Genomic DNA, 144179 nt, shown 5'->3' on the forward strand with positions numbered 1-144179 from the left:
AATACAAATATGAGATTTTTAGAAATTTCATGTAATGTCTGAAACATTTAGCATTCGCTTTTGATGTGGACCCACTGTCCTTGCCTCCTGGACCCGTGACTGGTCGAGGTCTCCTGCTGTAGGGAGGGGCCAGGGCTGGACACATGGCTTGACTGGTACAGGAGCTGGCAGAGCATCCGTCCCACTTTGGATACTGTACTTCTAGTGATGAGTAGTGACAAGGGGACAACACTTTGAGTCACATCATACTACGCCATTATGTTGAAATGGATGAAAGTTACCCCAAAATGCCTCAATCAAGAATCCCACAATCCCACAACTCCAGATCTTAAATTTACACCTAAAAATGTATACAACTGTTCTGAGTCCACCTTTTTAATCTACTGAAATCATAGAAACCCCTTCCACTCCTTCCTTCTGTGTTCTACTCACAGGAAGGGAGCTCCCAACTGTGAAGCTAGATGCATTTTTTTCTTTTTAAACAGCTAAGTCTAGGGAAAGAGCTAATTAAAAAAGCTAAAAATCTCATTTGCCCAATTAATCATTTTTTCCACCACTTTTCTGCCTAAGCTGCGGCCCTTTCTTAGTGGAGGAAGGTGGGGAAAGAGGTGAGCACCACGCTTCCTGGGAGAAAACAGAACAGGGTACAAGTTGCTGGGGGAATGAAAGGAAGAAAAGTTTCATAACTGCGTATGAGTACTGATGAGATGAGAAACTCTCTTTGTGCTTGGTGATGACCTCTTGAATAGCTAAGACCACGTTTTTGCCTTGCTGCTCCACAGGATGCCACGCTTTCCAAAGACACTTTTGTATAAACCGGCAAGTCCTGGTCAGAGGCAGTCTCGTCCCAGCCTTCCGAGATGCTCAGGCCCCATCTTTCCGGGGCTGTGTAAGCAGGCGCGTCTGGTGCCTGCGGAGGTGAAACACCCCACATTTCGGAGGGGGGCTGTGCCGTGCACCCAGGAGCAACGCCGACTGCCACCTCCACCACGCGGGGGGCTCGGCCCTCATGGAAACCTTTCTTCTGGGCAGATCTCAGCCTCCGTTGAGCCCCGACGTATTTGCACCCCAGCGCCCTCGAGGCAGAGACCGTGCAGTTTGGCTCTTGGTACCGCGCCTGCCGGGAAAGCTGAGCCGCCCGGGCGTTGGTGGGAGTGACTGAGGTCCACCCAACGCCTCTACCCCCTGGAGTCCCTACGGCCGTGAGGCATCACCTTCCCCCCTCGAGAAATAGGGATACAGGAAGTCCCCTACATACGAACCTTCAAGTTGCAAGCTTTCAAAGATGCGAACGTGCGTTCCATCAATGTCAGGCGTGAGTGAAGTTGCAGCTTGCCCTCCGTCTCCTATTGGTAACGATCCTTCAGCTCTACCGTCTCCCACCTCCTCTCCCCCCACTCCAGTCAGTACCTCTTCTTGCCTATTCACTCGATGCCAGTCCCTGGATGCCAGGTGTTGTCCTGGACTACTGCACTTTTCCAGGGACTGCACTGTAAGATTAAAAATGTTTTCTTTATTTTTTGTGTTTATTTTTTAGGTATGTATTATTCGTGTGAAAAGTATTATAAACCTATGACAGTACAGCACTATATAGCCGGCTGTGTTAGTTGGGTACCTAGGCTAACTCTGTTGGACTTATGAATACATTGGACTTACGAACGCGCTCTCAGCGTGGAACTCGTTCGTATGTAAGGGACTTACTGTACTGATGGTCCTGGCTCACAGGCAGTCCTGAGGATTAAATGAAACCACCCAGCCAAGCCAACAACCAGGTCTGGGCCAGGAATGGACACTCCATACTCACTTTTGATTATAGTTCGGCTTTGATAGAGACCTGTCCGAGGGATGCGTAAGAGAATGAATGAAAGATTAAAGAGAGAGATCCAAAAGGGGGGTGCTCTACCCAGGTGGTCTCCTGGCGGGGAGAAGCGGCGTCTCAGATGTGCTGCGCTATCCCCTTTCATCCTGGGCCACAGTATGCCCCTGCCTGAAGGACACCTGGGCTCTCACACCTGAACGGGAGCCGAGCACCCCCCCCATCGCCTCCTGCCCCCTTGCAGGTCTCCACAGACGCCAGGGGCCCTCTCCTCTTCAGCCTTCATCTCCAGATATGGACACAAAAGGTCATGCTTCCAAGTAGCTTAGGAAAAAAAGCCCTTCATCTGTTTGCACAGTAGCTGATGCAGAAGAGAAGGCCCAGCCAAGCATCATACGGGCACCTCTCCTTTAAGGAGACCCAGTCATGGCTGTGCACTGGCGCAGGAATGTACTTCACCCCTGGGCAGAGCCTGCACCCGCACGGGAAGCTGCCAGGGCGTCTCCAACAGAGGTCATGGCTGGGAGGGTCTGGACGGTGGAGAAAAGGGGCGTGGACCAGGCACGGGGTGGGCGGTGCGGGGACACAGGCCCAGCCCACGTGACACCGCCTCACTTCCTGCTCACATGTTGGAGCAACGGCTCCAAGTGCCAGCGTGGTACCGGTACCTTCTTTCATCTCTTAATGGAAGAGAATGACACACTCAGAGAGGAGGTTTAGAAATACTATCAAAGATGAGACACACAGGGAGGCCACATGGAGTAAAAGCTTAAACAATGGAGTGCAAAGTGGGAGGTCTCAGCACTCTTCCTAATCACGACAGAAGGTGTTACATCTTCTTTATCCATTCATCTGTCGATGGACATTTAGGTGTCATGTTCTGGCTATTGTAAACAGTGCGACCTAGAGTCTGTCATACAGAGTGAAGTAAGTCAGAAACAGAAAAACAAATACTCTATGCTAACATATATATATGGAATCTAGAAAAAAAGGTTCTGAAGAACCTAGGGGCAGGACAGGAATAAAGATGCAGACGTAGAGAATGGACTTGAGGACAAGGGGAGGGGGAAGGGTAAGCTGGGACGAAGTGAGAGAGTGGCATGGACATATATACACTACCAAATGTAAAATAGATAGCTAGTGGGAAGCAGCCGCATAGCACAGGGAGATCAGCTCTGTGCTTTGTGACCACCTAGAGGGGTGGGATAGGGAGGGTGGGAGGGAGGCTCAAGAGGGAGGGGATATGGGGATATACGTATGCATATAGCTGATTCACTTTGTTATACAGCAGAAACTAACACAACATTGTAAAGCAATTATACTCCAATAAAGATCTATCAAAAAAAAAAAAATAGAAGGTGTTTGGCTATGACAGTGGAGGCTACAGAAACACAGGGGCTATTCAACATCGCTCTTTTCCAGAAGGGGCTGTGGAGTCCCTGGGGCAGGGCTGGGGTCACTTCCTGGGAACCGTGCTGTGATCTTTTGGGGGCTCCCTTTCCTTTGGTACCCTTGGCTTTCTATACCCAAGACTGTTGACGAGCCTCTACCCACCATGGGGACAACACGACACAAGCTGGCCAGTGGGCGGCACCTGAGGAGGAGGGATCAAGACCATTCTGGAGACGCACCCCCTACCCCAGCCCACGACCCACAGGACGGCAGGCACCTGGGCACCTGGGGAGAGGTTCCAGGCTGGCCCTCCCCCCGCCTCCCCTCATGCTGCCTGGTGAGGAGAGGCCGGCTGGCCCAGCCCAGGGCCGGCTGCAGCCTAGGGCCTTTCTCTGGCCGAATGCCCCCCAGACCACAGCTCACCACCAGGTCAAGTTGGGCTGCATCAAGCCTTCAGCCAAAAACACCCACCTGGTCCAGGGCAAGAAGGGAACACAAGTGAGTGAGAACGATGCAGGGAGGGTGTGTACCTTGACTGTCTGCAGTATTTGAGATCAGAAGAGAGGTTTGATCTCTCCTTTCTGTAAAGCCCCAGACAGGAGAGGACGCCCTATAAAGGCATTACGTAAATCAGGGCTAAAGCTGCCGACCCTCATGGTGGATCTGGGCAGCCAGTGTGTGCAGTGGCTAGAACGTGGCCTCGGTGCCAGGTCCTCTGGCTCACCTGGGAAAGCTGTCCAACACCCCCCTGCAAGCTGGGGATGGTGACGGGAGGAGGGAGCAGGGAGCCCGGAAGGAGAAGAGCTGGGGCACAGGGAGCTCTCTGTGCTGCACGGACGTGGCCCTGGCTGTCTGCCCGTGGTCGCCCGTGGTCGCCTCGTGGTGGACGGCATGCCCTTTCCCTCTCCCATCAGCCTGTCGCTGAGTTGCTCTCCTGGACCTCCAGGACCTGCTATGTGGGGGGATGCTTTTTCCCTTAACCACAGGCTGGAGGGGGCATCACTCAGCGGTGATGGCGAGCCTGCCTCACCCCCCCTCGCTGCGGATGCCGGGGCGGGGTTCCGGAGGGTGACAGCGGTGCCCGGCCACACACTGTGACCCAGGACCTCCCTGCCCCGGCTGGGCTCTGCGACCTTCTCACGTCGGCCACAGCTGCAGAGTTACTTCGATTTCGGTGGCCAGGCCTTGTCTAATTTAGTCAATAAACTGGATACCTTTGCCCAGAATGATCCAGACACCAAGATTTTCCTGTCACTCACCTGAGTTCTGAAATATTCATGTAATGTTCCCATGACCAAAGTGAGATATTGCTCAAATCTGAGACTTTTGGGGAAGCAGAGTGCGGGGGGAAAAAGACAATGCATCTGAAATATAGACCCTGAGAAAGAAGGCACCAGATACAATCAGCAATTCATTCAAGTTATACTCTCCTAAGAATTACCTTACCTACTTCCAGAGACAGCTGAGGTCATGTGACTACATCACAAACGGTGGAACCAAACAGGTCAACCTGCGTTCGGTCTAACAGATGTTCTCTGGAGAAGCTTAGAAACTCCAGTGGTGCTTTGTTTTGAACCGGGTTGGGAGCTCATTGTCTGTCCTTTCTTCCTAGACCCCGTAGCAAAGACCTCCCACCGGGAATGGTATGCCACAGTGGCAGGACCTGCACAGACAGGGGAGGCCACCTGCCTCTCAGCCTCTGCCAGGGCTGTGCTGGCCGCCCCTCCCCTGAGAACCTCGCACTGGGCCCCTTCCTGCTCACCAGTAATGGCCAGCTTCTCAATGAGCCTGTCCAGTGGGGACCCGCCGGCCCTCAGACCCAGGGAGGTATGGAGTCTGGTGAATGCTAGCGAGTCACGCCACATCCCATCCGAGGGTGAGGTCCGGGTCCCTGCAGGTTCTCCTAATCAGCGCTGCCTGTCACTCTGCCCTCCTCCCGGAAAGGGAAGAGAAACCGCTCTCAACCTGAGAGCTGGTGCGGTCGCCGCAGCCTCCGCTAGAACCCAGCTGAACTGCTGTCCCCTCAGTCATTTCTCAGAAACCAGGTGGCCACCGTCTTGAGTTCAGAGCACTAAGATGGTGTCCTTACTCTGTAATCACTTGGTGATGTGAAGTCACCCACTACTGGTCACGGCAGCGCCTCTTGTGTTGAATCAGAACGACGCACAGCCTGGGAGAGGACGGACCGCCAGGCTGGGAGACAGGCGCGACGTGTCTGACGGCAGAGGCGCTTGCAATACAACTAAACGCTCACGGGGGGGGGGGGGGGGACTAGGCATCTATATACGTGTCTCCAGTCAACACTTTTAGCTGAATTCCTCTTCTAAACTGCTCACTGGTTCATGGTGCTACAACAGTCAAGATCGTGTACGTGGGATTATACAGGAAATCAAGACTTAAAAAAAGGAGCCCGGATTTTTGTCCCTGACGTTTTAAACAAACTCACGTATTAACAAAGAGTCAACATCTAAATAGACTTTTATTTTTTTTCTTTTACTTATTTGGACAGAAAAGAAAATCATCAGCTTTCATTAGAGTCTCCCTAAGTGTTGGAAACGCATTAAACTCAGAAATAGTGGACCTTGTAGAAAAGCATCACAAATTAAAAATAGATTTCTCCATGTGGTAAAAGTGCTTCCAATCCAATTAAAGGACACGGCAAAGGTGTGTTGAGACGCGATTTAAAATTTGGCCTACGATCCGTGGCATCGGATTAAAACCACAGGTGAGGTGACCGTCATGAACCCGGGGACAGAAATGATGTGAGTTGGGAGCATGCCGCCAGCAACACTTTTAATTAACTGAGTGACAACAGGGAAGAACGTCCCAAAGCCTGAGTAGAGTAGGTTTGCATCTGTAAAAATAAGGGGGCGACATAAACTGGGTCGAAGGGGGATCACGTAACTCTAGAAATTACTTGTTTCTTATCTGCGGGGACAGCCAGACCAGCCGACCACCCTGGCCGAGGTCTCCCAGGGAGACCGGTGGACCTTGGTTCAGAAAAGGCCCAAGTGTTCTGGGCAGTAAGCAAAGCCCTTGCTGCCAGCTGCTTGTCACGAAGGCCTTTCGGGCTGGCGGTGAGCAGGCCCCCGGCCTGCGGGAATCACGCCCAGCCAAGCTGGTACAGGTGGGTTTGCCAATGCCCACCACACCGTTCGGAGGGGTGCTGTGAGGCCGGCAGACACTGCCCGGTGACCACGCGAGGGAGAGAGTTCGCGAGTGGTCATCCGTAGAGACATTCTGTTGTCTCAGCCATGCTATGTATTTTCCAAAACAAGTGGTTCTGCTAATGATGACCGAGCTCAAGGCCCGCAGGCCCCCGTGGTCTGATGGACGCGAGGTGCCCTCTCTGGCCCAGGTCCAGGCCTGTGATCATGCAAAGAGCCACGACAGGGTGGGGTGAGAGGGGGAGGGCAGAAAAGAAGAGGGACATTTCCTTTTACAGAAGATCTGAAGCAACAGTAAGAAAATAACCTGAAGATATATTTAAAAATAAAAACCGGCCTCACACTTCACTGCCATTCTCCCTTTCTCCCCGTCCACCGGCCACGCAGGGATGGGCAGGAAGGCCGCGTGGACGTATCAGAGGGCCCCGCTCCCCGCGCCGTCGCTGCCTTTTCGTGGCGCCGGGTTGTCTTTCTTCTTCTACGAGCCCCGTTCTAAGCTGCCTGCACAGGGCAAACGCTGGGAAACCCTCCGGGCTCCCGCAGACACCTGAGCAGTCCCAGCCGCGCAGAGCCCACCCGGCTCGCCTCCCGCCACCCGCAGGCACGGCGAGGCGCGAACCACGTCACGACGTCTCTCCATCTTCACCAAGCAGGACGCGCTCCGGCTCGCCTCATCCCATCCCTGGCGCCCCCGGTGGCTGCAGCCCTCCCAGGTCCCCTGTGCCGAGCGGGCTCTCCCGCGGCCTCCGGGGCGTCGTGAGGGTGCCCTCCATGCCCCGCGCTGGCTGCACGGAGGGTCTGGCTCGGGGCCACACCTGCAGGAAGCCCCGCTCTCCGGAGGGAGGCCGTGCTCTTCTTTGCGTGGAAAGCGGGGGGGCGCCATCCTCTGACCAGGTCCGTCCTGGTCCCTCCAGAGGCCCCGAGCACCCCTCCCGGGCCGCAGCCCCACGCAGGGCGTCTCCGGGTCTCCGGCCGGCGGGTCGGACGTCAGGCTCCCCCGCCCCTCCCTGGACCCGGTCCTTACCTAACCTGGGCCGCGCCCGCGGCATCAGAGGCTCGGAGAGGTGTCCTCCAGGCCCAGCAGCTCTCGCACGAGTCTCTCCCCGAACTGGGCCCGGCTGTACCTCTTCACGTGGTAGGCCTCCGACATCTTGTACAGGATGTAGGCGTTGTTGATGGCGACGCTGACGGCAAACCAGAACACCTGCTGCCAGGTCTTGTTTGGTTTATGAGAAATGAAATACCTAGGAGGACAGAACGGCAAGGGAGGCTGCCTCGGACGGTGCCCGGGGACCCGGTGCAGGACAGACATCCCCGAAAGGCCTCATCGGGGTCAGCGAGATGCCGCAGGGGGCGCGGCGGCGGGAACCCGACTGTGGGGAGGGGCGGGAGGGCGGGGCAGCCTCTCTCTGAGGCTCGGCCCCGTGAACCGTACTTGAACGTGCCAACAACCCCTATCAAAGGTCAGGTGGGAGGAGGCGGGTCACCACAGGGGACACCGAGACCAGGGGCCAGGCCTCTGCGGTGCAGCCCGGAGCTCTGGAGGGAACCGGGCCGAGGGGCTCCCCGGGTCGCCGAGGGCCCTGCTCAAGCGCGACACAACCCGAGCCATCTCGCGCCCCGTCTGCCCGCAGCTCCGTGCGTGTCTCTTCACCACCCCCGCCGCCCCTCAGAGGGAGGCCTCCTCTGCCCCGAGACGGAGGACGGCGCTCCCCCCAGACGGCCAACTCAGGACCCATCCCTGCGCCGCGTCCTCCGTCTGCACGTGTGTCTCTGCACCCCGGGGGCCAGTAGCCTCGGCACCACCGAGACGCCCAGGCAGGGCGGCCGCGGATGTCCATTCGCGCAATCGTGCCGACTCCCCTGGAGCCGCCGCGCAGGCCCGCGAGGCGCCAGGCACGCCGCAGGCTCCGCGGAGACCGTCCGGTGACTCCCTGCGCAGCGGGGCTCCCTCTCACGCCCGGGCTTTCCCAGGAGACCCAGGACCACGTGCTGCCCTCCCCGCCCGCAAGCAGCCTGGGGGGACGTCCGTGCCCCTCAAGGAGGGCTGCGAAAATGCCCACCGCCTTTGGCGTTAGTCCAACCCTGTTCCAGGCTGTGAGGCTCAGGCCCAGTAATTTCATGGGCAGACCGAGGTTCAAGGGCAATCATTTCTTCCCTCCTGTTGTGGACACAGGAGCTCGCCCCGAGACAGCAGGGGGGCGCGTACACGCACACCGCGTGTGCACTTGACGACGACCCCACACCTGCGCCCACGCCCGCACGCGAAAGAGCTCCGTAACCGGTGCCGGAAAACACGCGGCCCGGCCCGACGGCGCCCGGGGCCCAGAGGGTGTGGGGTGCAGGCCAGCGGCTGAGATGGAGGGGAGCGGACAGAGAGGGCAGCGGTGCAGGAGGTGGGGGGCTGGGCGGGCCGGGCCGCGGGCTCGGGATTTTATCCCTCGGGCTCTCCCGTTGTCAACTCTGAACCTGGGGACACTGACCGCCCAGCGGCCCCTCTGTTCTCGGCGGCGAGGCCTCCCGTGCCGGGGCGCTGGCTCACTTACTTGCTGTACTTGTCATCGTACTTGCAGATGTAGCTGAGGTGGGCGGCGAAGGCCTCCACGGCCAGCGGGCAGGGGATCTCCCCACTCCTCCTCTTGATGATCACGCCTGCGGGGAACAGACGGGACGTCCCCTCTGAGCCGCCCCCGCAGACCCCCGTTCAAAATGTGCCCCCCTCCCCCCTGCCTGCTTGTCAAACAGACGGCAGGGGAGGAGATGGAAGGAAACCACCACCAACACCACCACTGCAGCTTCAGGGGAGCGCAGGACACACGGCCACGGCTGGGCCCGCGGGAGGTGAGGCACAAAGGCGGCCGTAAGTGGAGTGGGGCTGCTGCACCGGATGGGGCCTTGAGAGCAGAGGGGGAGCTCAGGATCCACCTTCCCCCTCCTTCCCTCCCTCCCCCAGGCTTCAACCCCTCCCGCCAGGGTCTGAGCGGGGGTGGGAGGGAGGTGGCCACCGAGGTCAGGGAGCGGGGGTCCCTTCCACCTGCTCTGCCGCCTCCATCAAGGCAGAGGGTGAGACTAGAGGCCAGAAGGCGCAGCCGCTGCCCGGACCCCAGGCTCTTCCACGCCTCGCCCCGCGGACAGAACCCTGTACACCCAGCTGCTCCTGGGACGCCCTCTCTCACACGCCTTCAAACGCCTTTGCCTCCCAAATACACATGGAACCGCGTCCCGGGGCCACTCGCCGAGGTCACGGCAAGATTCAAACGTCCCACTGACCGGGCATGAGAAGCAAAAAGAGGTCATCAGTCCTCTTCAACCTGCTGTCCAACAACCTGCTTTCCAAGACCTGCCCCGCCCGCCCGGGTGGACGTCCACTGCGCCCACGGAGGGGACGCGGGGGCGGGAAGGACACTCGTGCGAGCGAGGTCGGGATTACAGAGCGCTTCCTCCGCGCAGCCCGCCCCCATCCCCGCCGCCCGCAGAACGATGTGATTAGGAGAACAGTGCCATTCAAAGGGCTGTGGGTTTTCAGCACTACTTAAATGGGCGTAACTGAAGTAAAAATGGTCACACAGGTCCATCTGCTGAGACTGAGCCCTGAGCCGGGATCTTTTTTGTCTCCCACCCCGCTCCCCCAATACTGAATTTTTGCACTGAAGAAGCACCTGGACATCTTGTGAGAGACTGAGAAGCCAGGCCCCGCCCCTAGAGTTGTGGTCTGGGGAAGCCCAGGGCAGGACCCGGGCAACACACTTCCTAAAGCCTCCAAAGCTCAGAGGACCTCCGTGCCCAGCCAGAGGGTCCTGGGCCCTGGTTGCTTAGGGATCCTTTCCCCACTCAGAGAGACGTTCTATGGTCGGGTGATGCAGACACACGTGCATCCTTCACAGCTGGGCTCCTGCCTCCAAGGAGGGCTGTGTCTCTGCAGCACCCTTCCTGAGGGGACCTGTGCTGGTGTCTTTGCTCACCACCCCGCCCGACCTCAAGTCCAAGTGGGCAAACACCCCAGTTCCACACCCCGGCCCAGGCACATGGCCTTGGGAGGTTTCCCACCTCCAGCTCCATTTTAATTTGCCCGACTTTCGCCTACAGCCTCCTCTGGGACTAAGGAGGCCCCTTTAGGGCTCCCCGGAGTCCACGTGGGTATGAGCAGATCAGACCATCCCATAAAGAAATGAAATCCCCTCCGTTCTTTTCCCAGAAGTGGAGGACAACTCACTCCGAGTCACCAGGGCTCCCAGCGGGTCAGGCCCGCTGTCCGAGGGCCTCGGCCAGCACCGTGCCCCTGGGCCTCCCCGCCTGCAGCTCCGGCTGCTGCCTTCCGCACAGCCAGGGCACTAGCTCCAGGGCCGCCGCTGTCCCAGCACACCCAGCCGTGCCAGGCCTGCTTTCCCTCTCCGTTTCCTTCCCATCCCTTCTAACGTTTTAACTCAACATGAGGATTGCAGCTGGAAATCTCAGGAGAGTGGTTTCAAAATCCAGGTGTGCGTCAGTCTCTAGCATTTCCCCAAGTTCATAAACAAGTCCACGCTCCTCTCTCATGAAATTTTGGAATTTAGATACTATTCGAGCTGGAAAGGGTAAGTCTGCTGTCCTATAATATCCTTTTCTGAGGACTGAAAAGCTTTAGACATTGACATTGACAATGAGGTGATGTGCTATTTATTGTGTCCGCTGCCCTCATAACCAGGAATGCCGTGCTCTCCTGGGTGCACCCTGTACATTTACAGCCGTGTGCGGGACCCTCTGCGCACAGCTTTATTCCACGTGTCTACCTCTGTGACACCGTAGGTCCACGTGGGCCTATGAGAGGACCACGTGTCTTCATTTTCCAGGGAGTTCTGTCTTCTGCCTTCCCCGGGCTTTTTCTGGCTGGGCTGACCTTCTTTCCGTCCTTCTGTAAGTCTGAATGAATGAGTCAAGACCTGACTCACAGACCCATGCAGACATTCCACACTCACATTAGCCTCATGGAATCTGAACCCTAAGTGGGCAAAGAGGGAGATGGCAACGAGACGGTAGACCTAAAATGGATTCTAGAAGAAACGCAAAAGGATGCGGTTCTCGATGGGGATATGTCCCTGGATGAATGACAGCATGTAACTTAAAAAGCCCGCATACGCTCACAGTCTCTGAAAGAGGGCTCATTTCCCCTTAGAATCTGGAGTAAGGAATAATCAATCAATCCCTAAAATGTCCATAACTAGTTACATGTTTTCTAAAATTTGAAATTCTGCTCATCTTTTACAAGAACAAATATGGTCACAGTAGATGACAGTATAAAGCTGAGAAGCAGTCTTTAGAATATAGGAGACTTTGTCAGCTGGGTGACATTTAAAATAAGTTGGGAAAAAAAGAATTATTTGACAAAAGGTTCAGGTACAGAGGTGGGGCTGCTTGGTCAACCAACCTTTGCCGCTTAACGAAAAAAAAATAGTAGCAGCCCATCTGGTGCCACGACCAAAATAAATTCCAAGCGGATGACTGCAAAGTGCACAAAATCCCCCTATAAAACAACCAAGTGAACTGTACTCACCTGGCCTTGGGACAGAGCAGGGGCTTTAATGCATGAGAGCAAATAACATGATCGACAGCTGTGTCGATGCGGAAATGAAAAACCCTTTTTATGTTAAAATTACTGGCCATAAATAAAAGCAAAAGGAAAACAAACGAAGAAAAATATCTGCTGTAGGCATAAAATCTGCTTTCAATTTCGTAAGACAAATACTTCAAATGAAAAATTGACAAGAACATGAAGAAATCATTGAACATCAGCTAAAAACACAGGAAAAGATGTTCAACCCCACCAACAGTCACGGCGATTCATATATAAAATTTTGTAGCATTTTTCAGCCATCATATTGACAAATTTAGAAAAGAAAAAAAAAATAGTGTTGATAAAGCAGGAGGAATCTCGGTCCCCTTGTAACCTACGGCAACGGCAATAAGTACAGCCTTTTGGCAACACAGCATCAAGAGCCTTAAAAACGTTCAGACCCTTTGGCCCAGCCGTTCAACTTTTAGATTTATCTTGGAAGTGATCAAAGGATCAAAATGATCAAAGGAAGTGATCAAAGATGTACCTGAAGATTTATATATGAAGATCTTCACTACATCATTATTCATATTATGAAAAAAGGATCGTTCATAGGGGCCAAGATAAAGAAATTATGATACATCTAAGGATGGAATACGAGGTGGTTTTTAAAAATCATGTCTTTGAAGTACACCGAAAGGAAAACTACCTCCCTTCATTAAGAAACGAGGCCCTAGGATGTGGACCAGGAGAAGGATTCCCAGTGGGGAGCGTGCCGGCCACACGGCCTCCGCTCTGCGAGCCCCCTTGGCCGCACCCAGGGTCTCCTCTCACCCGCCGGGCTCCCAGTGTCCACAGGCCCTGGGGGGGCCCAGGCGCCTGGTGGTGGGGGTCAGTCTGTGGCCAGGCTGTGGACATACTCCATGGGATTTTCAAGGGCGACTAGGGTCGGGGGCTGCGTGATGTATAATAGAGTACGTACTTTAGAAAACTATCACGGAATTGAACACAAATACTAGTTTCGGCGTATTTAAAAATCACCCCTCCCAATTTTCTCATCTTCCCTCAACAGCCCCCTGCCTCCTCCCCTTGGTGCCTGATTTAAGGGTCCCAGTCCTTGATATTGGGGTTTTCAGATGTGTCATCTTCAATCCTATTGCAGGCTTCTCCCTAACCTCCCCAGATGCGGTCTGTTCTCTGCTACCTCATTTCACCCAGCTCAGACAAGTGAGAAGTCCTTGCTTTGGGACATCGTTTCAGAGGCTATCACTTAACGTAACTTGGTGGGAAGCAGCTCCCATGCCCTACACCCACACCTGTTCCTAGAGACACTCTGGCCCCGAGGCCCCAACCGCAAGAGAGCAGAAGTCCAATTCAAACGGGCCTTCAGCTGACAAGGTCAATTCCAAACCTCTCCTCTAAGTGCCCTTGACATAGCACTCGAGGGGGGGGGCGGCTTTCTCCACCCCCTACACATAAGTGGGGTAACGACACCTACGTGCTTGAGTTCCTCGATTGCAATCTCCACTGAAATGTAACACAACTTAGGTGTGTGCGTGGGGTGAAGGATGGGAATAACTGAACAAGAGGCACTAAATACACACCCACATACCACGTACAAACACACATACCACGCACACGCAGACACACACACACACATCGCACACCCCTGAGCTCCTTAGCAGTGTTCCTTTAATAGAGAAAAGGAAAGATGTCTTAATGTAAAGGAACACAAGGGACTTTTCAAATACACTACACAACGATAAATATTTTTGTAAAGGGTCCCTTTGTCACTGCAATTTCCTTTTCTGTTGTTTAATCGTGTTTGAGCTGTAGCTTCCCTTAAATATAAGGCTCCTTGCTAAATGAATCCCCTTGTTAGCAATGGATTTTAAATCCCAAGGAAAATCAATGACGATACAAACTGAACCCCCCAAAAACCCAACGCTAGCAATTAACTTCTAAGGAAGACATTTTAAAGATAAGAATGGTGGACTTTCTTTCCCCCTCTCCCATCAGAACAGATTTTTCACAGAATCCTAGATGACGATCATGTAAATACCGTTCAAACGGAGCCTATTAATCACACCGCGTACGACCTGGGGGACCTGCAAATGCCAGCCTCACGGCTTCTGTTGACGGCTGGCAAGTCCCAGGCAGCGGACAGCCTGCGGGCCCAGGAAGCGCTTGCCGCCCCGCGAAGGGCAGCAGCCGTCACCCTGCGGCCCAGAGCCGAAGAGGGGCAGGGGCCACCCGATGCCAGAGCTCACCCACACCCCTGCCCCGGGGCCCACCGTGTGCCCACCTTGCTGCACGGGCGAGTAGGCGTTGGTCAGGAAGCGGAAGTGCCCCTTGTTGTACCAGCAGATCAGGGACATGCTCCCCTTCACTCGGATGCTGTGCTGGCCCCGGGCGGGCGGCAAGGCCGGGCTGCTCAGCATGGAGGGCGGCAGGCCGGTGCAGTCACTCTTCCTGGAGCTGAGCAGCCCGCAGCAGTAGATCCCTGCGGGGACATGGACCGCAGGGCCTCAGGGCAGCTCCCCCCGACACCCCCGGGCTCGGCCCTCAGGGGGCCCCTCTAGAAGAGATGGTGAAGTGGGGGCTTTCATCCCAGATGTGCTGCCGCCCCCAACTTCCATACGTACTAAGATCACAGGGAAGAGCTAACGCAAGCAGGGCGTCGGCAGTAACAACGGCCGCTCTTGTGGCCAGAGGGCTGGCTACCTGCCAGCATAGGGCTGAGCCCGAGGACCCATCCTCCCACCTGCTTCTAGAAACTTCTGAGCACATGCGATGCACCGGCACTGCAGGCTCCCGGCTGGGCGGGCAGAGACGGGCATCGTTAGCACAGGTCTGTCTGCCGTCTAAGCCTGACCCAGCCAGTCACCACCCACCCTCACCAAGACTCGCCGGGCACCCGGGCAGCCCCGGCCGCGTGCAGCCAAGTGAAAGGCAGAGGAGGCAGGGAGTCATCACAGGACACGCGCTACACGGGGTCCTGCCTGTGCTGTACGCGTGGGGCCCCTGGGGGCGGAGCTTCCTGAGGGGCCTCGACGCCCAGCACGTTCCGCGGGGCAGGAGGCCCCGCAGGCAGAGACCAGCAGGAACAAGGAGCCTTCTCTAAATTCCGCCGGGACTCGAGGTCTTTCCCAGCCCTCCCTGCTCGTGGTCCCCAGCTTCCCCCACCCGCCCAGGAAGCCGTGGGGAAGCCCACCCCACCCCACACCCGGGGGGGGACGTGATGGGGCACTTTGACTGAAGACCCGGGAGCAGTCCGCCCCTCCGGGCTCACTGACACTATGGGCACATGTTCCAGGACCATGCTCTCCTCACCACTGCTTCCCCCCCCAACGCTGGAAGGACGGCTGATGACTTCCTGTCCTCCGTGCCGCCCCAGAAGCAGCAGTGGGTGAGGAATAACACCCGCGGGGGGCGGGGGGCAGGCCCAGTGTTGCTGCCAGAAAGAAGAGGGCTCCCTGCGGCTCCCATCTCTACAGATCCAACCACCCAGACTCCGCTGGCCTTGAGATTTAAGAACCTGTCTTCAAAACAGGGCAGAGGATTAGACAAATGAGGATAGTGTTTTAAATCGCCCACCGGCTCGGTGAACCCAACCACCCAAAGAGCAGCTGCCTTCTCCTAACAGGGGAAGAAGAGAATCCGGCAGCACGCAAGTTTATTTATGAAAACGGCCATTCTTGCGTGAATATCGTTCCTGGCTATTATTTTACAGAGTAGTCTCTGTGCGCCCAGGAGGGACAGCCAGACTCAGCGGGGACTCCTGTCTTCAACCCGGCCGCCCTGCCCGTTAGACGCCCCTGGGGGCACCAGGCCAGACGAGGCGGTCCGAGTCCCTGCGGGTGGGGGCAGCCATCCGTGAGCGACGTGGATACAACCTCCCCACGTGTCGGTCATCACAGGGGAAGTCCAGGAGGTCATGTGGGAGGGCTCACAGCCTCAGATGTTTCTAACAAACAAGCGAAGAAATCTTTGTCTGCTCTCGGAAAACTTCAAATTCCACGTCTACTTATTTTCTTCTCACTGGAAGATTCTCCTCCATCCTCCGCTAATTCCCCGTGCGGGGAGGGCCCAGACCAGCAGCCCAGCTCTCAGGGAAGCCTCTGGCGTCCTCACTCAGCACCCCACCAGCCCACAAGCTACAAGCGGGTCCTGACTATGTCGTGCGACTCTTGGTCCAGGAGACAGGGACACCCACGGTGTGGGGCAGGGAGTGGGCCTGCAGGGCACACAGACGCTGTGGGGGGCAGTTCTAGGAACCCCGGGGGCCATGCATGTGACACTCACCCTGGGACCCGCAAGAGCGGGCCAGCGGGCACGGCAGCCCTGGCTCTCACCCCACGCTCTGACACGGGCACCCATTGTGCTGGGTTAACGTGCGTCAGGGCCAGTTTTCTCCAACTTGACTCCACGGCCCCTCTTCACATAGTCTGATCTCTCCACACGGAATTCTCTCAACAATTAAACCCTGACCCCTGCTGGGACCAGCCTTACAGATGAGTAAGACGCAGCCCAGGCCGGCAAGAGCACAGGGTCCAGGCTGAGGCCACAGGTTGGAAGCTGTGGGCTTCCCGTTACTTGAGAGGGTTTGCTGTTTTTTTTTTTTTTTTTGGCTGCATCGGGTCTTAGTTGTGGCACGCAGGCTTCTCTCTAGTTGCAGCACACGGGCTCTCCACTTGAGGCGTCTGGGCTCAGTAGTTGTGCACCGGCTTAGTTGCCCTGCAGCACGTGGGATCTTAGTTCCCCGACCAGGGACTGAACCCACATCCCCTGCAGTGGAAGGTGGATTCTTTACCACTGGACCAGCAGGGAAGTCCAGAAGAGGTTTTGTTTTAAAGCCAGACATCAGATCTGTTGCTAAGCAACAGGTCTGCAATTCCAGTGTCTGGAGTAGCTGAGTGGGGGCTTTCTGTGTTTCTCCCGAGTGGACTGGATATAAATCCCAGATGTAGGATGAAGTGAAGGCAAATACAACCTGCCATGGGGCTTCCTGACTCGGCCCAGGTCTGTCTCTATAGCCCCATTTCTGCCAGAGCCCTGGAAGGCTTGCCTAATCTTTGCAACAAACGAACCAGGCATCTTAGCACTGAGGGGAACTAACACCTTTCTGAGGCCCATGGTACTGCTGCCTGTATTAATGCACACAATTCTCTGCCCAGCTGGAAGGGGCTACATTACAGACCTGGGTGGGGAGTTCAGACTTCCTAAGAGTCTTAGTAGGAGCTGTGCCTTGGTGCTGCGGATTTAATATTTGTGTCCCCCGCACCCCAAATTCCTATGTTGAAAACCTAATGCCTGAAGTGATGGTATTTGGAGGTGGGCCTTTGGGAGGTGCTTAGGTCATGAGGGTGGAGCCCTCATGAATGGGATTAGTGCCCTTATAAAAGAGGCCCTACAGAGCTCCCTAGTCCCTTCCACCATGTGAAGACACAGGGAGAAGTCTGCAACCTGGAAGAGGGCCCTCACCTGACCACACTGGCACCCCGACCTTGGACATCCAGCCTCCAGAGCTGTGAGCAATGAATTCCTATTTATAGGAACTATAAAAAGGATTTATAGGGTGGTCTATAAACCACCCACTCTGTGGTACTTTGTTATAGCAGCCCGAATGGACTAAAACACTAGGAAGACTCCTCGGATGGCCATGGCCTTACCACAAAGGACACAAAGAGATGTGCCCAGAAGACCTGAACTGATCTGTCCCCCAGACCACGAGTCTGGTCTCCCTCCAGACCTCCAGTGCCCAGCAGGGTGCAGGCAGCCGGCAGGCTGGCATGACCTGTCACCCTGGGGGAGGGCCTCCCCACCTGGCATCCTGTGCTCTGTGCTGCCCGCCACACGCCTGCATCCCCAGCCTTGCCCACCACTTCTCGGGGGCGGGGGACCATGCCCAGACTCGCTCCCCACTTGCCAAACCTTGCTTTTCAAACTCCTCAAACAGGGTCAGGCTGGTGATGCTGGGCCCGGTGAAGATGATGTAGTTCTTGCCGGCCGCGGTCCGGCACAGGCTCCTGGCCACCATGCTGTGCAGCTGCGGCTTGTTCTTCAGCGCGTCCAGCCCGTCAGGGCCCCCGCCTTCCTTCAGGTGGACGTAAATCTGCATCAGAAACACACAAGGGTCAGTGAGCTCACAGCAGGGTCAGGCAGGGGTCCAACCATTCTGGAAGCACAGGCTTCCGTCTCCGGGCCGGGTGTGTGGGAAAGCCACCCCTCCTCGGGCTTCCGGTTCCACAGTCCCCACCGATCCCAGCATCTCCATGGCCCACAGAGGCCACCAGTCACTCCCAAGGCTGCCCATCAGCCTGATGCCTCAGCCCCAGACTCTGCAATTTAGAAATGTCAAGGTAAAGAAGGAAAAGGTCAAACTGTTACAAGTAATGAATCTGGCAGCTGAGATTAAAAGCAAACACATCCTCCCATTCTGAAGCACAGGAGTCATGTTCACAGTAAACAGAAGTAAAGGCTACTTCACCTGTAAGGGATAAACATATCCGTGCACTTTCTGTTTGAATACAGCTTTTTAATTCACAAAGCACACCCACCATTACCCCCTTATTCTTTACAGTAATCACCATGTGGGCAGAAGGGGTAATACTGACTTCATACTGCAGAGGAGGGGACAGGATCGGGGATTTAAAACTCACCTGACGCCCCAGGACCAGCAAGGGTGTGCTGGAATTAGTACACAATAATTTTAAATTCTGTCCGTGAACATCCTCCAGGATCATCATATCATCTAAGAGGTGGGTGCAGGAAGTGGGAACGGAGTCAAGGAGTGTGTGGTCCTCCCTATGGCTGACAGCCATGCAGAATTATCATACGGGTATTAACCACTGTCCTCCTTTAGGGAGAACAGTTCTTCTCATGGAATGTTCCGGGTGCCTTTGCTGGCAGCGGTTCACAGACAGTGCTCAGTGTGCCCATCACACTGCTCAGGGACCACGCCCGGCAGCTGATGGGCGACAGGGCTCACCCTGACTGTCCTCCGAGGCACAGAACTGCTGAGGGCAGGCCTGTCCGTGCAGACTGAGCACAACCGAGGGCGGGTAAAGGGAGGACCGGCAGGTCCACGGTACCGCCCTCGGGCAAACGGCTGTGGACCATCACTCGCAAAACACAGTGTCTGAGGTTCCTGAGGCAGACGGACAGCAGGCGGTGTAGGTCTTTCTCTAAAAGCAGCTCAACCTCGAGGGCTAATTCTGTCCCAAATACTCACCTGAGACGTCCCCGGGGAGGACCGACTTGCCCGCAGCCTGGCAGGCAACAGTGGGATCACGCAGCAGGACCCCAACACTTCATTTTGGGGTCTTTATGCCTTCACCACCTCATTCCCAGGAGGAACCTCTCTGATAGAGAGTAAAGCACTGACATAGAGAAGCCAATCGTCTTGGCCACGTGTCACGTGAGGTTGCGACCGAGCAAGGATGTCTCCTCAGAACCCGCCTGCTCTCCTTCAGCAAAGCCTGGTCCTGCGGCGCCCACCGTGGGTACTGCACCAAGGCCAGCTCTGACTCACAGCCCCTCCCAGCTATCCTGCCTGAACTGCTGGCACAGCCACGCTGGGCACTGTGTCCCCAAACCTACCTGGGGACAGTTAGTTTTGTCCCATGTGTCCCTCAAAAGGCAATCGTCCGGCTACACGCACCCAGGATTCTCACCAGGGAATGGAAGGTTTGCTAGTGGAAACTCTCAGGCCAACTCTGATGACACCCCAGGTGGCTTCCAAAGTTCCCTGAGAGACGGGCAGACCGTGGCATACCCTGCCCGAGGCAGGCAACATTTCATAGGATTAAATGCAAAATCCTGCAACCAAGTTCAAAAACTTAACTGCATCTAGTACAGGATGCAAGAAACGTGACTTAACAAGAATACTTCTGGAAAACAAACAAACACTAAACCCTTGGAGATGGCCAACTGCAGGCCTCAGATACCATGACCGGCCTAAGTGATCTTGACCCGCATTAAAAACCAGGGTGGTGAGTATCTCATCCTTCCCTGGTCACATCATGACACTGCATCTCCGGGACACCACACTTGCCAAGGCGTAAAGAGAAGGGTGGTGGTCGGCATATTAGTTTGCTAGGGCTGCCGTGACAAAGAACCACAGAGGAGCACAGAGGACTCCAAGAACTTTTCTTTGGCTAGAGAGCTGTGTCATGGAATGATGATTAAGATCTTTCTAAGGCAGAACCAAGATGAACGTATACAGACAGAAAGCAGATCTGCAAGCATCAGAGCCCTTACTAACACTCAGAGCCGTCCAAACACTGAATGGGTGTCCTCAGAGACGCTCCAGGACAAGCTGGTGGCCCCTCGGGGGGTCTGAGCTTCAACTGCAGGGGGTGTATGCCAGTGTCAGAGGACGGTTCAGAACCACACAGATGCCAAGTTCAGATGCCCCAACAAAGCGGCACATAAGACCCCGCCCCGCCCCCCATGAGCGTGTAGCCCTTGACTCATGAGAGGATGAGCTGGAGCCAGCAAGACTAAGCGTGGCCATCGCAGGGCGACCGACACCAGAAGCATAGCCTTTCCCTGCTCCAGTCCTAACAGCGAAGGGTGTCGGAGTCTAAATTCAGAGAGCACCGCTTCTCTCCTGGATCTAATAATAACCTGGAGAGAATCACGTCTTTCTCACCAACCGCTTTCCCAGCTGAGGCATCGCGTGAGCCAGAGTCTTATAAACTCCTTTCCAGCAATAAAGTCAGTGGTTTGGAAGGTGGGTTCTCCAGGCTTCTGGATATGAGATGCCTTCAAAACATCACCCCCCTGATTTCCAGACCAGACTCAGCTGCACAGACTGGTGTCCTCCCCATCCCGCCCCCGCCCTCTTTGGAAGCATGGATGTCCTTGGGGTTGGCGGGTGGGGAAGGGGTGGCATGCAGGGGCGGTGAGGACCTGCCACAGTCCCTGTTGGGACAATGCTGGGAAGGGAACCGGAGCGCCCGGCCAGGGGACAGTGGATCCCTCACACGGCCCCAAGGGACTGGTCACTTCTGCTCATCACAAGACATGTACCAAGGTATGTCAGCCAGGAGCTGAAGGCAAGGGAGGGCCGTCCTGTCTCAGACTCACCCGTCAGGGCAGAAGAGGGCCGAGGCGCCAGCTCCCAGTTAGCAGTGATGTGCAGCCCTTCCCAGGCCCCAGAGCTGCAGAGACACCCCCTGAGGTCGTGCCTCGAAGTACCTCCCCTACCTGCCAGGCCGCGGGCAAGGGGACGCGTGCCCCCTGCAGGGCAAACGTCGTCACTCCGCAAAACGGCGTGGCGTCAGGACTGCATTGTGACTTTCGTGGGCCCTTTTGCTCCCACGGGCCTCTTCCTCCGTGAAAAAGTATTTGAAATTATATTTTCCAACTGCATCGGCATAAAGAGAAGTATTACACGTCGAAGCACTTCCTGCAACTTACAAGTTCGTTATTTTGTCCCTTCTGATTTTAAGAGAAACAGAAACAGCGTCGCAGGCCCCTAAAGTGCTGTGGCCCTCGGCACCGATCCCGATGCTGTGGAGCTGTGGGCCCTGGGCGGGTGGGCGAGGGAGGAGCACACGGAGGCCGCGAAGCCATGGCCCCGGCGGGAGGTGGTGCAGGCGGGACGCGTGGGCCCCGGCGGGAGGTGGTGCAGGCGGGACGCGTGGGCCCCGGCGGGAGGTGGTGCAGGCGGGACGCGTGGGCCCCGGCAGGAGGTGGTGCAGGCGGGACGCGTGGGCCCCGGCGGGAGGTGGTGCAGGCGGGACGCGTGGGCCCAGGTGGGAGGTGGTGCACGCGGGACGCGTGGGCCCAGGTGTGATTGCGCTGCGTCTCAGGCGCTGAGGGCCGTCGGGCAGCAGTCACGCACAGAAGAAGGTGGAAAGAGGAGACGGTCAGGCTGGCGGACACAGGAGAAGAGTCGGCGCGTGTGGGTGACAGAGGCTGAGCCAGGCCCCTGGGTCGCCAGCATTCGGGGGCGGGCCGCGGAGGAGGGGCTCCCAGGGAGGCGTGGAGGGGAAGGGGGGGAGGGCACCTGGAAGAGGAGGGAGGGCTCAGGAAGGCCCACCAGCCCGGCTGGAAAGCAGTGACCGGGGGGACACCCGAGGACGCTGGTGACTCCTCCAAGGCCACAGCGGGGCTCGAGGCAGAACTGAAACAGAAATTCTGTTTCTAACTACACGTTATTTAAAATCCAGTCTAAAGGACGATTTCTACCTTCACACACACAACTGTCCTCTCCTCATGCAACTTATTCAGTATTTCTGGACAGATATCCATACTCAAATGTCGACACATCGTGCACTTGCTGCTTCTGTTTTGCTGGGTCACAGGTCACCACAAGCCTAGTGGCTTATGCAACACCCGCTGGCCCCCCGGCTCTGCAGGGCACGGGCAAGGTTCTGCTCAGGGTACCTCGGGGCTGCAATCAATCAGCATCGCTGGCTGTGGGTGCCCCGTCCCCTGCTGGCATGAGCCGGGGGGGCTCTCAGGTCCTAGAGGCCCCTGCCCTCTCCCCCCAGGGGCCCCTCCATCCTCAGAGCCGGCAGTGGAGACTCTCCGTTGGGTTGAAACCCTCCTGTGCTTCCAGCCCCTTTGCCAAGGAGAGCCCTGTTCCTTTTAAAGGCTCACCTCGTTAGGTCAGGTCCACCTGGCATCATTTCCTTTTTAAAATCAGCGGGTTTACGACCATAATTATACCCGCAAAATCAAACTCCCTCCACAGCAACACCTAGATCAGCGTTTGAGTGAAGAGCTGGGGTCATTACACGGGGGCAGGAATCTGTGGGCGTCTTCGATTCCGCCTGCCACCCACGGGGGCACAGCGTTTCAACAGCCGCATGCCTATGCACCTGACGGACCCAAACACCACGGCTGATGAAGGGAACGCTCCCTCATCTCAGTAACAAACCCAGCAGGGTGGTGATGATGTCATAAAGTTGTTGACGTAAAAGTCAAGTTGATGATGTCAACTTTATTCCCTGAAAATAGACTGATTCCATGTACAACGTGCGGAGACCAGCAGTGAAACCCACCTACCCAAACACCCCACACTGGTGAGGGTTTGGGAGTGTTCATCACTGCTGGGGACGCTGCCTTGGTACAATCTTTGTGTGCGCGCGTGCGTGCGTGTGTGTGTGTGTGTGTAGATATGTTGACTATATCCTTAAATGGCTATTTTTATGTGTTGCAATTATAGATATTTGGAGATTTTTGTTTTGGCTGCTAAACACACAATCCAATTTAATAAAAAAGACAAACTAAATATAATTATAGAAGAACCCCCACCCTCCATCAGGGTTACCCAAGCATAGGCCCACGCGGAACTCGTATCTATTTCCGAGACAGCCCCACCTCAGTTAGCGCTTGTTAATATGCACTGCATTAAGCCCACACCTGGAGGTGATGACAGCCTCTTCCCTGAGATAACACATTTCTCCAAAAGCCATGACGTGCGGTGGTGTTACAGGACCACCTCAGATGACTTAGCTTCGTATGGCCACACAGGCAAGTCTGAACACTGGCGTTTCCGCAGATTCCAGCCAGTTCCTTCCCAAGGAGTAGACACTTAGCTGCTCCATCAGGAGAAGGGGAGAGGTATGGGGTCAGACGTCTCCCTGTTCCTATCAGGAAATCTGGAAGAAGCCTGAGGCCAAAACGTGGCATCAATAGGAGTCCAAGGAGGGTCTTGAATTATGGCACTCAGTACTAGAAGGTAAGGTGAGTTTATCTTTAAAGCGAATATAAAATAGGATCTAAATAGGGACTTCCCTGGCGGTCCAGTGGTTAAGACTTTGCCTTCCAATGCAGGGGGTGCGGGTTCGATCCCTGGTCGGGAAGCTAAGATCCCACATGCCTCAGGGCCAAAAATACCACAACATAAAACAGAAGCAGTATTGTAACAAATTCAATAAAGACTTTAAAAATGGTCCACGTCAAAAAGTCTTTAAAAAAAAAACACATATGATCTACAAAAATAGTAACCTCAAAAGTCCCAGCTGAGGGGCACGGTTTCCAACGAACTGTTAAACTGGGCAGTCAAAAGGCCACACAAGGACTCAACCTGCCTGACCAGTGCCGCTGGGTCAGCCTGGTCCAGCTCCCACTGGTCTGAGTTTGCTTCCACTGAATAACTTTAGCTGGTCTAAGATGTGAACCTGTACCCCTGAGTTGGATGAATGAATCTATGACTCTATGAAAAAAGTCATAAGCTCCCATGGAATCGTACCCCAACTACACGCCATTGCTCCAACTGCTGAAGACAGGCAGCCGATCGTGCGTGGATTTGAAAGCCCGCCTCAGACAATCCCATCAGCACCCCGACAGAGGCAGCCCCACTGAGCGCCCCCACACACCCATGCACTGCGCCGGCGGCCAAGGAAACGCCACTCACTTAAATGTGTAATTGCTGCCTCGCTGGCTTTTCAAACGTTCTCCCTCTCCGTCCACGCACGCAGATAGCACCATCACTCTACAATAGCTCCTCCTCCAGCAGGTAGGGGCACGGGGGAGCTTCCATCACTGCGTAAAATGGAATTTGCGGTTGAGACCGTTCCCCTCTGAGCTACAAGCTCGTTTGACAAGTGTCGTTAGGGCAGAAAAATGCATCTTTCAGTTGCCAAGCTTTTCACTTTTCCTACAAAAAAGTTCTTCTTCCTCCTAGGATTTATTAACTTTTTCATACACAGATTTAGAAAGAGAAGGAAGAAAATTGATTGATATATGATATCATATGGTATTACATTTTGCCCCAGGATGTTATTAATAATGTTATGTATTTTTTATTGACATCGTAACAGAAAGAATCTTAGGAAACATGGAGTACAGTGGTAATGCCTTGGGAGATGCCTGCACCACATGACTGTCTATCTTAGCCCTACTTCTGAAATGCCCCAAGACCTCGAGAGGTAGGACCTAGTTCATCACTGCCTCCCCCAAAAGAACACTGGTGACAGCTGCCATCACGGATGGACTCAAGGGTCATGAAGATGCACCAGCTGACGCTTCCACTAAGCTGTCCCTGGGCTTTGCTGGTCTTGACCACTGGCCCTACTTCTCTTGCACAACAGAAGAGAATCGGGCTTTTCCACAGCTGGTGGAGGGCATACCTGGGGACGGGGAAGTCACTCATCAGGGACTACAGCGCACAGAGCAGGTGTAGGCTGTAATCCCAGCAGTGGGGCAACAGCACAAGAGTGCAGGGGCCGCACTCATGGAAACCACGCGGAACAGGCACATGGAGATGGGTGGGGCTGTCACCCGTGCGGGGGGACGGCCATGCGTGAGAGCCATCAAGTTTAAAGGATGTTCACTCACCTCGAGAGGAACGGAGTCTGCCACCAGGAGACGATGAGGGCAGAAGCTCTGGATTCCATGGGCAAGGGCTCTGCTGTTTACCGGCTTGTGTGATTTGGGGCAAGTTACTTAATTGCTCTGAGCCTTGATTTCCTCATTTGTAAGGATAGTACAACTCTCTGTACCTCTCAAGGCCACTGTCTTTACGTGCAAGTCATGTAAACAGAAGTGATTTTTTTTTTTATGGCAAAGCTCCATATCTGTGCTGTAGCCTCTAGATACATGGGGCTGTTTTAATTTAAATTAGCTGAAATTAAGTACAATGAAAAATTCAATTCCTCAGTCACACTGGTCAGGTACTCAGCAGTCACATGTGGCTAGTGGCTGCCGTGGTGGAGCCCAGGGATACAGGACGGTCCATCCTCACGGAAAGTTCCACTGGACGTGCTGCCTTACGCCATCCTTGGCTCAGCAGCCTGGTTTTCCAGCAAAGTCTCCATGCCATCACCTTGTGGATGGTTTTCACTACCAGTGTTTTCTCAGGTCACCTCTCACCACGACCACTGCCAGGAAGGGCTTGTGCACTGAGACTGTTCTCTATCCCGTCTTCTCCAGCACCTTCGGTACTACAGGCCCTTACAAGAACCTTGCTTTGTTTTATCCCAAAGCTCAAATAATCGGTGAGTCTGTCTTTCAAAATGACGGATTGTAGAAGAAATTCTAATTCGAAAAGATACATGCACCCCAATGTTCAGAGCAGCTCTATTTACAACAGCCAAGACATGGAAACAACCTAAATGTCCATCGACAGATGAATGGATAAAGAAGATGTTGTACATATATACAGTGGAATACTACTCAGGGACTTCCCTGGTGGCGCAGTGGTTAAGAATCCGCCTGCCAATGCAGGGGACACGGGTTCGAGCCCTGGTCCGGGAAGATCCCACATGTCGCAGAACAACTAAGCCCATGCACCACAACTACTGAGCCTGCGCTCTAGAGCCCACGAGCCACAACTACTGAGTCTGCGAGCTACAACTACTGAAGCCCACGTGCCTAGAGCCCGTGTTCCACAACAAGAGAAGCCACAGCAATGAGAAGCCCGTGCACTGCAACGAAGAGCAGCCCCCATTCGCTGCAACTAGAGAAAGCCCGTGCGCAGCAACGAAGACCCAACGCAGCCAAAAATAAATAAATAAATAAATTAATTTAAAAAAATAGAATGCTTTCTTAAAGAAGAAAAAAAAGAAATACTACTCACCCATAAAGAAGAATGAAATAATGCCATTTGCAGCAACATGGATGGACCCAGAGATTATCATACTAAGTGAAGTAAGTCAGACAAAGACAAACATCATATGATGTTGCTCATATATGGAATCTAAAAAAATGATACAAATGAACTTATTTACAAAATAGAAACAGACTCACAGACACAGAAAACAAACTTATGGTTACCAAAGGGGAAAGAGAGGGAGGGATAAATTAGGAGTTTAGGATTAACATATACACACTACTCTATATAAAATAGATAAACAACAGGGACCAACTGTATAGCACAGGGAACTATATTCAATACCTTGTAATAAACCATAATAGAAAAGAATATGAAAAAGAATAGATATATAACGGAATCACTCTGCTGTGCTAACACAACGTTGTAAATCAACTGTACGTCAATAAAACAACAACAACAACAATGGATTGGAGGAGAAGGTGGGCTCTGCACTCCTCACATGAGTGTAGTTCCTTGGGGAGAGGGCCAGGGTTTAATCTGATCCAGTTAGCGCCTGATGCACCTACATGGCACTTATATTCTTTATTGTCTCTCCTTCCCTATACGGTAAGGAGGGCTGGGCAAACTAAACCATTCCACAGAATGAGGAAGGGATTAGTGCTCAGCCGCTTGTTCAAGGACACTCAGGTCTGTGACAGATGTCCTGTGCCCCAGCCAATTCCATCCTGGGACATAGCCACATTCAACCTGGATAGGACTGAAGCTAGCATCCCGGCCACTGCACAAGTAAACAGATGGGTATATGCGCTGCCCAGTTTTTGATTCCACAAGCAAAACTCACTCTTGTTAATTAATTCCATTCTGAGCCCCATTTTTCAAGCTAATCCAGTTAGTTTTAGGTCAGGAGCAATTCACTAGTACACACAAAAAATTAAAAGTCAAATAAGAAAGAAAAAAAAAAACTTCAGTGCAAATTCCTCAAGTTCTTTCAACATAAAAAGCATGTCTCAAAATAAGGGAGATGAGTGACAATTTGAGGCTAGAACATCAATCACACAACAATCAAGTTGGGTAAGAAACAGAGACTTGGTTTTTGTCTAAAGGGAGAAAAGTTATCTCCCTGGGGAGAGATCATACCCTAGGGGTCCAGAGGGTGGGCTCTGGGGTCGGGAAGGCTGGGTTTAGTCCCAGGTGTGTCCCTTTAGGCTGAGACTTTGGACGAGGCAGCGAATCTCTCTGGGCTTTGGCTTCCTCACCGTGAAAAAGGGGCAGGAGCACCCCTAGCTCCGAAGATGGTCGTGAACAGAAAATGAGCGATGCACGCAGAGTGCTTAGTTGTGGAGCCTGGCCCGCGGCAAGCGCTCCATGGATGCAGGTTGTCCTTTTCTGAGCCGCAGAAGCAGCTCATAATCCACGGATTAGACTGAAGGGAGGAAAAGGCTCCCAGAGCAGCTGGGCCAGCCACACCAAGTGTGCGGCCCCTCACAGATGCTCCCAGGGTCCCCTGGACACACCCGGTGATGTGCACGGGGTCAGGCGGCAGGGTCCCCTGGCCTGGGGGCTCCATTTGACTTCCGGCTTCTGAAGCCCAGTGTCTCTGGTGTAGATGCACGCACTGAGCGAGAGGACCATGCTCGCCATTGAGAACCGCTCTGCCCCTGCTCGGCACCCAGCACTCAACCCTCTAGAGACTGTCCAGTTGTCCTCTACAGGCGGAGCACCGGCCCTCCATTAAAGCCCCGCACGGGTCTCCCAGGCCTCTGCTCTGTGCCCCCCTCTGCCCGGTGCCCTCCCAGCCGCCACCTCCCGCTCGGGGACCCTGGGTCTCACACTGCAGAGGCAGGCGGCCTAGTTCAACACATTCAAATGGGAGAATTCAGCGCTTTTGACCATACCAGCTTTTTTTTTTTTTTTTATTAGTAGACTCTTCTTTCTTCCCCAAAGAGTCTCAGGGCTCCACATAATCACCGTAGGTCAACACAGCATTTTAACTAAACTGTGAGCCAGTTTCCCCCACTTTATTCTCAATCTTTCTGACATTGTAGAGATAGAACAACAGTCTCTACAGAGACAGTTTCCTTCTGTGCCCATGGAAGGGTCACAAGGCTTCCAAGATGAGTGACCTCAGTGTCGCAGACTAAGAACCCCCAGCCGCCCGGTGACACGGCTTCCCCTGAAACTGGACATGCCCTCTTCTGTACAAACCCCTCCTTGCACCCCTCAGCTCACTGGGAGCCATGGACGAGGGCACAGGCGGGGACCTCAGCTCGCAGGCGGTACGGGCCGGAGGACCTGCTGGGGTCGGGGCAGCTCTCGGCAGGCCTGTGACACACCAGAACATTCTCTCCAGTGCACCACACGCCTCTGATCTGGAAACGGCAGTGGTTTTGCAAAAAGAAGGCATCAGCCGTGGTCTCAGAGCACAGAGCTTTGTACCCAAGGAGCAAGTGCATCTCGGGATGGTCAGAGCCTCATGTCACCAGTGATTCCCCGACCTGCTTGTTCCATGGCTGTCTAAACCCGGGGTCACAAAGCCTAAAGATCCTCCAGGGGACCCGTGACAAGTACTCCAGGCTGTGGGCGCCTACGTCAGCCCTGAGGATTCTCCACTGTGGACGGAAACGCCGCGGATCACCTGATTCTCCTGAAACGGACACTTCAAAGGCGAGTCACAGGAACACTCTGATGGGTGTCAAAGACGCCCGCCCGTGTTTGGAAGAAGATACTGCATGGGCATGCACTGGCCCCGAGCCGGGTCCCTGGGCGTCTCCTCCTCCCTCCCTGAAGGGGTCCTGGGAGCCGAGACCGCGGAGTAGGGGGCCGGCCAGCCCTGCGGCTCACATTCCTGCCTCCACCTATCATGGCCTTGAGATCTGGGGTAAGCGACTCAATCTCTTCGGTTTTCCCGGGTGTAAAGTAAGGACAGCAGGACACTCGGCAAGGTTGCCTCCTGCTCGGTGGCCACGCTCAGGGCTGGCCTGTGGCGAGTGACACTGCCTCCCGCCTGTCAACTTCAATCTCTGCACTCAGGGTCCACCTTCCCCGCTGGGGCACCCGGGAGCCTTTCTTAGCCCCAAAGGCGCCATCCTACAGCCTCACAACATTCCACACACAGGTCACGCTGTACTTAGGAATATTCTTTAACTTATTTTTTTATTGAAGTGTAGTTGATTTACAATGTTGTGTTAATTTCTGCTGGACAGCACAGTGACTCAGTTATACACATATAGACATTCTTTTTCATATTCTTTTCCATTATGGTTTATCACAGGATACTGAATACAGTTCCCTGTGCTCTACACTAGGACCTTGTTGTTTACCCATTCTATATGTAACAGTTTGCACCTGCTAACCTCAAACTCCCACTCCATCCCTCCCCCATCCTCCTCCCCCTTGGCAGCCACAAGTCTGTTCCCTATGTCTGTGAGTCTGTTTCTGTTTCGTAGATAAGGTCAGTTGCCTCATACTTTAGATCCCACATAGAAGTGATGTCATAGGGTATTTGTCTTTCTCTGTCTGACTTGCTTTGCTTAGTATGATCATCTCTAGGTCCATCCATGTTGCTGCAAAGGGCATTATTTCACTCTTCTTTATGGCTGAGTAGCATTCCATTGTATCTACTACTCATGACTATTTTTCATACTTCCATCTCTCCTATGAGAGAGGCCATGAGGGTTCCATTCACTTCTGGGTCTTCAGTGCTGCGCACAACGCTAATCCCATAAAGTGTGGTTAGAAAACAACCTGCACTTAGGTTTTCCTTTGTAGACGTCTTGTTTTCCCATCTATTTTGTAAACTCCTCGATAATAGGGATGTCTCTGACTTCAGAAGGAAAAAAAAAAAAAAGCTGGCAAGTCCCTTAGGCTCTAGAGAGGGAAGGCTGAAGAAGCCCTGGTCCCTGCCCTCGAGGAACCCAGGGAGCCTCAGACACAAACAGGCTGTGTGAGTTAGGTGGTAGCGGAAATCCCTCTGCAGTGGAACCAACGGGATGGAGACAGAGATACAGAGAGGGTTCTATCCATCTATCCATCTAGCAAGAGATAGAGATATTTATTTCAAGAAACTGATTGCGTGATTATGGAGGTTCGTTAAGTCCAAAATCTGCAGGACAGCCTGGCAGGCTGGAGACCCAGGGTAGAGCTGCAGTTCATATCCAAAGGCCGTCTGCTGGCAGAACTGCCTCTCCTTTCAGTGAGGTCAGGCTTTTTCTATTTAGGCCTTCAACTGATTGGATGAGGCCCACCCACACGAGGGAGGGCAATCTGCTTTACTCCGAGTCCACTGATCTAAATGTTAATGTCATCTAAAAATAACTCCACTGGGACATCCAGAATAGTGTTTGACCAAATATCTGGGTACTGTGGCCCAGCCAAATTGGCATGAAATTACCCATCACACCCTCCGAGCTCTGCTAACGTCAGAGGGTAAAGCCAGAAAGGCCGGTCAGAAAGGAGGTGAAGCAGAGTGGGCACTCACGGGCACCCTGCAACCGCCCCCTTGCCCCCAACCCCGCCCCCACCAGAGCCATCTGACAACAGACTGCCCGAGAACACTACACGTGACTGCAAGCACCTCTCCTGCACGGAACGCAGATGGCCCGCGCTGGGACCAAGAGCCTAGCACATACTCTGTCCCGGCCACTCACCTGCCCGTAACTAGGAGTCCCAAAGGCACAGCAGGTAGAGCAGCCTGACCAGGGGGAGTGTGACCAGAGCTGAACATTCAACCAGACCAGGGTGCCAGGGGACCCCGCCTCCGAGCTCCAGAAGCATCCATGGTGTATCCGGAGGATGCGTTTGCTTGGGGGGAATTCACTCTTTCTGTGTGATCGTGTATCACCCCGCAGCTAAGAGAGATGCTCTCAGCTGGTTGGGATGATGAAAAAGTTCTGGAAATGGATAGTGATGATGGTTGCACAACACTGTGATGTACTTAATGCCATTTAAAGGTAAATTTCACGTTACGTACATTTCACCACAATAAAAAAAAAAAAAAAGATACGCTCCTTCAGGACAGGCCCACAAGACACCATACAAATTTCATCCCTCACTGCTCCTCGTGTGACAGTTTGCCAGATTACCTCGTGGCCCCAGTCCTACAGGCAGCAGTCTCCATCCCAGGGCAGCGTGCGTGGCCTCATTTGGTTGCTCCCCGGCCCTGAGCACTGCAGGCTGGCATCGTCACATGCTGACTCGGTGTTCAGCGTTCGGCGCAGGGGGAGACCCCAAGGTAGGCACCTTGGATCCGAGGGCTTTTGTGGTGAGTAGGCCTGCAGGGCAGCTCTACAAACGCCAAGTGGGGGACCGGCCCCACCACGATCCAGGCCTCTCATACGAGATTCTGGAAGGAGGGCTGGAGGAGAGAGTCGAGGACAGACGAGGCAGTGCCACGTCATCACGCGGGACAGCGTCTCCACGCAGGTGTGACTCTCTCTGCAGTGACCGCACCTCCTCTGATGGCTTCTTCCTCCTGGAAACATTTTACTCCCTCCCTCTTGCACTCCCAGAAGTGAAATACATCAACTCCTTAATTTTCAGGGTGATACAGTTCACCTCTTCTCCCACACACCTCCCTACCATCCCCTCACGGGTTAGATCACCCAGGACTCTTAACCACTTTCATCTGATTCTGAGATTCCCCTTCAGATGCATTCAAGAGTAGTGAACCTATAAAAGTACTGAAAATACCGGGGTTCCTCTGGACTCCCTCCCCGTTAGCAGCATTGTCTGTCAAATTGTGGGCTTTCCCTCCTCGCTCAGGTGCCCTGAGAGGAAGCACTCACCGCTTCTGAGGCTTGGAGCTCCTGGTCAGCTCTCACAATGACCTTTACTGGGACCACTTGAGAAACCACTACCCGATCTGGAATGTTTTTTTCCTCACTTAAGCCTTGATCTAGAATCTTCTGAGCGGAGCTAATCCCTTATGCGGCCCTACCTCAGAAGTATGCAGTCCAGTCAGCAAACCTTACAGTCTTGGCCGAATGACACTATAAAGCCGAAGCCAGGCCTTGGGTCTCTCCTGGAATCCCCTGTCCCTTCCGGGTATCAGCCGTGTCCATGACAGGGTAATGGGAAGAAGGTTACCTGGTCAGCTTTGCAGACCCTCACTGGCAGGCCCCGGGGCAATTCTGTTACCATGTCACACACGACAGCAAAGCCTCTGTGGCCCGCGATCACTTTTATGAGTTCATGGTTTCAGGACTCAGCGATCCAGCCGGGACATCTGCCCATGGTCAGGGCAGAGAGGCCAGAGGGGAACCGTGCACACGCCCTTTCCGACCCCTTCACGCGCCACGTCTGCCGGCCTCCCATCGGCCAGCCTCAGACCTGCTACCAGCGGGAGGACAGCGGGGGGCGAAGGGCCACTTGGGCAGCAGGATGGCCACAGCCTCTTTAGGCTCAGCAACCGGGATTCTCCAGTGGAAAGTTATTTAGAAGAAGAATTTATTCGACAAACTAAAATGAAGAAAATGGGCTTGTGTACACCATCCCACAGGTGATGTTAAAAAAGAGAAGAATTACAGAACGTTGCAGTAGAAGGGGCCTCACTGATTAAGGCCTCCCATCCTTTCACTCTATAGGTAAGGACACTAAGATCCAGGACAGTTTGGGAGCCGGCTTAGTTCACACAGGAAGTAGCAGAGCTGGGCTTGTAGCTGGTCCTCAGGACTGAGGAGGGGGTCCCGGAACATCAGCAGCACTGACCCACCTCATCTGGGAAGCGGGTGTGTGTACCACTGCCCCTTGTACCTCGCGGCTGGTGTGAGAGCAGAGGAGATGCAGGTGTGAAACCTCGGGGTGGGGAGGCGCCCGCTGCCCCTCGCCCCACGGCTGCATCTGCCTGGGCCGCTGCCTAACCAGGATTAGGGTCTGGGGGGCCAAGACAAGGGCCAGGATGCTGAAGAGACAACCGTCCCCAGGCCGCGTGGGTCCTTCTCAGACGGAGGTGTCCCTCCCTGCTTTGCTGCCACCACAAACACCTCCATCTCGACCAACGAACTGGGGAGGCCACGGAAGTCCTCGCTCCACCTGCCACGGGACAGCCTGCAGCCAAGGGTAGGTACCCCTTCAGCACCTGCGTGCACGGGGCTTCCAGTCGCCCCGGCCTCGGCGGAGGCCAGACTGCTTGGGACCGGGGGCTGCCAGCTTCAATCCTGACTTCTCAATTCAAACCCTCAAGCTGCACAAAGCTTCCTAGGATCAGAGAGTTTTAGAAATAAAAGGAAACTTCAAGGTACCAATCCGAACCTTTTATCTGACAGATGGGGATTTTATAGGTTTCACAGAAACTAGGAGGAACCTGCACAGAGAGACAGAGAGAGAGAGAGAGAGAGAAAGAGAGAGGGGCTTTGCAGGTAATGGTCGTGACTCCTCGCTACTCGTCAAGTTTACAGTAAAATGGAAGAGGTGCCAGAGGCACACAGAACCCACACGCGAACATTCCTTCAAAAGCCGCACAGGCAGACCCCTGGGAAGGCAGAGCCATGACTGCACACCCCGGTGCCTGGCCCGATGCTGCAGGCCACAGCACGCAGCAGTAAGTATTTATTCAAAGAATGACTGAATGTCATCTATATACAGTGAAACGGACTCCCCTGTCCCCAGGGCAGTGTCACTGCAAAAGATACTATAGCGATGGCAGGGGTTGTGTGGGGAGGGAGGGCCCAGGCGGTACGTCCGGAGTGTTTCCCGCTCTGGGGTGGGTCTGTCTAGCAACAGCCTGAAGCCTGTGCGTGAGCCCAGCTGGAGAGCCCGGGCCCAGCCCAACCTGAAGCCCCCCGGCCCGCGGGGCAGGGCGGGCTGCTGCTTGGGGCACACGCACCTTCCTTGCCGGGGCTCGAGCACATGCGGCGCAGAGATGCTCAGCTGAACCTTCCTACGAATCCTTCCCTGGCTCGGGGGCGGGAGGAGGTGTGCAAAGCCCCTGCGCCTTGGGCCTGAGGCTGCAGCCGGGCAGGGCAGTGGGGGCCGCCGAGTGGCCTGAGCGGGAGGAACCAGCCCAGCCGGGGTCCGCTTCGCCAGCCCCCCCTCTTCCTTCCGCGCACTCCGCACCCTGCTGCTCCGGCAGCTCCGCGTCTGACACTGTTCCCGCAGCAGAGCCCGGCCACCTCTTCAGGGCACAGCCAGGGAGCGGGCGGCAAGCCTGGCTCAGAGGGCCGAGCTCCTGATGCCGTTGCAGACCTCTGAAGAAGGTGTCCTTAGGACAGAGACCCGGCGGGGTCTGGGGGGTCTTTCTGGGGTGTCACGGCACGCTCTCGAGAGCCATGGCAGCGACCTCTATGCCCACCATTCTGGTGAACCCTCTGGCTGACACTGTAAGGGCCTGAGCCCTGATCGTTGTTTACGGCTGTTGTTTAACCCCGGGGGCCGGAGCGGGCAGGAAGAACGTGCAGCAGACAGCGCCAGCTAGCCCCGTGCCCCAGCGAGGAAGAGAGCAGCGCACCCCAGCCTAAGCTGCAGCATCTAGTGAGGCGCAGGGAAAAGGGTAAGTGGGCAAGTTCACCGGTTACCAAATCCTCCCTCAGCCTCCAGGGCCTGCCCAGGGCTCACCTGGATGATGAAGCCGGTGGAAGAGCACTGCCGGACCCAGAGGCTGAATTTCCGCTTTTTCCTCTTCCGCAGTTCCCGCTCCGTGCACGTGGCAATGAACACAGGGTCCTCATCGATCAGGGGTTCATGTAGCACCTGCCGGGAAAGAAAAAGCAGAGATTCTCATGGAAGGCAGCATGAGCTCAGGGGGGGTCTTCAGGTCTGGGCTCAAATCTAGTCTCTGCCTTTGACCAGCTGTGTGACCTTGGCTAAGTTACTTTACCTCTCTGATCCTGAGTCCCCTTCAGTCTCCCTGAGTCTCCTCATTTGTCTATACCAGTGTTTGGGGGAGGATTAAATGAGAAACTGGCACTTAGCAGGTATTTAGTAAATGGAAATCATCATGATAGTTATTATTATTGGCCTAAGGCCCTCAGTCCAAACTCTCACTTGGGAGAGGGACCTCCAGCAGGGGTCCTGACTTCCAGCTGGACAGGCCCGGTGGGGACACCCACTTCCTTTCAAGGAAGACCTTTCCACTGATGGACGCTCCAACCGTTCACTGACGCAAAGGTGACCTACATCTAACCTAAACCTACTGACCCAACTTCACACGATTCTTTAGGTTCTTTAGGTTTTCCGGACAGCTCTCATGCTGGCCCATGACCTTCTTTTTCCCAGGCTAAAAATTCTCTTTTTGAAAACTCTTCCTGAAATGACCCAGTTCCCTCATTGCCACGACCCAGCCTCTGGCTCTCCTCTGGGTCATCACCTCCTTTCTGACGTGGGACTCCCCAGGCAATTTTTAAACTTACTTCACCTATTTCCACTTCTCGATGGCACGGTGACAGGACTTTTCCAATGACAAGACAATAAAGTAAAAAGAAATGGCATGAAAACAGGTTCCAGGGGTGCCCCAAGTTTTGATCCTTCAAGCTAAAGCTTTTGGGGGGACTCCTGGGTAAATTTTAGGAACCTGCTACACTTCCCTTCCAATCCAATTTCAAGCTTCCTTACGGATTGGTACGTACGTGTGTGGTTCACTGAAATGAAGAATGCTGGAAATACTATGATTCTAAGAACTCTTCACAAAACTCCAGATCAGGGGCTGGCCCCCCGCCCGCTGTAAATCAAGTTTTCCCAGAACCCGCTGTGCCCCTCACTGATGTGCTGTCAGTGGCTGCTTTTGGGCTACAAGGTCCCAACACAGACCACACGGCCCCCAAAGTCTAATACCTGGCCACTGACAGAAAAAGCGTGCCAATGCCCGCTCTCCATCAGGGCCTTTCAACTTGAATGAACAAACTAGTCACCTGGGAATCTTATGAAATGTGGGTTCTGTTTCGGAAAGCTTGGGGCAGGGCCTGAGTTTCTGCATTCCCAGCGAGCTCCCAGGTGATGTCAGAATGTGGCCTGACAAGGGCAGAACAGGGGATAACACTGACCAAGTGTGAGATGGACAGTGGCCTTCCGCTCTCCTATTAATGTTACCTCGAATTCCACTTAAGAAATAACTGCCCTGCAGTGTTGGGTCTTAGGTGTGCATACCAGCCCCTTCAGTGTTCTGTTGTTGGAAGTGGGGGGCATCAAGCCCGGCCTCCCCTGCCTTGAGCTCACGAAGGGGAGGCTGGAGAAGCTGACCTCGTGCCCGGCTCCGTGCGGCTCTTCAAACCTTCAAAGCCCACCTGGAACCACTGCAGCAGGATGGCCACGTCCCACACATGGAGGGGCGGGCGGGTGGAGTGGGGAGTGAGGGAGATGCGGCCCTCTCTCTGCTCTCCAGAAGGCCAACGTCCTCTACTCCACCTGCACCTATCACAGAATCCCGTTCAAGTCTCTATTTAATCACATGCTTCACCAGCGCAAAAGAGCCAGCAGGAACGCCTGGCCTTCCATGGCTTCTCCTCTTTTCCACCCTCATTACAGGCACGTGGAACGGGTCACAGCTGAGCGCAGCATGGGGTAGGGCGCTCTCCAGAGCTCCGAAAACTGCCCCCTCCTCTGCCAGGCTGTCGTCAGCCAGCACTGCTGTCTCCCAGCTGCGTGTTCTGAGTCCCTCCCGGGTGTGACGAGCTCAGGCTGGGGGGGCAGTGGTTATGTAGGGGAGGCCCGGCGGCCATGTATTGACTTCCGCAATCCCTCCCCCAATCCTCCTTTAACTAATCTGCCCCCGGGCTTGAGGAGATGCAGCGTCTCCCCATTTAGTAGCTGTGTATAGACACTCGTGCGTGGGCGCACCCCGCTGCTGGGGTTACTGGTGGAGTCTGGAGACTCTGCAAGCTCATCCCAAAGGGTCACATTTGCTGGAATAAAAAGGCTCCAGAGACTGCAGGGCAGAGGGTGCCGTGTGCCGAGGTGCGGCGTGTGCTTGGCGGCGATGCAGAGCCGTTCCCCGGGGCCTGGAGCCGAGTCTGCTGGGGGATGGAACGGGGACTGTTCCCACTGGTCTCAACAAGCGGAGTGAAGACCGGTCAATGGAGCCCTGAGGCCTCGGGGTGGAGGACTGCACCTTGAAAACGCACCTTCTCCTTGAATGGAATGTTCCAGAGCCAACAGGGATTTCAGAGAAGGAGAAGCTGGAAAGCCGGGAAACCTTGAGGGTTTCCTTTATTTTACTTAACAAAGACGTATATGACCCTGATGTTTCTATGTGTAAGAACGAGGCGGCCTCTGCGGCAGCGAGGCAGAGAGGCTGAGGGCGTGCGCGTGTGTGCCCAGGGCCGCCCCTCGACGGCCCGTGTTGGCGGGACCGCCAGCCCACAGGGAGGCCCGAGCCTGCTCCAATCCACGCTGCACTTTCTGGTCTCACCTCCTTTGGCTGACCCTTCCTCACGCAGAGCTGGCTCAGTGGGGCCCAGAGTCGGGAGGAAGCGGAAATTCCAGGTGATCACCAGCCCACTGGAAAGCCAATCCCAGGGACTCTTCCCCTCTGCCTTGTGTTCCTGTCTGGTGGGTGGGCTCTACCGGGTACTGTTTGCCCCCCAGACCCCCTTTCCACCTTCCTACCCTGCGCTGTGTCCTGGTGGCCAACCTCTTACAAACCGCACGCCCCAGGGCCCTGCCCCCAGCGCCTGGCCATGAGGGAGGGATGAACAAGAGATGGGAGCCCTGCCTGCCTGCCCGCCCGCGCCATCGGGCTGCAGCCGTCGCTGCCCCCGCTCCGCTCCTCGGCACAGGCTCACGGCGGCTTCCCGCTGTTGCCAGCCCAGGTGTTCGCCACCCTGGTGATGCCCCTAAACCCTGACTGTCCACAGTCCCTGCTTCCAATTCTCTGCAACTGCCCTTCTGGAACACAGCATTTGTTTCCTGCTGGGATCCTGACCAACATATAGAGCACGGGATGGAAAACGGTAGCGACAAGAGCACATAAGTTTGCAAATACAAAGGTAAAAATAAAAATTAAATACAGGGGCTTCCCTGGTGGCGCAGTGGTTGGGAGTCTGCCTGCCAATGCAGGGGACACGGGTTCGTGCCCTGGTCTGGGAAGATCCCACATGCCGCGGAGCGGCTGGGCCCGTGAGCCGCAGTTACTGAGCCTGCGCGTCTGGAGCCTGTGCTCCACAAGTGAGGCCACGATGGTGAGAGGCCCGCGCACCACGATGAAGAGTGGCCCCCGCTTGCCACAACTAGAGAAAGCCCTCGCACAGAAACGAAGATCCAACACAGCCATAAATAAATTAAAAAAAAAAAAAATTAAATACAAAGTAAAATTTAAAAAAGAAAAAGCAAAGTGGGGGGGGGAACCCCAACGTGAGCAGAGAGCCGAGAGCCCTTCCCCAGACTAAATCTCACGTCAGCCCCTCTTTTCTCAGTCTCATTAACTGGACGCAAAGAAAAGATGTGGGCGGCAAGAATAGAGTGACCGTCTCTCCAGGGTCTCCCCTCGTACCCATCTGAGCCGTACGACGCAGGAGGGCAGAGCTGCCACCCCAGACACCTGCCCCCCTCACGGCACCCATGTCTGGGGCTGGGAAGGGGTGAGCCCACACAGCTCAGAATTCGCTAGTGGGTGCTGCAGTGTGCCCACCGGCTAAACGGACCCTGGGGACACACACACACAGGCATGGCGATCGCCCGGGACGCAGGTCTCAGGTGTCTGATGCTGCCGTTCCAGAAGGATCAGGCCGCCCGGGGCCGGCACACGGCAGGCACACAACAAACATGGGTGTCATCATGGGTACAGCTCGTCTAGGGGCTGGAAGGACCCTGGGCAGCCTTATCTTCAGGCTGTTAAATATCAATCATCCATGGAGCTGCTTGGTTGGCTCTGGGAAGATGCTTGGTCTTAGTGAGCTCACAGCCCTCTCCAGCAGCTCTTCAAATGTTTGATGCCAAGGATGGCCAGAATATTGTTTTTTCCCCTTGTATCCCAGACAATGTGTCTCTGGTCTGGCTCATTTTCAACCAAGCAAATATTCAGTGACACACACACAAAAACCAAGCCCAGCCATGTACTTGGTCCTGCAGGGCCTGTTATAAGGCAGGGCGTGTGTCCCCAAAGACCCCACTTCCTGGTAAGAAGGAAGGTGAGTGACAAGACAAAACGGCATTCGTTGCCCTGTAAATAGTCGGGGGATTCGGGAAGCCTGGAGTCACACGGGGTCCTGGAGATGGGAAACCTGCAAAGGCAGAGAGGAGGGAACACCTCCCAGGAGTCAGAAGGCATATCACAGACACCTGGAGACCCTCATGGACCGGCACATTCACAGGACAGCAGAGCAGAGACAGGAGAACCGTGCAGGGACCGCGGACCTGACACGGGACATTATATTCCCCACGGAAACCCTGTGCTTTCCAGCTGTGCGGAGCAGGTGAGACAGGGAATTAGGAGAGGATCTCAAAGAGAACAGCGAAAAGAACTTGAGGCCCGTGACGAAGGCCTTTAAGGAAAAGCACAAGGAAAAGTAGGTGGGTGGGTGGGTCTTTAAATGTACAAATAAAAGAGAAGTAAGATTTTGTCTCCGTATGGAACAGATCAAAGGGAACTGGGCTCATGTGGGCCGTGAACCTCCTGATGTTTTCCTTAGAGAAATTTCTAGAAGGAGCCACCTCCTCAGTTTCCAGACCAGCAGGGCAACTTTGAGGATGATTCTGAAACTGTCTCACCACAGCCAAATGCGATTGCCCCAGCCAACCAGAAGGCCGGGGCTTGGGAGCTGAGAGCAAACACAGCCTCCATTTAGGAAGCGAGGAAGGTGAGGGGCTGTAACAGTCAGGGCCGGGGCTCTGTCACCTCCAGTCCAAAGGCGGCCGGCTCTCCATGCGGGCCCGGGGACCCCAGCACCTGAGCCACTCCGATGGCCTGAGGACGGCTGCAACCCCAGGCCCGTTCCCTTCACCCCCCGAAGGCCTCTCGCCTCCTTTCACCACCAGCAGATGAGCACATGCTCGGAGGACACGAGAAAATTAACATTACCCTGAGCAAACCATAGTTCAGAAAAAAAGTGTAATCAAAGGAGAGGGAGGGGCTTCTCTGGTGGCGCAGTGGTTGAGAGTCTGCCTGCCAATGCAGGGGACACGGGTTCGAGCCCTGGTCTGGGAAGATCCCACATGCCGCGGAGCAACTGGGCCCGTGAGCCACAACTATTGAGCCTGCGCGTCTGGAGCCTGTGCTCCGCAACAAGAGAGGCCGCGATGGTGAGAGGCCCGCGCACCGCGATGAAGAGTGGCCCCCGCTCGCCACAACTAGAGAAAGCCCTCGCACAGAAACGAAGACCCAACACAGCCAAAAATAAATAAATAAATAAATAAATTTATAAAAAAAAAAAACAGGAGAGGGAGGATGAGGGAAAAAGAGGAGGGAAACTGCATCTCGAAGCAAAACGCTGAATGGGGTTTGGAGCTGTTCCTCCATCACCTCCCTCTGGTCGGATGGGGATGCATGGGCTGGTGGCCTGGGGGATAAGCAGGGACACCCCGGAAGTGACCTCGGGGTCAAGGCAGGTTGGGAGGATGCCAAGGTCACCACCCACCGTTTCCCCGACCCACTGCCACCCCTGAAGGCCTGGCCCTGGCCGGCGGCCTCACCTGGGTTTGGGAAGGCCTGAAGGCGGAGTCGAAGCCATTCTGCAGGGAGTCGAGGAAGGGCTGGACCTTGTAGAGGCCGTGCGTGGTCTGGCTGGAGCGGAAGGCCACGACGTGGAAGTACTTGAGGATCTTCTCAAAGCGGGCCTGGCTCATGACCAGGGCGAGGCTGCGGTTGCTGTAGAAGCCGCCGCTCCAGATGCTGAGCACCGACTCGCAGTGGGAGGTGCTGGTGGAGATCACGTAGCCCAGGAACGCCTTCATCTCCGGCAGCGTCACGTCCACCCAGGCCCCGTCGCTCCCGAACCGCTCCTGGAACTTCTTGGCGTACAGGTTGGTCTGCACCACCATGTTCTTGAGGACGTTGTCAGGGACGAAGAGCTGGAAGAAGTCCACGGCGCTGGCGCTGGGCGGCATCTTCCGGGTGGGACCTGGGCAGGCAGGCCAAGCGCCACTGCTACAGCCGCTGGGTCCCCTCGAGGCCTCCGCCCGAGCGCCACCTCCCCTCCCGACTCCCTCCCGGGAGGAGCCCGAACGCGCCCCCCTGAAGCCGTCCTCCCCCGACAGGACACGCCGCCCCGCGTTCCCCGTGCCCTGCTTCCCCACTGCGCCCTGCACACGGCCCCGCCTCACAGATCTGGCAGACCAGAAACACCATCGGAAGAGAAAGGCACACGGGGGAGGAGGGTGGAGGGCACCCGCCAGAGACACACCGAGTTCTGAACAGAGGAGCTTGGCATGGGGCTCTGGCTCTCGTCTCCTTGTAAGTTAAGGTGACTTTGGGAATAAGAATGCTTTCACCACTCGGGGTCCGAAAGATTCCGTTCAAGTGAGACGGCAATCTATTAGGTACTGTCTAGGTGGTGACTCTACATTTATTAGTAAATAAATCTGAAGGGGCTTGTTTAGATAATTTCACCAATGCAATGAAAACCTCACGGTTTTTTTTACAAATGCAAGGACAGCCTTTTGAAACACACACACACACACACACACACACATCCTTAAAGAGACATGGCTTTCAACTCCATGTAAGCCAGGCTAACAGTACGTAGAGACCTGAAGGAGACAAGCTTTGCTTCTACTGCATCCTTGTAGTGACTTCTAATAAAAGCAGTGCACATTCTTTGGAACCTTAAACTCACCCCCAGCCCACCCCCAACTTTCCTCTACGACTGATGTAGGCAGTCTCTGAAAAACAACTTTTCTACAGCAAAATGAAGACTGACAGTGTACATGCGGCATCCCAGGTCTTAAATGCAGATGGACAGATCTGGGGGGGCGCAACCCTAAGTTTACTGCTTGCTAACTGCACGGCCTTGGATAGATTTCTTCATCTCTCCCGTTCATAAAACGGGCACAGTAACAGCTGCTTTGCCAGGCTGTCGCGTGCGGCAGGATGAACGGGGGACACAGGGGATGCAGCAAGCACAGTGCCTGGCCCTACGGAGGTCCCTACAACTGGGTAACCTTTACTGAGACATCATCCAGAGAAATCCATTGACGGCGGGCTGAGGGCTTTAGAATGCTCTAACTGCCCTCATTTTACAGAAGAAGAAACCAAGGCCCAGAGGGCAAAGTGGCCACCATATTCTCTTCCACCCATCGTTTCTTGGAAGGGCTCCAGGCGGTCCCAGTGCCATGGGCACCGGCCCTGGCAGGCCAGACAACGAGGCCGGCAGGACGGCTCCACGGCCGCCCTGACTGAAATCATTTTACTTCCGCAAACCTTGCAGCCTCTGGTGGGTGAAGCCATACATTATTCAGGGGTAGCTTTCAAGAAGGAGGAAAACCAGCATTTTAATGGCTACGTCATGCTGAGTAAGCAGAATGAAATTTTCTCTTCCAAAAGTTACGTTTAAAGTCATTTTGCCTCTCAGACCATTTCAAAATGAATTCACACAGCAAACTCGGGCCTGGCCAACCGCTTAATGAAGAAACCGGGGAAGTAGCTGATACCCTCTTATCTGTTTAATAACCAGGCCCCGGAGGTGGGCAGATCCCCAGCCGAGATAAGACTCCCTCCCTTCTGATTCGTGTATCAAGAGCTTTTCAGGGTATTAACCCGTGTGATCCTCAGGACCTGTGAAGCAACGTCCCAGCCTGCAGGTGAGGAAACAGGAGCTCAGAAGCGTGAGGACACAGCCCAAGGTCGCCCACCTCTAAGTGCCTTAGAGCAGGTGACCTGCGTCCCACCGGGCCTAGGTCCAGTCACCCTGCTGCAGCTGTGAACGGTGCCCCTGCCGCCCTCCCGAGTGTCCCATCCGACCACAAGGGCCGTGGCTGTCTGCAACGGCGAGCACACAACTCAAGCCAGGTGTGTGGTCCTCACGACCACACAGCAACCCTCCGCCTCTGAGGTGGGCAAAGGAGGGTCACAGAGCACAGCCAGGAGCAACTCTGGAGGGAGAGGAGACCCCACGCTGCCAAAAACGTAAAGGCAGCATGGACCTGGGGCTGGGGGCGGCCCTGGGGGAGGAGCGGGGACGCCTGCCCAGGCTTATCCTGGCGTCCAGCTAATAAACTCACACAACTGTCTCCCTCCCCTCCCTCCTCACGCCCACCCACCCCATCGTGTCACCACGCCGCTCCTTCAAGGCCCCATCACCACCACCCACCTGGTTCCCTCGGCCTCCAGGGGATCAAACCCAGGATGTGGCAGCAGGCCTGCAGCCCGGGGGGCCCTGACAGTCGCTCAGTGAAACTCCATCCCCCGGAGACTCCCCAGCCCACCGCATGCGAGGAACCCCTAATCCCTCTTCTCAGCAGCGGCTACAAAAGCAGATGTTCTGTTTGGAAAGGGGACGGTCACTCGAGGGTGGCAGCGAACCACCATTCAGTGAAAAACGTCGTGGTGACCCTGGGAACAGAAAGGAGTACGACCGGTATTCCCTCCCCAGAGGTTCTCGATGGGGTGAGGGGCGCAGGCCACGGAGAGTGACCCGGGGACGTCAGGCTGCGGAAGGCTGTGCCCACGAGGGGACCCTGAGTCCAGGTCCTGGGGACAGGGTCCGGGAGGCTCCCTGAAGGGGCCACGTGAGCTGGGCTTTATGGGTGGAAAGTCATCAGCCCCGTGGGGCGGGGGTGCAGACGTTGCAGAGTATTTCGGGCAGAGAGGACATCTCGTGCAAAGGCCCCGGGAGGAGGGTGAGTGGCTCGAGGCGTCGAGGGGCACGGGACCCGGGCTGGCACTGGGCCCAGGCCAGTGAAGCACCGTGAGCACGACGGACCACACTTCAGGGGGTCCTCGCTGCCCGCAGAGTGGGGGAGGTCTGGGCTGCTCCTGACATCACTGAGACCTGGCGGGGACCCGACAGAGCGGGAGGGGTGGCCACGGCCCGTCCCTGTGCTTCTCTGGCTCCTCCCCTGGTCCCCCTGCAGGTGTGCTGGGCACGGACTACAGGTGAGGGGGCAGCGGGGACGGCCTGAGCCCGGGAGCCTCCATCCAAAAGCGGCCACATCCACTGATCACTTCCACTGGTACCAGGACTGGCACACAGGCTGACATCTTAAGCTAACGGTGTCTGGACCGAAACCCCAGGTTCCCCACTGCGCCCCCCGCCCTCCGCTCCTCCCCACCAGCCCCCCGGTTACCTGGGCCAGACACCTGGACCACCGTGGGTCCCGCGCCTCCTGCAGCCCACGCCCACCCCTGCGGCACGTCCTGCCACCCTCACCGCCACACCGTGCCCACCAACCAGCGCGTGCAGCCCTCCCTCCCACACGGCCGCTGCCTCTGGCCTGGATGTTTAAAGCAGCCTCCTGCAAAGGCATCCCCCCTCCCCAAATAACTGACAGCAACAGGGAGATTATTTTAAAGACACAAGCCGGATCACAGTACCTCCCTGCGTAAGGAAAACGCCCCCATGAGTGCCCACTGCACTTAAAGCAGAGCTATGTTCCTCACCAAGCGCTCAGGGTTCAGGGCCCTGCATGCCCCACCCCCAGGCTCGTCCTGGGCCATGCTCCATGCCGGGCCGGTGCTCGGCTCATACATGGAGCTGGTGTCAGGCCTGGGCCCTGGCATCTCTTCCCACCACAGGGCCTGCGTGACGCAGGCGTGTCTGCGGGGACGAAGCCCTCCCGGCCTCTAGATTCACTGAGCATCCACACCTGCAGGCTTTCCTGCCCACCCAACTGCAAGCTGACCAGTGCCGGGCTTCTCAGTCTCGGCCCCCACTGGGTCTCCCTCCTTGTGTTCATCAGCCTACGGTGGTTTTCTTAGGGACTTACACTTGCTGCGGCCTGCCTCTGCTGCCCCACCCTCAGAGGTTGAGGCCGTCGCATCACCCTGCATCCTCGGAGCCCAGTACACGGTGTGTTCAAAACATTCCCGCTGAGGGTGGATGGACGGTGAGTGGCAAGGAGGAAGAAGCCACGCCCACCGAGGAGGAGGAGCATCGGTGCTGAGCCCCCCAGGCGGGGTCTGGTGTCTGGACAGCAGCCCCCCCGTGCTAACGCCCGGTGCAGAGGTCAGGTCAGCCAGCAGCTTGTGTGTGTAACAGGAGGCCTGAGTGGGCGGGCAGGGCGGGGCAGAGCTTCCACACCCCTGGCTGCACCTCCCTGAGGACACCAAGCTGGGGTGGCCAGGTGAGCCCCGGGTGGGAGACACTTGGTCACGGACCGGATGTGGGAGGGGGTGCGTCACAGACACCGTCCAGGTGCCCAGCTTGGCTGAGCTGGCTCGGGATCTTGTTGGGTTTAATTTCCTCCCTCCCTCCCTTCCTGAATTGAGGGAAACCACTGCAGAACTCCCCCTGGCCCTTCTGCGTCTTCTGATGCCTTTTCCCCCTTCCCTGTCCACAGCTACTGGCTGTGTGACCTTAGGCAGGCCACATAACCTCTCTGTGCCTCAGTTTCCTTATCAGTCAAATTGGAGTAATAACCACCCTAGAGTGAGTGGAAGTCAGACAATGGCCGGTCCTGGCCAGTCTGCCCGGAGGCCCACTGGGGCGTGGGTCCCGGTCCCGAAGGAGCTGCTCCGGCTTCCCCCTTCCCTCCACCCACTGCACCACCCAGACCCAAGGCAGCCGGGCACCCCGCATGTGGCACTGACCCCCACCTTTGCCCTGTCTGGAAGAAATGGCTGGCTTTGTGTGCTTTCGAAAGCGTAAACTTTTAGAGACTGAAGCTTTCATTTTGAGATGAGATTGGCATTTTGCATACACTGGCACCTTGGGGTACAAATAGTCAGCAGTTTTGCGACATATATGAGGAACACAATATTTTGAATTAACAGTTTAAAAATAACAAAATAACTTATCTCCAGGCCAAATCAAACGGTATAAAAATATAACGGGAGGACTTCCCTGGGGGCGCAGGGGTTAAGAATCCGCCTGCCAATGCAGGGGACACGGGTTCGAGCCCTGGTCCGGGAAGATCCCACGTGCCGCGGAGCAACTAAGCCCACGTGCCACAACTACTGAAGCCCGCGCGCCTAGAGCCCATGCTCCGCAACAAAGAGAAGCCGTCGCAATGAGAAGCCCACGCACTGCAACGAAGAGTAGCCCCAGCTCGCTGCAACTGGAGAAAGCTCGTGTGCAGCAACAAAGACCCAATGCAGCCAAAAAAATAATTAATTAATTAATTAATTAATTAATTAAAATATATATAATGGGAACATCTTGCATCATCACAAAAATATTCCTCTCACTGGAGACACTGAAATCTTAAGGCACAACAGTCCATAAATGGGTAACGCAGAAGACAGGCAGACCCGTTGTTCTCATTGCCAGCTGCAGCTGGTCTTCACCTTCGGTGGACGTAATCGTCCTGTCTCTCGCATCCTTCTGTCCTTCCCCCAGTGGCTGACAGGCAGGACAAGCCAGCTATCTGACAAACACTTGAGGTCTAAGTCTCCACTGCAGAAGGCAGCCAGGTGGCCACGCGAGAGCTCTAAAGCCTCTTCCCTTGTGTAACTTTTGCTCACAGCTAAGTGACAGGTAACAAATGCAAGTTGATGCTGTTCATAGTGAACAGACCATAGAACAGCAGCGTGTGGTCCCTACAGAAAGAGGCTAATCTGTGGGCTAATGGAGACACTAAATCCAGAACCTTGACTAGACGTCATGTGACAAAGCGCTGGTACACAGAGAAGGAGTGACATGCACCCGAGCCCGACATGTCACCTTCAGAAGCACTCACTGTATGAGGCACATACACACACGTAAGAAAGCCTATTTCACACAAAGCATAAGATTTCTGTGTGACAGCCAACTCGAGCTCCTCCATCTGCAGTCAACCTGCTCCGAAGGGTCTCCTGGGAGCGCTCTGCTGGGCAGAGGTGGCCGTGACCATCTCCACGTGCAGTGAGCTAAGAGAGCCCTGGGGGAGAAAGGATGGCAGTGCCCGCTCCCCTGGGCCCACGGAACCTCCCACCCTGACCGTGTCCTCTCTGTCTGGAGCAGCGGTGTTTCTACAGTCGAGCTCACGTGCACAAACTATTCTTTGGACTCCGTTTGTGAAAAGAGATCAGGTCAGACGTGTTTGTACAGACAGAACAAGGAACTCCTACTCCTCCGACCAGATCTGGTTCTCAGCGTAAGTAGCAAGGTGATGATGACACAGTGTGCCCGGCACAGGGACGCCACAGAGCAGACTCAGATGTCACTGTGATTCCTTTACTGGCAGTAGCCCAAAGGCCAGGAGGCAACAAGGCTATTCTGTGACAATCTGTGAGTCTGTGAGTCCTGCCATGCCCAGTGTGCTGTGGTCTTCACCAGCCCACGCTACTGAGAAAGCCTGGACCAGGCTCCCCTCCCCGCCCTGGACCAGGCTCTCCCTGCACCCACCCTCCTCCCAGGCTCATTCCCGACGCTCTCCCCCATCCCCCCCCCCCCCCGCCCTGGACCAGGCTCTCCCTGCACCCACCCTCCTCCCAGGCTCATTCCCGACGCTCTCCCCCATCCCCCTGCCCTGGACCAGGCTCTCCCTGCACCCACCCTCCCCCCAGGCTCATTCCCGATGCTCTCCCCCATCCCCCTGCCCTGGACCAGGCTCATCCCACTAAGACACTTGGGCACCAAGACACGGCTTTCCCTCTTCCTTAGTGCTGAGGAGGCAGGTGTGTGTAAGGACGCGGAGGAGCTGGGGCTGGGTCGGGAGCTGCCCTGCTCCAGGGTCTCGTCTGCCTGAACCTCCGGGAAGCTGCTCTATCTCTGGGTCTCAGCTTCTCACTGGTCACTTGTATCATCTCCCATCCAAGACTAACAAAACAAGACGATGATGTAAGTTATTTTGAGGAATGTCAATAATCGTATAAAAGTCTCATATCGTCATTCTGAAATGGCTGCTGTCCAGCCAAGTTGAGGCCCTGGACTGGGTCCAGCTCCCCATGACTCGCCAGGCGTGGGACCTCGGGCACATTCCTTAACCTCTTTGTCTTGGTCTGTTTGGGCTGCTACAACAGAATACCACAGGCAGGGGGCTCAAACAACAGAAATGTACTTCTCACAGTTCTGGAGGCCAGAAGTGCAGGGTCAGATCAAGTGCAGGCAGATTCAGTGTCCGGCGAGGTGACGGCCGCCTTCTGGTTCATAGGGGGCTGTTTCCTCGCTGTGTTCCCACACGGGGAGGGGACCAAGGAGCTCTCTGGGTCTCTTTCATAAGGCACACATCCCATCACGAGGGCTCCACCCTCATGCCCTGAGCACCTCCCAACGCCATCACACTGGGCGTTAGGTTTCCGCATATGAATTTGGGGGGCATCACACTGGGTGTTAGGTTTCAGCATATGAATTTGGGGGTCACAAACGTTCAGTCTACAGCACGGTGATCTGCAGTCTCCATGCCGGTAAACGGAAGATAACAACAGTCTGAAATTCAGGGTTTGGGTGAGGATGAAGTGGGACGACGTAGGTCAGGAGCCTAAGGTGCGTCGCACACGCCCGACACCCAGTAATACTGCCTCACCACCTGCGGACGGCATCCGTGAACCCCGCATCCCAGGCTCCTGTCCCTCTTCCAGGAGCTCGCTTACCAGATGGCTGTGACAGAACAGCAGCCTTGGCGACCACACTTTGTGTTTCATTTAGACACCGTGTCTATTTTTCACATGAGGCTGTATTTTGAAAGCTCTGCTTGGGTACAGAAAGGACAGAAGTGTTTTTCCCACTTTGGTAGCACCTGATGGGGGAGGGACGTGCTGGTGAGGAACCGTCCAAGGCCTGCCCACCTCCAGCCCCAGTTTGTGCAGAGTGGCCAGGGAGGATGGGCCACCCGGATGCTGAGTTAATGTCCCCCATCCCTTCCCAGATCTTCCCTGATGCCACCACACCCACTGCAGCTCTTCAGCCCCAATCACATCAGGTCCGTGCCCGATTTCCATCCACCCGGGACACTGTTTCTTCCTCAGGCTCCTTCCCCAGACCAACCTCCTCCCGATCATGAGGCCTCAGCTGAGACCACTGAGGTCCCCAACTTGCTGCCAGCCCTGGCCAGTTCCAGGTAGCATGGCAATCTCACCCGCACCCCCCGGACCACCCTGGTCCCTCCTCCATGAGAGGTGACAGAAGCAGACCATGCCGTCAGGCGCTGGGGGAGGAGCACTGAAAAGGATGCCATCATCCTAGGCTTCAAGAAGTGTGCCCTTGACAGGACAGAAAAGCCTGACACGCTGGCAGAGGGTCTTCTTGGCATCGAGCCCCACAGCGAGCGTGTGACTGGCAGGGTCTTCCTCTTGCAACAGTCCACCGAGGAGGCACTGGGACGCCCGCTTCGCAGCTGTGGAGGCTCAGGCTCACGGGGACAACTCGTGCGAGGTCACCGGGCCCGGGGAAAGACGCGCCGGAGAGCCTCGCCCCGGCGGCCCTGCGCACGGGGGCACAGACGCCCCACACGGTGGGTCCCTCTCGCTTTGCGGTTGCTTGCGACCCTCCACGTACGCCATGAAGCTCTGACCACGAGGATGGCTGTGAGGCAGCGGCTGATCAGGAAAAAGGGAGGAAAGCTGGAAGCCGACCACTGATGCACACGTGGCCTTGCGAGGTCTTCTCGTGGCTGAAGTAGATTCTTAGAAAGCTAACTGTGTGCTGCTGAAGTGAGACAGGCCCTCCTTGAAAGCTGGCGGGGCCGGGGGGAGCGCGGCCAGGATCTGGCTGCTGATGTACCAGCAGGAAGTCGTGGATATTGTTAGGGTGCTGTCGGGGATGTCAGGGTGATATTGTCACTTACGGTGACTCCCGGGAGAGAGGGTAACAGAAGCGGTGCGCGTAGCGTCCACGGGCGGGTGTCTTTGTCTGTTCTGTTCCCTGTTGCATCTTCACCGCCTAGAACACTGTCTGGCCCACGGGAGGTGCTCAGCAGATATCTTGTTGGGTGAGTGATGAATGAATGAGGGAACGAGGGAATGAAAAGGGAAATGACTCTTTAGGATGTGAGGGCAGTAAACAGAGAAGGTCAAAAGCATCGAGGGTTAGGGTTATGGAACCCGATGAGGGAGGGAGAAGACAAAGGGGCAGGCCCTGGAGCCGGGGACCCTTTCCAGGCACCTGTGTGTGCGTGCATGCGTGTGTGTGTATGTATCCGAAGAGGTGAGGGACCCGGGCCTCACATTCCTCAGGACCCTAGATGTGGACCTTTGTGCTTACCTACACAAGATTAAACACATGGCTAAAGAGACACACACGCTGGGCCGCGCACAGAAAATGCGCCGTTTTGGGAATCCTGTCTTGGCCCTGAAAAAATACTGGGAGCCTGAAGAAGCAAACAAACCAGAAGCAAGTGGCACAGGCTGGTCCCGAGCCCTGGAACACCTCAGCCACAGGCCAGAGAGGATGAGTCTGGAGAATCCAGGGGCCCTGCGAGGCCCCCAGGGAAACGGTCTGGCCCTTGCCAACCCGAATGAGAAAGTAAAGGTCACGCGGCAACCTGCCCCCAGACAGTGGGCCTCGGAAGGTCAAACCTGGACTTCCTCTCTGGGGCCCAGCCCTGCCTGAGCAGCAACTGGTCAAGGATGTGTGTGGACACGACCGTCGTTAGATCACTGATGGGCGGCGGTGGGTGGGTACAGCTGGTCCGTGCTCTGCTGGCCCCTACCATCCAGGCACCGCTGGCTGCCAGGATCCCCTCCCCAGAGGGCAGCGGGCTCCGCCTGGTCCGTGCACGCAGGGATGGGGAGGTGGGTGGCACTGGACTCCCCCCCCAGGAGGACCTGCAGGACATGGGTGACAGCCCCCCACCCTGGTTCTCTTAGGCAACGCCCTGACACACACACACTCTCTCTCTCTCTCTCTCTCTCTCTCCCTCTCTCTCCTGGCTTAGAATCACTGGTGCGATCCATCACCCCCTTTTACAGACTCGCCAGTCACTTGAGGCCACACAGCCCACGTCTGCAGACCCGCACACCGTCCTCCCTCTTTTCCACCATCAGCCCCTCTGGATTTACTCTGAGCGTGTGTGAGTGCTGGGGACGAGGGGTTGCTGCAGAGTGGCTGGGGTCCGGAAGGAGCAGCAAGAGGACAGGGGTGTAGTTCCCACTATCCCAGGGCCCCGCGGCGTCCCACAGACAGACAGACAGCCGGTGCCGGCCCTGCCTCAGGACAAAGGAAGCCACAGGAGCCGCTTGGCCCCCGGATGCTGATGAGATCCCTCTAATTCCCTGCACATCCGCCCACACCCTGGCGGGAGACAGAACGCACGACGAGAGACGGAAGAGACAAGGCAAGGGGTGCTGGGATGGAGAACCAGACCCCAGGGGGTGGGGCGGGGAGGGAGAAAAAGCCTGGGCAAGTGAGAGACAAGCAGCACGGGCCTGGGCTCCCCCATCTCGGCGTGGAGGCCGGGCGGGGATGGGCGGGACGCTGCAGGTGCGGACGCGGGAGGGCGACCCTGGAGTCACTGCGGGCAGAGGCTGAGCCCGTCCCGCTGGTCGCCCCGTGGCCTCCAGGACAGACGGCACATCCGCCTCACTTTCCCGCGAGGAAACAAGGACCAGAGAAGGTCTCAGTCACAGTGAGTGAGCTGGGGTGACTCTGGCCTCTGGCCTGCTGGTAGCCTTTCCCCTCTCAGGCCACACTCCGGAGCCCAACTCCACAAAGGCTGCCCAGGGAGATATTTATTTATTTATCAGTAAGTAGGAATAAATCACGTTTATTTTACTTCACAAAGACCTATATGACCCTGATGTTTCTACGTGTAAGAACGAGGCAGCCTCTGTGGCAGCGAGGCAGAGAGGCTAAGGGCGTGCGCGTGTGTGCCCAGACCCGCCCCTCGACGGCCCGTGTTGGCGGGACCGCCAGCTGTGGCCCAGGGGGCGGCCCTCGGTGAAGGCTGTGTCACCAGGACCTCCTTTCCCCTTCTGGATCTGGGTGGGGCTGGGCGCCCGCAGACCCCGACCTGGGCCCGAGCCCTCTCCCTTCACCGGGAGCTCCACCATCACCTGAGCAAACCCACCTCCGGGCACCAGTGCCCCGCTGTCCACAGCAGCACGAGCTCGGCCAAGTGTCTGCTGTTTTAAACTGCAGTTTGTTTTCCAACACAAATGCTATTCTTGTCGCCCATCTCGTGGCAATGTTATTTTTTCCTCAGCTTTAAATCATGCAGCTTCAGGATGAAGTCTGTATGAAAATTATCGGTAGCACAAATTACCCGGATGAGACCTGCTCTAGAAACACCATTGCCTGTGCGATCGTGGGCCACTCTGCCTGGAAGGTCCACCTGCTGCCATGGGCTCAGCCCCTGGCCACTGGAAAGACACCCAGCTGATGCCTGAATTCTAAAGGACTCAGGGATGTTTAAGAAATACTTAGCCTTTGAGGAACAGAAGGCACAAAGGTGACCGCCCCCGAGGCCCGGCTTCAGAGAACTTGAGAACAGAAACGCAGAGCCAGTTGTCTCGTGCCCAACAGGTCTGTTCAAGCTGGACAACAGTCAGATTATTCCTTCAGGAGGGGAGCCTCTGAGGTACATCCTTTAATTCCACAACATACCGAAGTTTGAGGTGCCCAGTATGGGGAGGGGACACTGACCTTCATTTAGGGCTGGTGACGCGCCCAGAGCTGCGCTCGAGACCCATGTACGTTAGCACCACATTTCTAAGGAAGTTGTACGGATGCGGAAGAAGAGACACAGAGCTCGGGCCAGCTGCTGAAGGGCGGAGCCCAAGCGTGAGCCCTAGTTGCCCCCTGACCCCATGCCACTGCCCCGTCACGGAAGCATGCCTCCCACCACAGCGCCCCAAGCGCCAGTCTAGCCTGTGCACCAGCTCCCTGGGCACCGAGCACGAAGACGTGCACTGGGGGGGGGCTGGAAGGCAGTAAAAGGTCCCATCGTGGGGCAGCCCTCCCCGGCCGAGGTGAGTGACCTCTATCACCTAAGCGTCTCGGAACAGAGGAGCGGGTCTTCCGGGCAGGAGAAGGGCCCACGGCGCACAGGCAGCTGCACTTGTCACGCTGCGAGCCCAGGAAGAGCAGGGAGCTCTCAGCTCAGCGGACCCTCCGACACAGCACACCGCCCCGGGTGAGACGGCACCCCGGCCACGTTTACCCAGCCGTTTTGGAGCTACTAAGTTGTTTAGATTTCCTTCCTGTTAAGGGTGACTCCACACTAGAAAGGCCAGTTGCAAAGCACATACGCAACTATTCCTCATTTTCATGCGTAAAGATAAAAAACTAGAGTGAATAATCAAAAGTGAAAGCAGTTAGGAGACCCGAACACTATAAACCACACCTAGCAAGTGCCGTGCGTGTCTTCCCCACCACCGTCCCACTGTTGTCCTCTTATTTGGTAAGCTCGCCCCACGTACATGCTAAGAGCACAGAATGCACCTTTCCAATGGCAGCCCCTCCAATTGGAGCAGATGCAGAAAGGCTGTCCTCCTCCTACAGAAACTCTGATTACATCATATCTTCCTCAGACAGATGCTCTCTGCAACAGACTCCGCTGGCTAAATGTGGACGGAGATGAAGTTAGTCCTCCACTCACCCCTGCTGATAGCCAGAAGCCGATCAGCATACCTGACACACAGGTCCCTTCTAGAGATCCTCATTGGGGTCAACCGAGTGAGTGCTGGGCAAGGATGCTTCAGGGCCCTGCAGCAGGTGGCCTGGGGCCTCCTGTCGCCTCCTGCCGGCCCAGCCTTTCTCCATGGTGCGTCTCCCGCCCCTGTCTGTCCCTCATGACTCCAGCTCTGCAGCACTGCCAGAATCTTGATAGAGAACTGAAGTTCCAGTGGAGAACACCTTCAGGTATGACCCTTCCCAAGGGGGTTTTCATTCTAATAAAGGCTTCAGGGACTATCAAAGGCTTCAACTTCCTAAATCACTCCAGTGGCAGAGAGGCTAGTAGGTATGGAGAATGACACAAAGTGGGGCTAAGATTTTGTAGCCTTTGGGTAGATTTGGGTCCTGCTCAGCTACCTACAGAAATATCGCCCAGGGTGTGTCCAAAACCCATCTGTGCAGGTGCCACCCAACACCCAGCACATACACAGGCACTCACCCCCCCAGGAGTGAACAGAAGAGGCCCCCTCCCTCCACTTTAGCGTAGGTGTCAATCCCTGTCCAGAGGTGGCCAACAGGCTTTGGCGCTCGTGTCACTTCTAGTTGGCAACTGCCTGTACACGTGTTAAGGAGGATTCTGAAGCCCCGTCTGGGGCCGGGGGACGGTGGTGCTGGCTCACAAGCAATGCTTGCTGTGGGTGCAGGTGGCCAGGGGCAGGGCCACCATTATAAGCGACTTCCATTTTTCATACTTTTCTGAATATGATTTCTGGGACTAATGGATATAATTAAACATATGGCCTTTAAAATGAGAAAAAGAACAGCAAATGATATTTTAGAGAATGGGCACTTGAGGTCCTGACGTCCTTCTACCCTTCCTTGCAAGGCAAAGGGTGGGTTTCACTTGTAAAGCTAGAGTGGGATGAGGGGGTTTCTAGAATCCTTTCTACAATGATATTCTGTGCCTCACGGCCTATCTGCCTCAAGCACCAACTTCTACTCCTTAGACGGGAGGCCACTTGAGCAGCACTGAAGTCGAGTCCCAGGTCCCCCTTCTAGAGCCCGCGGCCCCCAGGCTCCAGCTCACTGCCTACAGCACTCCCACTGGGCGGTGAGGGGCAGAGGGCCCTGGGGCGAGAGCTCTCAGAGGCTTCCAAAGACTTCCAGCCCCTTTTTCCTCTTTGGGATTCCACCTCCCCCGACCTAAGGTTCTAAGAAGGAATAAGCGAGCAGACAAGCCAAAACACCCAACTTATGGAGACTGAATGCAGTCCGGACCTCAGGGGGTAAATTTTTTATGAGGCTGGAAAAAATGTAAGAATCCCCCAAAGGTTAACATGGTAACAAACACTTGCTTGTGCTTGCCATTGGTTACAGATACTCCTCTTTGTAACCAAGGGTGTTGTTTGTCACGACTTGGGGAAGAAAAGGCAGGCTGAGTAGATGTTGGCAAAATGCAAAAGCAAGAGCCCCAGCAGGAGGGGGGTGTACCAATGAGGGGAGAGGCGGGGAAGCTCCCGCACCCCCCACTCTTGTCTTCCAATCAGCTGTGAGCTGCTCCCAAACTCAGAAAGCAGGTTTCCAGGTTGACATTTCCACGCTGGACGCCATAGATGCACTAAGGAGAAAACTCTCCATCCTCCCAACCCCTTACATGTGAGAGAGATGGCCGGTCAGGCTGGACTTTGAGTTTTCATCTGAGCTTTCCCTTCCTGTTTGTTTTTTTAAATATAGACAAAGAACCTCACAATGAAATAGCAAAATATCCAGGAGGATGTGAGCAGACCTAAGCAAGAGAGAGCGTCTCTCTTCCCTTTTCAAAGGCACCAGTGTCAGACGCTGTGGTGGGCGCTTCTACATGAGACTTCTTTTTCATCCTCCCATCCTCCCACGACCATGGGGGGCTGAGAGTGCAGCTTCCGGCACCAGCGGCCCAGGGGTGAATCTGCCACTTGTTAGCTGTGTGACCTTGAATGCGATGCCTCCTCTGTGGGCCTCAGGCCACCTACCTCACTGAGCTGTTGTGAGGATTAAATGAGTTAGGACTTATCAGGATGCACTCAGGAACCATGGGTCACTCCTCCTCTTGCTGTTGTTACTATTTTCATTGTCGAGCCACAGTCTGTTGATGTGACACGGAATCAGTGGAGGGCAGAGCGTGGGCAGAGCGCCGTGGGATGGCCAAGCTGTACAGACTCCTTCCCTTCTAAGGAGGCACCGTTCCAAAGGAACACTTTACAGAGGAGAAGCTCTGTGTAGTTTTTATTATTCTTTTATTATTTATTCTTCGCTAAGGCGAGAATCCCAAGCCACCCAGGAGGCAGGCAGATCCCTACCTCCCACCAAACCTGGAGCCGGCCTGAGTGTCTACGAGAGGCCTTACCTTCCTGGACTCAGCCCGCCCTACCTGCTCCATCCACTGGCCAGGGTTCTTACCCTTTGAGGTCCTGGGTGACTACAGAAAATATAACGATCATCCAAACCAGCAGTTCTATTTACAAGTGGGCAAACTGAGGGCCCGGGCCCTGGTTTCCCCTCTGGCGGCCCCTGCACTCTGCAGAGCTGCCCCAGGGCCGTCACTGTCATCATTCAATGGTCTGTTCACGTCACCGTTACTGAGAATTCTTATTCTAACCCCAAGGACCACTTTTGGCACACGCTGCGGGGCCAGGGCCTGGGGCTGGCTGGGGTGGGCATCAGGGGAGAGCTCCGACATGAGGGGGCAGAGCAGGGGCGGGGCAGCACACGGAGACGGATGGGCCCTCGGCCAGCTGCACCGCCCACGAGCAGCCCGATGCCAGGCAAATACTCGTCTGCAGAACAAAGGGGTTGGACTGAGACCATCTAGGGTTCTTTCCAGCTCTTTCAAAACATAATTGCTGTCCACAGCCAAGAAGCAGGCCCTACGAAATCTACAGAGACAGACGTTGATTATTGGCTCCTTGGAAAGTGGAGGCGAGGAGTATGCCGGGGTAGGGGAGTGACAGCTGACGGGTAAGGCGTCTCTTCTTGAGGTGACGATGCTCTAAAACTGACTGTGACAATGGCCGTGCGTATTTGCGGCTGTCCTAAAACCCGCTGAACTGTATACTGGAAACGGGTGAGCTGTATGCTAAGTAAATTATATCCCAATAAAGCTGTTATCCCCCCAGAAAAAAAAAGCAGCAGGCTCTGACTTCATTGCGACTGCTCCTGCTGGAGGAGGGGACATCCCCTCTCCCTCACAGGGCTGTCAAGACGGTATCTGAACAGTTCTGAGCGCGGTGTCTGGTGCAGCGCACGTGCTCTGTGCACAGCAGCCAGCAGGGAAGGGCCTGCTCCTACGGGGAGGGCCCTTCTCCCAGGGAAATCTTAGAAGGGAGGCGAGGAGCTGCCCTGCCTTTGGCATGAGGTCAGTCCTCCCGGGCCAGGCCAGCCCCTTCCTAATCGCAGGTGCACACAGCCCCCTGCTGCGGGAGGAGAGCCTAAGCGCGCAGGTGCGAGGTGCTGAGTGTGGATCCCTGTGAAGCAAATTCCTTGAGATAAAGGGGGTGAAGCTCATCTCCCACAGCAGAGAGGGACAAAAGTCCTGCAGACAACTCAGTCTGGACGCTAAAGCTGTGTGCCGCTGGGGCTTGTGGAATCGGAGAGGCGAGTGGTGACTGCGGAAGTGGAGAAGCAATGGCAATCGGTGTGAAATGCTGCCGCCGACGGTGCCAGTCACGTGACGAGAAGCAGCTGTGGTGCTGATGACGCCAGCAACACAAGGAGGATGACCCGCTTCCCAGAGATGGAAGGGCCTCGCCAGGGCGGCTCTGCCTGGGAGTGGATCTCTCGACCGCAGACCCTGGCCGAGCACCGAGCTGACCAGTTGCTGCTCCTGGCCCTGCAAAGTCTCCGAGGATGCTCTGCACAAACAGAGCACGGGGGCTGCAGTCAGGCAGAGCTGACCGTCAAACAGAGCCTTGGGCAGGGTGCATAACCCTACAGAGCCTCGGTTTCCCCGTCTGCAAAATGGGGATGATTGGAGTATCTGCCCCCAAGAGTAAACCACGAGGATAAAATTAAACAGTGTGCAGAAAGCACAGCGCAGCAGCTGGTACACACTAAAACTGGAAACAGCACCAGCTACTGCTATTAATGCCGCCTGCCAAACGCTGACACGGGGCATGTGCCTCTCGACACAGACATGAGGATGAGACTCAAGCCTCTTTCCTAAAGACCAGTGAGGCCAAATGAGGACGCATCCCCGGCTTGATCGGAGTCTGAGAAGGAGGGACGCTACAGCCAGAGACTGAAGATAAAAAAAATGCAGACTCCTCGTCGAGGTCCCATGCTGGGTGTTCATCCCAAGTCCAAGGCCAGGACCTCATCAGGAGAGCACATCACAGGATAACGAGCACTTTCGCTTTGGGGCTCAGGAGCAGCGGAAGTTATTTTGGGGACACCTTGTGTTGGCACGCGGGTTTCTGACTATGATTTTAAGGCACCACATGCGAAGCGATATTCCTGCCTTCCACTGCCTCTCGGCAGGGACAGGATCTAATACAGCACTAACGAATCACATCATCTCCTGTGCAGGGATTATTTTAAAAAAAGGGTCATCTGGTGGTCCTTTCACTCATGAGACATGCTGTCAAGTTGATGCTGACTGCAATGGGGGGAAAACCGGGTCCCCTCATCGCCACCCCCCGGTCCCCCCACCCCATGGCCATACCTGCCATTCCCTCTCTCTCGACATTCAAAACCCTCCCAGTCACCTGGAGTCGTGTGGCTAGTTCAGGTCTGCTCCCCTAGGTCCCCAAAGCACGCTTCAGAGTCGGGGAAGAAACGGCACGGGGGGCCCGCGGGGAGCCGGGGTATCTCCGGAGGCTGCGCCGTTCTCCGCAGAAGGTGCTGCTTCTCTCGTAACCCCCTTGGAACGCCGCCCTGCCCCTCGCCTGCGCTACACAACCCGGGGGGCAAACGTCCCCGTCAAGCTCCGCCCTGAGCACGAGGCTTCCCTGCAGCCGCCAGATCTCGGCGCGGCCACAGCCCCCAAGACCACGATGTCCTTGCGGAACGAGGCCCGCAGGCGGCCCACCTGCTCGGTCATCCCCGAGACGGGGGGCCGATTTTATCCTCCTTTGTGGATGAAGACAAGAGAGTCAACCCAAGGAGACAGCCGTCGCCCAAGGTCCTGCTGTGACATCCGCACATGGGAAGGTCCGGACCGCCAGGCCGCCCGAGGACCAGCGGGGGCGTGTTCACCGACCGCAGCCCACGCCCGGCGGCTTCCGGCTGCGCTACCGCCTGGCAGCTCCACGTGCGCCTGCGACCCAACCTGCCCGACCCCGGCTCCTCCCCGCCCCGCCCCCTACCTGCCCCGGGACGGCACCTCATCCACGGGGTCGTTCGGGCCACCCGAGCCCTCCGTCCACCCCCTGCCTCTCCCCAGGCAGGCTGCGCAGCTCCACACGCTGAACGACGGCTCCCCCAGGCCCCTGCGCAGCCCCTCAGGCCAAGGCCACGGCTGCTCAGCCTTCTCGCAGCTCCTTCTCCAGCCTGCCATCACGCTTCTGCTGGCGTGACCCACCCCCCCCAACCTCGCAGCCCTACGTGAAATGCCGCGGGCTCGCACTGCCTGCAGAGGACAGGTCACAGACCCTCCATGAAACGTTTCTTATGGTCTTCAAATTCAAAAATAAAAACACTTCTTCCTCTGGATTCTCAGCCCTGCCCAGTGCGTCCTGTGAGCCCCGAGCCTGTCACAGGGAAGCTCCCCAGCCCTGTATGTTTCGATGCAGGGTCACCTCTGGTTGTTCAAGAAGGTGCTGGAAGCCCCCATTCACAGCCCCCGTGTGTCCCTGCACAGGCAGAAATGCAGCACAGGGCGGCTTCCTGACCTCAGACACAGCCTGGGCCGCCCCGTGCGCACAGCCCCGCAGGCACCCCGAGGCTGGTGGGGGAGGATCTCCCCAGGTCCACGGGCCCTCCTGGGCCATCCTGTATTCTGCCTATGTTGTCCTTAATTCTAATTCTGAATCTAAACCATACCAGCTCCTTACTAAGCAACTGAATCAGGGTCAAGAGAGAAAGGTACTCTTAGTAAGGTGAATTTATTATTGGCTCAGAAATAATGAATCCTGGAAATGAGGTTCCAAGTAAGGTCATTTCAAAATATGAACGTCTTTTTTTTTTTTTGTCCATGCCTCTACTCCTTTCCATTTAGAAATTTAAAAAATTTATACAAAGGACACTCTACATACATGCACACATATATATACTACCTGTCTGCTAAACTACAAGTTTTATTTAAAAATTAAAAGTTCTTCCAGCTCCATGTTCTAAAAAAAATCCGGCATCAAAAAATAGAAGAAAATGGTAAATGCATGTTTCCAAAGTTTGGTGAGGTTCTTCAGAGCCCCTAAGGTAGCAGGGACAAGTGACGTTGGCTTACAGTTAGTTGTTCAGTCATAACCTCAAACTCACTTCTTCTAAGGCCATGATTTTTAGATGGGTTTAAGGAGGTAAGTCTCTATAACTGATGCTGAACATTCTCCCAACTCAGGCTTCCTCTCCGAAAATCCCCTCCTGCATTTGGAACATAATCCAATAACAGGACAAAACACCATGTTGGAAATTGGAACTACGTTTCTAACATATTTCAGAGAGATGATATCTAAATATATAAAGAGTTCTGACCAAATCAAGAAAATGATAACCACCTCAAAGGAAAACCCACAAAGGACTGAACAATAGACATAAAACAAAAGGCCAATAAGTAAATGAATTCATGTTTAACAACACAAGTAAGCAGATAAATTAACCACTGGTGATGAGTCACCATTTATTTTTATCAAGCTATCAAAGATTTTTTTTTAAATGGATAACGGCCAGAATCAGCATGGGAAAATGGGCACTCACACTTCCGATGGGAGTGAAATTTGGCATCTTTCATCAAAGACCTTCTCTTCCACTGATGTATCCCAGGTAGGTGATCAGACAGGGAGACGAAGACATTCGGTATAAGGATGCTCACCACAGCACTGATTATAGAAGTGAAAATCTGTACAAACCCTATATGTTCAGATAAGCTCATCTTAATTAAACATAGACACACACATCCAGGTATGTGGAAAGATATTTACCAAAATGTGGGAATGTTGGGTATTTTTCTTTTTGCTTATTTGTATTTTCTAACTTTCCCTATAATAACCCAGCCCCCCTTGTGCACTCTGAAAGGGGTGGGAGCAGAAATCGACTCTGACTCGGCACACGGTGCCCATCGGAGACGGCCTGGACCATCTCCAGCCTTTCTCATCCTGCCATCACTTCAATGGAAGTCAAGCTTTCTTTTCCAAAATCCCTTTTGCATCAGGAAGGGAGGTACAAGTTATTTTAAAGATTCGTTTCATTTTTTTCTGCCATGTAAAAGCTGTGGGTCTGGCCCTTTAAAATACTGCTTAAAATTCTCCCTTAAAAAACAAGGCGATTACTTGCCAAGCCCCTGCTGCAGGAAGGAAACCTTGTAACTACCCAGCATCTGTCTCTCAATTCAAAGTCAAGGCTCCACAGCCAGGAGACACTGTGATTCAGAGAACAAGAAGACGGCGTGAGCTATGGGGGAATCTACACCCGAATTCTGAGTGCGGGAGACTAAAACTTCAAACCTAAGGCTGGGTGTGAGTACATCACATGAGAAAAAAAGAAAGAAAAGCAGGCCTCTTTCATTTGGTACATTACGCTGCTGGGCAAAATAAAAGGCAGCGATTTTAACTGCCACCTTTGCAAAGAGCAAAGTTGAGTTCAGTGACTAAAAATGTGTTTACTCAACAATAGTCCTTTAACCAGAGTAGGGAAGAGTGAGTAAGCCACGATGCCTAGAAAGTCAGCAGGCTCTGGACCAGCACTGCTATTTTTGGAAACAGCTCTTTAGAGCAATGGTTCAGCACTAAAAGGGGGAAGGAAGATGGGGAAGCACCTCTGGGTACAGAGACTTGTGTTAAGGACATGAAACACTATGTCCTATAATCACAAGAATGCCCATTTTACAGATGAGGAAACTGAGGCAAAGTGGCACCATGGCGTAATGGGAGAGTCCAGCGGACCTGAGATCCTGCCCCAAGGTCCTGTGTAGGCTTGCACGAGTCACTTCTAGCCTCTCACTTTCCATTTCTTTATTTGTAAAATGTGGATAATAAAACTATCTGCCATATTTGTGAAGCTGGATTGAAGGCACATATGGCAATTTTCTAGCACAGTGCCCAGCACACGGCGGGTGCTCAGCAGATGGAAAGCACTAGGAGGAGGGTTTGTACTTGGCCCAAGGACCCCAGGCCTACATGCCAGAGGGCAGATCTGAACCTGGGTCCTTCTCTCCCCAGAGTCCCTGCACACAATCTCACTGCACTGTTTCCCTCAGAACCCCTCTCCCTCCCCATCTCCCACTTGTGAAACCTACATCTCACCAAACTCTCCGGTCAAAACATCCAAAGTACTAACACACGTTCCCTCTTTTGACTACTTTAGTTTCTTGTTTTTATTAACATGATATTCAATAATAATCTCAAACTGAATCTTAATGGTTGCATGATCCAATGTTCCTCCAACTGTCATTTGCGTGTCCCAGATCCTCTTTCCAAAAAGTATCCCCACCAGAAAATCAGGAATCTTCCTGTCCACACAGCAAACCAGTTTCTTTGAAAGTCAAGAAGCTTTTCAACAGCTTGACTGGACACGAAGCTATTTTCGCCTGGAACGGACAAGGATGCCGCCGTTTCCCCAAGTTCCATCACCACTGTTGCTTGTTCCTGAGCCTCACCTGCCATCGGCACCTTGCTGTCCTCACGCCTGGGTTTCCGCTCCCATCACTGCTCACCCTGGCAGCCCACGTGGCCTTTTGTCCCCAAGGCACAAGCACGCACGGTGCCTCCGATAGATAGGAAGGTGTTTTCGTCGGGGAAGCCAGGAATGGAGGCAAAAGCGAGGTAAAGCCAGCTGATGGCTGCCAGGCTCTGAGCAGTGAGCTCTCAAACACCCCCAGAGCTCGGCCCCTTCAAAGGCCCACCAGTCCTGGATGCTGGCTCTGTGCTGCCCCCAAACTCACCCGTGTGGGTCTCTCAAGAGATGGCGAGATGGTACAGGACCACCGGCCAGAGAGCTCCCCACCAAACGCCAACGGGAGAAAGTTTAAATAGAGGCCAGCATCCTTGCAGTGAAGGGGCCGCAGCATCTGGCATTTAAAGAGCCCTTAACGCCTCGCACGTGCTTTCATAACATCTCCTCGGGTGACCAACCGTCCAGTTTTCCCAGGACTGTCCTAGTTTTAGCGCTGAAAGTCCTGGGTCCCGGGAAACCCCTCAGTCTCATGCAAACCTGGACGGCTGGTCACCCTGTGACCCTTAAGGCAGCAAATGAATCAGCCAACTGTGTGAGGTCCAGGATGCCTAGATCCTAACAGCCGGAGCTCCACCCGGCCATCACCAGCTCTATCTGTTCGGTCCAGAACAAGTGCTCACAGATGGTAAACTATGGGCCTGGCACTTACGGCTCTTCTCTTTACGTTATTACTTCGAGAAACCTCCCACTTGTGGAAAACCTTGAAATTCCATCACTAGGACTTCACTGCTTTGGGTCAAGACCCTTGGGTCTTGATAAAAATTAAACTACTTCAAAATGCTCAGGAAGAGAAACAAATCATTTGCGTTAACACCTAGACGGAAAGATTCTTTCTTAAATGTCTTTTAACAGGGAGAAAGGAGGAAGGGGAAGAAATGTTTCTAAGAGGCTGAGGTCGTGTGGGACCTGGGCCCCCAACACAAATTCCAGCCATCTCACCACATTAGTTTTGCTCACCACCAGCCTTAAGTGGAACAGCCTGGAGACGTTCTCCATTTAGCTTATATCTGCTCTCTTGTCTCAAAGCGGCACCAAGAGAGATTTACGACAGACAGGCCTATTTCTCCAGATTCCTTCTGCTTCTCAGATACATTCGCTTCACTGAATACTGAAATGTGTGAAGAGCAGCCATCAAACCTGAATGTGCTGGAAACCTCGGGGCACATGCCACGCTGCCGGGTCGGGGGTCTGGGGGTTGGACCTGGATTTCAACCAGCTCCCGGGTGATGCCCGGCCTGGGAGGGGCCAGGCCGTGGATTAGGGAGCAGGCAGGAAGCAGAGGTCTTCTGCCCCTTGAATCACTTCTAATCTGCAGCCTAAAAATGATGGCCAATGACCAAATATTTCCCCAATTCTATTCAAAAGAGGAGTGACTCAGGTAGGAGTTTAGGTGACTGAGTTGCAGTTACCAAGTTCAGGGAACACAGTTTGCACTGCGTTTTCTGGGGGAGTGGCAGATGTTTCCCCAGGGAATCTGTGAGATGGGAGAAGACGGGCCACAGGCAGAAATGAAAAGACAGACAAGCATGTCCCCACGTCACCAGGCCCCTCAGCACGTGCCTCACGAGTCAGACACGCAGTGGAGAACAGGTCCTCAAAAACAGAGAACGTCAAAGTCATTTACAACACCCAGACCCGCTGACTTCTCTTTAAACACAGTCCCAGAGCTGCCTGTGTGCACGGTGGCAGCCCTCCCGACCCAGGGAATGGCAGGGAGGAGCTCTGGCCGCCCCGGGCTTCGGTGAGTCAGGTCCCCAAGTGGGAAAGGAGGGGCCCTGGCTGGAGAGAGGAACAGACGGAGCTGGGGGGACCTCAGGCCAGGGTTCCTGTTCTGGCCCCTCCAGCCAGGGAGACCGGGAGGACACCGGCCTGGGGCGTGGGCCCAGCTGCAGGGAGCGCGGCCGAGTGGGGCCGGCCCTCCAGCCAGGCATTCTCCCCGCACATGTCGGTACCGAAAGCTCCACATTTCCAGGGCTTCAGGCGAGCTTTCCGCCGCAGTGCAAATCCCTTGGAGATTCTGCAAGAGCGATGAAATTTCTCCGTATAAACATATACATGCACACTTACATGTAAAAACTTTCCATAAAACATGAAGGGGTCCAAGGACTCCCCAGACCCCGTCTATGGACCTGCGAACTCAGGTGTCCAGCATCTCTGCATTTCCTTCCTTGGGCACTGCAGACACAGCGCCTTCAGAAGGGCTGTGGAAATGCTCAAGCCCTGAAAAAGGTTTTACTGACTCCCGTAAAACAGAAAGAGGACTGAAAAATCCAATCAGTAAATGTTTAGTTAAAACATATAAAGTGTGGCCTTGTGTCAATTGGTCAACAGCAACTTGACTCCTATTACTTAGAATTCCCAGGTGACTCGATGTGGAGAATGGGACCTGTCTGCCATCATTTGGGATGGGACCTGAGAACACTACCCTGTCCCAAAGTGAGCCTGCCTAGGGCAGGAGGGCATCACCCCATCCCTTTTATAAAGATGGACACTGGGGTCCAGGGGAGGGGGGAAGGGCAGAAAATAAAGCACAGCCCTGGAGTTCGCAGTGACTGCCAGGCTGGGATACTCCTAACTGACCATAAACAAGGCTCCGGAACAGACAAGGTGGGACAGGCACAGGGGGCGTCCACACCATAAAATAACCTAATGCCCCAGGCTCCACCTGCCATGGTGGCCACTGTTGCTTTATGCTGCAAACCCGGCCCACGACCAACCTCCACCTTCTACATAAACGTGACCGAGATGCTCTATCACTGATGAGTCTGCACATCTCCCAGTGCAGAACGGGCCGTGGCTTGGTGTCCTACACCTGCCTTAGAATCACCCAGCAGAAGCCCAGACCCCGTGCAGAGCCCTCCTGACGCCCCTGACCTCTCACCTGAGGCCCTGGCATGCTCCCCTCCCATCCCACCCCCGCCCCGCCAAAGCAAACTACACGGACCCACATTTATTAGCCAGTGGTGTTCCTGGCTGTCTCTGCCGGTGACCTCCGACAAGGAGAGGGCAAACCTAGTCTGAGGCTGGGGGTCCCACCCGGACGGGACTCAGCATCAGTCGCTGCCACACTCCCACGCTGCCCAGCCTCCCCGCGCTCAGAGTCACCCAGGGGCCCACTTGTCGGCGCTGGTTAGCGGGGCCCCCATTGCACACTGACAAGGCGGGGAATGGGCTCAGTCCTTCAGGAGAGCGCAGGGCACGTGGCCGAGGATGGAGTTTGCCTGGGCGTGTGTGTGACTGGGGGCGGGGGCTGCTGACGGGAGGCATCTGGAACGAAGCAGAAGGGGGTTCGTGACCACAGCTCAAAGTGAGGGTCCGGGACAGGGTCCTGACTCACTCTCGTATTGAGTCATCAAAATATTCAGGAAGGACTCAGAAACCGCATAGGGTACCACAGTTCAATGCTTTTCCAATTTTGCCCCCCTCATCTTTTTCCCCAGGAAAAAATACGTTTGCTCTCTCCTTGCCCGCAGGGATGTAACAGAGGTCTTACAGACGGACAGCGCCTCAGATGGCAACGTTATAAAATGGTACATACTATGGGGTGACCCACCTATGACGTTGGTATCACTGACAAGTGTAACACGCTACACAAATGTAACACCCACTACTCCCCGTCAACTCCTGACGGGCTAAGTCATAACATGCTTTTCTCCTTGTACCAGAACAGTGTCCCAGACCAAACTGTGTAATGCTGTGAGGACGAAGAACAGTATTTGGTCATCCATAAAGGACAGCTCCTACAGTATCTTTGGTGCAATTAAGAGAATGTGCTATTTCCAAGAGAAACCCACCTCAACCTCACCATCTCTAACAGCCAATAAGTAGAACGGGCTTTACAACTATTAAGCGGCCCCAAATGCCCGGCGCTGATCCTCATTACACCATTAGACAAAAACGAAGCCACGAATGGCAGGCCTTTCTTCCAGGCTCCGCGGCAGCCCAAGCCTGCCCCAGGGGAGGGGCCACGGGGAGCCAGACCCAGGTGTCCTGCTGGGCATTCGCTCGTTTAATGATGTGGTTAGAAAGGAGCAGAAGATGAAATGAACTTTTTACTGGAAAAGGCAGGACTGACGCGTCCCAGGAATATGAAGTTTCATTCGCAGATCTCAAGCCCAAATGAAAATCTGACCTGCTTTGAATTTTTTCTTTTCAAGTGCCTGGGTGAGCTCCCATGGTGCTGAGTCCATAGGAACAGCTGGCCCTCCCCAGGCCTCAGGGCGGAACAAGGGCCAGGAGGCAGGTGCTGGCTGAAGGGAGCAGGTGAGTGATTTGGTCCCGATTCTGGGACAGCTGAGGACCCTTCTGGTCGTGGGGAGGAAGGGGGCTGCTAAAGGTGTCCCTGCCCACAGGCTTCTCAATTTCACACACATCAGTAACACTTTGAAAGACAGAAGGTACTCATGGGGTCCCAGAGTTTATTTTGCCATAAACTCCCTCCCCCTCAAAAACAAAAAAAAACCCTCAACCATTTTAACATTAAAAAAAAAAAAAAAAAAAGGAGAAAGGACGAACTCTCAATCAAGGACACATTATGAGACTATGACCCCAGGGTCCTGACTCATTTTCTTTTCACTGTGGACCAACAGTAACTTCCCTGTTGACCAGCAGCGGTTTGCAGGCTGGCACTTGGGAGTCCTCAGTGTAAGCAACAGATCCTGCTTCCTACCACCTTGAATGGCCTTCGGGACGGTTCGGGCGCACCCACACCCTGCCCTGCAGGGAGCTGTGCAGCCAGACCCAGCTCTGCGCCCAAAGCTGAACCTCCCTGAGCCTCTGCACTCTTACCTGTGAAATGAGGGATTCCCACTTATCTCTAATACAACGCGTGCTGAACACCTGACTCCGGGCCCAGCACACAAGCAACAGCTTCTCTCCCCTTGCTTGTACCCAAGCCGGGTGCATTTCACACTAGCTCCACACCCGGGAATGCTTGGTGGGGCCCCAGCTGGGGTCAAGCAACAGATGACTGCATCTGCCGGGCAAAGAGGATCCGTATCTGCATCGGCATCAAAGCCGGTTCCGCACCTGCATCCTGCCTCTCCTCACATGCCCTGCATCCTGAAAGCTTGAGCACAGAGAAGGCGACGGCCACTTACATCCACCAGGGTCTCCCATCAAAGGGCTCGAGGCATCATTAGAAAACTGCTCTTGTGGTGTCTGCGGACTGCAGCAAGGCGTAAAGAGGAGAGGACTCAGAAACGAGAGAAGATGAACCTTGGACTTGGTCTTGGGCACCTGCTCCAGGTGGCCTCAGCACCTCCTGGCCCCTATTCCACAGGCGTGGCACTGAGAGGTGTGGGAGGGCCAGGTGTCACCAGGGATCGGCCCTGTAGAGGAAGCCCTGCGGCTATCGGGATGCCCGTGGCCGCCTCTACCCGCACCCGGGCCTAGGGCTGGGATTACCCCACAGTCTGTCCCACTAGGTGGGAGCAGCCCGGCCGACCGACGGGGCGGACGGCTCTGATGACAGACCGCCCTCTGAGCCTGTTTCAACCTAAAGCTTCACGTGTTGTTTAATTCCAGGCAGCTCTTTCCCCCTCCAAAGTCAGTTAAAAAGCACCCAGAGCTCTGTCACTTTCACTCAAGGAGCCCTGGAGGGCAACGTGACGGAGGAGGAAAAGGCAGCTCTCGGGGTTCTCAGGGGGACACAGCGAGGGGCTGGTCCTGGGGCACAGACGGGCTGCTCCCAGCGTCCGCCACCGGCTGGGGACAGAGCTCAGCAGAGGGGCTACCCATTAGGGTCCCACACAGCCCGCTCTGCTTAGAAACCCAGGTGGCTTTTAAAGGCTTTGCTGCCCCTGGCCGTGGGGTCCTGCCCTGACACCCAGCACCCAGGGCCCCGAGCTCCTAGCCCTCCTTTCTCTCTCACCCCCAGCTGGGCTGTGGACACTCCATAATCCCCTTCTCTTATCCCAACCCTACCTATGGCTCCCAAAAGAACCAGCCCGCAGCCTTTACCCAGGTTTTCAGCGACACATGCTATTATCTTCTTATCTCCCTGGAGGCTACCCACCCCTTGGTCAGCATTGTTCCCAAAGCACGAAGGTAAGGTGCCCCTCCCACCTGTGAACTGGGCAAGCACGCTTGGTGACCCTGCCCATCGCCCTCACCAGCCCCGGTGTGGTTTCCCTTACAGCTTCCACAGGGCCCAGGCCTGAGCCTGCCCTGCCGCTGCATTCAGGGCAGTGTTTCTGAGCGCCCGGGAGGGGAAGATGCTCCCTTCCTCTGTTCCCTCCCCCTCTCCTCTCCCGCCCCCTTGCCCCTCCCCCTACGCCCTCCCCTCCCGCTCCCCCCCCTCCTCTCCCCAAGCACCTCTGCCTGAACTCATTCCCCCCCTCCTCTCTCCTCACTTCTCCCCGCTCCCTGACCTGCCACCCCTGTGGGGCTCTCCGTCCTAGGGGCCTGCAGACCTGTCTCTGCATGGAGTGTCGCTGTGCCTTCACAGCGGGGGCAGGTTTGGGACGCCCCCAGGAGCACACACTCCCGCAGTCCTCTTGGATTGGTAAGCTCCGCATGTACTCCAGGAAGCCCCACGGATGCTGAGGTCAGCATACCTGAGGGGCAGCACAGGAAGCCCCTGGGTGCACCCGACCCGCCCATGGACCACTGTGAGCCTCCATCCTTTAAACCAGGACAGAGCCTACCCGTGGGGCCGTGTGAGGACGGGAGGATTAGTGTAACCACGAATGAGGTACTAAGCAAACCGATCACTCAAGTTTTAAAATCAGAAGGGTGCCTTGAAACCTCACGCACCTCGGGGCCACAGGGGTTTGGAGTCACACCTCGGGGTCCTTCCGAAGATGACAGCTGAGAGGCACACTGGTGTCACAATGAGGGAGTTCCATTTTGTGCAGGCCGAATCTTCAGCTCTCTGTGGCCCAGTTCCGGGCGCTGGGAATAGACACGCTACTGAGATCTACAGCTACCCGGCCACCCGCACCGGTACGCTCACCTGAAACCTTCAACCTGGCCCCTGCGGCTGAAATCCCCCCGCCACCATCCCAGCTCAGGAAACTCTAAGGAGGGAGAGGAAGCCCAGCTGCCAAGCTGTGATTGTTTGCCAAGTGCTCTGCTACCCTCACAGGCTGACTTGTCCAATTTAAGTCTAGGACACTGTTCCCCTGACTGTGGAATCTAAAGCAAAAACTCGCCAATTGCACTTACATAGAAAACGTTAAAAATTTTACAACGTGAAGTTCCACAGCATAATAAAGCCAGTAATCTAGAATCAAGTGTCGCTCTTTCGCCTTCAAATTAATCCAGGCTTCAAATTCTTAGTTTTTGACCTTGGAGGTGACATATTTATGAAAGAAGATGAATCTTTAAATAGCAAACTAGCCTAAGCAACAGAGGGTATTAAAGAATATTTACCAAATTCATTCCTAAGAACAACGATATAAAAATAATTTTAATTACCCAGAGATGTCACTGCCATAAAAATAGCTCTAGGATAATATTCTTTCGAAACGTCCCCCAGAACACATGAGTATATGCACATGCAAAACTTGGTTGAGCTGTGACTCTTCCATTATACGTTACAGACTAAGTGACAACTAAGACACGTAAAGAAGTTCAGGGTCCTCAAGGAAGAGCGACAGCCTCATAGCTTCATAGCTGGATGATATTTTCCTTCCGAGACCTGCCTTCTGCAGAGCTGAGATGTCTCATCTCAACCCTGGGAGGCCAGCCTCCCTGTCTTGCTTTCTCATCTGCCTTTCACATCTCCTTGCCGATGGTCTAGTCATCTGCTGGACTTAACGAAACAAAGTACCACAGCCTGGGAGCCTTAGACAACAGGAATTTATTGTCTCTCAGTTCTGGAAGCTAGGAGTCCAAGGTCAAGGTGTCTGCAGGGGTGGTTTCTCCTGAGGCCTCTCTCCTTGGCTTGTGGCGGCCGTCTTCCCCCTGTGTCCCCAGGGGGCCTCCCTCTGTGCGTGTCTGTGTCCTGATCTCTTCCTATAAGCACCAGTGACATTGGATCAGGGCCCAGCCTAATGGCCTCACTTTAATGAAATCACCTTTAAAGGCCCTATCTCTGAACACAGTCACATTCTGCGGTCCTAGGACAAATTTGGGGAGGGGACATAATCAGCCCATAACAGAGGGAGGGGGTACCAGGCAGAGTAGGTGCTCAGGACAGGGCTGGAAGCAGAGGTCTCCCCAGCAGAGCAGAGCAGACCGTAAGCTCTCAGAGGGCAGAGCCAGCCTCTGGCACCCGACTCCACTCCCACGGCTCCTAGTCCTGGGTTTCCCGGGGCTGAAGCCTCGGTCCTCAGCACTGCCTCGTCCAGGAGGACTTAAAACCCAGCAGTGGGCCGGCAGGGAGTCCCCCGGCACAACTCATGCGGGAGAAACAGGAGAGGAAGGGCAGGCTGCACAGGGCTCTGATGAGAGCTCGGGAGGAGGCCTGATTCTCTGCTCAGGCGACGGGGAAAGACAGACCCCAAGAACACACAGAATCTTCTCCCCACACAATGAAACGGCTCTTCCAAAGTCAAGTCGGTTTCTCGGCAACTCTGACAGGTTACGAAGGTGCAGCTCACCCATTAGCAAGGACACACCAACAGAGGCTAGCCAGGTTTAGCAAATTTAAATACAGGACGCCTACTTCACTTTGAATTTCAGATAAACAATAGTAATGTTTTCATACAAGCATGCCCCATGCCATGTTTGGGGCAAACTTACACTAAAAAAAATTATTCACTGCTTATTTGAAATTCAAGTTGACTTGGCATCCTGTGTTCTATCTGGCAACCCTCCTGCAAAAGAATAGCCCTCCCAGCTTTGCCGACGGCCACTTGGCATCTTCTCAGGAGCCAACTACCCAGAGAGCAGGAGGTCCTGCCCGGGGATGCCCAGGGGAGCGGGTCTTCTCAGGAGGGGTCCACAGCAGAGCTAACCTTGGCCCCTCTTCCAGAGCCCCTCCCACTGGTCCGGTGATGCTGGCACATGCTCACCTTATAGGGGAAAGTGGTTAAGCCCACCTCCTTCACACCTGGCAACTCAGCCGTAACGGCCAACGCACACCAGGCCTTGTGGTCTGGTTCTCAGACAGCTGTTACCAACACCACTACCACCATCACCCGTGACGACGATATTAACAAGGACACGGGGGAGGCCGAGGGTGACTCAGCTGAAGGATGTCAGGAGGTCCTGCCGATGGCAGCTCCACCCGGCGTCAAGCCAAGTTTTTGGGGAAATGATGCATCTTTCTTCCGTCAACACTGCCGATGACTCCTCCAAAGCTCAGTCCCCAAGGTCAGATCGTTTGCTCCATCAGGGCACGTGGTTGATTCTAGTTTCAAGACACATCCAGAATCTGACCACATCACGGCCTCCACTCCTCCAGCCCCTCTCTTCAGGTTACTACGTGGCCAAGTCCTACACCTGCCCCAGAGCATCTCTTTAAAAGTTCTGTTGGGGCTTCCCTGGTGGCGCAGTGGATAAGAATCCACCTGCCAATGCAGGGGACACGGGTTCGAGCCCTGGTCCGGGAAGATCCCACATGCCGCAGAGCAGCTGGGCCCGTGAGCCACAACTACTGAGCCTGCGCATCTGGAGCCTGTGCTCCGCAACAAGAGAGGCCGCGATAGTGAGAGGCCCGCGCACCGCGATGAAGAGTGGCCCCCGCTCACCGCAACTAGAGAAAGCCTCGCACAGAAACGAAGACCCAACACAGCCAAAAATAAAAATAAATTAAAAAAAAAAAAAGTTGTGTTGGGCCAGGTTGCTCTTTGCTAAAAACACCCCAACGGCTCCCCGTCTCACTACAGTTAAAGCCACGCCCCTACGACGGCCGGCAAGACCCTCCATGATCCGCCTCCAGCCCGTCCCTCTGGGACTGCGTGTCCTCTGCACCCTCACTCACTCTCAGCAACTCGGCCTCCCTCCCCTCCAGGCGCACTTCCACCTGGGGCCTTACACTGGCCGCTCCCCTGCCTGCACGGGAAGGATATCCACCTCCCTCACCTCTGCTCCAATCTCACCTTCTCCACGGGGCCTATCCCGTCCACCCTACTGAACCGTGCAGCGGACTGCTGTCCCCGCTCCAGCACCCCCGAGCCCCCTCATCCTGTCCACTGCTTCTTTCCTCATGTTTCCATTCTAACACACCATCTGTTCTCCCTGGTTATCGCTGTCTGTTTCCCGCTCAAGAATGTATACCTCACGCAGGCAGGAATCTGTCTTGTTCGCTGACGAATTCCAAGAGCCTAGAACGGTGACTGAAACACAGATATGCTCAATAAACACTTGTCTACTTCACGGTCCACCGCACGGACACAGGAGACCAGGAACAGGAAAAGGGCCAACACTTCCTGGGTGCCTCGTTACATGCAGGCACCGCGGAAGGGGCTTTACAAACGCTGGACAGGTCAGGCAGGGCGAGGGGCCTCCATTTCCTACATGAGAAACCTGTCTCCGAGGGGGTCACTTGGCTACCAAGGGACAGGGGTGGGAATTCCGACGAGACACGAAAGCCCAGGCGATTCCAGCATCCCCCGAGAGGCGTGTGCTGTCTGCAGTCCCCTGGGAAGCACCGCTGTCCCCGCAGCACTCACTGTCCCTCCCACCTGACGCCTGACATTTATCAGCAGGGACAGCCCCGTGCAGACTGTCGGGCAGGAACGGGCCACGTCCACCTTCAGGGAGGCTGTGGGATGTGAGGGAAGGACGCTGGCTTTGGCCCCCGGGTCACAGGCCACTCCCGGCCGTGGAGTGCAGACAATGCCCACGAGACGCGCCCCACTCCCAGCCCGCGGGGCATGTGAACGTGCAAGTCCTCGGCATGCGGGAGGAGCTCAGTGATTGCCTGCTGGCACTGAGGTGGCTCTTCTCACGGGGAACTCCTGACCTGGCACGGGGAGGACCTCAGTGCCTGCGGCCTGGGGACAGAAGGGCGAGCAGCAGACCCTTCACAGGCCAAGTTCAAGGGCAGAGAGGGGCCGTGGTGCTGAGAGGGCTTCGTCGGAGCCGAGCGCCTGCCACGGTCAGGCCGGGGAGCTGCCCGGGGTGCCAAGATCCAGCGCAAGGTATCTTCCTTCTGAACGTGGGGATGGCAGCCAGACCCGGAAGGAAAAGAGGTGTATAGAGTTTCCGCTCTCCCCTGACTTCCGGAGGGTTAAAGAAACACTGAAAACACGTCGGCATCAATAAGTAACCAGGTTTCACGCCTTCTCATCTTCTGATCAGGATTTCTGCTGCCCGGGCATCTCCCGAACTAGAGACCTTGAGCATCTGCACGGCCGGCAGTGCCCAGACAGCAAACACCCGCCGACCCCAGACGAGGCGGGAGAGGCACCTGGACGGAATCGTGATGCGGAGGGGCCTGGGGAAGGGGGACCAAGGGCCGGAACTGCCTTACAGTGTAAGGGAGCAGGACCCCAGCCACGGAGCCCCTGCCAGGAGTGATGGCTGACAGAGGCAGGGGCGTCTGCCAAACAGGGCGTCCAGCCAAAACCTGTGAATTCTCAGACTTGCCCAGTCTTTCCTGAAAAAAGAAATGCTTGTGCCAAACATTACTCAACATATTCTACATCCACACTTCTCACAAGCAACGCTGTCCAGATGAACTGATTCTAAAGGAAACCGACATCCACGTGCACACCTGACTGGTCGCCCAAAGGGAGTGAGCCTGGGGGCCCCACAGAAGCTGCCCACGTGGCCCAGCGTTTCTCCTCTTCATCCTTAAGAAAGGCCTGGGAAGGGTTCAGGGGACAGACAGAGCAGGCGAAAGGGACAAACACACTGTCAGAGGACTTGCTAAGGGTCAGACACAGACACTTTACAAACATGTTATGCCTTCCGACGAGGCTGTGAGGACCTACTATGTCCCCATTTTACAGATTAGAAAACTGAGGCTCAGGTTAAATTACTCTGCCAAGTGAATTACCAGAGGCTGGGAAGTCTGAGAACTCAAAAATTTGGCTGGACTCAAAGCAGACTTGGGAATTTTGACTCAAAAAGTTCTTCACACTCTCAAACTTCACCCAACATGAAGCCAGAAACTGCCGAGGCGTCTGATAAGCTATTTGGCCGATGCTGACACACGGGATGGCTGAAGGTCACGGAACCTGACCGAGACAAGATCAGAAAACTGGGGCCACCTTCTCTTGGCTCTGAGGAACTAGTCTTTTTTCATCTCCACGTAGAAAGCGTGGAAAATAGGTCAAAATAATTTTATTTTGACCTATTTGGATGCCAAAAGTCCAAAACTAAAAGTCTTTTATGATAGCAAGAACAACATTTAATAGGCCTCAATTATGTAATATTTGGCCCAGCTGAACACCCGTCCCTCCAGCCAAAGGCCACTTCAAGCAACTGCTCACATGGTCATGACTTTGGTGTTCCAGAATGAGGGTCTTCAGGGAGACTCCTGCCCTTAATGGCTTCTTGTCTTCATCTAAGCAACTACCAGACCAAGTCCTTGTTAGAAAGTTGAGGAATGGGAGATTAGGATTGACATATATACACGACCATGTGTAAAACAGATAGCTAGTGGGAAGCTGCAGTAGAGCACAGGGAGTTCAGCTCGGTGCTCTGTGATGACCTAGATGGGTGGGATGGCGGGGAGGGAGGGAGGGCCAAGAAGGAGGGGATATATGTATACATACAGCTGATTCACTTCACTGTACAGCAGAAACTAACACAGCATTGTAAAGCAATTATACTCCCCCCCAAAAAAAGAAAGAAAGTTTGAGGAATGGAAGCCCTGAACATGAATCTCATTGGAAAGCCACCCACCTCTCCACTATTTCCTCCAAGGCACCCACAGGTCTGTAACCCTGAGGATGGCAGAGCAGTACAGGACAGTACGAGCCAACATTCAAAGGCATGCTCACTGCGTGCCAGGCCTCTTCTCGCAGAAAGAGACCAGCTGGCCGAGTTAGACCCCTGCTTCCAGCACTACTGCTTATGGTTGTACATCCCTTAACCTCGCAAAGCCTGTTTCATTGGTATAATGGGGATAACAGTACTTATCCAAGTGTGCAATGAAATATTTTAAATGCTACCCAATAAACCTTTATTCTTTTCCTTGAGGTAAAGTCTTTGACGTTTCTCTTTGAAAGAACACGGCGACTCCAACACAGCCCTTCCCCGTCCCCACCAGGCCCCTCCCGTGCGGAGACCCGCAGGCTCCAGGTGGAGGGGAGCCTGCCCCATCCTTTTCCTGCCTCAAGCTGGAGGGACCATCCCGGAGCCCCAGTTGCAGGAGGCCTGAGGACACCTGTGGACCCGGGAGGACGGTCAGCCTCACCTGTGTGCTCACCTAGATTCCCAGGCTCCAGAGGTAGAGAAACAGCTGGAAAAGAGGCGAGGCTTCCTGCCCGAGCCTGAGAGAACAAGCAGGAGGTCCTGCAGGTGTCAGCCGTGGACGTGTCAGCTGCCTTCTCTCTACCACCCAGGCCCACAAGCCCACAAAGAAAGACAGTCGCCCTTCCAAGGGTCTCACAGCACAGGGAGTATGATGACTCAGAAGAAAGAGAACACTCACTCCGGGAGAGAGAGCTGCTGGAAGATACACGTGCCAACTTGAATTTTAATTAAAATAGTAACAACAGCACGCAAAGAGATGCAACGGCAACACACACAGGGGGAAAAAAGATTTCCTGCAACTATAAAACATGATTTCCCCACTAAACAACTCTTCAGGCAAAGAGAACGAGAAGGTGGTCACAGATGATCCTTGAATCAGTGACTCAGAAGATCAAGTCCAAGGAATAAAGCAGAAGGCCCAGGTATGAAGAAATGAAAAGCATAAGGGACAGGATATGAGACTTTCAAGCTACATCCAAAAGAGAGAGAGAGAGAAAAGGACAGATGAAGGACAGGCAGTACAGGGCACCCAGCGCTGGACATAAGGGATAAGACAAGAGCCACGTGCCAGTTAAGTTTCTGAAACTACGGATAAAGAAAAAAAAAAAAAAAAAAAAGACCGTTCTTCAGGCAGAATGAACTCGCATCTAAAAAGGAAACAGAACATGGAGATGGACACGGACGGGCTGTGGACGATGTCTGAGCAGCCTGGGTGGTGAGATAATGTCTGGGAACCACGGGACTTGAAAATGGCTCCCTAGGCATCAAGATAAAGGCTCCTCAGCTATCACGATAAAAGAAAAGGTCTTTGAAGACAAGAATTCAGAGTATATACTACGAGGCACCAGGCACCACAGCAGAGGAAAAACGAGGAAGGAAAAGCTCTAACAACAAATGGAATAGAACCAAGACTCCATGGAGCAAAAAGGAGAGAAAACTGATGACTAACGAGCCGACGGTCTTGGCCTTGGCAAGGCTGAAGGCTGATGCCTGCGTCAATGTCATTTCTGACACCCCTGAAGTAATGGGTGATCAACATCATTTAGTCATGTAGATTCTCATCACGCCTAAGCAGTAGAGCCATCTCAGGCACAATGCACAGGACATGCAATTCAGATTTGTTATTAATATCTGAGTATTCACTTTAACTACAATTAAGCATTCTAGATATAACTCAGGCTGAAAATATAAACTTATGAGCTTTCTATGGTGGAATTCTATAGGTTAAAGTACAAATGTATATTTACTAGTATGAGTAAAATGTTGCAGTAATTAAAGATTGGAATAGCTGACAATTTTATAAAAAAAAAAAGTAGTAAGATTAAGAGCTTCCAAATACTTAAATCAAGAAACAGAATGATAGTTAATACAATACATACGTTACACGTACATAGTCCGGATAACTTTAGAAAAGATATCTATCCTTTAGAACTGAGTCATAAAATTTAAGTAATGACAGAAGGCAGAAAAATAGTTTAGATTATATCAAAATTATAATCTTTGTAGAATTATTTCATGCATTAGCTTTCATAAGACTAAAGCAAACAGCCCTTGAGAATTTAATGTAATTTTATAATCATTCAACTTCATTCATTCAATTTCATTCAGGCTATGAGTATTTCAAGAAAAAGTCCTATTTGTGAATTCTTCACCTAGTGAAGATGAATTAAAAGCCGAAAGTCAACTCTGCCAGCTTAAAAATTCAGGAACAGAAAAAAATTCCACAATCATTTATGACAACATCCAAAATAAATCACTTTCAATCTATTAAAAATAATAGAGTATGAAGAAAAGAAAGTGTTACAGAATAATTTTGTTTCCATTAGTCAAGTTTTAAAATAACCTTACAAGAGTGCCCTTTAAGAAGACAATGCCTTGTAGTTTTAAGCCTACGGAAACTAATGCTACACTCAAAGTGTCTGTTGAAATGATTACCATGTGGGTAATAACTACCATTTCCAGTAGTTAGAAGATGAAGAACTGTTGAATCACCCAAGCTATGAATCCTAGTTATGGAGTTCCTCCTGGAAAATGTGATGCTGAAGATTTGTTCCCCTGAATTAATGTGCTCCTTCTGCATCTTGCACAGCACACGTGTGAAGGTTGCAAACACATCCAGAGGCCTCTGAATGCCGAAAGCCTACAGTGATGAGGGAGTTACCCCCGGTCCTGCCTTTCTGGCTGGCCTGCAGAATCCTGGGTCACCAGGCTGACGTGTCACAAGAGCCTAAGTGTTCTTTACGTGATACGAATCGTCTCCTCGGGAAGACGCCAAAATCCATGCACATATCCATGCTCGTATACCAAAATCTGAGGTGCAGACAGAAATTCAGAAATGACTTTGTTATCGTGGAAGAAAAACACACTGTTCCACTGCCACGTTCCTAGTTTTTCCTCAAGGGACTGCAGGACATAGCAATTGCAGTTGGAAATATTAGAAATAAAAATTACAAGTGAGGCAACATCTGAAGTTTACTCCTAAGAAATACTCAAAGAATACCTGTAAGCAGTCAACCAAGGTTTAGTTCGTGGGATTTTGTCAATGACATTGCATCACCCCACAGACTGACCAAGTCCTCAAGTCTAGGAGATGCAAAGAAGGTAAGTCTCTACCTTCAAGAGCTGCTGTGAGGGAGGAAGGTGCACCGTCGCTGGCACAGGTCTTTGCGTTGGCAGACACGACCACCTTGTCCCTTCCCTAGCCCAACAGGAAGTGAACACAAGTGTTCACAAGTGCACAGTGGTGCGACTACAGGTACAGGAAAGCCACCGACAGCATGAGAAATTACTATTCCTGTACTGTACTGTCAACCTCTTAAATTTTGACACCTAAAATATTTAATAAAATATAAATACTTTTGGGCTTCCCTGGTGGCACAGTGGTTGAGAATCTGCCTGCCAATGCAGGGGACACGGGTTCGAGCCCTGGTCTGGGAGGATCCCACATGCCGCAGAGCAACTAGGCCCGTGAGCCACAACTACTGAGCCTGCGCGTCTGGAGCCTGTGCCCCGCAATAAGAGAGGCCGCGATAGCGAGAGGCCCGCACACCGCGATGAAGAGTGGCCCCCGCTCACCGCAACTAGAGAAAGCCCTCGCACAGAAACGAAGACCCAACACAGCCAAAAATAAATAAATAAATAAATAAATAATCCTTAAAAAAAAAAAATATATATATATATAAATGCCTTTTTAAAAGAACAAAACTTCAGACTGTATCTTTATCCTAGAAGTTCATTCTACAGTTGGCTTCAGTCCTGCCTTAGGCAAATGTTTAGCCATTTGGACAAAATGGGCAAAAAACGTGAACAAACATTTCTACAATATACAAATATATGAACGGCCAACAAGCACATGAAAAGATGCTCAACATCACTAATCATTAAGGAAATGCAAATCAAAACCACAATGAGATACCACCTCCCACTCATTAGCATGGCTACTACCAAAAAACCAAAAAAACGGGACTTCCCTGGCAGTCCAGTGGTTGAGACTTCGCCTTCCAATGCAGGGTGTGTGGGTCTGATCCCTGGTCGGGGAGCTAAGATCCCACATGCCTCACGGCCAAAAAACCAAAACATAAAGCAGAAGCAATACTGTAACAAATTCAATAAAGACTTTAAAAATGGTCCACATTAAAAAAAAAAAATCTAAAAAAAAAAAGTGTTGATGAAGATGTGGAGAAATTGAAACTCACATACACTGCTGGCGGCCACCCACTTTGTAAAACATTTTGTCAGTTCCTCAGAAAGTTAAACAGAGAGTTACCATACAACCCAGCAATTCCATTCCTAGCTACATACTCAAGAAAAATGCAAACTATGCCCACACTAAAACTTGTACATGAAGGTTTTGGCTTTATTCATAGTAGCAAAAAAGTGAAAACAATCCAAATGTTCATCAACTGATGCGTAAACAAAGTGTGATATATACATCAGTTCAATGGAATATTATTCAGCATTTAAAAGGAATGAAATTTTGACACATGCAACAACATGGATGAACCTTGGAAACATTATGCTAATGGAAAGAAACCAGTCACAAATCACCACATACTGTATGATTTCATTTATATGAAATTTCCAGAACAGGCAAATCTATAGAGACAGAAAGTAAATTAGCCGTTGCCTAAGGCTCGGGGTGATGGCTAAAGGTTTCTTTGGGGGATGATGAAAATGTTCTAAAACTGACTGTTTACACTACACAATTGGGAATACATTAAGAGCCACTAAATTGTACACATAAAATGGGTAAATTGTATGACATGTGAATTATATCGCAATAAAGCTCTTACCCCCAAAATGGAAAGAACTTCCATATTTATTGCATAAAAAAAGAATAAACAACTTGATCAAAACACCAAAAACAGGGAAAAGAGTAAGAAAAAAAAAGTGAATTAAATAATATGGAAGGAATAAAATCATGTTTGTTTGTCATCATTTTAAGTGTGTACAGGGACTTCCCTGGCAGTCCAGTGGTTAAGATTTTGCCTTCCAATGCAGGGGGTGCAGGTTTGATCCCTGGTCAGGGAGCTAAGATCCCACATGCCTTGTGGCCAAAAAACCAAAACATAAAGAACAGAAGCAATATTGTAAGAAATTCAATAAAGACTTTAAAAATGGTCCACATAAAAAAAAAAATCTTAAAAAAAATTTTTTTAAAACTAAATAAAATGGAAAAAAAATAAGTGTGTACAGACTGATTTCTCCAACTAAAGAGTCTATCATGTTGTGTCAAAAATATATATCCATCTATATGCTGTCCGTGAAACACAAATAGGGGCAAAAAAGGGGTTGGAAAGAATGCACCAGGCAAGGAGATACCTGGCAAATGCAAGGGAGGAGAAAGCAGGAAAGGCAAATTAATAGCAAACAAGCTGGATTTAAAGTTAAAGGTACTAAGCAAGATGAAGAGGGACATTATTAAAGGCACAGTTTGGTGGGAAGATATAAAAGGTATAATAAGTACGCATGCATCAAACAACACGGCAGCTAAAGACTCCTAAAAATGCAAGCATATGGTAAAAACTCAGCTCTTCAAATGGGAATATCTACTAGACAGAAAAAAGAAAAACAGAGAGGATAGAGAAACAGACAGACACCCTTACTTCCCTCAAATAAAAAACATACATTTTTTCTTACCTATGTATGCCACGTTTGTAAAGATTAACTCGATATCCGGCAACAAAGAAAACCTTTACAAACCTTTCAAACTAAAGATTTAAAGGACAGCTCTTTGATCACAATCCAATAAAATTAGAATTAAATAATCAGGTAACAAAAAGTCTTAACTACTTAGAAATTAAGAAATATACTCTTAGATCAAAGAAGAAATCAAAAGGAGGAATGGAAAAAATCTTGAAAGCAATGGAAAGGATACCAAAACTTACAGAATACACCAGAAGTTATACTCTAAGGATATTTTAGTGTCAAATGCCTTCAATACTAAAAATTTTTTAAATAAAAAATCATGTACTCATCTAAACCAATTAGAAAAGGACAGCTCAATAAATCAAAAGAAAGAAGTTATAACAAAGATAAATTTTTAAATTAAAAAAAATATAACAGGGACAAATAAACTCAAAGCTAATTTTTTTTGGTGGGGGGAGGGCCGCACCATGCAGCTGGCAGGATCTTAGTTCCCCGACCAGGGCTCGAACCTGGGCCCCCAGCAGTGGAAGCTCGGAGTGCTAACCACTGGACCGCCAGGAAGTCCCTCAAAGCTGATTCTTTGAAAAGACCAATAATGCAGAAAAACCTCACATGCCCAATTAAGGGTAAGAGAGAGAAGGTGGGTGATGGGGGGAGAGGAAAAGTGGAGAAAGTGAAGGAGGGAGGGGAAAGAGAGGAGGGGATAGGGGAGAGAGAGGATGTACAAACACAGAAGACCAGGCTTGAGAACAGACACATAAAAGCAACTGCAGATTACAAAAGCAAATCAGAAAGAACCATTTTGCAAAACTGCATGGCATTTTACATTAACAAATTTGAAAACCTAGAAGAAACAGATGATTTCCTAGGAAAACATAAATCATCAAAATGATTCAAGACGTGGAAAATTCAGAAGTACCGGGACCAGACAGGTTCACAGCTGAGCTATATCTAACGCATAATTCCACCGTTGAATGGCAACAGGCAATTAAACAATAATAAGCCAATTCATTTTATGAAGCTGAGCATTATTTTAATACTCAGACCTGAGAGAGATGAGGGGGGGGAAACAATGAACAAATCTGGCTTAGGATGGATTAGCTACAGAAACACTAAACTAATACCAGCAAACAACGGAACTCAGCCATCTATCAAAGAGACCAACCTGGATATATTCCGGGAAAGTAAGGGAATCTCAATACCAGGAAATCAGTGAAATCTACTTCGTCCATAAATTAAATGTGAATAAAAAATAGGACCACAGCAATAAATGCATTTTGATAAAAATAAAGGCATTTGATAAAAGTTTGGCCGCCATTCCTTATAAAAATAAAGTAAGCTAGGAACGGAAGGAAGTTATTGATGAAGTATTATTGAATGAGAAGAGCATAATACAAAGGTATATAAAGTGAGCCTGTATTTGTTAAACAATGACCCCAAAAACTCCTACACATGATGTATATGCACAAATGTGTTTGCATATGAGCAACGAGTTGTCAACACGGACTACACGGAGGCAGGCCGTGAGGAGAATTCTAACAAAAAAGGGTAAAACAGGGTTGCAGTTAAAAACCATGTATGATATTAATGCATGTAAATGAAATTAGATAGTTCATGTGCATAATTTTTAAAAGACTGCACAGTATGAAAACTACCAAGAAAAGAAGTATTCCTTTTCTTTTTAACTCCACAACCATCACTGACTTTTTTTATTCCCAGTAACAAGTTTAGGGTAAGATACTCTGTTGTCAGTATCACCTTTAGCTGGACTCCTTAATGGAAACGGGAATCGGCTGCAGGTCAGAACTTAGGCACAGCTGTGATCCTTCTATCCAGAGCGATCCCGCTTGCCCAGCTCCTGATCTCATCCCCGGGGGAGACACTCTGGAGCCGGTGAGGAGCAGGGATCTGAGCAAACCATCCTTGGCTTCCCTTGGGGCCGTGTCACGGTCACATTTACGGGTCTACAGAAGTGCTGGTCCTGGCGGCTCCCACAGCACGAGGATGCCCTTCTTACGACAGCACCTACCATACGGGTCACAAGTATTTGAGCACTTCCTGTTTTCAGGGCTGGGCACCATGCTTTCCTTATCCATTTCTCAAGCCCCAGCTGCTGACATAGTGCCTGGCCCCTCACAGGCCACATGAATGAAGTGTATTCAAAAGAAGAGATGAAGTCTGAACTCAAGAGCTTTTCTTTTGGGGGGCCATTTAACTTTAGTTTTCCAGGCAGCTGTACTTACACGTCTTCCAGCCCTGCTGCCAATAACCTGCTGGGGTGAAAGAATGTTGGCACACCCCAGGGGGCACATGGCTTTGGCTGGTCCTTTGGCAGCAGGGACACTGGGAATTGCTCTTAGGAGCCCAGCAAGACAGTGGGGAGGGTACTTCACTGAGTGCCTCCTCCGTCAGACCAGACAGGATCTCGCTGGGTGCCTGGAGCTGCCCTGCAGGAGGCGGCGCTTTGGATGCTGAGCTGGGACAGGTCCCCCTCCCTCCCAACAAAGCATCTCACACGCCGCCCTCAGGAGTCTGGGCTGCACCCTGGCAGCCAGCCACTCCAACTTCCCTGATGGAATCTGCCGTCTCCCTGAACTTACCGTCATCTTTTCAAAATCTTTCTATTTCTTCTCTGCCAAACTTCTTGAAGACAATGAGTCTATAAATGTGTGATACACAGTGTGAATTTACACTTGCTGATATTTACCTAAAATTCACCTCTTTCAATCTTAAAAGCCTTCTCACTGGACTTATCGCCAATTTCCAATTAGGTAATTTTCCAGATTCCACTGGAATTCTGAATGCATGTCCCCTCAGGTGAAATAATTGTGGTCCAGTTTCTCAGCTAGCCAAGGAAGCCTGATTGGGAATTTTGCTGAAATACAATAGTGTTAAGAGCAAACCAAATGGTACATTTTTATTTACCTCAAACGCTGGGGCCCAAGGAAAGCAAGCATCATTACAAGCAGATGAGGAAGAAGGGGTAGATTTTTTCAAATGTGAATTCTGAAGTGAAGCTCTACTCACTCATGCAACCTCGGCATCTTTACTCAGCACACCCCACTGACACAGCAGGGGTCCCAGGGAAGCTTATTTAAGATACAAATGATTCTCCGCTTCCCCAAATGTAGAAGGAGCTCACATAAGCAAGCCCTTCGTTAACCACTCTCTAAATGATTCCACTTGTTTCTATTTTTTTTTTTCTTCCCAGAAAATTATCCTTTATCCCGATCCCTTATATTCTCTTTGTAACTCTGTTTTCCAAACTTGAGAAAACAGGTCTCCTCCCTCTCTGGTTCTTCTAAAGTAATTAAATTTTTAATCGCCTTTGCCATGGAAGCTATTCGGTGGCTCTGAAACGACAATATTACATTCACCTACTGGTTTCCTCTCCATCATGTGAAAGAGGATGGGGCCCAGCAGAGGCAAGGACACTAACTGCTTCTCACCGATGTCTATCATCTGCCCGTGGAGTCTCTCTCCCCATCCAGCCTGGGTTCCACCAGCTGACGGCCCTCGACAGATGGGAGAGGGATCCTGAAGCACCTCACAGGCTGCCACACGACTGAGGGCTGCCAGAGGGTGCGGAGGCCAGCTGGGTGGGTTCTGGGGCCGCTCACTCCAGCTTCAAAGAGAGCCCCCTGGTTTTGTCCTGAGGTTCCTGGTTGCTAAAAAGTTTTTAAAACCTTCTAAGTAGCACAATATCCATCATGTCCATTTTGGCCACATAGGAAAAAAGTAGTTAAAGGAATGAGAATCAGCTACCTGGAATGAAGCACCAGCTCTGTGCTTTCCTGCATGTCTTTACTGATTCTCAGTGCTGAGCTCCACTGGGTCCCCTGCCCAAGACCGCAGGGCGAGCACTCAGCAGAGCCCAGGCCCTCTACCCTGGGCATGCTCGCTCCCCACCAGAAACCGACCACTAAGCCCCTTTCAAACCCTCTACCACTTCAAAACATCAGTGTGCAATTAATAACTGCGTCTAGAATACCCCGTGCACATTGCTTACCTGCATCATCTCACCTGTTCCAAAGTGACAATGGGAACTTTACTGAGAGAATGCAAATAATTCATTTTTTTTCTCTAGGCTTTTTTTCTCAGTTTCCCCTCGTGAATCCTTGTACAGATGATCAGCAAGAGCCCTACTGATTTGAATTCGCTTTCCCCCATCCATCCCTTTTCTTCAGCATCTGCACAAATAGGACTCTGCTGGCTGCTGTAAAACCCGCCCTCCACCCCATGCCCCTGCCAAATGTATGAGGGAGCAAACAAGAGGGAAGTTCATTTCTTCATAAATTTAGTCCATGACAGATATGACTGATCCATGGGTGGCTGTGCTCCAAATGGTGATTCAGACACAAGGTCCTCTGATCTGGTGGCCCCAGCATCTCTGACGTGTGGCCCAGAGAAGCCTCCCTCCTGGCGAGGTCTGAGCATGGGGTCCACACTTTGCCTCATCTTCCATTGCCCAGAACCCAGGCAGCAGCCCTTCTCGCTGCACGGGGGTGGGTGGCGGTGGGGGCGGGGGCTTGGGAAATTAAGTGCAGCCAAAGCCTGGGATGAGAGTCAATGGGTGAGACAGATTCGGAGAATGACACTGGTCTCCAACTCAGAGCCCCCTGCAAGGGACTTATTTTTAATTAGTTGATCTGACCAGCATATACCATGGTCCACATTCATGCTTAAGTACGATGCTTACTTATACCCTAATCAAAGGGACCAGTCCACACTATGTCACTTAACCTCTCTGTGACTCAGTTTCCTCATGTTAAAAACAGGAAAAATAATAGTCCTGACCTCACAGGGTTGTTATGAGGATTATATAGGTTAGAAAGTGCTCAGGACGCTATCTGGCACACAGTAAGTGATATACAGGCGTTTGTGAAACAATTAAGGGGTATGGAGCTGGCTTCCCCACAAATTCCTAACACAGTCCTGTCTTGGAGGTCTCTAGCTATTAGAAAGTGGGCAGGTTGTAGAAGCCCAGGGCTGGAGTGTTCCCCAGAGGCCAACGAGTTCAGTCTTCCATCCAGGATGGAAATCCCTGTTAAACACATCCCAGACTTATTTCAGTGCCTTCCTGGGAAGGAACTCATTCCTCATCCACAATCTAGATGTTAAAAATGCACAGGTCCTTGTAAACATTTATTCACCGACACCAATTCCCACCCCCATTTAAAAAATCTACTTCCGCTTCCATCTAGTCTTTTGTTCTTTCATTCATCCAACAGAACTTGAGGAATTACCATGTTCTAACCATGACCAAGACATCCAAGGTGTCAGCCCTGGGAAGGAGTTAGCTTATATGGGTGCTAAAAGGGACCAGAGGGAAGACGGTGATTTTAGGTTCCTGGAGGCAGTGACATTTGAACCAAGACCAGACCAACAAGCAAGGGCTGCTATTCGAGTATCGGGAAGAACATTCCAGGTGAAGGTCTGGCAGGCACAAAGGCTCTGAGATGGACAGAGCATGTGGCGAGAGAGTGCTGTAGGACAGGTACCCAAAGGAACGTGGGACGGGAAGGCTAGCAGGCCCTGCGAAGGACTTGGGAATTCCCTTTGGCTTGAAGTTGAAGCCGCTGAAAGGTTTTAAGCAGAAAAGTGAGTGGATGAGCCCCGGTTTGTAAAGATCACTCTTCTTCCACAGCCAATGGGAAGAGAGATAGAAGCAGGGGGCGGGGCATCAACAAAACTGGAATCTGGGAATCCCAGCAAGTGAAGGTTCCAGTGCCGTGACCAGTGAGTGATGTTGTCTTGGTTACAGTTGGAAGCAATGGCAATGATACGAGAAGAGAAAGAATTTGTGGTTCTAATTGTTTTAATAAACTGATTTATTAAATACACACCTAATATTTAGTATGCATTTAATAAATCAAAAAAAGTATGGCCAGACAGTCATACTTCTGTGGTAGTTCTTCCTGGAATTCACAAACACGGGGAAGAAAGTTCTTTACACCATGTGCCAATCCAGGCAGAGCGTCCCTTTACATTACAGGATATTTTAGGCATCCTACTGTTCTTGTAGCATGACATTCTCCCCCTCACCCTAAGTTAATACTGATACTATACATTCCTTGGCCAATAAAGGTTTTACCACATTGACTCTGGTTGTCATTCATATCCCCTCTTCCTTCCTTAAAGAAAAACCCCCAGTGCCTCTCCATGGATTCCACCCTCTCTAAGCACTTATTTCTCGCCAAACCTGCCAAACTCCCCTCTGGGGGATCCAGCATTCGCTAGGTACCCACGCCTGGACTTCAAGTTCAGATTCCAGCTACAGTTTCTTGCAATGGTAACAATGACAAACATCACATTTCAAGCCATTGTCACTAAGGCCTCAAGTAAGGATGCTGCGCTCAAGGGAGAGTGGGGCTGCCCAGAGGCAAAGATGGCATACCTTCTTTCCACCTTCCACCCCAGCCTTCGCCTAAGTTGCTCCCTTGTTTGAGAGGCCTTTTTGCCTCCTTCTCACCTGATTCATTTTTATTCCTCAAGATGCCGCTTCGGGGCCACCTCTGCCGGAGGATTAGGCGCGACCCAGCTGGATCAGGTGAGGTACCTCTGGAATCCCATCTAAGTACAGGTTTGCTGCGAGCACAGACTCCTACCTCTTTTTCTTCGCTCTGTCTCCCCGACTGGGCCCCAGGAGACATGCCTACTTGTCGTTTCACCCCAGCAGGGCTCAATGCGCTCGCTGAATGGGTACGTGGCGCATCTCCTTCACCACTGGCGCACGTGTGAACTGGGAAACCATTTGGCGGAATCTGCTACAGCAGTGGTTCTCCACTGCAGGCGACTCTGCTCCCCAAGGGACTCCTGGCAGCGCCTGGAGAGGCGTTTGTTTGTCACGACGAGAGGAAGGCGCGCTGCTGGCCTTCAGTGGGCAGAGGCCAGGGGTGCCGCTGAGCACCCTTCAACGCACAGGGCAGCCTCTGCAACAAAGGATCCCCCGGCCCATGGTGTCCGCAGCGCCAAGGCTGCAACGACGCATCTCTTCTACGACCCAGAGATCCTACGCCTAGGTATACACGCCCCAGGGAAATTACGTATGTGTCCATCAAAAACATGCACAAGAATATTGGTGGCAGCTTTATTCATAAAAGCCTGAAAACAGTCCAAAAGTCCACTGATAGGATAATGGATAACAAACTGTAGTATTTATACAATGGAATGCTACATGGCGAAATAAAGACTGTAAAAATAAGACTCAGATATCATGATGAACTAAAGAACCCGACCAAAATGACAGGCGAAATTAATTGATGGTGATGGAAATCAGAACAATGGTTACCCCTGGGGGCAGGGAGGTACTGACTGGGAAGGGGCTGGACGGACTCTACCCTGACCTGGGGAGCTGCAGGGTTGTGCTGCGCACGGTGACTCGTGTGCTGTGTGTGTCACACCTCAGTAAGCTTTATGACAGGGAACACTCTCTCAGGGCCACACTACCAGCAGCAATCACACATTGGTTTGCTGCCTTAGAAGCCAGACTTTCTAATGGACTTTCTGGTACATTGCTGGCCAGGGTGTAAGTAGCTGCATTTCCAGAATGCTATTTCACAAGAGAGATCAAAAATGTTAAAATGTACAAAATCCTTATTCAATTCTGTTTTGATCATTTTATGCTAAGGAATATATTAAAGATCAGCACACAAACTTAAAGTTCAAGAATATTTATCACAGCATAATAAATATAAATAAATACACGTAAATAAGGAGAGGGGGCAATGAACCCAATGCCCACCCAAAGGGAACTGATTCATTAAAACAACACTTTAAAATTTAAATGGAAAATGTTTACAATATATTATTTAGAACTAAAAAGGTCACCTGATAATATGTAACCTAAGATTTATGAAGGGTACACTCAACGTGTTAACTGTGATTATCTCTGAGTAACGGGAGATTATGGGATTTCTTTAAATTTTATCATTTTTCTTTTTGGTTTTTTTCCTAAAATGAACATATATTACTTGTTAATAAGAAAAAAGTATACACTCACAGCTCTTAAAAATAAAGGTGAGTGTTAGACTGTAAAACTGAGTACTACACCACACTAAACTCCCAGGGTGCTGGTGTATTCAAAGCCCTGCCCCCCCGCAGAGGAGCTCTGACCTCCCATTACCATGGCTCAGGGGAGCAGGGATTAAATCAGAAGCCAGATAAAATCCTAGGTCTTCTGTTTCAGTCCCCGACTGTGGGACTGAAATCCCACTGAAATACACAAATCCATACCTGCATTAAGCCTCACAGGACTATATATGCTTCCAGAAAAGGGAACGGCAAATCCACGTATAAACATGAAAACCAATATAAATATTTTTTACTGGAAAAAATTCTAGGTGAAAAACAAACAAACAAACAAAAAACCCCAACCCACTACCTTTCCTGAATTATCAAGTCTGAGCAGTTAGACGGTGGTGATCACTTAACCAAGGTAATCTCATTACCCCCAGGCTCTGGCAGAAAAGCCCCATCTGTCTTTCTCTGTAAAGTGGAGCAGAGAACTTCTCCCACACTGAGTACCTGTGACGATTCAGTGCGATAATGCCTGAAAAAGCAAGTTTCAGATGCAAACTGTGGGTTATTATCCTAATCATGAGCTCAAGTGTCCCCACCACAGGAAAAGACTCCTAGGAAAAGAGCAAAACACCTCTCCCAGGAAGCTCCCTTCTCTGAATTCTGCGTGGCCCCGCATGCGCTTGAGTACTAGGTAGCACTGCACGCGATTTATCTCATAGCTCATCATGATCTGAGTTCCCCCCACAGCCACAGAGCTAAAGGTGGGAGCAGCTGTTTACCTGACACCAGACGGGCCCAGTATCTTAGCTGACAAATCCCATTACAGTAGAAGGTCTCGGTTTAATTCTGGTTTTAAGAGAAAGATGCTTCTCTTCTTCCTTGTTAGTCAAAAAGACTCTAAACCAAATAAACCAACAACAAACTCGGAAGATAAAACATTTCACAGTGTTAATTATCAATGCCATATGTTCCTCCCCAGCTTCTCAAGGTCACACCTCCCCACTGCGTGATGACAGAGGGTGGCTGACATGGGACGTGGGAAGACAACTCCTGTGAAGTCCAAGCTCTCATGGAAAGAGCAGATAGCTCAGATCCCAGCCTGCCACGACAAAGGACCCACAAAGCCAAACAGAAGAAGCCCCCAAGCATCTGTGAATCTGCCTGTTCCTTTGCCTCCTCAGAAAGAACGAATCACAAGACTGCTCAGAAAGGGCAGGAGCTCCCAAGGCAGCTGAATTTCATGCTGTTTCCAAAGAGTGAGCTTGCATGCTGTGCTGGTTATTTGCACGGTGGGCAGACGAGGCTGACAGCTTGAGGGGGCTATTTTAGGGGGATACCCTGTGAGTCTGGTTAGAAGACAGTCCTGGGCCCTGAGCTCCCAGTAACCACTTTCTGCTCCCAGGCCGACCCTCCATCCACCAGGGGTTAAAATGACCCACACAGGGTCTTTGTAATTAAATCATCCCAAGGGGACTCAGCGGGAGGAGAGAGAAGGAAAAGGGGTGTGAGAGAGAGGACCTCCCCAATCATAAGTGCACTTCTGGAGAGCCTGATCCAAGGAGCTAAATACACTGAAAAAAACAGAAGGAAGAGGCTGAGAAGACAACCTTAACCACAGAAATGCTTCCTCCTCCCTCCCCTCCTCCGGGGCATCAAATGTCTCCCTACTGTGTACTCTCCCTCCCACCGCCGGGCCAAAGGCGGCTCTGAATGCAGATCAAAGGCACAGTGGTGCCCAGTGTCTCTCTCCTACACAGGGACTCTCTGAAAAGGGTTCCAGGTCATCAAGAGGGCTCCCAGACAGCGGTCATAACCTCTTTCTGATAGAAGAAACCAGGCTCAGCACAAGCGATAACGCATTTTCACTTAAGACAGTCACATGCATACACGCCTATTTCCATACATACGCCTACACGGTTTTTCACAGCAGGAGGCAGGCAGGAAGCCTGTTCCATGAGTCTAGAATCCTTTGCTTTCCTCATCTGATTCTAGCAGCAACAGCAATTTCCATTAGGGGTTTTCTTTGATGAGGGCTGATTACAGATCAAAATGCCACCCTCTGGCTTGGTCTCCTTCCCACGGTACCAGCCCAGTGAGATCCATCAACAAACTGGGAAACAAAGATGGAGGGAGGTGCAGGCTGCGTTCCGTAAAAGTGGGGAGCACACTCTGGCTGGAGCGTCTGAGCTGCTGGACTTGGTAAACTTTGCAGGCTGACCCTTCTTTGCTCTCAGGGCGGCCAGGATGCAGCTCTCCAGCCTCTTAACACACTTCTCTCTCTCCGCACCAGTAAGGCACAAGGATTTTCTCTCAGCGGCAGCGTATTTCTGCACCTATTTTCAGCCCCCGTAAACCCTATTCCATTGTTTCAGAGGACCTGAATTCTTACTTAATAAACCATCAATCTCATCCCTCCACCACTACCCCAAATTCCCTCAGGGAGAAGGTGCTGCAAGGAAGAAGAAAGTTCTTAATTAGGGCTGTGCTCCTACACAAAATAGGAAAGCAAAACTAGGTATAAATATACCATCAAATAACCACTAAGGTCTTTGGTTATAGCGCTTGACTGCGATTCTCAGGTCCAGGTGTGAACTCAGTGGACACGTGAAGGAAGCAGAATTTGAACCTAACGCCAACTGACACATGATATTGCTCTTCGTGACCGTTTAAGTGCTGCAGTGGCTAAACTGCTCTGCTGCAGAACTTCTCCCATTTTTAGGTTACTAAGAAACACAATATTGCTTTGAAATTTCAGTGTGTTCAGCCTTCTCAAACCAGCATACTCATGAATCTTATTCATAACCAGGCTGAACCCGACACAATTTCCCTGTTTTCCCCTGAGACAGGGGAAACGCCGCATCCTCCCAAGCAGACACGCATCACAAGTGTTCCAAGATCAAAAACTGGATCACAGACACTCACTGCATAAAGCCTGCCAAACCAGGGCTCTGGGTAGGTACAAATTCTTAAGAGCCGATATGAAAAACAGCTGTCTGGGGCTGGAAAACTTTATGACGTTTTGGAAAATATGGGGGGGGGGGTGGTAAAAGGATTATACAGAGTGATGTGACTGAAAACTCCCACACTCTTAATCAAAGCCCAAATACGAACCTGCTTTTAAATGTACCCACCTCCAACACTGCACAGCTAACCTGGACTCTGGAAGCCCAGCTGTAGCTTAGAGTATCCACACTGCAGCCTGACTGCTGGAGGCGTGCAGACCACTCCCTGCTGAGAGCCCAGCCAGCCCTGCCAGCGGGCTGCAGCCTGATGTCCTGACCCGAGTCCAGGCACCAGCCAGGGGTCCCTTGGTCCTGTCCTCCTATGGGCTGTGTTCCCGACCGGTCGAACAATAATCGGGGAGAGCCACAGGCAAAGCCGCATCTCGCCCAGCATCATGCCCACTGCGGCCACTCCCTGGTCGTCAGCATCACCGGCTGCGCGCCATTCCACCCATGAAAACAGTGTGCAGAAACCAGGGGCTGCCACGGAAGGCGGCGCAGAGCAAGGAACAAAAGCATCAGAGAACAAGGGCAAATGGCTGGCCTCCACCTCCGGGAGAGGGCAGAGGCTGCTGAGCTTCCGCGGGGAAAGTGGAGATATTTTATAACCACCTCCCAAGAAAGGAGGCAGCAGAGAGGACCTCAAGCAGCCAGAGCTGCCAGCCCTTCTCCAGGTATCAGGGGCTGGTCTACGACCGTAACAGTAAGCAGGACACACGTGAAAGTGCCTTCCCGTGCAAAAGCATACGCCTTAATGCTGCCCAACTAACTGGTCCTTTCACTCTTCCCTGTTTTTCCCAAGAGATCCTCAACGGCACGGACACGTAAAGTTTCTCAGATTAACTGGAGAAAACTAAAGCCCAGTGAAGACGCCATGGGTGGCCTCTCTCAGCCCTCCCAGGGCCTCGCTCCAACCGCTACCTGCCCCACCCCTGGCGCCCGGGTCAGGCTTGCTCTGGGGCCAGCAACGCAAAATGACTCCCCCGCCCCAATACACGCCAGGTTTTCAGGATCCCCTCAACTAGGAGAGCCGAACTCTGACCCACCCTCCAGGTGCGAGTGGCTTCTGGTTCGGGACGCGGGGACACTCCCAGCACGTGAGGGCACACTCCCCCGTGCTGCCGCGGCCTCGCCTCATCCTGTCCACCCACGAGGAACTCGGCGGAGCCCCGGCACGCTACCGCAGCCTCGTGTGTTTCCCGAAACGCGCAGCTGCCACCCGCAAGCCGACCCGCGGAGCTCCGGGAATTCTCGCGCCCCCGCCCCCGGGCCGCGCCTTACCGCCGGTGCCCTCGAAGTGCGGGGCCGGGCGGTCCCGCAGCGTGGCGCTCCAGCCCGCGCCAGCCTCGTCCTCCTCCGACTCCTGCGCGGCGGCGGCGGGGGCGCCGGGGCCCCGCGCGGGGCCGGGGCGCTCGGCTTCGTCGTCCGAGGAGCCGGCCGAGGAGGAGCGCGAGGCGGCCGACGTGCTGTAGAAGGGGTTCCCGCTGCTGTCCGGGCCCGACTCGCCGAACACGTCGTCCGAGATGTGCAGGCTCTCGTAGCGCGCGCGGGCCGCCTCGAGCAGCGCCGGCGCCCTCCTCCGCGCGCCCCCGCCGCCCTCGGCCATGGCCCCGGCCGCCGCCCGCGCGCCGGCCCCCCACAGCGCCTCCCAGCCGCACGCGCCGGGCCCCGGGCCCGCGCCGCGGCCCGCCGTCCCCCACCAGCGCAGCCCGCAGCACAGCGCCCGCCGCCCCGCGCCCGGCCGGCCCGCCGTCTTGGCCGCCTCGGGCCCAGCGCCCGGGGAAGCGCTCGGAGCTCGGGCGCCGCGGGCTGCGGGCCGCGGCGGGAGGCAGGGGTTGCGGCCCGGGCCAGGCGTCGCCGATGCGTCTCCTCGGCGCCCGCCGCGTCGCCGTGCGCCCTCCCCGCGGAGGCTACCCGCGCTCCCCGGCCGACCTTCCCGGGCGCGAGCCTCCAGAGGCGGGCCCCGCCTCCTCGCGCCTCCAGCCTGCCGGCCAATGGGGAGCCAGACCCGGGCCGGGAGGGAGGGGCTGGGCGGGCCCTGCGCCGGGAACGCCCCCCCCGTCCGCCCCCACCGGGGCGGGGCGAGGCGAGCGGGCGACGCGAGGGGCTGGGGGGGTGGGCAGGGGGCGGTGGCGGCGGCAGCTCCGGCCGGTCCTCTCGCCGGTCGGGACGCGCCGGCGGGACGGCCACCGCAGGCCCCTTACTGACCCTCGGGGGAAAGGGAGGAACCAAGTGGGTGTGAGGGGGACGCAGTGTGCTCTTCCGCCGCCCGAGCCCGTTGACGGTGCGCGGACCCTCCGCGCTCACGTTCCCTTCCGCAGTCGGCGCCCTGCGCCCGGCGCCGGGGAGCTGTCCGCCCCGGTGGTTCTGAATCAGGCGCTGCGGAAACGCTCCAGGTAGGCGGAGGGTCACAATTCCCCGGCTGCTTCTGCGCTGCGGCTGCCCGTGGGTCACGGCGGCCTGCGCCGCTTGCTCCTATAAATACAAGGGCTGTCCGGCTTCCGGGAACCTTGCTGCGATTAGGAGCCGCCCTCACCGGTCCATTTCTGGGGTCAGTCTCCCTTCCTTACCCCTGTAATTTGAGGGTGGCGGCATCTGCAGTTAGGTAGATAGTCATTCGTCATCGTCTTTGACGTTTGACATCTTTTAAATTCAACATATTCAGTACCACCAAAATATTGATTACTCTAACACCAATCTTTCAGTATCTCCTTCCCTCAGACATTTGACACACTTGTCTGTTAAAATATAGCACGATCACCCGGGCTTCAGGGCTCTGATAAATAGAACAGAAAGGTTCCAACTGCCCCTCTTCCATGGACAGGAGTGTGTGGCGGTCATCCTATTGATGGTGGTAGATAGGATCCGTCTGTCTTGTCTTCTTGCGCCCTCTCTCCCTCCCACAAGTAGTGCAATAAGTCACATTGATGTTAATTGGGTCATAAAGTCACTATCACTCTGAAATAAAATAAATCTACAGCAATGTGAGGGCTTACAAATCCTACTGGGTATTAGCTAAATAATTACACAAAATGGAAAGGCATGTTGCTGTTTCTAAGCAGGCATAAAGGATAAAGATGTGGGGACCATTCTGCCATCAACTGAGGTCAATTCTGTCAGGCAGGCAATTTCTGTTCCTGACCTCTCTTCCCAGCCCCCATGTTTCCTCCTCCCAAACCAGAGCCACTGTACAGGCAGAACTTGAAAATCACCGAAAAACAACATATAAGAAGGAAGAGATTCGCATAACATGGCTTGCTATATGGATTGACTGATACATGAGAAGTGTTTGTAAAGCATTTCAACTCCCTTGGAAGAATTATGCCAGAATTATCAGAAAAGAACTGATTTCCAACCTATCTATATACTGTGCCAACCAGCCAAAGAGTTTGAAGAGGGCATGTACGGGTCCTCAGGCTTACCACAAAGGGTCATGTGAAGCATAGACCGAAGATGCAAGGAGCAAAATAAGACTCCATACCTCAAGTACAAATCCTGCAATTAGAAATTGTGTAAGACTCCTGTAAGATTTCATGTTACCTATTAAAAATAATTGAATAGGATCCAGAGGGGTGGATTCTCTAGGAAAGAATTCCTCCTTCTCTTCTTCAGGTAGCCAATGAAAGAGTCAGCAGCTAAGGCAAGTGTGTGTTTTTAAAACAATGGATGGCTTTGCTACCCCTAGGAAGCACAAAACAGAGCAGTGAGAGTCACAAGGATGGACACAGCCTTCCACTGTCCTTAATTTGCATTTGTATGGTACTAATCCCAAGGAAATGCAGGGCCTTTGTGCATTCCTGAGCTCAAAGTGCTTGTAGCTCACACAGCATGTAACAATGGGAAGCGGATTATTTGGTCACAAAAGACTGGAAAATCAAATTGTTACCCCAAAGCTTGTCAAATAAAAATTAGATGACTATTCCTGTTTAGAATCAATGTTTAGCATGTTACCTTGTTTAACCCAGTAAAGTAAAAACCTAGAAAAAGTAAAAACATCCCAGCCTTTAAAGGCAGTGGCTGCTTCGCATTGTGGAGGGAAGAGAGGAAAGGAAGAAAACAATTGGAAAACAAAAGACAAAAAACTTTCCCATCTGCCTGGCAACTTCCTACTTGATGCTACCATGATGATTCTACATCATTAACTTTTATAAGTAACATATTTGTGAGGATAATTACAGAACCAGTGTTACACTAAGATCTTTTAATTTTGAGTCATTTGAAAACATCTTTCAAATAATATAACTTTGTAATATAATGAAGTAATTTTAGGTTAATATTGAGCTTTTGGTTTATAGTCTTCTCAAAGAGCTCCAGGTAGCAAAAGCAATTCATCTGTGTAGGAGATTCCTTAGGTTTTGTTAAACCAGGGGTTCGTACTTTTATGTACCTGGGGCTAGTAGCTGTATTTCATTGAGTCTAGGCCTCCTTTCATGGTATAGTACACTTTTGTTTTATGTATCACCACGAAAGAAAAAATGCTACCATTTAAACTATGATACAGTGTTTTCTTTTCCCTAATAATTTAAATTTAAACATATCAAAAACACCTCTTTTATAATTATTTATATTATCGAATCTAAATACAGATACAGATTTTTATCATGTAACACTCTAATGAGCACATAAAAATATGTTAAAATAATTGGTTAGCCTTTTCCTAAAACTTCGTCTCACTAGTCTTATTTACTTTCTCACTGAGAGTTTTCATTGCCCAGGTTTTCCTCACGGTATGTTCCTCTGAGCCACCTAGAGCCTCTGTCACACCACACTTCTTATAGAAGTGCCCTGAGGTCATCCAAGTTGCTGCCCTCTGTTCTGCATGGCTTAATGCTGGTGTTTGTTTGTCTTATCCAAGGTTTTCATACAATAACCAGCTTTATTTTCCTTCTTTAATTGGTCATCAAAAGGTCCTCAGCCTAAAGTACCGAGGGGAATAGACAGCCAGGCGTGCCCTGGAATCGTAACCTTGCTGACACAGGCTCAGGCTATGTAGGAATTCCCACTTGCTCACCACCAACTACAAGACGATTCCTGATGTTTGAGATGTGAAATGTGAGAGAGAGAGAGAGAGAGACAAAAAGTGAATATCTTAGAATAATAAAATATGGTGTATATTTCTTCCTGTCGGTACTTTTACAATTTTTATTTTGCAAATGGCCAAGCTGCTGCAGGGAATGGAAATACACCAGAGACTGGCCTGGCCAGCCCCAGACTGCACAGGCCAAGTCAGGCTTGGGAAGTCTATGTGTTGCTGGGTCACCGTGGGCAGAGAAGGCAGAGATGGAGTTGGGGCAGCTGCTGCCTCTCCCCACATGGCCTTCATCACCCAAAAGGAGGGGGCTAGAGCTGAAAAGGAGCTCCTGGAACCGAGAGGAAGGAAGAGCCACAGCTGCCGAACCATGGCCAGTATGTAGGGGGAGGAGGTTGAAGGCAAGTGTACGTGGCAAGGTGTGACTTTTGGGGTCATATCTGACATAGGGACCTAAAGATTAACCTTGCTCAAAATGATTTTATATGAGGAATTTATCTAGGAGTCAACCCAAAGAGGCAGAGAAAGAATGATACAGTGTAACACTATAGGAAACTATGGGGAAAAAAATCCCCTTCTGGGATTGAGATGCCCTGACATTTCCATTGCTTGCTTGCTTGATTGATTCATTCACTAATTCATCAAAAATGTACTGAGTACCTACTATGGGCCAAGCTCTCTTATAAGCACTGAGAATAAATCAGAAAAACAAAATCTGTTTTTATAGCACTTACATTCAAGTAGAGGGGGAGAAGAGAAACAAATAAATAAATATGTAATACGTCAGTTGTTGATAAGGGGTTAAAAAGTAGAGGGGCAGAGATCATGGTAATTGTGGTGGTGGTGATAATGGGGTGTGTGTGTGTGTGTGTGTGTGTGTGTGTGTGTGTGTGGTGGCGGACATTGCTCTGGTAGAAGACACTGGGGCAGATCCTTGAGAGAGCAAGTCCAGTGCATTCAGGAAGAGGACACAAGTGCAGTGTCCCCGAGGTGTGTGCACACTAGCTGTACTCAGTGAACACTAAGGAGTCTGGTGCAGCTGAGGCAGAGAGCACTGAGGGAAGTGTAGGAGATGAAACTGCAGAGGAAGTTGGCTGTTAAATCTTGTAAGACTGGATTTTGAGTGAAATGGGGAGCCACTGGCGAGCTGAAAGCAGAGAAGTAACAAGATCTGACTTGTATTTTAAGTGGATCGCTCTAGCTGCTGAGTGGAAAATAAACAGGAGCAGAGCAAAGATGGAATCCGGAAGACCAGTTAGGATACCACTGCAGTAGTCCAAGATGAAGAAAAAGGGTGTTATGGAACAGAGTGGTAGTGATGGAGGTGATGAGAACTGCTCAGGCTGAGAATATATTTTGGAGATAAAACCCACAGCTTTTACAGAAGAGTTAAAAGCAGACAGTGAAAGAGATGAGTCGAGAATGATTCCATAGTTTTTTACTTGAGCTACTGCAAGAGCAGCAGGATTGGAGGGAAAGAATAAGAACTTGGTTTTGAACGTGTTGGATTTAACACATCTAAGTGGATCTGGAAAGCAGGCAGTTGAAGAGAGGAATCTGGAATTCAAGGCTCAGGCTTGGACTGGAGCTAGAAATGTGGGCGTCATCAGTAGGTCGATGGTAGCTAGTGGACAAGATCACCCAAGGATTAGGAGGTCTGAGGAGCACACTCATATTTATTTATTTAAGTTTTGCATTTTTTGTATTTTATTATTCCTTTAAATTAATTTTTATTGGAGTATAGTTGCTTTACAATGTTGTGTTAGTTTCTACTGCACAGCAAAATGAATCAGCCATACACATGCATTTATCCCCTCCCTTTTGGACTTCCTTCCCATTCAGGTCACCACAAGTGCATCAAGTAGAGTTCCCTGTGGTATCTATTTTATACATAGTATCAATAGTGTATATGTGTCAATCCCAATCTCCCACACACTCATATTTAGACGTGAGGGAAATGAGAAGAAACCACCAAAGGGACTGAGAATTCAGAAACCTGAGACAAAGCAAAGTTTTAGAGGCTAAGCGTGTATTCTGAAGAAGGTGTAACTGTCAAATGCTGCTGAGGGATCTAGTAAGATGAGGGCTGAGAATTAATCACTGGGTTTTGACAACGAGGGGATGAAACTGTGATGGGAGTGGATTTCAGAAAATGAGAGAAGAAATTTGGGGATTGAGTAAAGACAAAGTTTGAGGAATTTTGCTGCAAAGAGAGGAGAGAAAAGGGAGGTGGCAAAGGTGGGTTTGGGATTGGAGAAGCGATTTCTTAAAATCAAGAGAAGTTTGAACAGTTGTGGACATGATTCAGTAGAAAGGATACAAGGGAGATGCTGGAGAGAGAGGGAGTGGTGGCTAAACGAAGCCCTTGGTTGCTCGAATGGTGATGGGCTGGAATGCAGAAGCGGAGGGGTTGGTCTTCTCTCAGAAGGGAGAGAAGGCCCCATGCAGGTAGATTTGGTGAGAGTCAGTGGGCGTTTTTCCCTTACTGATTGGATTTTCTCAGGGCAGTCATCAGAAGGCTGATCAGCTGTGTCTGAGGAAGGGGTTGGTCCTCAATCTTGGCTGTACACGAGAGTCACTTGGAGAATTTTAAAAGCACATTCATAGCAAGGCCCCCTGTTCTATCTACACAATTAAATCAGATTTTCTGGAGATGGGACCTGGGCACTGGTGCTTTTTACAGGCTTCCAGGTGATTCAAAGGTGCGGCCAGAGTTGAGGATCCCACGGTTAGGGGTTTGAGGAAAGAAGGTGTGAAATAGTTCTCTAGGGGCGCGGGGACTCAGTCGACTAGAGATATACTGTTGGATTTGTGGTCGAGAATTTACTGTGAAACCTGCCAGCATGGTTGTATTTTTCTCCGACTACGTTCAGCTGCCAGGAAGAGACACGGGGTTGACAGACTGTTGGGTTTTACCCAGGTGGGATTTTGCCAGGTGTGTGTGATGGAGGGTGACAGCACAAGAGGGTGATTTTAATGACAGACCTGGAATCCATCAAGTGAGAATTTGGGGAAAGATTAAGGGACGTTAAAAAGGGGTTGGGTAAATGGCTTTTTAATCACAGGAATTTTTTTCTCTTCTGAGTGGTTTAGATCATTAATATTTCCACAGAATAATCTAAGGCAGCTAGACCCCTGCAAAGCATCACAAACAACTCTGATCAGTGTTTCCACCTACCTTTTATTCCCAGGGTTTGAAATAAATTTTTTTCCACACGTGAACATATGAGACATTTAGAGAAAAGAAAAATAAAATACAAATTGGAAGTTAGCTTTTCACATTCTTAGAAAATGGTATAGTTTATGGAGTCAGGGCTGAGTCCAAAGCCCTTCCCACAATTTTGTACTTTTGTCTAGTTCCTTTCCCTTCTCCTCTGGAGACATTTTCCCCTCTTTTAGCACACCCAACCCACCCACCCCCAACTTGTTCTCCGACCAAAGAAAGAGATCTGATATGAACACCATCCCTAAAACTCATTTGCTTTTAAAGAAGAAACTGCAGTGAGAGGTTGTTGTTTAACACAAGATAGTGAAGTACTTAGTCGTAGAAACTCAGATATGCTAAGAAACAGGGAGAAATGCTCCCTGGAAGAGAGGGGACCTTCTCCACGTTCCTAAATTCACAAACCTATAGCGGACGCTGACACAACTCGAAGTGTAAACTGGCTTTTCAGGGTCAGGTGCTGTCTGGATTACTGAACTGGTAATGTCTCAGGTTTGGTTCTGGGGATGTGCTGTGCAGCCTGGTGACTATAATTAATAACACTATATTGTATATTTGAAAGTTGCCAAGAGGGTAGATCTTAAAATTTCTTGTGAAAATATTGTAACTATGGATGACAAAACTGATGCTTAGAGAGGTGATTTTCCACGGCCATACGAGTAATCTATGAGGAGGTCAGAATTATAACTCAGACCGTCCAATTCCAGGCTGAATTCTGTTTGACTGTGACCTGCTCCGACCCCACTTCCATCTGGGGACAAAAGCAGCAGTACCTAAACCACAGTGGCCGTGCATGAGAGGTGACTGCTGGCGTCAATTATTTATATGCAGGGTGGAAGGGCTGCCTCGTATGTTCTGCTCAGCTCCTTCCTCTGCCCAGGAAAGTATCCGTCTTTCAAACCATCAGTATTAATTGTTGTTCAGAGATGAATTACGCTGCAGGGGTCACACGCAGTGTACTATGTCGTCCATATTTCTTTCAGAAGACCTAAATAGCATTCACTTGGCGACAAGGAGGAATGACGGGGGTCGCGGGGCAGGGGAGAATGTTCAGAAGGACTCCCAGAGGTATTTCTGGACCAGTAACGATCACTAGCCCTTATGTTACTCTTGGCGTCATTTTGCTGATTCTTGAAATACATCAGTTTGCCCTAAGATCACGTGGCCCCTCATAATAATCAAAAGCTGCCAGGGTGGGTCAACATGTTACCCCATATGTTGTGATTCTGCAGTTTGAGTGTATTTCTCAGGCTCTTTCCTGAACATGCTGTTATAAGGGGAATAGTGACAGGTGGGCAGACATGTGACAAGTGACGGTATCCGGTGGGAGGGCGCCTAGGACACTGGCAGGAAGGAGAAGCCAGTGCTTTCTGCTGACCTGAACATTTCCCAGGAATGCCCGCACCCTCTGCAGCTGAGACCTCTGCTCTCAGGCTTCTGCCCAGCCAGGGCCAACAGGGCTCTTGCTAAGGGCCCTTTGTTTGGCCCAAGAAGAAACACCAATCAAGACTTCTCCTCCCTTCATCTTCTGGCTTTGTCTCCCTGGCCAGAGACTTGGCCGAAGCACCCATTTGGGCTTCTAGGCTGAGGCAAGAGGCCACGTACAGAGCGAATAACGTTAGGCAAGTGTTGGACTTCACTGAACCTTGATTGTAACACCTGAAAGGTGGGGCATGTGTGAGGACTAATTAAGACAATGTTGAATTGTTATCATGGAATTGAGGAAAATCTCTTGAATGCAGTGCATTCCATCTTACCAAAATAGTGGGCAAATCATATTTCAAATAATATTTGAATTTTATATATGTAAATATAGAAATGTGTATATATGTATATTAACACAGAAATACATGTATTATGTATATTTATATTTAGCTTGAGATGCAGCACTACCCTCCTGAGCAATGGAACAAGGGCAGGTTTTTGCGGTGATTCACCAAATGGTCCGACCCAATAGAAAGGCCAGCCTTGCACCACGTTATAGGGGAAAGCCTGGGGATTGGGAGGGGACCGAAAATACTGAGTGAAGAGAGTCAATTAGTATTGAAAAAACACCAACCCACCACAGCAGTAAAGCATTGGACATATTTCTTTAGTTTCGACTCCAGTGTCCAAAGCCTGAAGGTCCTTGGGGAGGGGCAATGGAGAGAGAGGCAGGGTGGACTTCACGGTGGGCAACACTTGCAGTTGCACAGGGTGTCGCCTCCGAAAGGCCCCTCTCCCAGAACACCCCACCCCCAGAAGGGCCCCCCTCCAAAAGGCTCCACCCCCAGAAGGGCCTGCCTCCAAAAGGCTCCACCCCCAGAAGGGCCCACCTCCAAAAGGCTCCACCCCCAGAAGGGCCCCCTCCAAAAGGCTCCACCCCCAGAAGGGCCCGCCTCCAAAAGGCTCCACCCCCAGAAGGGCCCGCCTCCAAAAGGCTCCACCCCCAGAAGGGCCCCCCTCCAAAAGGCTCCACCCCCAGAAGGGCCCACCTCCAAAAGGCTCCACCCCCAGAAGGGCCCACCTCCAAAAGGCTCCACCCACAGAAGGGTCCACCTCCAAAAGGCTCCACCCCCAGAAGGGCACCACGCTAGATTTAATGCTCTGCTGTCCCTTGAAGTTCTTAGTAATTTTATTTTTGAACTTGTGTTTTGTGAGGGAAGTGGATGGGACAACGGAGCACGTACGTGAGCAGAGGAGACGGCCCACGTGCATGTCCATGGTTTCTTACCTTCTCGTTTGCATAGAGCGGTCGCCCTGCCTGTGAGCACAGCATTGAAGTGGACATGCTATGCTCGTTGACACTCAAAGTGAGTACAAGGTAAGCACTCACGTCGATGACCACGCACCCTTTCCCCGCAAACCAGAGCTTGCTTTAATCACAGAGGGCGATGGCCTTTTGCGAACAACCAAGCACCTTTCTCACTCACGTTATTTCTCTGTTAACCGACCACTAAAGCTGAAAACAGTGACATAAAAGGAAAGGGAAAGAAAAGCAGCCTCCTGTTCCTGAACTGTGTTCAGCTGTTCCTTATTCAACAGTAAGATGATGGGTAGGAGGGTTGGTAGCAGATGTGTGTCAAGTGGAATGAGCTAGGCTTGTGCAGGATTTCCACTGTTCCGGTGAGAACAAGATACTTGTGCACCTACCAGCTGTGAAATAGGAACTGTGAGTTCCCATACAAATTATTTATAACTGGCATTGTCCAATATAAAGATGAATGGTAAAATTCGTGTGAATAATTAAATTATTTACTTATATTGACATTAAATAGCAAATAAAAACTACCATCCACAACAAGGAGAGACCATGGAGGACAGGAGCTTTCTGTTTTAGTACCTTTAACAATGCTTTTGTTCAAGCTTTTGAGCAAAGACCCCAACATTTTCATGTTGCACTGGGCCTGCAAATTATGTAGCCAGCCCTGGGAACACCTGTGCAGTGTCTCGAAGGCCCATTGGGGTAAATGTCATGAACCTCCTGCCCTGACACAGTAGCATAACACAAGCTCCCCCATATTGAAGCAAAACTTTTGGGTAAAAAGGGGGACTCCTCAAATTGAAAGAGACCATTTCTGAAACAGCTGTATTCGTTTGCTCTGGCTGCTGTAACAAAGTACCACAGACTGGATGGCTTAGACATTTACTTTTTCACAGCTCTGGAGGCTGGAAGTCCAAGATCAAGGTGTCAGTAGGATTGGTTTCTTCTGAGGTGCTCTCCTCGGCTGGCCCATGGCCATCCTCTCCCTGTGTCATTAAATGGCTGTCCTTTGGACTGTATCGTCTGTGTCCGAATCGCCTTATCATATTGGATCAGGGCCCAACCTAATGACTCCATTTTACATTAATCACCTTTTTAAAGGCCCTCTCTCCAAATACGGTCACATTTTTTTTTTTAAAGAATTTCACTTATTTATTTATTTATTTATTTTTGGCTGTGTTGGGTCTTCGTTTCTGTGCGAGGGCTTTCTCTAGTTGTGGCAAGCGGGGGCCACTCTTCATCGCGGTGCGCGGGCCTCTCACTATCGCGGCCTCTCTTGTTGCGGAGCACAGGCTCCAGACGCGCAGGCTCAGTAGTTGTGGCTCACGGGCTTAGTTGCTCCGCGGCATGTGGGATCTTCCCAGACCAAGGCTCGACCCTGTGTCCCCTGCATTGGCAGGCAGATTCTCAACCACTGCGCCACCAGGGAAGCCCCATACGGTCACATTTTGAGGTCCTGGGGGTTAAGGCTTCAACATATGAAATTGTGGGGACACAATTGAGCCCATGACAACTGGCAAAACTGGATTCAAAAAAGAAATTTACACATTTAAAAAGAAGTAAAATCATATTTTTTGTGCCCCTTAGTTGATAGACTGAGATGTATTTGCAGCCTTGCAGTGAAACATTCTTTGGAACGAACAATAGAGCTTCCCTGTAATTCCACACATCTGCAGTCAAAACAGACCCTGACCAAGGCTTCCTGATTTGGGATTTGGCCACTCTCTGTTCAGTGGCAACAGAGACCTGGGGCTTTTCTTTTGTTCTAGCAGAAAATCAGCAGGAAGAGGAATTAAGCACTTAGACATCTCGGTGGTGTCTGTTTTTAATCATACTCTATTCAGCCATCCAAACCTAACTAAGCTCTTGGCTTCATAGAGGAGGGATGATGTTAGTTATATGTCATTGGTCACAATGTGCCTTTTTAAAATTATTGTTACTATTTGTGTTATTTTTAGGTATAAGAGACAAGCTTTATCTTAGCTCAGGTTGCTATAACAAAAATTACTGTAGATTGAATAGGTTAAACAACAAACATCTATTTCTCACAATTCTGGAGGCTGGGAAGTCCAAGATCAAGGCACCAGCCAATTTCTTGTCTGTCTGAGGGCCCGCTTCCTGGTTCATAGTGCCCATCTTCTCACTGTACCCTCACGTGGTGGAAGGGGTGAGGGATCTCCCTGGGGTCTCTTTTATGAAGGCGCTAATCCTTTTCAGGCAGGCTCCACCCTCGTGACACAAGCACCTCCCAAAGGCCCCGCCTCCCAACACCATCACCTTGGGCGTTAGGTTTCAACATAGGAATTCTGGCGGGGACACAAGCATTCAATCTATAGCAGGATTCATTGAGCATCTTCTCTGTCTAAGGCACTAATAATTGGCAAAATTAGCCATTCCCCCACGGCCTTTGAAGAGAGAGCCATTCTCCACTTTGTCTTCCTTGAGAGCTTTTTTCCAGGGGGAATCCTGAAAAATTCAGAAAGGATCCAGAAGAAACCCACTGACAGCTGGCTGAATCATTCTTCCTAGTAGAGCAGAATTTATCCGAAAACAGGTTCATCTTGGATATCCAGGCAAAGAGACTGCTTTAAAGTCATCCCAAATTATGTTTTGTTATTATGAATAATAGTAACTGTAATAGCAATACGACGCACCAGGTGCTGCTGTGCACCTGAGCTACTCTCTCAGCATCCTCACCGCAGCCCGCTGGCAGTGACGCTATTCTCATCTCCAGATTAAGGATGAGTGCCAAGTCCTGGGAGAAGTCCCACGACTCTCCCCAGATCACATCACTACCAGGGAGACGGCTGGATCTGCACCCACTTTGATTCCAGAGCCTGTGTTGGCACACATGGGCTACACTAGCTGTTCAGTACACGGGGCTGCTGATCGGGGCAGAGGGGAGACAGCAAGCTCCTGGGGCCACCCTTTTCCCCACACCCTGGCCGTGACTGCCTGAGTTGGGGGTGAGGTCTGGATGCAGAAAGGGGTGGATTTCAGGGAGCAGATGTGGCGGTAAAGGGGCTCACAGAATGGACACAGGGAGCCAGGACTGGGGAAGACGTCTGTAGACTGGGTCTATAGAGCAAAGGTCTCCAAACGTTCGTGACTGCACGCCTTTCGTTCTCAAAAAAAGGTGTTTTTTTTTTTTTTTGAGAACATACCAGCAATGTAAGCATATTTATTTGTGTATGCATACTTATTTACAAGTTATAAACTTATACTGCTGCACTAAATTACTATGTGCATTATAAATGGTATACAAAAGATAAACATTTAAAAGGATGACATGAAAATTAAATACAAATAAAACTTCTAATATTTTCTTCCTGCTCCATACTAGACTATCTTTCAAACCTCACTTGGGAGAACACTTTTCAAAAGAGAGGTAGGGCACTTCGATTTTTACCATTAAATCCCAGGATTAATATGGAAAGTGGGAAAAGAGCTTGATTTTTAAAGAAACACGCTGACGGTGAATAAAGATGGAAGCCAGTCAGTTCCGGGCCTGCCTGTCCGTGATGCAGCATTCATCCGAGTCTCGAAGCTGCAGCTCTAGGACCAGCCCTCTCCTCCCTGACTCGCCAACTCAAAGCTTGAAAAACATCTTTCACTTAAAATCAACATCATCACAAAATTCTTTTAGCCATTAGTGCTCCCAATATCAAAGTCCATGTTTGCGGCCTCCTTCCAACAAAACGAAACTGACAAACCAACCCTTAGGGAGAACGCATTACTTTCTTGGGAGGAGGAAACAGAAACATAGCACATGACAACGAGGTTAGCAGAGAGCTGATCACCCCCAGAGGGCTGACGGTATAGAGGAAAACAGAGAGATGTAGCATCAGAACTGAGCAGGTTGTAGAATCTGACCCAGCAACTTCCCGTGGAGAGGAGAGCCCTGTGAGGGCCCTGGAGCCCCCGGGACTGGGCAGCTGTTCCCCCTTCCCCCGGGGGAGAAGAAGACAAAAGGGATTTACTCTCCAGTAACCATGGCAATGAATGGATGCGGTAGGTTAGGTAGATGTCTGGATACCTGAAAAAGTCAGGGAGGTCCTTGTCCCGCCATCTTGTCAGCATTATGCGCAAGGCTCCCTTTTAATGCAATGGCGAGTGAGTTGATGGACGAATCTGACCGCTGGCTGCGTGTAAAATGGTTCAGGTTGTGCATGCCAGCGGCTCCCACCACCGAGGGGATGCCCTTAACATTGCAGATATCTTCAGTATTTTGAAAATTTAAAAATGTTATTAAGTTTTGACTCCAAAGATGGGCAATTTATTGCTTATTATGACAATTTTTTGGTAGAGGGCATAAAACCGTCTTCATTTCTTATTAAAATCAGTATGTTACAACAATTTTCTGAAAGATGGAAACACAGTGCCCCCTTCCAGCTGGGTCCGTACCCAGGCATATCATACGTATTGGCCTTGCAATAGAGCCTAGCGTTTGCAAAACATGGGCACTTCTCAATACAAAGACTTTTGCTGATGTTCATATAGAAAACATTCCCAAACCTGGTCCAGGTTGCAGATGAAACCTTCACTATCATTGACAAGGCACAGAAGAAAGGTTTCCTACAGGCAGTCCATGGTTATGGAAGAAATTAACCCTGCAATTTGTGACTGATTTCAAAGGCTCTAAAGACGTGGTGGGTGCCCAGGCAGAGCTGTCACTCTTCCAGAGGCAGCAGGTATGGGAGAGATAGTGAAAGAGATGTCAGGAAGCTCCTAAAAATCTCCTGCTGCGGGATTACTGACCACTGAGCTTGAGGAAGACCATGGCAAAGACCTGGAGGAGCATGAGACCAAGCCCTTGGACGCTGCTGGTTTAAAATTCCATGAGTGGCGCTATCCCTGTTCTTAACATGAGGCCAGAGGACGGAAAGCCTTGCTTTAAAAATGGCCTCATGCCTCTTTAACACCCTACAAAGAAATTTATACACATAAGTGCTGACAGTGTAAGCAGAGCTTCGCTGGCAATTTTTTCTCTATATAGTGTCACCCACCTCCTCTGAAGATTTATCAGCATCCAGGAGCATCTACAGCAGCAGCTTCTCGAGTTTTGTCAGCTCCAAGTGTCTACCTCACTTGGTGAGCTGCATTGCAGGAAATTGCCCTAATATATCGTAAGCATTTTCTCTAGTAGATCCATTTATCGCTGTTTGTAATTTGCTGTGCTATATTGCAAATGTAAAATTGCATGCAAACCTACGGGAATACAGAGCAAGTGTTGGTTAACACCATGTTCATTGTGAGGTGATAGGGAAGCAGTGTTCAAAGCATTTATATCCCTTTGTGTGTTTGCTACTTACATGAAAGCATTTCACTGTGTTTTAGTTGTCTTAGGAAGTTGGTTATGGATTTTCTGTTGACGTATAATGTATAGTAAATTTTCCCGTTGAAAATAATGGGGGAACAGATTACTTTTTGTTGTTGTTGTTCAGAACATTTGAGTGTCAAGAATGGATTAACTAATGTCAAGTGGGAGATGGTTCTGCTTTCATTATGAAATAAAAACAAGTTGGTAAAGGAAAGATCTTTTTGCCCAAACAATTTCTCAAATAAACTGCTCTAGGCAAAGAGCTGCTTTTCTGATTCATTTACTGACTGTGGCTATCTTCAAGTGAAAAATAATACACCATTAATATTAGATACTGGCTAAATTTAATCTTTGAATTTGATTCGTTGTTCATATCTTCTGGAATTGTTTGCTAAAAACAGAATGGTATTTTGAGTTCCCAGTTTAAATCTGTAAGTATTTTTATTGTGATACAAATCATTTTTAATAGCTAATATTCATTTGTCATTAATAAGCCACAAAGTATTACATAGAAATAAGTTAGAAGTTACTACAAAATGGTCCACTAATTGTACTATAGCAGTTACTTTCAATGATATGGAAATTTTGTTGGTATATAAATTGCCTACTTGTTACGTATATTATTACTTTAAATTACGTTTACTTATTACTTTAAAATGTTATTACATATTACTTTAAAATTTTATAAATTCTAAGTTAAAATACTACCAAACACAAAGACTGAATCTAGTAAAAAATAATTTGAGCCAGGCCTACAACTTTGCTTCAAATGTGCATGGAAAACACAGTGGATTAAAGGAAGATACTTAAAGCATATTCTGGGACATTCCCTTCTTCTGTACGTTATTAATTTTTATTTTGAAATGATACAAAAACTCAGATAATGAGGAACATTTTCCCTAAGCCATTTGAGAGTTCATTGATAAGCTTGATGTATCATCACTCCTGAATACTTTAGTGTGTATTTCCTACAAATGAGAATGTTCTCCTCCACAGCTACCACACAGCATCAAAATGAGGAGATTCGCCTGGGTACAGCACTACCATTTCATGCACAGAGCCCACGTGCATTCTGTCACCTGTCCTGATAACCATGACGGGATGCAGGGAGCTGTCAGTCTCCATCTCCTTCAGGCCGCAGCAGCCCTCGGTCATTCCTTCACTTTCAGGACCTTGACACTTCTGAAGATTACAGGCCAGTTATGTTCTAGAATGTTCCTCGGTTTGGGTTTGTCTGATGTTTCCTCAAGATTGGATCCAGGTTATGTGTCTTTGGCAGGAATAACACAGTAGTGATGCTGTGCTTTTCTCCCTGCATCCTAGGAGGTGGCGTAGGATTTTGATTTGCCCCATTACTGGCAATATTACCTGTGATCATTTGATTAAGGTAGAGTGTGCCAGTCTTCACTGCAAAGTTACATTTTTCCCTTTTGGAATTCAGAATTATTTAGTAGAGTGGTATTTTAACATGATATAAGTATCCCATTCCTCTTTAAGCATTTAATTTATTATTTATTTTTTGTATTTGTATGGATGCACGTTTTCCAATTTGTTGAATGGAGTGCAATCTGTTACCTCCATTATTTATCTTGATGTTCATGTTGTCCCCAATCTGACCAGTAGGGGGGGCCCTTCAAGCTGACTTTGGGGTTCTTTTGACATGTCCCATCATTCTTTGAGCACTTCAGCGCAGCAAGGTGTTCCAGGTTTGTACTTTCCCTGCCCAGCCCTAGAATCAGTTAACTTCTCCTGGTGCCTTTAAGTGGAGAAAGCAATTTAGAAGCCAAGATCTGCACCCTAGGTGTGCTCATTGCTACTGAGATGTCATTGTTTCCAAGCAATTTATTGAACAGTGCTACATATATGTATGCATGTAAATATGTCTGTGTACACATGTATGCATACATGTGTGTTTTGGAGCAAACACAAACACATTTCCATTTGTATTTACTTCTATATATCTATATATTTTGGACTTGAGTTCCTACGGTTCTTTCAATCCCAATTCAATACACAGGTTTAATTCTAGTTCTTTTCCCCTTTCCATATTTGTAACCACCTTCTCCAAATGTAAGAAACCTGGGTCCCATTATCCTTAATATACTAACATGGTTTGATCAGTTCCCCTGTTCATAACTAGTCTTGCATCTTCCCTGCCCAATGTCCTCCTCACCTCGTGCTGGCTCAGGTTCTCGGGGCTGCACCGCCCCCCACTCACGTGGACACCCTCCTCAGCCTGCTCAGACTCTGACGACCAGCCCGGCTTCCCTCCACGGGGACTCCTTCTTTTCCCTGTGCACTAGGCTGCTACCCCAAACCACCCCGTGTGGGTCAGAGACCCCACGCCAGGCTGCCCCACAGAGGGAAGCTCTTTTCACTCTGTTTGGGCTGCGACACCTCACCTGCACATTCTTTAAACTTAGCAGGAAATGCACATTTACCAAACATAAATTTGAAATATTGTTGGATACGTGGTGGGAAAGTTGAGCTGATGCCTGCATGCTATGAAAAGTCAACTAGAAGCTGTACATAATTTTGTGTTAGAAATTCTCAATGTCCAATAAAGACATAAATTCTGGATTTCAGCCAAAGGTGTACTTTTAAAAAATCTACTTTTGAATGTATTTGTTCAGGACTAATTTGGCATGGTGTTTGAAGAAAAATTAGTATAATTAGCAAAGAGTTATAGGAACTAAAATTCCATGTACATAATAATCCCAAAAGCATTGCAGGGATTTAGAAATATTTTGAAGAAAAACAAAGAGGCAGTATTTATATTTTATTTTTTTAAATTGAAGTATAGTTGATTTACAATGTTGTTTTAGTTTCTGGTGTACAGCAAAGTGATTCATGTATGTATATACACACACACACACACATACACACACACATACACATATATATCTTTTCCATTACATATGTATGGATATATATATCATATATATATATCATTTCCATTCCATATTCTTTTCCATTATGCTTTATTACAAGATATTGTATATAGTCCTCTGTGCTATAGGGTATAGTGGTGTGTATCTGATAATCCCAAACTCCTAATTTATCCCTCCACCCCCTGTCTCCTTTGGTAACCATAGTTTGTTTTTTATGTCTGTGAGTCTGTTTCTGTTTCATAAATAAATTCATTTGTGTCATATTTTAGATTACACATATAAGTGATATCATATGGTATTTGTCTTTGACTTACCTTACTTAATATGATAATCTCTAGGTCCATCCATGTTGCTATAAATGGCATTATGTCATTCTTTTTGATGGCTGAGTAATATTCCATTGTGTTGATGTACCACATCTTCTTTATCCATTCATCTGTCCATGGACATCTAGGTTGCCTCCATGTCTTGGCTATCGTAAATAGTGCTGCTATGAACATGTATCTTTTTGAATTATAGTTTTACAGTTTTGTCTGGATACATGCCCAGGAGTGGGATTGCTGGATCATATGGCAACTCTACTTTTAGTTTTTTGAGGAAACTCCGTACTGTTTTCCATAGGGGCTGCACCAACTTACATTCCCACCAACAGTGTAGGAGGGTTCCCTTTTCTCCACACCCTCTCCAGCATTTATTGTTTATAGACTTTTTGATGATGGCCATTCTGACTGGTGTGAGGTGGTACTTCATTGTAGTTTTGATTTGCATTTCTCTAATAATTAGCAATGTTGAGCATTTATTTCATGTGCCTGTTGACCACCTGTGTATCTTCTTTGGAGAAATGTCTGTTTAGGTTTTCTGTCCATTTTTTGATTTTTTTTTTGTTGTTGTTATTGAGATGTATGAGCTGTTTGTATATTTTGGAAATTAAGCCCTTGTCAGTTGCATCATTTGCAAATATTTTCTCCCAGTCTGTAAGTTGTCTTTTAGTTTTGTTTATGGTTTCCTTTGCTGTGCAAAAGCTTATAAGTTTGATTAGGTACCATTTGTTTCTTTTTGCTTTAAGTCTTTAAGCCATTTTGAGTCTGTTTTTGTGCACAGTGTGAGGGTATATTCTAACTTCATTGATTTACATGCAGCTGTCCAACTTTCCCAGCACCACGTGCTGAACAGACTGTCTTTTCTCCATTGTATATTCTTGCCTCCTTTGTCGAAGATTAATTGTCCATAGGTGTGTGGGTTTATTTCTGAGCTCTCTATTCTGTTCCATTGATCCATATGTCTGTTTTTGTGCCAATACCACACTGTTTTGATTACTGTAGCTTTGTAGTATTGTCTGAAGTCTGGGAGGGTTATGCCTCAGCTTTGTTCTTTTCCCTCATGATTGCTTTGGCATTTCTGGGTCTTTTATGGTTCCATATAAATTTTACGATTATTTGTTCTAGTTCTGTGAAAAATGTCATGGGTAATTTGAAACGGATAGCATTAAATCTGTAGAATTGCTTTGGATAGTATGCTCATTTTAACAATATTAATTCTTCCAGTCCAAGAGCATGAGATGATTCTTTGAATCATCTTCAATTTCCTTTATCAATGTTTTATGGTTCTCAGCATAAGGAGGTTTTCACCTCCCTGATCAGGTTTATTCCTAAGTATTTTTTTTGGATGTGATTTTAAGAGAGATTGTGTTTTTACTTTCCCTTTCTGATATTTCATTGTCAGTGTAAAGAAATGCAACTGATTTCTGAATGTTAATCTTGTATCCTGCTACCTTGCTGAATTCATTTATCAGTTCTAGTGGTTTTTATATGGAGTCTTTAGGGTTTTCTATATATAGTATTATGTCATCTGCATATAATACATTTTTACCTCAAAGAGGTAGCATTTATAAAATATATATTATTGATACTAAACAACTTACAGATCTCCTACACTGATGCAAGAAATATTAGAAAAGGTATAGTGAAATCCCATTTAATCTCCAAATCCCATGATCATCCCAACTTTAATCCAAAATTAATTTGAAAGTAAAATTCTTTTTTCTATATTTGTTACAACAGTACCATCTTTCAAAGATAGGTTTATGATACTGAGTATCATGACCTTCTCAGCAATTTAGATGCCATGTATTTGAGAATGATAATGACCATGGAGTACTCTACTATGCAATTTATGAAAGAAATAGATTGGATATATATAAACAATGTGATATTGATGAATATCAACAAAAGAAGAGCTAAAACGTCAGGTTACTTTCTAAAATCCAGTATGGCATCTGATAGTATATTTTAATATTTTTGCAGCAACAGCTTATCAGATGCCTTTCTGCATACTTATGTAGCTTTCAGGATATATTTAACTCTGCCAATATGATTTCTCAGAATTAAAGCTTATTTTAAAAGACTCAAAGCCTAAAATGTCACAAGATAGACAGGCAAATCTTGCAACTATTTCTCCAGGAAACAAGGTATTGGGACAAGTAAATGTCACCATGAAAGCAAGATATTGAGTGTAATCATTTTATGGTCTGGTGACTTGAGTTTCTAATCAATTGTGACTCAGTTTTCCATTTTCAATAATTTTATATGCAATAATTGAATTTACAAAATCTATATAGGTTGATATTATTTTGATAATTATTATTACTGAGAAACAACTAACTTAGGAATTATAGGTCTTTACCTATGAAAGAAGCTCTCTCTGAATTTAGAGGTGTCACGGGAACCCACACCAGCCTTGTGTCCTGGGTGACCCCCAGCTCTGGTTATGGTGATCTCTGCAGGAGAGAGGGACCCTCCACTTCACCTCTTACTACTTTTAGGTCAGGAGGGGGCTGTATTTTTGACCCCCTAGTTTCAGTGTTCCTCAGTTTAGGGAGGTTTCCCTCACCCACCTTAGCCTAGAAAAATCACTGCTTAACCTGTGGGTCATGGATTTTATGTGCTTCACTTAGGGTCCTCCAAGACTTGTAGGCCAGTTTGCAGGCCCGGTCTCTGCTCCCAGACCACCCTATTCTTAGTTAGCAACTACAGGAGAACGTTCTCTAAATGTGCTACAGGTCAGGGCTTCGGCTTCTTTGGCTTTGGTATTTCCACAGAGGGTTACCCAGTTATATGTGGATTTCAGAAATGGGATGTACTTATCCTAACACATTACTCACTGTTTATGTGAAATTCCAATTTAGCTAGGCTTCCTCTTGTTTTGTTGCTAGTGTGTTTGTTGTTGGTGTTTGCTAAATCTGGTGACTGTATTCTCCACAGCTGAGAATAGCATATGGATGGCAGGGAGGTTCTGGAGATTCTTGGTAAACTTACTAGATTCTAAGAGGGCCTGCCTGAAAGATGGACAAAAATATACGGAAATAATAAGGCAGTTGTTCCCTAACTTCTTGTAACAGTTGACTTCCTTTAGACGAAACCCCTTTTAAATTAGTTTGGAAAGATCCCACTCGTTTTCTTCAGGCCTGAGCTTCCTCATGTGTAAAATCAGGGGGTTTGGACACTGAATCCTTGAGGATTTATGAAAGCCATGGACCTCTCTCCAAAAACATGCACATAACAAAGGTACAGTTTCAGAGGGCCACGCCCCCTTCTTGAAGGCCTTCCTTGGCCCCCCGTCAGGGCTCCAGAGACCATCTGGACCATCTGACCTCTATGGACCTTCCAGCCATGAGGTCGTCATTCTGTGGCTCTCATCGTACTTAAGGAATAAGAAACCAATGTGCAAAAGCAGAAAACCATGAAGCTCCTTGCAGATACCATCTTAGAATATTTTTGTCAGACGATGTCAGAGGTTTTACTAATGTTGACCTATTAGTTCCTGCATCTCTGCCCACCTGATAGGTCAAAAGTGGTTCTGTGTGTGCTGTTTATATGAGGAAACAGAGTCAGCGGAGGGAAGGAGGATTTTCAGGACTTCAGAAGAATTCTCTAAGCATCATATCCTATTGGACCCCTGTTTCCATCTCTTTTGAATGGAGATGAGACCTAAGAAAAGACGAGATTCCCTGATATAGTGGACTCAGAAGTGTCTGGGCAAAAATTCCTGGGAGACAACCATCCAACATGATAGTGAAGCTGGGAGAAAATACTGCCTGGGGACTCTCAGTGGGAGGGAGCAAGGTTGTATGAAGTCAGCTGCTGCTTGTTGAGCACTTGCTCTAAAGGCAGTGTGCCAGGAGCTAGCTTCATTTCTTCATTCAACCCTCAGGACAACCTATCATCACCCCCATTTGATGGAAGAGGAAACTAAGGCTTAGAAAGAAAAACTTTTTCAAGGCCATGGAGGCTTCATGATATTCACCTTAATCCATACAATACCCCATGTGGCACTGATGGGGTAGAGAGAAAGTAGAGTCCCACATCTCTATTCTTTAATTCCAGTAAGATCCCGTGATGCCAGACCACCAGGAAAACCTGAAAGCAGAAGGCAGATCTGGGGACCCAGACTAGTGGTTCCTGCAGGAGAGGGGGCTCGATCTCACGGCCTGAGGTAGAGCTGCCATCCCGCTAACCTGCCTGTGTCACCTTGCCCCTCGGGGAAATGATTAAGGGGCCCACATCGAAGACGTGACAATCACACAGGATCCCTGGAGCAAACTCAGCTCCCACTTCAGAGTGACAGAAATCATTACACAGGTCAATAATGCAAAATCAACCAAAAATTGGTTTCATGTTCTACGGCAGTAAAATGATAGCACCAACCAAGTTCAAATCTTTAGCAGACATTTACCTTGAGAATAAAAATGACAGTTTTTAAAGGCTTTTGTCAATGAGCAGCTTCTATCATTCACTGCTTAAAAAAAAAGAAGAAGATCTGAAGTTTAGGGAACAGACTTCAGAAATGACTTTTAACCTTGCCATTATCTAAATCGATTCCGTTTGACCCAGTTTTCCTTTGTGTCAAGGTCAAAAGCACTTGTGGTCTTATGGACTGAATTTTTCCATCTCTAAAGAACAGAGAGATGTTCAGAAGATTGCCAGTGGGAATAAAAAAAGGTAGCCAAAACCTTGCATTAGTTGGACCAAAGCAATCAAGATGAAGAACTGTCTTTTATTTTTCACAGCAAGACAGAGAATTAACATTTTTGGAACATTTATTTTGTGCCAGATACTAAGATGCTGAGCATATTATGTACCTTATCTTATTTAATCCCGACAGAAATTTTGTCAGGCAAGCATTATACTCTTTGTATTACATATGAGTAAACAGAGGCTAAGAGGTTTTCCAGCCAGTAGATGGGATTCAGTTTCACTAGGTCCAACTGCTTCCCGAGAGAAAAGAACAATTCTTCAACTCTTTTTAGCTAATATTTTAAAAATAAGTTTAAAAAAATTGAGGTGTATTCTATATACTGTAAGATGCACATATGCATCTAAGTGATCCATTTGATAAGTTTTCACAGTTGTTTCCATTCCTGTGACCACTACCCAAAGCCAGGTTGAGAATAAATACCTCCATAAGCCAAGGAAGCTCCCTCTGGCTCCAGCCCATCAGTGCCGGTGCACCCCAGGTGAGCACTGCTCTGATATTTGTCAGCAGAGACTAGCTTTGCCTGTTCTTTAAAGTCATATAAAGTGAAATAATATATTCCGTTATTTTCTTGTGTCTGGCTTCTTTCACACAACATAAGCTTTTGAGATTCATACATACTGCTTTTTGTATTAGTAGTTTGTTCATTTTCGTTGCTGAGCACTATTCCGTTTAAGGGAAATACCATAATTACTAATCTGTTCTCCTGTCGATGGACATTTGGGTTGTTTCCAGTTTTTAAATGTTAGGAATAAGGTTGTTATGAACACTTGTACCGGACATTTTTTGGGGCGGGGGAGGCATATATTTTCATTTCTTTTAAGTAAATTCCTAAGAGTGGAATTGCTGAGTCATAGGGTAGAGGCTTATTTAACTTTTTAAAAAACTACCAACATATCTCCAAAGTGTTATATTCTTGGATAAATATTAAGGCTTATTCAACAAATATTTATCAAGGGCTAATAAATAGAACAAAAATCTCTGCTGTGAGGGACAGCTAGTTGGGGAAGACACAATAAACCAATAAACAAGTTAAATACAAAATGTCAAAGGGTGATAAGAGCTGTAGAGAAAAATGAAGTTCCAAGGAAGGTGAAAAAGCATCTGGCTTGTGCACAAGTAATATTAACTATTGCCATTTTTAAAAAGAGAAACTAGGTTCTGCTTCTTTTGTGACTCAGAAGTCAGCTCTGGATTTTTCAACAGGGAGATGGTTTAGTGACCTCAACAAGAAGAGTTTCAGTGACTCATAGGACCTTTTAGTTAGCTATGAGTCATTCTTGCCAGTGGACACAGGAAAAGAGTTATCAACCATCCTAGCAGGCAGTCTGGGCTCAAATCCTGGCTTTTCCCTTACTGAGTGCCCTTGGGCAAGTTATTACTTTCTTTAAGTCTCAATTTTCTTATTTGCAAGTAAAGATAAAAGTGCTATCCTCATAGGATTATAAGGTCAAAGGAGGTAATGCTTGTCAATTGCTTGACACAAAGACTGAGATACGATAAACACTCAATTAACGTTGGTTGTCATCATTTTTAAAAAGGAGCCTTTTTTGTTTCTTATGTGACCTAGTTGAGCATTTGATCGTCATATCCTATATTTTCTCCAAAATGTCCACATGTTCTCTGAAATTTATATTCCCATGGTCACGGCTAGCTTTGAATCACTGCCTCTGTAAGGACCCTTTGAGATCACTTCCATTTTACCTCCTATGGTGTCTTTCTCTTCTCTGTGCTGAGCCAGATGTGGAATTCAGCCTCCATTTCTGGATTTCCCCTCCCAGATCTTGATTTCACACAAAACAGTTAGGTATAGCAGACATAACTGATGGGATGGGAAGATGAAAAAGGGGGTCAATTCATGTGCTAGCACCCAAAAGCCTTGAAATGGCCCAAACCCCGTGGAACCGGATATTCCGTTCCAGAGCCTGGTCCCCCTGATGCCATGACACCTGCTCGGTCTTCTGCGGTTGTTTTCTCTCTATTTCTCTCCTCCCCTCTGCCCTTAGCATCCCTCCACCCCAAATCTCTGTTCATCTCTTCCCAGAGGAGTTTGTCTCATTTGTTTTCTTGTCCTCTGAAACCCAATCTCTGCCACCGAGTGGCTTTTCAACACAAACTTTTCCCTCCAAGAGAAAGTTTTTATGGCATTTGTACCTGATAAACAACATCTGGCTAATGTTATCTCTTTTTTTTTAAATAAATTAATTTATTTTATTTATTTATTTTTGGCTGTGTTGGGTCTTCGCTGCTGCGTGCGGGCTTTCTCTAGGTGCAGCGAGCCGGGGCTACTCTTCGTTGCGGTGCACGGGTTTCTCATTGTGGAGCACGGGCTCTAGGCACGCGGGCGTCAGTGGTTGTAGCACGCGGGCTCAGTATTTGTGGCTCACGGGCTCTAGAGCGCAGGCTCAGTAGTTGTGACACATGGGCTTGGTTGCTCCGCAGCATGTGGGATCTTCCCGGACCAGGGCTCGAACCCGTGTCCCCTGCATTGGCAGTTGGATTCTTAACCACTGCGCCACCAGGGAAGCCCCTAATGTTATCTCTTTCGTCCTAGTTACCCTTATGTGTGAGATGAGATGTCTAATTTTGGACGGGGATTGACATTTCCCCATTGTCTGTCTGAGAGCCGGTGCTTTCTCAGAAGAGGTGATGTCGAAGATCCTTGATTTGGCTTTCTGACCAGTGGAAGAGAGATTTGGGGTTTGTTGGGCCCAGCTTGTGCCTTTTCTTCCCTCCATCTCCTGCTTGCCTGGCCTGGGGCCATCCTTAGGGTATGGTGTAGGGCAAGTGGTAAGGGCCCTGCTAGCTGTGTGCTCTGCTCTGTAGAAAGCTCTCCAGCCCTGAACTGTGCTCCTGGGCTTCCCTCGTAAAATATCACCTCGGTTCCTGCATGTTTGTTTCAAAGGAAAACTTTTGTGGTTTTTTTTTATGCCTTTTAGCAAATTGTATTCTGTTCTTTTGGTATTTTGTAATTGCAGTTATGCCTTGGATTGCAGCTTAATTGTTTTTCTTTTACTTTACTTCTCTGTAATTGCCAAGCTTTCTAATTTTATTTTCTTTTAAAAATACTTTTAAATAATTCTCTTTCCTTAGCACCAAAAAAAAAAAAAACCGCACAAATCTAACAAAATGTGTATAAGATCTATATGAAGGAAACTACAAAGCTCTGATAAAATAAATCAAAGAATAACCAAATCAATAGAGAGATACTACAGGTACATGATAGGAAAACTCAATAGTATAAAGGTATCAGTTCTTCCCAAGTTGATCTATAGACTCAGTGCAACCCCAGTCAAAATCCCAGCAAGTTATTTTGTGGAAATCAACAAACAAATTCTAAAGTTTAAAGTTTATATGGAAAGGCAAAGACCCAGAATAGCCAACACAATATTGAAGGGGAAGAACAAAGTTGGAGGATTGACACTATTTGAGTTCAAAACCTACTGTGAGCTACAGTAGTCAAGACAATGTAGTATTGGCAAAAGAATAGACAAACAGATCAATGGAACAGAGTAAAGAACACAGAAATAGATCCACACAAGGACAGTCAATTGATCTTTGACAGAAGAACAAAGACAATTCAATGGGGAAAGGATCATCTTTTCAACTAATGGTGCTGGAACAACGGGACATGTACATGCAAATAAATGAATTTAGACACAGGTCTTAAACCTTTCCTAAAAATTAACTCAAAATGGATCATAGGCTGAAATTTAAAATGCAAAACTATGAAACTCACAGGAGATAACATAGGAGAAAATGCAGTTGACCTTCCTTGGGCTTGGCAATGGCTTTTTAGATAAAAAAGCACAGTAGGGACTTCCCTGCTGGTCCAGTGGTTAAGAATCCGCCTTCCAATGCAGGGGGCGTAGGTTCAATCCCTGGTGGGGGAACTAAGATCCCACATGCCACGGGGCAACTAAGCCCACGCACCAACTAAGCCCATGCACCAACTAAGCCCATGCGCCAACTAAGCCCACGCGCCACAACTACAGAGCCCATGTGCTCTGGAGCCCACGCACCACAGCTAGAGAGAAGCCCAGACGCCACAACAAAAGATCCTGCATGCCTCAACTAAGACCTGATGCAGCCAAATAAATAAATAAATAAATATTAAAAAATAAATAAAAAATAAAGCTCGAGTCCTGGTAAAGGGCACGGAGTCCACCGTGCCAGCCTTTAAAAAAAAAAACACAGTAAAAGAAAAAGTTGTACTTCATTAAAATTATAATAAAAACTCCTGCTCTGTGAAAGACACTGTTAAGCAAATGACAGGCAAGCTACTGACTGGGAGAAAATATTTGCAAAACACATATCTGAAAAGGCATGGTGTCCAAAATACACAAACTCAACAATAAGAAAACAAACAACTCAACTTAAAAATAAGCAAAAGATCTGAACAGACATCTCACCAAAGAAGACATACTGACGGCAAATATGCTTATGAAAAGATGCTCCACGTGTTTTGTCATATCTCAACAATGAGATACCGCTGCATACCCACTATACCAAATACTGGCAAGGATGTGGATCACATGTAATCTTTCATTCACTGCCGGTAGGAATTCAGAGTGGTACAGCCACTTTCAAAGATAGTTGGGCACTGTCTTACAAAACTAAACATACTCTTACCATATGATCCAGCAATCGTGCTCCTTGGTATTTACTCAATTAAATTGAAAACTTATGTCCACACAAAAAGTATAGAATGTACTACACAAGGCGTATACCCAAACATAATCTATGGACTTTAGTTCATAATAATGCGTCAATGTAGGCTCCTCAGTTGTAACCAATGTACCACACACTCATACAAGATGTTGATAATGGGGGAGACTGTGTGTGTGGTGAGGCATGTGTGTGTCAGGGAATATAGGGGAACCCTCTGCTTTCTGATCAATTTTTCTGTAAACCTAAAATTTCTCTGTATTAGTTTGCTAGGGCTGTTGTCACCAAGTATCACACACTGGGGGTTTAAGAACTGTAGAAATGGATTGTCTCATGGTTCTGGAGGCTAGAAGTCTGAAATGGAGGTGTTGGCAGGGTCACGCTCCCTCTGACTCTGGATGGGACCCTTCCTGGCCTCTTCCAGCTTCTGGGATGGCTGGCGGTCCTTGGTGCTCTTGGCTTACAGCTGCATCAATCCAGTCTCTGCATCCATCGTCACATGGCCATTTTCCCATCATCTTCCCTCTCTGAATGTCTGTATCCGGGTCCAAATTACCCCCTTTTATAATGACACTAGTCATATTGGACTAGGGCCCATCCTAATGCCCTCATCTTAACTTGATTATCAACAACGACTCTATTTCCAAATAAGGTCACATCCACAGGTAGTGGGACTTCCACATATCTTTTTAGGGGATACAGTTCAAACCATAACATGCTCTGAAAATAAAGTGTGTTAATTAAAAATAAATCCTCTTTCCTCCTATGGATAGAAGGAAGATAGGGAAGGTGGAATCTTAAAAATAATACAAATGAACTTATTTACAAAACAGAAACAGACTGACAGACATAGAGAACAAACTTATGGTTGCCAAAAGGGAAAGGAGGGGGGATAAGTTAGGAGTTTGGGATTAACATATACACACTATTATACGTAAAATAGATAAACAACAAGGACTTACTGTGTAGCACAGGGTACTATATTTAATATCTTGTAATAACCTATAATGGGAAAAGAATCTGAAAAAAATATATGTATAACTGAATCACTCTGCTATACACCTAAAACTAACACAACATTGTAAATTAAAAAAAAGAAGGAAGATAGGGAGACATGTGAAGAAATAACTTTCCCAACTTTGGCTTAATTCCCTGGCATAGATATTTGACAAGTAAGAGCTATAAATTCTAAGGCTTGATGGCATTAATAATATGATTTTACAGCATCCTCAGTATTCTGTCAAAATGAAGGGAAAATATTTAAGTCAAAAGAAAAATGATCCCCTGCTTTTTTTTTTTTTTTAATTTTTTATTTTTTTGGCTGTGTTGGGTCTTCGTTTCTGCGCGAGGGCTCTCTCTAGTTGCGGCGAGTGGGGGCCACTCTTCATCGCGGTGCGCAGGCCTCTCACTGTCGCGGCCTCTCCTGCTGCGGAGCACAAGCTCCAGACGCGCAAGCTCAGTAGTTGTGGCTCATGGGCTTAGTTGCTCCGCGGCATGTGGGATCCCCCCAGACCAGGGCCCGAACCCATGTCCCCTGCATTGGCAGGCAGACTCTCAACCACTGCGCCACCAGGGAAGCCCCCCCCTGCTTTTTTCATATAACATACATAAAACATTTAAAAATGCCTCCAAATAAAGGCTATAATGGATATCAATGTCTAAAAAGCAGCAAATTAAACTTGAATGGTTTTAGAGATGATGTCTTATATTCAGTGGCATTGGGGCACCGAAGTCAGGATTGAGGGAAGAGAGAAATACAGTTTGTGACTGTGTATATGATTACATAGTAAACTGGCTGGTTAGCCACCTTGGTTGGAATACGGTGCTAATGAGGACACGGCCTCAGATTTCCTTACAAGCCAGAACTGTCCTCTGTTCCAAGCCGTGGGCTGTGATCTGGACCCCAGCCAACTCTCTGTCTCATCAGATCAAGCAGTGTCTCTGGGACAATGCGTACAAATCCACCTGTGCCAGAGACAAGTGGCTGCCTGCTGTTCAGTATCTACTCCCCCCTCCTCCTAACACACGTAACCCTGACTTTGTCCAAGATAACGTGCCCAGCTAAGACCAGCCATCTCCCTAGGTTCCAGGAGACCTAATTCTGCTTGAATCACTGTTGGACATCCCAAAGAAGGGCTCTCAAGAACTTGGCCCTTTCCTCCTCTTCCTTCCTGGATGTGGATACAGTATCTGGAGGTTTTGCAGTCAACTCTTGACCATGACGAGGCAGGCCTCACTCTCAGGAAGGGGAACAGATAGAAGAAATCTGGGACACTGAGCGAACCCATGGGGCTGCTGCTCTCTCACTCTCTCTTTTTCTCCTCCCCCACCATTTCTTGCAGTTTTATTTGTTAAAGAAACTAGGTCATTTGGCCTTCATGGTTTGCCACGGTTTGGATGTTGCTAATTGCATCTGCGCGCTATCAGTATGTGCTTTGCACCCTGTTTCCTGTAAACTGATAGCTCTCGAGTCCTGCTCTGATTCAAGCTGGAGTCTTTGGGAGGATGGGAGGAAATAACCTCACAGGTACTTCCATCATGAGACACACAATGTAGTTATCTGTCCTTCTGTGACGTTAGCAATCACTGATGATCATTAGGGGTTCCAAATATATGATAATCTATAATTTTCGTATTCTTTCATTTATAGGCAGTTGATAAAGGGAGACTTTTTCTCACCAACTGTTTGGCTGCTTTGAGGAACAGTTCATACAGAAAAGATAATATAAACTCTTGATTCTTTTCCTTTATTCACCACTTTCCAAAATAATAGGTTAGTTTCCTAGTGGCCTCAAAGACCACTAATGAAGAGGTTTTTTTTTTTTTAATTTTTATTTATTTATTTATTTATATTTATTTTTGGCTGTGTTGGGTCTTCGTTTCTGTGAGAGGGCTTTCTCTAGTTGCGGCAAGTGGGGGCCACTCTTCATCGTGGTGCGCGGGCCTCTCACCATTGCGGCCTCTCTTGTTGCAGAGCACAGGCTCCAGACGCGCAGGCTCAGTAGTAGTTGTGGCTCACGGGCCCAGTTGCTCCGCGGCATGTGGGATCTTCCCAGACCAGGGCTCGAACCCGTGTCCCCTGCCTTGGCAGGCAGATTCTCAACCACTGCGCCACCAGGGAAACCCATGAAGAGGTTTTTAATATGCTCGTTTGTGTGTTTGTTTGATCATGGATTACTCCTGGACTAAAATATATGTGAGTGTTTAAACCCGTAGCTGTTATTATTTTTGGTAATGCTCAAACTGTCCTACCTGTGGCCCCAGTGAATCTCTTCAGGTGGCTTCTGGGTCCATGTTACGCAACCCCAGCAGTTTTGACAGCTTCCTTGATGCCTGGTCTCACAAGATGCTACAGTCCCATCTTGTGTATCTCCTGGAATCAGACATTTCTCCAAGGAGCCCTGGTTCCTGTTAGTAGGAAGAGGTACTGAAGAACCTCAATCTGGTACTTGTGGTACTTATTACTAGTGGGCTGGTCATGGTTCAAGACTTTTTCAGTGGACAGAGCTAAGACACGTGCATTTTAAAAAGATTAAATATTAAGTACATTGTGAGTTTGTGAACTTCCTTGATTTTATATTTGACACTGAAATCTTACTTCCTAACCACGTTGACATAATTATTTACTTGCTTTTGCTCTCATCCACCTATCTTGGTTTCAGAATACCAATAGCAGTATTATTACTAACAATGCGATTATACATTTTAGAGTTCTTAGGATATATTTCTTTAGAAATGCAAAATCAAATTACTCTGTTTTAAAGTCAATTAGAATAATTTTCTCTATGTGGTTATGCCAAACAACTCAATATACAGTTAGATTTGTTTCACTTTGCTTTAGATTTTTAGGGATTAATACGTAATTTTGTTTCATAAAACATTTACATAGTTTCAAAATTAACTCTATAGAACAAGTTGTATTCAGAGAGGTCCAGCTTTTATCTCTTTCTTTTCCATCCTGTTTCTTTCTATCCCTTAGAAATAACCATTCTATTTTGTCTTTAATTCATCCTTTCATGTTTTATTTTAATATAAAGGGACATATTTATATACTCATATCCACCCAATGGTAGCATAATATACACACTTTTTCACCTTGCATTTAGCAGGGTATGGGGACATATTTCACAGCAGGGTATAAAGGCATACCTCATTCCTTTTTTTAACTCAACTTTGTGGATACATAATACACAACCACTGTATTCAACCAGTTTCCTGCTTTTGGACAACTGGGTTATTTCCATTCTTTTGGTATCACAAATAGTGCTGCAATGGATACTCCTGTGTGTACTTCTATTCATTTTACTGTTTTTGAGATACATTAATAGAAACAGGATTGCTTTATCAAAGAGAAAGTGCGTATGTAATTTTGCTTCCCTCCATTGGGGAATTTTGTACATTGATTTTTACCTAGCAGGCTTGTTAAATTCTCTCATTAATTAAAATAACTTATTGATGGCTTATTTTAAATTTTCTATTTATACAGTAATATCATCAGCAAATAATGACAGTTTTATTTCTCCTTTTACATATTTATATCTTTTTCTTGCCTCATTGCTCATTCTAGCACATCCAGTAAAATGTTGAATGGAAGTGTTGAAAGCCAATTACTTTTGTTCTTAATCTTAAAAGAAATGCTTTCAACATTTTACCATTAGTTATGATGTTTGTTACAAAATTTTTAAATGCTCATCATTAGGTTATGGAACTTCCCTTCTCATTATGGTTTGCTAAGAGATTTTATCATGATTAGAAATGATATTTTACCAACTGTTTTTCTGTACTATTGAGATAATCATATGGTTTTGTATTCCTTATTATTGTGGTGAATTTAATAAATCACTTTCCTATATTAAACTAACCTCTCACACCCAGAATTAGACCTTCTTGGCCATTCGTCTTCTTATATATTGTTGAATTTCATTTGTTCGGCTGAGGTTTTTTGCATTTACACTCACAAGTGAGATTGACCTACAGTTTTACTATCTCGTATTGTTCTTATCAGGTTTTTGGTCCTAAAGTCATAGCTCACAAATGAATTGAGGATTTTTTTCCTCTTTATACTATCTGGCAGTTAAGTAATCATTTCTTCCTGAGTGTTTGGTAAAACTGGTGGTGAAGCCATCTGGGACTGGTGTTTTCTTTGAGAAAATATTTTTAAACTACTGATCCAATCATCTTAATCATTTTAAGACTGTTCATCTTTTCTATTTCTTCTCGATAAACTGCATTTCAAAGGAATTTGTCCAATCCATTGATTTTTAAAATGTATTGGCATAAAGGTGTTAATCATATTTTCTTATCTATTTTATTTCAGCAGCATGTGTCTCCTTTTCTTTTCCAGTATAAATCCCTCGGGACTTTGTTTTCTCTCTCTCTCTCTCTCTCTCTCTCTCTCTCTCTCTCTTTTATTTCTCTCAGCTTTCTTTTTTTTGCTTTTTTGGCCTCACCGTGCAGCATGCGGGATCTTAGTTCCCCTACTAGGGATCGAATCCATGCACCCTGCAGTTGAAGCACAGAGTCTTAACCACTGGACTGCCAGGGAAGTCCCTCTCTTTTTCTTAATAAATCTCAACAAATGTTTTCTATGCATTTAATCTTTTCAAAGAACTAACCTTTGTTTTGATTGATCCTTTCTAAGGCAAGTTTGTTTACTTTATCATTACCATCTACTTTATCCTTCCTTCCTTCTACTTTCTCTGGATTAATTCTCCTGTGTTCTTGAAGTTAAGTTGGATGCTTACCTTATAGAGTACTATTTTGGCTGTCCCACAAATTTGGCATGGAGTATTCTCATTATTTTTTATGTCTAAATATTTTCTCATTTCCATTACAATTCTTCTTGGACCAATGGGTCATTAGAAGTCTATTTTTAATGTCTAAGTGTATGATTTTCTATAGGTTTTTGTTGTTGCTATTGTTGTTAATGTTCTCTAGCATAATGTCTGATGCCAATCCTTCTAAATTTGATGGCGGTAGCTTTATAACCTAGAAAAATGGTCAGTTTTTGCAGGCATTCCATATGTGCTTGAAAAGGATGTATATTCTATAATATTTAGGTATAATGTTATATATTATCTACATACTCATTACTATTTGGTTTGCTTGATTTATCAATTATAGTTTGTCAACTACAATTATCTGCAGAGAGAAATATTAAAATCTCCCATCATTAAGATGAATTTTTATATTTGTTCTTTTAGGTATTTTGAAGTTAAATATGAATTTCCTACAAATTCATTCTTATGCATTGAAACTTTTATCATCTTTAACACTAGTAAATCTGTAGCAAAACTTATTGTTTTAAAAAAATAAGTTTATTTGTCAGCTTTTGGGGGGTTAATACTTACCTGGTACATGTTTTTCCAGTCACTGACTTTCAATCACTTAAGATTCTTGTGTTTTAGGTATACCTCTTGTAATCAGCATATGCATAGAATTCTTTTAACTCAGTCTCATACGCTCTGCTTCTCACTGCAGAGTTTAGTCATTTTACATTTATTATAGTTACTGATATACTATATTTGGAGTCATTACTATAATCTTTTATATGCTTTTATTAGTCTGCTTTTTCCTATTTATATTTTCCTCCTTTTTTGCCTTCTTTTGGAATGATGGAGGGTTTTTTACCCCCTCATTCCATTTTTTTCAGTCTACTTAGTTTGGAAATTATATTTTTTTTATACAACTCCACTGCATGGATGTATCATAATTTATTCAACCACTCACCTACTGATGAACATGTGGGTTGTTTTCAGTCTTTTGCTTTTATACATAGTACTGCAATAAATAGTCTTTTACCATTTCTATTTTTTTAGAGTGGCTTCTAGTCTTATGATAGCTACCCTAGATCTTCAAATACATGTGCATAGCTTATAAAGACTAAAATTAAATAACATCTCTAACCTCCTCTTGAATAATACAAGGACTTTCAAAAACGTTAATAATGACCAACACTCTTCCAACTTACATTTCATGTTGTTCAGAATTTTAATACTCCACTGTTTTTTTTTACTATAAATCAAATCTTATTAAATTATTTTATATTGTAAATGTACATTAGATTTACCTACATATTCATCATTATCTTTGTTTACCATTTTTCCTTGTATAACACATCTTCCATCTGCTTCCATTCCGTTTTAGAATTCACGAGTTTCCTTGGATCTGAAAATTGGCATCCTTCCACAATCCTGGAAAAATTTTCATCCACAGTCTCTTAAAATATGGCTGAATTCTCTGTCTCTCATGCTGATTCTCTGTTAAGACATGTCACACCCTATCATTTTAGCCTCTCTGTTTCCCATCTCCTCTTTCACATTTTGTTTTCTTTGCCTCTCTATGCTGCGTTCTGGAAAGTGTCTTTGACCTGTCTTCAAGTTCACTAAATTTCTCTTTAGCCATATCTAATCTGCTGGTTGATCCATCCATTGAGTTTTCATTTCATTTATTGCTTTTTAATTTTGATTGTTCTTCTTTTCAAAAAAATCTTCATCGTCATTTTGTGTGATCTGTTGTTCCTAGCTCATATTTTCAAGTTCTCTTTGAGGATTTGTTTCTTCTTCTTCTTTATTCTGCTGGTTCTCACACATACTACCTTATTTCTTGTAGATTTTTGTGATTTGTGCTATGAGCAGCTTATTTCCTTGGACCACTATCTCTGGAAATTCTTTGAGTTCTGGGTTGATGTTAAGCTCATCAAAGAGGATTTACATTTAGTTTTCACAGTAGCCTGAAGGTGCTACCAACCTGGGACCACCTTAAATAAAATTATCTACTTGTGATTTTTGGCAGCTACAGAGCTTATTTGAATTTAGTCTGAAAACTTGTATAATATCTTATTTAGAGTTATATATTGCAGGGCAGTGTCTCTCTTTTCCCAGCTCTGAGTCTGGACAAGTAAGTTTCCTTGCTTTACCTTCTGCACATTAGGGTTTATTTTCTGGTTCATCCTAAAGCTTACAATCACAGGCCTTTGGGGGCCCAGTCTTATGTAAGTCTTTTGCGTCAGATTCCTTACTAGGGGTGGTTGCCAGGATTTTCATCTGGCCTCACATCTATGTACTCTTCAAAGCAGAAGCCCAATCCAGTTTTCAACAGAAACCCTCAAAATGAAAGCTAGCTTTGTACTTGCTTCACTCCTAAAGTTTGTGATTTTGGTTTGTCTTGAGTCTCTGTGGATTTCTTACTTTGGTTTCATCCATCAATGCATTTAAAAGGAAAAAATGTAATATTTATTCAACAATGTAGTCATTTCAATCAGAAGGGTTGGACAAGGTGCCCAAACTGCCTGAACTGCCAGAAACACAAGTTTACTTTTGGTTTTGACAGAAACTCTTTGGTGACTCGGGGACTAAACACAAATGGCCTATAGAAAACTATTCACACTACACCTCTCCTCCATGACGCGTCCCTTAGATGAAAGTCAGAACAATGAATCACCAATTTATAATAAATTACTAATGGTGGCGTTCTTGGCATATTACCTGTCACAGATGAAGGATACATTTTTCTAAGCGATTCTCTTGAGGAAAGAGTGGATTGCTCTTGTGTGAAGGTTAAAGAAATCTGATAAAACTCCTCCAGCTCTAAGATGAACTTTTCAGGACCATTTCAAAATGTTCCAAAGAGAATGATATCCAGGTTTATAATGAGTCCTTAAAGCAACACTTTAGCTGCCAAGAATAGCTCAGAGCATTTTGAATCCTACAGTTACCGTCTCTCCTGAGACTCAGTGTTGTAGCCATTCACAACTTGAAAACCATGATTTATTCATCCCCCAATACTGTGAGAACCAAAATGGATTGAGCTCATTTAAAATGCACTTGTCACTGCACTTCAGTTACAATTGCCCCTGTGATTTTTATTGTGAAGCACAAGCCCGCAAATAGAGATTAGACAGATCTGGGTTACAGCAGCAATGAAATATTGTGGCCTAAGATTGAAGTGAGTTTTAAAACACACACAAAGGAAAGGGGGAAACATGCCCAGAACAAACTTGGCTGACATCAAATTTTTTTCTCCCCTTTGATAAGTATCTTGCTTCAGACCCCATGGAGGGATGTTCCTCATGACCTCAGGTGGAAGAAGGAAGGGGGTGTGTTAATTATTCCATGGACAGTGTCTCCTTCAAGAAACTAGAAGAAGCTGGTGAATATTTCTACAGGCTTCTTAGAGGCACAAAACTAGCTCCAATTCATGGAAAATGTCATTTCCTTTAGAGACAAGGCCGCATCTCCTTTTTGGGAAGCATGACCTATTTAAATGAGATACCAAAGATGCAATTGCATCCAACTCACCCTTGATACTCACACCCAGACCACAGCTCACGTTGCATACTTGTCAGAGGTCATTCCTGAGCCACACACACCCAAGAAAACCAACAAAAAACCCAAAATAAAATCCGCACCAACTGTTAGAAATAACTCAAGGAGGCCACGACAGCACCACTTTACCCTGAGGCCTTCCGGATCATAGTGGTTCAAATTTTGTGACATCTTGGACTAATTTTTTCTTGCCAGTTTGCTCCTCTTCATAATGATGCCTACATCACAAGAGGTCATGGGGCTAAATGCATGTGAAGATAAAGCCTGTCCAAATGTTGGTTGAGATAAAGCATGTATATATACAAAATCATATCTAAGTGAATTTTAGAAATGGAATGTAGAATGCAGAATAGCAGGAATCCCATGCCCAGAATGAATAGACCCAAAGTCTACTCCTCTTTTGATCCTGCTGACAGCTCCTTTTCAAGTTACAATGTCCACACACCATCATGACAAAGAGTGGGAGGACAACAGCTTAAATGTCTTTGCTCTGTTGGAGTAATGGATCCTGGGATGGGCAGAGACAGGCCCTCAAACCGGAAACTCATATAGATTCAGACGGCCCTCTCCTGTAGGGGTTCCTCTATTCAAATGTTAGTGTTTTGGGGGCAGTATTTTTTTTTTTTTTTTTTTTTGGCTGCACTGGGTCTTTGTTGTGGCATGTGGGCTCTTCACTGCAGGCTTCTTTCTAGTTGTGGCATGCAGGCTTCTCTAGTTGTGGCATGCAGGCTTAATTGCCCCAAGGCATGTGAGATCTTAGTTCTCCGACCAGGGATCAAACCTGCATCCCCTGCATTGAAAGGTGGATTCTTAACCACTGGATTACCAGGGAAGTCCCGGGGGGAGTATTTGTTAACAGGGATGGTGATGGGGAGAGGTTGCCACTGGGGAAACCTTATGACCAGCTTTGCCCACCAAATCCCGAACTAGCCTGTTTAAGCAATGTGCCCCCTTCTCAGAGTCAGGGAACCCCTAACCTGTTGGTCCGTGTCTGATACATGTGGCTTCAGCACCTGGTCAGAGGTAAGTGGATCGTGGTGGTTGCCTTTCCCAAAGCCAGCTATGGGCTGGCCTGTAACCTATGAGGTCAGGTATCACAGACAACTCGGTGCATCTTGGATGATGGGAACTAACTGAACCAATCGTAGCTTTTTTCAGAGCTTCTGAACATGAGCTAGACCCCAGAAGAGCCCACTTACAGGAAGCAGGAGCAGTGGAAACAGTGACGCAGAGGAAGTGATCCACAACTTCCTCTATGGGAAGAAGGGAATAGTGGAGGTCTGGGGTGTCCCCAGGGCCACTGGCAGTCTGCGAAAGCCACCGTGATCTGGAATGGTGCCTCAACCTTGAACATTTGAAATTACTTCTACTCCGTTGTTTTTTTTAGTAGAGTTGTTTCTTCAAGAAAACTGCTCCCTGATCTTGGCTCTCCCTTGCCTCTCAGACCATGTGCGTGTCTTAACACATCTGATCATGGTAGTCCAGTTTTCCTAATCACGTTGTTACTGTGCTGTGAAAAATGGAAAATGTGAGTATGTAGGATGTATGGTCTTACAATGTGAATTACTGAGACTTGCAATGTAACAGCTTATCAATCCTTGGAGATATTGTTATTTGATATCTTCTTAGGGAAAACTTGTCTGTGAATCTTAAGCTGGAAAGTCACTAGAAAACTGTTTAGGAATGAATTAAAATCACATGGCTTCTTATTTTTTTGGTATGTGCATTAAGAATTGCTGTCAAATTGTCCATAAAGTCTGTGTACTGATCCTCAAAACAACCGATAAAATCTCGATTATGAAAGGGAAAAGATCTGAACAGACACTTCACCAAAGAATACATACAGATGGCAAATAAGCATGTGGAATGATTCTCAACACTATTTGTTATTAGGGTACTGCAAATTAAAAAAAAAAAAAACAATGAGATACTACTTCGCACCTATTAGAAGGACTGAAAGTCCAGAAAATCGACAAGACTGACAAGAATGTGGAGCGACTCTCATCCATTGCTGGTGGGAATGCAAAATGGTACAGCCTTTGGAAGACGGTTTGGTAGTTTCCTATACAGCTTAACCTAGTTTTGTCATACAATCCAGCCATGTCACTTCCAATTTACCCAAGTGAGTTGAAAATTTATGTCATACAAAAACCTGTACATGACTGTTTATAACATCTTTATCCATAATCATTAAAAACTGGAAGCAACCAAGATGTCTTTCAAGACAAATGAACAAACAGTGTTACACCCTAAAATGGAATATTATTCAACGATAAAAAGAAATGAGCTATCAAGTCATGAAAAGACATGGAGGAGACAAACTTACTGAGTGAAAGAAGCCAATCTGAAAAGGCTACATACTGCATGATTCCAACTATTTGACATTCTGGAAAAGGCAAAGCTGTGGAGACAGTAAAAAGAGCAGTGGTTTTCAGGGGTTTAGGGTATTAATTGTAGCAAATGTACCACATTAATGTCAGATGTTAATATTAGGGGAAACTGTGGGGTGCTATTTCATATACTGTAGGCAATTTAGTAGACATTGATGCAAATGACTGTTGACCACAGACATTAAAACATTTTTTCCCCCAATGGAAGTATAATTGATTTCCTTTCTACCACAAGAGAAGCCAGTGTTGCATCTATTAAGCCAATTCATGTTAATATTCTTATTGCCTCTATATGTATCTGCTCTTGGGATTTTCCTTTTAATCAGTTGAAACCAATTATTGTTTCTAGGGAGTGAGTAAAATTAACTCTTAGACATGTGTTCACTTTATATTAGTATGAAGTCATGATATTATACTTAAAAAACGGACCCTTTAACAATCCTATAATATACAAGTATAATATACAAACAATTGGTTTAATATAACTAAAACATAAAGTTTGTTCATGAAAGCCTTTATAACGTTAAGCTGCAGGGCTTGGCTGTCATTATGTACGTGATAAAATGTTATTAAAAAGAAGTTTGAATCCAGGCGGTGACAGGGTCATATTCAGTGTCAGCTTCACAGAGATGAACCTGATGGGACCAGATTGGAGGCAGGACAACCGGGTAACCACCATCAATGTCCAGGTGAGAAATGACAGGGGTTGAATATGAGCAGCTGTGCATACGAGGTGAGAACTGTTTAGCAGGAGCTGATAACTGATGGGTCGGAAAGGTCCAATGAGCACCAGGTCTCTGAGTTCTGTGAGCAGGTGGAATTAACATTGGAAATGCAGAAGGCAGAGGTAGAGAACAAACGTATGGATACCAAGGGGGGAAGGGTGGGATGAAATGGGAGATGGGGATTGACATATATGAATTATTGATGCTATGTATCAAATAGATAACTAATGAGAACCTACTGTATAGCACAGGGAACTCTACTCAGTGCTCTGCGGTGACCTAAATGGGAAGGAAATCCAAAAAAGAGGGGATATATGGAACACCCCCTCTCCCGTGAACACCTCCTCTCCTATGAGTATCCTGCCACAGAGCAGTGCGTTGGTCACCATCAAGGAATCTACATGGGGCTTCCCTGGTGGCGCAGTGGTTGAGAATCTGCCTGCCAATGCAGGGGACACGGGTTCGAGCCCTGGTCTGGGAAGATCCCACATGCCGCGGAGCGACTAGGCCCGTGAGCCACAGTTGCTGAGCCTGCGCGTCTGGAGCCTGTGCTCCGCAACGGGAGAGGCCGCGATAGTGAGAGGCCCGCGCACTGCGATGAAGAGTGGCCCCCACTTGCCGCAACTAGAGAAAGCCCTCGCACAGTAAACGAAAACCCAACACAGCCATAAATAAATAAATAAATAATTCCCATTAAAAAAAAAAAAAAAATTGTAAAAAAAAAAAAAAAAAAAAAAAAGGAATCTACATGGACACGTCATGATCATCCATAGTCCAGAGTTTATAGTCTGTTTCACTCCTGGCATTGTACCTTCTCTGGGTTTTGACAAGTGTATCTCATACATACTCGTGAGAGTATTGTTGGGGAGGAAGAGATTATATTCAGCCTTTCTAGGTTCTTCTGGCTGCTCTAAGAATTAAATTGATGGGAGACAACAGACGAACTGGACAAAATCAAACAAAGTTGAATAACACGTATACGTGGGAGAGACCCAGGAAAACTGACTGACTCACCAAAATGGCTGAAGCCTTCCTCTTCAATACCATCCTCACCTAAAGGCAAAAGAGGATGTCCAGCCAGTGTGGAGAGAGTCTGTTTGGGGAGGTGACCAGGAAAAACACAGTAGACAAGGGTGATTGTGAGGCAGATTCAAGTCCCTGCCTTCTCCTCTCCATCCCGTCAGCGTCCATCCTCTTCCTTGATAAGATTTTCTAGAGAACAGAGACTGGTGGGTCATCCTCCTCTTCCAGGTCCTGACAGGGAGTCACCCTTACCAATGGAAAAGCAAAGGTTCAGCAAACCAATGTGCGCTGTGCCACCTAGGGATGATGGATGGGACCCAGCGGTGCGGCCTCAGATCTCCAGGGGTTTCCCCCACCACCCCCAGCCCTGTATCCCTTGCCCACATCTCTGGCGATCGCTCTATTTCTGTCATCAAGCACCACACCCCACCTCACCCTACCCCACCCTGATCTAAATTCTAATTCAGGCAGCTAAGGTCCTCGCTGAGTTCTTGCTGGGCCTTGATTGTTTTCAGCTCGAAAGAGTCCGCATGCTCAAGAGACACTTTGGGAGGAAAATTGGGTTCCCCTGCAGTCCTGCCTGTAAAAATTCTAGTATGAAGTTTCACGGTCCAGAAGCTGAATCAGTAGATGGTTCCATCTCAGGAAACCAGTCTCTCGGTAAAGGAAGACAAAGGTTCATGGGTGGAGCACATGATAAACCCGGGTTCTGAGTACTGAGTGCTGCCCGTCAGGAAGATTTCTAGAGGTCAGGGTCGAAGCATCTTGGGCAGTTTGAAATGTCTCTGATGCGGCATATTCAGGTCAACTTTCCGAGTGGCTTCCACAGCAATAGGCATGAGGAATACCTATTTTGCTGTACAGTAGAAACTAGCACAACCTTGTAAAGCAACTATACTCCAATAAAAATTTAAAAAACCACACAAACAAGAAATGTAGAAGGAACAGTGTCTTGGGGTGGGGCAGGTGATGAGTGCCATTTTGGACAGGCTTCATGGGAGGAGGTTTGGGACCCCCAGGTGGAGAGGTCTAGAAGGCAGCCGTGTGTGCTGGGCTAAAGCTCAAGGGAGAGGTCAGAGCTGGAGTCACACTTAGGAGATGAGGGGTCAAGACCAAGTGAATGGGTACAACAGCCCAGGGAGAATGAAGACGGTGGGCCAAGCCACCTCTCTTTAAACACCAGTGTTTAAGAGGCAGGTGGAGGAAAAGCTAGCTCTGAAGGAAACCAAGAAGGGACAGTCAGAAAAGTAAGTAGGAGGAAGCAAGCAGGAAAGGATTTCTGTAAGAATGGAGAGGTCAGGAGAGTCTAACTCTGCAGAAAAATGAAACAATTCAAAGAATAAACACACCCCTGCACCCCACTGCACTGGGGAGTATGCAGGCCACAGAGGGAATAAAGCTGTGAATGGGAGGTGGGGGTTTGGAAGATCAAGCTGGCAGGTCTTTGGAGGAAGCTTTAATTGGAGAACAAGAACCCAGTGAAGATGTGACTGAAGGTGCAGACGGGGGAGACTTTATGGGTGGAGAACCCACTGGAAGTAGGCAAAAGGGAATCCAGAACTCGGGGGAAAGAAGGGTCTTGGGCAGGAGGAAGAACACTTGTGCTCTGACCTGCAGGGGAGGATGGGCAGAGAAGAACACATCCTGTTCATCAGGAAGTGGGGCAAAGAGGAAATTTAGACCCAATGGTCTCAACTTTCTGGATGAAGTCAGGGGCAAGTTGGCAGCAGAGTTTGAACGTGTAAAAGTAGAGCTTCTCAGGGAGCTTAAGGAGAGGGAGACAGTTGGAGCTGTCACCGAAGGGAGTTGAGGAGGGATGGACCGAGCACAGATAAAGGGGCTCACTGAGCATGCGCCCTTCAGCGGACCTGGTCTGCGGCTCCCTGATGTCTTCCCGCAGAGCCCAACCACTCAGCAGAGGGACACAGATGACACACAAGGAGTTCACTGTCCAGGATTGAGGTACACTTGGGCAGGGGCAGCTGGAAACCTTCATGGCCAGAAAGAACTGGAATTAGAGGGAGGCTGGAAAGGAAAGGTAAACTGCGGGGGCTCTGGGGTGAAGATTGGAGGCGTCCATCCACCATGATAAGGATTTCAGAGTGGACGAGCCTCCCTCAGAGTGTGGGTTTATTTCATGAAAGAGTAGAAAAAGTAGACAGAGTCAGGAGGTCAGGGGGCCCCCTGTGTAGCTTCGAGAAAATTCCTTAACCTGTATCTCAGCTGCGTCTTCTGTCTAATGAGAGCGCTGGGCTAAAAGGCTCCCAAGGTTTCTCTAGCAAGTAGCCTGGTATTTGTGTCCTGTCGGGTATCTAGTGATGAGTGGTCAGTATCTCAGGTCCTTTCTACCCTCTTTCTTACTGGAAAACTACCAAACTTCTACCACAGTCCTTGGTCTTTCTGACAAGTCTTATCTCCAGGTATCCTTCCATCCAGTGTTGTCTCTGATCTGGCTTCAATAACCAAGCAGTTGTTCATCCTATGGTTTCCACTTATGCTTCCAATACCAGATCATCTGCATCACCGGTGGGACAGTGGTTCCCGCCCACATGCTACGTCTTGCAGAGGCTGACTTGGGTCAGCCAATTAGATGCTCTCCCACAGTGTGACCAACTTTGTTTTGATCAGTAAACATAATAACTCCTATTGATCTCATCTAAATTTTTCTTCCCCTCAAACATTTATTTAAATTTAAAAAATTGTGGTTAAATAGACATAACATTTAACCATTTGTAATGTACAGTTCAGTGACGTGAAGTATATTTACACTGTTGTACCTCCATCACCACCATCCATCCACAGAACCTTTTCATCTCCCCAAACTGAAACTCTGATCCCATTAAACACTAACTCCTCTGTCCTCCTCCCTTAGCCCCTGGCAACCACCATTCTACTTTCTGTCTTTGTGAATTTGATCCCACTACGTACCTCATATAGGTGGAATCATACAGCTTTTATTCTTTTGTGATGGGCTTATTTCACTTAGCTTCACACCTTCAAGGTTCATCCATGTTACTGCATGAGTCACAGTTTTCTCCCTTCTTAAGACTGAATAATATTCCATTGTTATTTTTGCTTATCTATTCATCTGTTGATGGACATTTGGATCGTTTCTGCCTTTTGGCTATTGTGAATAGCGCTACCATGACCCTTAAACACTTTTAAATTGACAAATGTAGGATAAAGGGGAGAGAAATACAGGAGTATATATGGATGTCAGTGGGACAGGAGCTGGTTACATCTCTGTGTAGAGAGAGGGCTTCTCAGGTCAGAACACATCAATGATTGGCTTGGAGGAGACTGTGCTTCCTGACTGCTTGGCTGAGGGAGCATTGGTTGCACCCCCTCAGCCTTCCAGGAGAGTGGGCGGAAGGGCAGTCTGACCGGCGCTCATCCTGCACGTGTAGGAATGTGTTTCTCTCTGCATTTGTAGAGATGGTGCAGAAATAGCATAAAGTACAAATAATCCTTCTGCTTTCTGGCATATCCTCTCCTGCCCACAGAAACTTTGTGTCCACTGAGGGGCTTTGTGTACGGTAGGTGCTTAAGAAATCTGTGAAGTGATTGACTGAACAGCTGATGTATTCACTGACCACGGAAAATGACCCACCTGGAGGGGTCAATGCGTGGACGTGCAAGGTGGATTCCATATTGGACCCCTTAGCTGATAGCCAGGAGAAGAAAAGGAAATACCTGATGGACAATTCAGCACTCAGTTGACCCTTCCCTCAATTATTGATACTTTTTATTTGCTACCAGCATCCACTGGAATGTCTTTTTAAGAATGAGATGTGATACATATTTTGATTCCAAGTGTCTGAAGGGATCATAAGTTGGCTTCCATGAGAAGTGGTACTGAGGCGTCACGTGATGAGGGTCTCCCTGCAGGAAAAGAAGAAGGAACTAGCACTTACGGGGGTTCTGCTAGGTGAGAGGTGCTGGCTTGGTTCACAGTGATAGCTTTCGTCATTGGGTACAATTTTGGGAGGTGAGGGTGAGCTACCCTTTAAGGGAAACTGAGAACACAGGGTGATGCACCAAAACTGATCTTTGAGAGAGCGTGGAGCTGGGCTTTGCTCCCGAGGTCAGCTCAGAGTAGGTGTGGAAGGGCCGGCTGGGATGACCGTGGGAGTGTGGAGCTCAATGGACTCGAGTGTTCCTTGGCCTGGCTCTGCGGTGGCTGCAGACGGATTGCAGAGCATGTGCTCTCCCTCCTCCTGGCAGGCGGACGTGGAGCCTGCGGTTGGACTGCTACGGTCAAGAAAGCCCTGGTGATGGGCAGGCAGAGGCTGTGGTGCCACAGGGCCTGCGGGCAGCACCAGACCCCAAAGTTAGTTGATGAATGTCATGAATTTGCATATGAACAAAGCCAGGGCCATCACCATCTAGGTCAAAGGGATAGATGTGGACCAAGACATTTCTAAAGCTCCAGTCCTTCCTGTTGTCAAGTGGTGGGATAGTATCGGGAGAGATGGGAGGAGTGGCCTTTCCCCCAGTTTGTTCAGAAATTTTATCTCATTGTGAGGCTTGGACATCTTATGACCCATAAGTCCCTCCCATGAGTAAGAAAATTATTCCATATAGATTCAGATTTTTCTTGACATCTAGGAATCAACCATACTGAATAGATTTGCCCCTCGTCCCATATCAATGGCTAAGAAATGGTAATAATTTCAGCCAATATTTACTATCCACCCACTTCTGTCCCTCTCACCACTACCAGCCCAGCACCGGCTGCAGTGATCTCTGAACTGTACTATGGCAGCATCCTCTAACCTTCCACTATCCACTCTGGGAACCTCCAATTGGCTCCAAACTGATGCCTGAAGGATCTTCTAAAAATGAATATCTGATTGTGTGTCACATCTCCTCTGAAAGCCCTTCACTGACTTTCCATTGCTCAGAAGATAAAGACAGGTTCCTTGATGTGGTTGATGAAGGCTTGCATGGTCTGGCCCCACCACCCGCTCCAGCCTCACTGCCCAGCTGGGTGCCCTCATTCTCTGAGGCCCAGCGAACTGGCCTTCTTTTAGTCTCTTGTATTTGCCAAGCTCTCATCTGCCACAGGGACTTTGCACATGCTATATTTCCTGTCTGGAACCATTTTCCTCATTTTATCTAGTTAATTCCTACTCATCTTGCTTCAGTGATCACTTGCTCAAGGAAGCTTTTTCTGATGTCTATAACCAGTTCAAATCTCCCTGTTATAGACTCTCATAGAACCATGAGCATTTGTACTTAGAAATAATTGCAATTTTATATTTATTTGTATTTTTTAAATTGATGTTTGTCTCCCTTCCAAAGTCAGCTCCATGAGGGCAGAAACAATATTGCTTTTACCCATCACTGTATCTCAATGCCTGCCATTCACTCAACAAATATTTATTGTTCACCTGTAATGTGCCAGGCACAGTTCTAGTGCTAGAGATCCTGGGATAAACAAAATAGACAAGGTCCCTCTCCCCATGGAGCGTGCTTTTTAGCACATATTGGTCTACTAATACTAGTGTAATGAAATTTTTCAATGCCTATAATGGGTGTGGATACCAAAAATCATGTAAATCTTATATATTAATTGAGAAATGTAAAGATAAAATATTCTAAAACATTCAACATATTTGCTAGATAAGGAAGTAGAGTGTTTTAATTGTGCCTAAAACTAAAGAACAAAGGGAGGAAATATTAGCCAAGAGGGTTTGACTCTAGGCCTTTACTGCTCAAGTAAGGAACCAGAATATACTGATGGCAGCCTCTTCAAAGCTCTAGTGATAATGGACACAGACAGCAGCGTCCAGGGCATCACATCTGGTCATGGCCAAAACCAGTCAGGTTCACTGAACACTGGACATGCAGTAATGTAGTGGAGTTTCATGCAGGGAATTGAACATGAGGACATCTGACATTCTTCACAATTTTATGATGCCCTTGTTTGGCTTGTGAGTCTATACGCCAGCTCCTTAATTCAACATTTACTGTGAACAGAGATTGAAAGCACCACCACTACCCTCAAAGAGCTCAAGGCTTAGGAGACAGACAAAAAAAAAACTATTAAATATGGCAGGATCTTTGCATTAACACAGACCCACACAGACCTTTATTGCAAAACAGACATGAGATTACTAACTCAGGCTGGGAAAAGACAGGGGCTTTCCAGAGAGGGTGATACTTGGAAGGAGGAGTAGCAGGCAGATATGCAGACACGTAGAAAGGCTTCCATGTGTCTGGAACTGCATGTGCAAGAGTACACAGGTGAAGTAATAAATGATTTTATCTTATTGAATGGTAAAACAGTACTCTTTACAATAGCATTAAAAAATCAAATATCTAGGAGTAAATCTACTAAAAATGTGCAAGAGTTTTACCCTGAAAACTACAAACATTGTTGAGAGGAATTAAAGAAAATATAAATAAGTGAAGAGTTATACCATATTCAGGGGTTAGAAGCCTCACTATTTTAAAATGTTTATTTGCTCTAAATCAATCTATCATTCCAATGAAATGCCTATCAAAATTCCAGCAGGGTTTTTTTTTGGGTGGGGGGAAGAAATAGAAAAGCTAATTCTAAAATTTTAATGAATGTTTACAGAACCTAGAAGTGTCAAAACTATCCTGACCAAGAAGAACGTTGAAGAAATTACACTACTTGCTGTAAAGTATAATAATCAAGAAACTGTGGTGTTGTGTACAGACACGAGGAATAGACACACAGGTAAATGGAAGAGAAGGAAGAATCCAGAAATAGAGCCACATTTTTACAATCAACTTATTTTTGACAACAGCACCAAAATAATTCAATGGTGCAAGGAAAACCTTTTCAACAAATAGTGATGGAAATACTGGATATCCTTACGGAGAAAAAAATAACCTTAATTTCTGTCTCACTACACACATAAAAATAAAATTTGAGATGACTCAAAAGTCTTCATTAAAAAAAAAGAGAACCAAAAAGGTTTTAGAAGAAAATATAAGAGAAATTCTTTGCAGCCTTCAATTAGAAATAGATTTTTGAGATAAGACACAAAAGAGGACTGACCTTAAACAAAAAATAAGTGATAAATTGGACTTCATCACAATTAAAAATATCTGCCCATCAAAAGACACCATTAAGAAAATGAATAGGGACTTCCCTGGTGGTGCAGTGGTTAAGAATCCACCTGCCAATGCAGGGGATACGGGTTCGAGCCCTGGTCTGGGAAGATCCCACATGCCGTGGAGCAACTAAGCCCACGAGCTACAACTACTGAGCCCGCGTGCCACAACTACTGAAGCCTGTGCGCCTACAGCCCATGCTCCGCAACAAGAGAAGCCACCACAATGAGAAGCCCGCACACCACAACGAAGAGTAGCCCCCGCTTGCTGAAACTGGAGAAAGCCCGCGTGCAGCAATGAAGACCTGATGCAGCCAAAAATAAAAATAAAAAATTTAAAAAAAGAATGAAAAGAATTGAAGACAGTCTCAAAGACCTCTGGGACAACATTAAACGCACCAACATTCAAATTATAGGGGTCCCAGAAGAAGAGGAGAAAAAGAAAGGGTCTGAGAAAATATTTGAAGACATTATAGTCGAAAACTACCCTAACACGGGAAAGGAAGTAGTCAATCAACTCCAGGAAGCGCAGAGACTCCCATACAGGATAAATCCAAGGAGAACACACCAAGACACATATTAATCAAACTATCAAAAATTAAGTTCAAAGAAAAAATATTAAAAGCAGCAAGGGAAAAGCAACAAATAACATACAAGGGAAACCCCATAAGGTTAACAGCTGATCTTTCAGCAGAAACCCTGCAAGCCAGAAGGGAGTGGCAGGACATATTTAAAGTGATGAAAGGGAAAAACCTACAACCAAGATTACTCTACCCAGCAAGGATCTCATTCAGATTTGACAGAGAAATTAAAACCTTTACAGACAAGCAAAAGCTAAGAGAATTCAGCACCACCAAACCAGCTTTACAACAAATGCTAAAGGAACTTCCCTAGGCAGGAAACACAAGAGAAGGAAAAGACCTACAAAAACAAACCCAAAACAATTAAGAAAATGGTAATAGAAACATACATATCAATAATTACCTTAAATGTAAATGGATTAAATGCTCCAACCAAAAGACAGACTGGCTGAATGGGTACAAAAGCAAGACCCATATACATGCTGTCTACAAGAGACCCACTTCAGATCTACGGACACATACAGACCAAAAGTGAGGGGATGGAAAAATATATTCCATGCAAATGGAAATCAATAGAAAGCTGGAGTAGCAATTCTTATAGCAGACCAAATAGACTCTAAAACAAAGACTATTACAAGGGACAAAGAAGGACACTACATAATGATCAAGGGATCAATCCAAGAAGAAGATATAACAATTGTAAATATTTATGCACCCAACATAGGAGCACCTCAATACATAAAGCAAATGCTAACAACCATGAAAGGGGAAATCAACAGTAACACAATAATAGTAGGGGACTTTAACACCCCACTTTCAGCAATGGACAGATCATCCAAAATGAAAATAAATAAGGAAACACAAGCTTTAAAATACACATTAGACCAGATAGACTTAATTGATATTTATAGGACATTCCATCCAAAAACAACAGAATACACTTTCTTCTCAAGTGCTCATGGAACATTCTCCAGGATAGATCATATCTTGGGTCACAAATCAAGCCTTGGTAAATTTAAGAAAATTGAAATCATATCAAGTATCTTTACCGACCACAATGCTATGAGACTAGATATCAATTACAGGAAAAAAACTGTAAAAAATACAAAGGCTAAACAGTATGCTACTGAACACCAATGGATCACTGGAGAAATCAAAGAGGAAATCAAAAAATACCTAGAGACAAATGACAATGAAAACATGATGACCCAAAACCTATGGGATGCACCAAAAGCAGTTCTAAGAAGGAAGTTTACAGCAATAAAATCCTACCCTAGGAAACAAGAAAAATCTCAAATAAACAACCTAACCTTACACCTAAAGCAATTAGGGAAAGGAGAATAAAAACAACAACAAAAATCAACAACAAGAAAACACCCAAAGTTAGCAGAAGGAAAGAAATCATAAAGATCAGATCAGAAATAAATGAAAAAGAAATGAAGGAAACAATAGCAAAGATAAATAAAACTAAAACCTGATTCTTTGAGAAGATAAACAAAATTGATAAACCATTAGCCAGACTCATCAAGAAAAACAAGGGAGAAGACTCAAATCAACAGAATTAGAAATGAAAAAGGAGAAGTAACAACTGATACTGCAGAAATACAAAGGATCATGAGAGATTACTACAAGCAGCTATATGCCAATAAAATGGACAACCTGGAAGAAATGGACAGATTCTTAGAAAAGTACAACCTTCCAAGACTGAACCAGGAAGATATAGAAAATATGAACAGACCAATCACAAGCACTGAAATTGAAACTGTGATTAAAAATCTTCCAACAAACAAAAGCCCAGGACCAGATGGCTTCACAGGCGAATTCTATCAAACATTTAGAGAAGAGCTAACACCTATCCTTCTCAAACTCTTCCAAAATATAG

At 49.4% G+C, this 144179-nt stretch overlaps 1 protein-coding gene and 1 long non-coding RNA gene across 6 annotated transcripts; one reads left to right on the forward strand and one right to left on the reverse strand.

Moving 5' to 3' along the window:
• Window positions 1-5668: 5668 nt before the first annotated feature.
• On the reverse strand, window positions 5669-93868 carry PGBD5 (piggyBac transposable element derived 5). Of its 4 annotated transcripts, none has more exons than XR_009005736.1 (8): window positions 93541-93868; window positions 40977-41404; window positions 34971-35105; window positions 17840-18020; window positions 14211-14408; window positions 8922-9027; window positions 6718-7619; window positions 5669-6574 (listed from the first exon to the last, which is right to left on the reverse strand). XR_009005736.1 is itself a non-coding variant. In XM_057531534.1 (8 exons), the coding sequence occupies exons 1-7, from the start codon at window positions 93863-93865 to the stop codon at window positions 7424-7426; spliced, it is 1569 nt and encodes a 522-aa protein (XP_057387517.1). In that variant the 5' UTR covers window positions 93866-93868; the 3' UTR covers window positions 5669-6574; window positions 7400-7423. The 4 variants fall into 4 exon arrangements, 3 of the variants coding, with proteins under 3 accessions (XP_057387517.1, XP_057387516.1, XP_057387518.1); XM_057531534.1 differs by having other exon boundaries at window positions 7400-7619; XM_057531533.1 differs by having other exon boundaries at window positions 5669-7619.
• A 550-nt stretch (window positions 93869-94418) lies between these two features.
• Window positions 94419-111085, forward strand: LOC103009486 (uncharacterized). 2 transcript variants are annotated; one of them, XR_450269.2, is made up of 3 exons: window positions 94419-94655; window positions 103152-103314; window positions 109571-111085. It is a non-coding gene; the product is annotated as an uncharacterized LOC103009486 (long non-coding RNA). The 2 variants fall into 2 exon arrangements; XR_450270.2 differs by having other exon boundaries at window positions 103157-103314.
• The last annotated feature ends 33094 nt before the right edge of the window (window positions 111086-144179 follow it).

This window comes from Balaenoptera acutorostrata, chromosome 16 (genome assembly GCF_949987535.1).
Source record: "Balaenoptera acutorostrata chromosome 16, mBalAcu1.1, whole genome shotgun sequence".
Taxonomy (NCBI): Eukaryota; Metazoa; Chordata; class Mammalia; order Artiodactyla; family Balaenopteridae; genus Balaenoptera; species Balaenoptera acutorostrata.

Excerpts from the sequence above, each read along its gene's own strand:
- PGBD5 (XM_057531534.1), bottom strand. The coding sequence starts at position 93,865 with ATGGCCGAGGGCGGCGGGGGCGCGCGGAGGAGGGCGCCGGCGCTGCTC. Across the intron at positions 14,409-17,839 it reads TGAGGAGTTTGAAAAGCAAG|GGATCTACTGCTGCGGGCTG; the intron begins GTTTGGCAAGTG and ends ATGTCCCCGCAG. Across the intron at positions 9,028-14,210 it reads CTACTCGCCCGTGCAGCAAG|GCGTGATCATCAAGAGGAGG; the intron begins GTGGGCACACGG and ends TGTTCCCCGCAG.